The sequence below is a fragment of the Heteronotia binoei genome, chromosome 8 (assembly GCF_032191835.1).
Source record: "Heteronotia binoei isolate CCM8104 ecotype False Entrance Well chromosome 8, APGP_CSIRO_Hbin_v1, whole genome shotgun sequence".
In the NCBI taxonomy this organism is placed as follows: Eukaryota; Metazoa; Chordata; class Lepidosauria; order Squamata; family Gekkonidae; genus Heteronotia; species Heteronotia binoei.
In genome coordinates, this window is record NC_083230.1 from 126,646,625 (window position 1) to 126,788,892 (window position 142,268).

The 142,268-nt window shown below is 49.9% G+C and overlaps 1 protein-coding gene and 1 non-coding gene across 2 annotated transcripts; both read left to right on the forward strand.

The window, feature by feature from the left end:
• Window positions 1-1,511: 1,511 nt before the first annotated feature.
• On the forward strand, window positions 1,512-98,959 carry UBE2H (ubiquitin conjugating enzyme E2 H). The gene is made up of 7 exons (XM_060246033.1): window positions 1,512-1,899; window positions 63,462-63,538; window positions 66,605-66,679; window positions 92,005-92,044; window positions 95,746-95,798; window positions 96,728-96,856; window positions 98,657-98,959. Exons 1-7 carry the CDS (start codon window positions 1,847-1,849, stop codon window positions 98,779-98,781), a joined length of 552 nt encoding a protein of 183 aa, XP_060102016.1. The 5' UTR covers window positions 1,512-1,846; the 3' UTR covers window positions 98,782-98,959.
• TRNAA-UGC (transfer RNA alanine (anticodon UGC)) lies at window positions 85,665-85,736 on the forward strand. Its single transcript has one exon. It is a non-coding gene; the product is annotated as a tRNA-Ala (tRNA).
• Window positions 98,960-142,268: the final 43,309 nt, after the last annotated feature.

Consider the following 142,268-nt stretch of genomic DNA (forward strand, 5'->3'; position numbering starts at 1 on the left):
TCCTTTCAGTTCCCTCTTCACATGCCTCCTCATCTCAGAGAATTTACCCCTTTTAAAGTTAAACGTGGTTGTGCCGATCTTTTGGGTCAATTCCCTATTTATACAAATGGTGAAATCAATAACGTTATGGTCACTGTCCCCAAGCGGTGTGAGCACCTTCTTTGGAACTCATAGCATTGGACCCCCCTGGACCAATCTTTTTGAAACTTGGGGGGTGTTTTGATTGAGGCACTGAATGCTATGCTGAAAATTTGGTGCCTCAACTAAAAACACAGCCCCCCCCCCCATCCCGTGGATACCCATGAATCAATTTTCCATTATATCCCCATGGGACTCGGTCTCCATAAGATATAACTGAGTGCTCAGCAGACATTTTCCTCCCCCCGTAGAGTTGCCAAGTCCAATTCAAGAAATATCTGGGGACTTTGGGGGTGGGGCCAGGTGACTTTGGGGGTGGAACCAGGAGCAAGGGTGCCACAAGCACAACTGAACTCTAAAGGGAGTTCTGGCCATCCCATTTCAAAGGACCAGACATCTTTTCAATGCGTTCCCTCCATTGGAAATAATGGAGGATAGGGGCACCTTCTTTGGGGGCTCATAGAAATTGGACCCCCTGGACCAATCTTTTTGAAACTTGGGGGGTGTTTTGAGGAGAGGCACTGAATGCTATACTGAAAATTTGGTGCCTCAGTTAAAAACACAGCCCCCCCCCCCCGTGGATACCCATGAATCAATTTTCCATTATATCCCCATGGGACTCGGTCTCCATAAGATATAACTGAGTGCTCAGCAGACATTTTCCTCCCCCCATAGAGTTGCCAAGTCCAATTAAAGAAATATCTGGGGACTTTGGGGGGTGGAGCCAGGAGACTTTGGGGGTGGGGCCGGGAGACTTTGGGGGTGGAGCCAGGAGCAAGGGTGCCACAAGCACAACTGAACTCTAAAGGGAGTTCTGGCCATCCCATTTCAAAGGACCAGACATCTTTTCAATGCGATCCCTCCACTGGAAATAATGAAGGATAGGGGGACCTTCTTTTGGGGCTCATAGAATTGGACCCCCTGGTCCAATCTTTTTGAAACTTGGAGGGTATTTTGGGGAGAGGCACCGGATGCTATACGGAAAATTTGGTGCCTCTGCCTCAAAAAAAAAAAGCAGCCCCATGGATCAATTCTCCATTATATCCTATGGGAATTGGTCTCCATAGGAAACAACGGAGTGCCCAGCAGACATTTCCCTCCCCGACCCCCCCCCCCCCCGCTTTCTGATGACCCTGAAGCGGGGGGGGGGAGGGCCTCCAAACCGGGAGATCCCCTGCCCCCACCTGGGGATTGGCAACCCAATCTCCCGCACTCCCCTCCCTCCCACTTCTCCTCAGAGGAGGAGAACTACAACTCCCGACGCGCCGCGCGCGGGAGGCGAGCGAGAGGGGCGGCCCCCCTCCGGCCGGCCGCGACGCTCCCCGCGTCACCCCGTCCCGGGCCCAATAAGGCGAGGGCTGGGCGGTGAGGTCACTGTGGGTGACGTCAGGGGGTCCAAGAGAAGAAGCTTCGGAGGCAGCGAGCGGAGCAGGAGCAGCAATTGGGGAGCGGGAGGGCGCAGGAAGCGGAGGGGGGGCCCGGCGGCTGAGGCAACAGCAGCAGCGAGAGGAGAGCAGAGCGGAGCAGAGGAGGGGGGAGAAGCCCGCGGGGCAGGAAGAGCCGGCTCGGGAAGGGAGGGGCCGCAGCAGCCAGGGGGAGGCCTCCGCGCAGGCGCAGAGCGAGGCTCGGACCCCCCCTCCCCCCCAGCGCCAAAAGGGGTCCTGACAGGACAAGGGGAGCAGCGCGAGACTCCGCCCGGGGGGGCACCATGTCCTCCCCCAGCCCGGGCAAGAGGCGGATGGACACCGACGTGGTCAAGCTGTATCCTTACCTGGCTTTTGTGGAGGGGGGGTTTCTTAAGGGGGGGTGTTGTGAGGCAGAGAAAGAAACCTGCCCCTGTTGGGATGGGGGGGGGTCTTGATTGACACTCAGTACCACCCCCCCCCCCTTTGTGGAGGGAGGCAGCTTGTTAAGGAAGGAAGGGCAGGTTTTGGGGGGGGGTGAAAGAGAGAAAATGGTCCCCCCCTTTGGAATGGGTAAATATTTCTCCACCACCACCCCCCTCTTAGAATGAGAGGAAGCAGAGAAATCCCTTGCATGGGGGGGGCACCTTGGATGATTGAGGGAAAGGGACAGTGTCCCCCCCCCAGTTAGAACTACAAGTGAAATAATAAGATATATGGGCTGTTTGGGGCAGGGAATAGAAGGGAACACCCCCCCCCCCCTTAAAATGAGAGGAAGCAGAGAAATCCCTTGCATGGGGGGCACCTTGGATGATTGAGGGAAAGGGACAGTGTCCCCCCCCCTCCAGTTAGAACTACAAGTGAAATAATAAGATATATGGGCTGTTTGGGGCAGGGAATAGAAGGGAACACCCCCCCCCCCTTAAAATGAGAGGAAGCAGAGAAATCCCTTGCATGGGGGGGCACCTTGGATGATTGAGGGAAAGGGACAGTGTCCCCCCCCAGTTAGAACTACAAGTGAAATAATAAGATATATGGGCTGTTTGGGGCAGGGAATAGAAGGGAACACCCCCCCCCCTTAAAATGAGAGGAAGCAGAAAAATCCCTTGCATGGGGGAGACACCTTGGATGATTGAGGGGAAGGGACAGTGTCCCCCCCCCCCCCACACACTTAGAACTGCAAGTGAAATAATAAGATATATGGGCTGTTTGGGGCAGGGAATAGAAGGGAACACCCCCCCCCCCCCTTAAAATGAGAGGAAGCAGAAAAATCCCTTGCATGGGGGAGACACCTTGGATGATTGAGGGGAAGGGACCGTGTCCCCCCCCCCCCCCACACACTTAGAACTGCAAGTGAAATAATAAGATATATGGGCTGTTTGGGGCAGGGAATAGAAGGGAACACCCCCCCCCCCTTAGAATGAGAGGAAGCAGAAAAATCCCTTGCATGGGGGAGACACCTTGGATGATGGAGGGAAAGAGACTGTGTCCCCCCCACTTAGAATTGCAGGTGAAATAATAAGATATATGGGCTGTGAGGAAGCAGAAATGAGGAGGACACTCAGTACCAGCCCCCCCCCCCTTTGTGGAGAGAGGCAGCTTGTTATGGAAGGAAGAGCAGATTTTTTTGGGGGGGGGGGTGAAAGAGAGAAAATGCCCCCCCCCTTTGGAATGGGTACATATTTCTCCACCACCCCCCTCTTAGAATGAGAGGAAGCAGAAAAATCCCTTGCATGGGGGGACACCTTGGATGATTGAGGGAAAGAGACAGTGTCCCCCTCCCCCCCCCAAAAAGGTGAAGTAATAACCTATATGGGCTGTTTGGGGCAGGGAATAGAAGGAACCCCCCCTCCCAATGATGGGGTACCAGTAGAAGCTGTCTTCCTCCTGTTTGTCAAAAGTAAAAAGATGACCCCTCTCAACCTAAAAAAGCAGAAAGGAGAGAGATTCCCCCCCTAATAATTGGGGGGTGGGTGGGAAGGAACCTGTATCCTTACCTGGAAGGAGGGGGGTTTGCTTAAGGGGGGGTGAGGAAGAGAGGTTTGGGGGGCGTGAAAGAGAGAAAATGGTTTCTCCCCTTTTGGAATGGGTAAACAGGGATATTTCTCCCTCTTCCCCCATAGAATGAGAGAAAGCAGAAGAATTCCTTGCGTGGGGGAGACACCCTGGATGATTGAGGAAAGGGGATTCATCCCAATGAGTCCAAACAGTCCCCCCCCCAAAAAAATTAGAAATAATAACATATATATTGGCTGTTTGGGGCAGGGAATAGAAGGACCCCCCCTGCCTCCCCCTGTTTGTTAAAAGTAGAGAGATTCATGCCCCCCAACCTAAAAGGCAGAAGGGAGAGAGTAGAGTTTGCCCCCCAATAATTGGGGGGTGGGAGAGAAGTCCCCTCCTGAAGAATAGAAACTGACCCAGTTAAGGGAGGGGAAACTAATTCCAGCTTCCCCCCCCCCAGCAGAATGAGAGGAAGCAGAAAAATCCCTTGCATGGGGGGAGACACCTCGCATGATTGAGGAAAGGGGATTCATTTCAATGAGTCCAAACAGTCCCCCCCAAAAAATTAGAATTACAGGTGAAGTAATAACATATATGGGCAGTTTGGGGCAAGGAATAGAAGAAACCCTCCATGGGGTACCAGTAGAAGCTGTCTTGCCCCTGTTTGTTAAAGTAGAGAGATTCATCCCCCCCCCCCAACCTAAAAGGCAGAAGAGAGAGATTGTCCCCCCCCCCCAATAATTGGGGTGGGTGGGAGAGAAGTCCCCTCCTGAAGAATAGAAACCGACCCAGTTAACGAAGGGGAATTAATTCCAGCTTCTCCTCCCCCCCCCCAGTAAATTAAAACATCTCCCAGTCCCAAGTGAAGGAAAACAGGCTATTAAGAAATCCCTGGGGGTGGCAGACAGGAGGTCCTAATAGAGGCATGCCAAGAGGCAAAAAAAAGGGGGGGGGGACAGACATCTCACATCTGGACAAAGCAGCCCCCCCCCCTCCGGACACAGGAGCCACTGAAGGAAGGCCTTATTTTCAGGCCTACAAGTTAGGAGCGTCTCTTCCCCCCAAATCCAGAGATGAAGTCCCTTTGCGACAAGGATTAGGGTTAGATCTATTTGGGGACTTCTCCTTTCCTGCCAGGAAGGAATTTTTTTTTGGAGGGGGGGGAGGGTGCTACGTAGAATCCAAGCCTCTCGGGCTTTGTGCAGATCCCCCTTCCCCTCCCTCCCCTTGGGAACCTTTTGAAAACAGTCCTGTTATGTATATTCCACCCCGTCCCCCCCAAATTGTGTTAAAAATAATCGGAAAGATGCTTCCTTTCAAGGAAGGGCTTAAGTCTGAGCAAATAATGGGGGCCCCACCTATTACAGCTGTCTTCCCTTGTTGGTTTCTTCCCGAAGGAAGGAAATGGGGTTGGGGGGGGGGATCGTAATTTTGCCTGCTTTCTCCTGCAGCCAGACTTCCTTGAGGTGGTGCCCCCCCCCCCGAGGAACCCCGACAGAATTTATCTTAAACTAAGGAAAATCGTATGGGGAGGGGGCAGTATATCCCTTCTGCCTGTCTCCTTATGATATCTCCCCCCTTTCAGGTATTGTGACAGTCTTTGAATAATAATTGCTCCCCCCCTATGCAACCATGTTCTCTCTGTTTCTTCCTCCCCCCCCCCCCCCACGCTCGCACAGGAACGAACATTGGTGGGATAGAGAGCAATAGGGCAGACTTGGTTGGGGGGGGGGGGGTTGTTGTTGACGGTGACAGTCTTGTGATCGGCTTGTGGTGGTGTGTTACTATTGACTCAGGTTTAGGTCTGGTGTGCTATTTGGGAAGATATTAGTGCCAGCCTTTGCGGGGCGGTGGGGGGGAGGATTAACTGAGAAGGGGGTGCCTGCAGAGCAATGTGGATTAAGGGGGGGGGGTGGGAAGGATTGAAAACAACGCCAACTTGTCACCCCTTTTCCCCCCTTTCTCTCTTCCCTTTTCTTGTTACGGGTTTTGTTTATGTAACAGTTCTGTTCTCTGTGGGTCTCCCCCCCCCCCCCTTTTTCCGAAGAACCTGTTTTGGCTTTTCACAGTATACTTTGCTCTTGCCCCTTAATAGAATTGTACCTTTTGTGTGTCGACTTACACGGAGGGTGGGGACACCTCCAAAGCACTGCAATGAATTCGCTGGTTGGAATTGTTTTATTAATAGTTCTGTTTATCAGGTGGTGGGGAGCCGGGTGGGCCGGCGTTGGGGTGGGCCGCAGAAAGACATTAGGAGATGTTTATTGAACGCGTTAACCTCCCCCAGGAGAATTGAATCGAGAAGGAATTAACTGTGTTGGGTTGTGGGGCGGGGGGGGGGGGGCGAAGAAGGTTAGAAATAGCATTAGGTCCCAGCGATAAACAAACTTGTTCAGGTTAGAATTGCCGGGTGGATTTAGGACAGGCCCCGGTGAGTTGCTGACCCGCCCCCCCCCCACAAGTGTCCTTGTGTGTATTAAGAAAACAACAACCCTGTGTGTGAATTCTCTTGTCGGCAGTTTATCTCCCAAATTGTTGCTTTTAACCATTGTGATTTCTCTGGGAATCAAAGCTATTTTTATCCCTGGTTTGTGTCGCTTGCCTGGGCTGTACTGTCTCGAACGCAAAACTTCATTTGATGGTTAAATTTCTCCCCCCCCCCTTTGAAGAGAGGGTTAGAACTCCAGCTGTTCAGCTAGAGAGAGCGAGGAATCCCCCCCCCCCCGGATTCTCATTATGTATAAATTTTAAAAAGGCTACTGGATTATGGAAAGACGAGGCCCACCATGACCTAACCTATCCTCATTTCTCTTTGCCCTCCCCCACTTTCTTTTCATTTGGTAGCTGGCACGTCGAAAGATCACAGCATTTTCAGAGACAAAAGACCTGGGGGTTTTTTTGTACGTGCATTTGTGTGTGTTTTGAAAATGACTTTTCGTTCGGCTTATGGGTGCTGGTGATTGCTGTTTAATTTGACGGTGGTGGAGAGAGGGAATACATTGGCATTCGTCTCTCTGCTCCAGTTTGCTCCTTACCCGTTCTAATCGTGACAAAAGAAACTGGCGGCTTCTTTTTAATGCCCTCTAACCTGAGCTCTCGTTATCATTCGGGCTTTTTAAAGTGTCCTGCCTGCATAGGTCTCGCTTTTTTGTTTGTGGCCTGGTTTTATCTCGGTAAGGTTAGTGCTCCAGAGATGTAGGCCTCGGTAGACGGTGGCTGCACTGCCTCATTCTCTCTGGGTTTGCTTAGGGGGTCCCTTTTGATTTCGGTGACGCTTGCACTGGAGAACGGCCTTCGTTTGCTGGATTGAGAGCTCTCCAGATCAGCTTGCCGTCACTTGTGGTGGTTGCTGAACGGCAGAGCCAGGTCTCCTTCCTGCGCTTTCGGCCTCTCCTTCCTTTTGAATGGAACCTGCTCTGTAATCTTGGTTATAGCCCGCCAACCCGTGCCTGCCTAACTTTGGGAAGTGGGGCGGCCCGGGGAAGGAAGGGTGTCGTGGCACTGCCCTCGTACCGCTCTGACAGGTTTGGTGGGGAGGTGGTGTCGTGCTTCCCCTCCCCCCCTCCCTTTCCTATTTTTAATCTCTCTGCATGTCTGTGCCTTGTGTACACACCTCCAAGGACCAATGGCACCTTTGAGGCCAACAAAGTTTTAGGCGAGGTATAAACTTCAGCGTTCAGACTTAAGCCTTAAATAAAACTTTGTTGGTCTCGAAGGCGGCCCTGGGCTCAGACTTTTGTTCTGCTGCTTCTCCGTCCCGACGGGTAGGGGAGGCCAGGCCGGTTGTCGATCCTCTTGCGTTACCCGAGCGAGCCGTTCACGTGTTTGGTGGTTCAAAAGAGGAAAAAAAAAGCCTTGCCTTCTTAATGCACGGTGGCACTCTGAAACTCTGAGTCATTCCGGTTCTTTTTTTTTGGGCGCTTCTCGAAGCGTTGTGCAAACCTTCGAAAGAGTGTTAAAAGCTGAGCTCTGTGCACTTTTTGTCCCAACCTTGTAAGGAAATCACAGTCCCGACTTTGTTCTCTCCCCCCCCTCCCTTTTTTGTTGGCTTCTTCTCTCGCTTTGCAAAAATAACTAACCGAGTTCTCCCCCCCTCCCCGCCCCCTAATCAACTCTTACACCTTTTGCAGCCAAACTCTCTCTGGCACCGATTCCTTGGAAACTTTTAAAGTTCCAAGCCTTCTCTCTCCCTCCCCCCCCCCCCCCTTTCAGAAAGCTGGGAGAAATGGGATCTGGTCCTAGAGCGGGTAGGATCCACCGCCCCTCCCTGCATGGCACTTGGATCGCCTTCTTGCTCCGGAAGAACCCGAGGACGGCTTGTTTTGGAAAAGCTTTTGCGGGCAAAAGGCCTCCAGACTGAGCCTCCGTGTCAACTGATTGGCTGCTCTGTTACTACCCGGAAACGCGAGGCTTTGGGCGGAGCGGCCCGAACAGCTGATGGAGTGTGTTTATATACAGGGGGGTTGGGGAGGGGGGGGGACAAGGCCCGCCTCGCAGTCCAGAGAGAGCCAGGCCTGGACGGTCTGTGGCCAGATCAAGGGTTTGCTCAGCCAGGGGGAAAGAAGGGGAAAGGTCCTGCCAGCAAGAATGCTCTTGTTGATTCTCTGTCGCCTCCATCGGAAGCATTTCGCCAGCGCACCGAGCAGGGAAGGGGTTAATTGCTCCCCCCCCCTTCCACAGTCAGCTGGGGTGGAAACTTTTAGTCTGAAGTTTGGGTCCAAACAATGCTGTAACTTGAGAGGGCCGTAGCCCGCAGGAGATGTTGACTGTACCGATGTGAACCTTCGCTGGGTGTGGGAAGCGCCGCCACGGCCGACTTACGCCGACCCTGTCGCGCGGGGTGTCGATCTCATTTGTTATGAGGGCCAGATCTGACACAAAAGAGAGCTTGTTGGGCCGGGGCATGGGTGTCATAAAATGTAATGCCAGGTAGCAGAGATATAAACTTTACGAAGGACACAGGCAAACATAATTAAAGATTTAAACCTTAAAATATGCTTCAAATACCACCCGTTGGTCTTTCTTTGTATCTCTCCCGTGGGATCCAGGGAAAGGAAAGGAAGCTCTGACTCTTTCCTTCCTTCCCCAGTGGACCAGGAGGTGGTGGAGCCTCAGTCAAGGAAGAGAGGCTTGGCTCAGTAGCTCTGCTGCGTGATTGAGAGAGCCTGGCAAAGCAAGCTTTTCCTCCCTCCTCCTCCGCAAGGGAGGAGCCTTTGCTCTGTAGCTCCTGTATGATCGAGCAAGCCTGGCAAAGCAAGCCAGAAGGAAGCAAGAGAAAGCAAGAAGGAAGCAGACAACAGTCATTCGCTCGGGGACCTGATAGGAGCCCTCCGGGGCCTGATTCGGTCCCCAAGCTGCATGTTTGATACCACTGCAGTCAGGTTTTCGAAGCACTTCAGGTCAGGGCAGAAAACAGACAACAGTGGTTTGCCACTGCCTGTCTTTGCATAGAGATTCAGGACTTCCTTGGTCGTCCCCCATCCAAGTACTAACCCGGGCCGATCCTGTATAGCTTCCAAGCTCTAGTGAGATCAGGCTAGGCTGGGACGTCCAAGTTAGTTCTAGCCTGGGCCATCCAGCGTTAGAATCATAGAGTTGGAAGGGACCTCCAGGGTCATCTAGTCCAACCCCCTGCACAATGCAGGAAACTCACAAACCCCTCCCCCTGAACTCACACGATCCTCATTGCTGTCAGATGGCCATCTAGCCTCTGCTGAAAAACCTCCAAGGAAGGAGAGACCACCACCTCCCAGGGAGGAAGCCTGTTCCACTGAGGAATCGCTCTAAACTCACAACCCCCCCCCCCCCTAAATTCACAGGATCCTCATTGCTCTCAGATGGCCATCTAGTCTCTGTGGAAAAACCTCCAAGGAAGGAGAGACCACCACTTCCCAGGGAGGAAGCCTGTTCCACTGAGGAAGCACTCTAAACTCACAAACCCCTCCCCCTAAATTCACAGGATCTTCATTGCTGTCAGATGGCCATCTAGTCTCTGTGGAAAAACCTCCAAGGAAGGAGAGCCCACCACCTCCCGAGGAGGAAGCCTGTTCCACTGAGGAACCTCTCTAAACTCACAAACCCCTCCCCCTAAATTCACAGGATCCTCATTGCTCTCAGATGGCCATCTAGTCTCTGTGGAAAAACCTCCAAGGAAGGAGAGACCACCACTTCCCAGGGAGGAAGCCTGTTCCACTGAGGAACCTCTCTAAACTCACAAACCCCTCCCCCTAAATTCACAGGATCCTCATTGCTCTCAGATGGCCATCTAGTCTCTGTGGAAAAACCTCCAAGGAAGGAGAGACCACCACCTCCCAGGGAGGAAGCCTGTTCCACTGAGGAAGCACTCTAAACTCACAAACCCCTCCCCCTAAATTCACAGGATCTTCATTGCTGTCAGATGGCCCTCCAGCCTCTGTTGAAAAACCTCCAAGGAAGGAGAGCCCACCACCTCCCGAGGAGGAAGCCTGTTCCACTGTGGAACCCCTCTAAACTCACAAACACCTCCCCCTAAATTCACAGGATCTGCATCGCTGTCAGATGGCCATCCAGCCTCTGTTGAAAAACTTCCAAGGAAGGTGAGCCCACCACTTCCCAAGGAGGAAGCCTGTTCCACTGAGGAACCGCTCTAAACTCACAAACCCCTCCCCCTAAATTCACAGGATCTTCATTGCTGTCAGATGGCCCTCCAGCCTCTGTTGAAAAACCTCCAAGGAAGGAGAGCCCACCACCTCCCAAGGGAGTCTGTTCCACTGAGGATCCGCTCTAACGGTCAGGAAGTTCTTCCTGTTGAGCCGGAAACTCTTTTGATTTAATTTCAACCCCTCAGTGCTGGTTGTACCTTCTGAGGCCGCAGAAAACAATTCCACCCCATCCTCTAGATGACAGCCCTTCAAGTGCTTGAAGATGGTGATCGTATCACCTCTCAGCTACCTCCTCTCCAGGCTAAACATTAAAACTGGTTTTATTGTAAGACTGGGACCCCACATTTGGCTATGGGAGCAGTGTAGGTTTTTAATACGCAGTGGGCTCTGGTTTCATTTGTCAACTTGTTCACTTGTGGGAGTATCGAAATTTGTGAATTATTCTGGCCGGGCAGCTGTGTTAGTCTGCAGCAAAAACACACGGGAGTCTTCCAGCACCTGAAAGGAACAGCGTTCCCCCCCCCTTGCGTAAACTTTTGTGAATCCATTTTGTGAGCTCTATACTCTGGAATCTTCTGCTGGAATAAAAACTCGTTAGCCTTCTGGATGCCCCAAGATTCCTGTTTGAAAATGTACCAACTGTACTTTCGGTGCAAACAGAGAAGGCGACCAAGCTCAGTTTCAGCACTCCCCCCCTCCCCCCCCCCCCAAAAATGTGGCATGTTAAGATGCCTACAGAATAGCGACTACTTCACCAATGTAAACCAGCCTACAAGAATTGGTAGAGCCAGTTTGGTGTAGTGAAATATGCGGACTCTTATCTGGGTTTGAAAATGACTTTCGTTCGGCTTATTGGTGCTGGTGATTGCTGTTTAGTTTGACAGTGGTGGAGAGGACAGATACATTGAGAGCCAGTTTGGTGTAGCACAGGGGTGTCAAATTCATTTGTTACGAGGGCTGGATCTGAGATAAATTGGGCCAGGCCCTGTCAGGCCGGGCCATGTGTGTACCTATCAATGTTCCCTTTAAGCTGCAGAGTCTTGTGAGCAAAAATTCTACTGGCATTAAAGTTGTGAGCTATGGCATAAATGATTGTGTTCTGGGGTCATCCATCCTGAGCTAAGACAAAAATCTGTGAGCTGGAGGCTAAAAACTGTGAGCTAGCTCACGCTAACTCAGAGGAAACATTGGTACCTATATAAGATTAGGTAGCAGAAATATAAACATTGTAAAGGACACACACACAATTAAATATTTTCTTTTGAGCCTGCTTTCGCAGGGAGGGCGGGATATAAAATAAATAAAAAACTTAGAACATTGCACTCATCGATCTTAAAGGTGATTTCTTTGTATCTCTCCGATGCGATCCAGAGAATTGGGCAAAGGAAGCTCTGGCTCTTTCCTTCCTTCCCCAAGGGAACAGGAGGGCAGGAGCCTCAGCCAATAGAAGGAAGAGAGGCTTGGCTCAGTAGCCCTGCTGCGCAATTGAGAGAGCCTGGCAAAGCAAGCTATTCCTCCTCCCTTCCTCCCCAAGGCAGGAGCCTCAGCCAATGGAAAAAAATAGAGGTTTTGCTCTGTAATTCCTGTGCAATTGAGCAAACCTCGCAAAGCAAGCTGTGATGCAGAAGGAAGCAAGAGAGAGGGAGAAGGAAGGAGATGACAGCCAGTTGCTTGGGGCCTGATGGGAACCCTTTGGGGGCCTGATTCAGCCCCCAGGCTGAATGTTTGACACCCCTGGTGTAGCAATTAAGAGCAGCGGACTATAATCTGGGGAACCGGGATTGGTTCCCCACTCCTCCAGATGCAGCCGACTGGGTGATCTTGGATCAGTCGTAGGTCTCTCAGAGCTGTTCTCAAAAGAGCAGTTCTCGAAGGAGCTCTCTCAGCCCCACCTACCTCACAGGGTGCTTGTTGTGGGGAGAGGAAGGGAAAGAGATTGTAAGCTGCTCTGAGACACCCAGTGAAGGGCAGGGCGGTCAGTCCAGTCTCTTCTTCACGTGGTTGGGCTGTCCTGGGGAAGGAAGCTGTATTCTAGTTTGGTGTCAGTTTGGGGGGGGGGGAGAAGATATAGGAGATTGTAAGCTGCTCTGAAAGAGCCCCGTCGCGCAGAGTGGTAAACTGCAGTACTGCAGTCGGAGCCATCTGTTCACGACCTGAGTTCGATCCCGGTGGAAGCTGGGTTCAGGTAGCCGGCTCAGGTTGACTCAGCCTCCCATCCTTCCGAGGTCGGTCAAATGAGTCCCCAGCTTGCTGGGAGTAAAGTGTAGGGGACTGGGGAAGGCAATGGCAAACCACCCTGTAAAAAGTCTGCCGAGAAAATGTTGCAAAGGCAACGTCACCCCAGAGTTGGAAACGACTGGTGCTTGCACAGGGGACTACTTTTACCTTTTTAAGCTGCTCCGAGTCTCTGATTCAGAGAGAAGGGCAGGGTATAAATTTTCAGTTCTTCTTCTAGTCTTGTCTCTGCCACAGATTTGCTAGGTAGCCTTGCGCCAGGCCTGACCTCTTGGCTATTTATTTATCCATTTATTTATTTTTAAGACTTTTGCTAGTCACCTTTCTGCCTTGAGCGTAAAGAAGCTGGCGGCGTAAATAAAACAAAACAACAACTATAAAAATACGTAAAACTGCAACAGTTGCCGTTTGAAGTATGTATCGTTACTCTGTAATTTTAGATTTTATATATTTTAAATTGGTAGGGGTTTTTTAACCGTTGATTGTTTTTATGATGTAACCCGCCCTGAGCCTGTTCTACGGGAAGGGCGGGCTAAAAAAAAAAAATCGAATTAAATAAATTTTTAAAAGTGACCCTTTGTTCTCTCTCAGGAGCAAGTTCTGTCAGAGCTCTCTCAGCCCCTCCTGCCTCACAGAGTGTGTGTTGTGGGGAAGGGAAAGGAAAGGAGATTGTAAGTCACTCTGAGTGAAGGGCAAGTTATAAATTAGAGGGGGCCAAACTGCAGCTCGGGAGGCTCTCTCACACAATTTGTGTGGCTCTCAAAGCCCCCGCTTCCTTGGTGGCTGGGCTGGAGAAGGCATTCGTTTCTTTAAATCATTTTGCCGAGCCAGTTGGTGACTTGAAGAATGCATTTAAAGTTCCTTTCTTTCCACCCCATCTATTTGCCTCCCTTCCTTCTTTGCAGCTCTCGAACATCTGACATTCACGTCTTGCGGCTCTCAAACATCTGATGTTTATTCTGTGTGGCTCTTAGGTTAAGCAAGTTTGGCCACCCCTGGTATAAATCCAACTCTCTTCCTTCTTCTCCTTCACATGCAGCCAGCTCTGTCAGAGCTCTCTCAGCCCCACCTGCCTCACAGGGTGTCTGTTGTGGGAGAGGAAGGGAAAGGCGATTGTAGGCCGCTCTGAGACTCTGTCCTTGAAAGGGCAGCTTCTGGGAGAGCTCTCTCAGCCCCACTCACCTCACAGGATGTCTGTTGTGGGGGAGGAAGGGAAAAGGCGATTGTAAGCCGCTCTGAGACTCATGAGTGAAAGGTGGGGTATACATTGAATCTCTCCTCCTTTCTTTATTTGTAAAATGGGAATATTATTATTATTATTGATTGCATTTGGTGAATCACCTTATTCTGGCTAGTGCCAGGCTCTGGGCTTTGTATGACATTTTTAAAAATACATATATATATATATAAAATCAGTTACATTAAAAAGATTACAAACCCTGATGGCATCTTTAAAATGCTCTTATTCAGTCATTGCATCACGTCGAGTGGGGGCGGGGATACAGATGTGAAGGCCTGGGAAAAAAATCAGAAAAAAATCATTCCTCCCCCCCTTTTTTCCTGAAGCCTTTTCCCGAAAAATTGAAAAAAGAAAAGAAATTGATTATGGAATGTTTTATTTTAACACGATGAATAAAAATATTTTAAGACAAGGTGTTCCAATAGTAAAACAGTTCAGGAGATGGTTGCGCCATTTGTTACAATTACAAATAAATGTTATTTAAAAAGTAAATTCTGTTTGTAATAATGGTTTGGATACACTGTATTTTTAAGATGCTAGTAGTGATAATTTCATGCCAGGTACAATTGTCCGTAGTCGTATTCTATGTTCCTAAAGTAACAGGATGACTTTCAATCTGGAAAAGAAAAAAGAAGTGCTAATGTAGCATTTTTTTTTCAATTTTTCCAAAAATTTCCGGGTTTTTTTCCTGGAAAAACCTTTTCAGAGCTTCAAAATTTCTGGAAATTTTACATCTCGAGGGGGGGGGGGGTCCCCCAAGAGGAGGTGGAGAGAAAAAGGTGCCAGCATGGCAACCCTCACTGTACTTATGCAAAGCGTTTCTATTGTGCTACGGTGTTTATATTGCATTTTAGAGTCTAGCCAAGGCATGCCTTGCTGTTGAGAACTGCAGGATAAGCAAAAGGGCAGTTGGTGGTGGGGGGGACTAGCCCTGTCAACATTTCTTTGGAAGTCAAGCTGAGTTCAGTGTGGGGCTTCCCAGGAAGTAGGCATAGGATGGCAAGCTTTAGAACAGATTGTTTTCTCAGTCTGGGGCACAGCAGTTTCCTGTTTACACATCGAGGCCTCTTTCGCCCTACAGTGACTGGCCTGCATCATGACTCCAATACAGCAGCAAGCCTTAAGGCAACTTCAGGCTTGTTTGCCTAGACCAGGGGTGGCCAAACTGTGGCTCGGGAGCCCCATGTGGCTCTTTCACACATATCATGTGGCTCTCAAAGTCTCCACCACCCTGTCAGCTAGCTTGGAGAAAGCATTTCTCTCTTTAAATCACCTTTCCAAGCCAGCTGCTGGCTTGGAGAATGCATTTAAAATTAAAGTTCCTTCCTTCCTTCCTTCCTTCCTTCCTTCCTTCCTTCCTTCCTTCCTTCCTTCCTTCCTTCCTTCCTTCCTTCCTTCCTTCCTTCCTTCCTTCTCCAGCGGCTCTCAAACATCTGACGTTGATGTCTTGTGGCTCTCAAACCTTTGAAGTTCATGTCTTGTGGCTCTCAAACATCTGACGTTTAAGTCTTGTGGCTCTCAAACCTCTGAAATTCATGTCTTGCGGCTCTCAAACATCTGACGTTTGTCTCTTGCGGCTCTCAAACCTCTGACGTTCATGTCTTGTGGCTCTCAAACATCTGACGGTAGGACCAGAACCAGTGGGTTGAAATTAAATCAGAAGAGTTTCTGGCTCAACATTAGGAAGAACTTCCCTGTCTGTTAGAGCAGTTCCTCAGTGGAACAGGCTTCCTTGGGAGGTGGTGGGCTCTCTTCTTCCTTGGAGGTTTTTCAACAGAGGCTAGATGGCCATCTGACAGCAATGAGGATCCTGTGAATTTAGGGGGAGGGTTTGTGAGTTTAGAGCGGTTCCTCAGAGGAACAGGCTTCCTCGGGAGGTGGTGGGCTCTCTCCTTCCTTGGAGGTTTTTCAACAGAGGCTGGATGGCCATCTGACAGCAATGAGGATCCGGTGAATTTAGGGGGAGGTATTTGTGAGTTTCCTGCATTGTGCAGGAAACTAGATGACCCTGGAGGTCCCTTCCAACTTTATGATTCTGTGATGTTCATGTCCTGCAGCTCTCAAACATCTGACATTCATGTCTTGCAGCTCTCAAACATCTGACATTTATTCTATGTGGCTCTTACTTTAAGCACCCCTGGCCTAGACCCTGCGCTCTCATTCCCCCTCGCCTGCCAAGATGATTTGTGACTTCAGCTCTGCCCGTTTGGCTACAACAGCAAAACTATGATTTGTCCTTTACCCTGCTAATCATGCTCGAGCCACCGTTTGGTCTTCTGGTGCATTTGTAACGCCATGCCTGAACTAGGCCTGTACCACAGGTGAACGCTCGTAGGGCTGGATATTGGGAACTTCATATAGTTCTCCACATGCGTAGAAATCTAGTTTCTCAGGGAGAAGGATCCCAGCCCAGCTTTCTTCCTGACTTGCTAGTTTTCTCTGCGCGTTGTGGATATTTAGGTGTTGTCATGTTACTTCCAGCTTACGGTGGCCCTATGAAATAATGACCTCCAAAACGTCCATTCCTTCACAGCCTCGCTCTGGTCTTGCAGACTGAAGGCTGCGGCTTCCTTGATTGGGTCGGTCCATCCTTCGCAGGGGTGTCAAACTCATTTCTTATGCGGGCCGAATCTGACGTAAACGTGACCTTGTTGAGCTGGGCCATGTTGGGTTGGACTTGGCCCTGTCGTTTCGGACCATGTGTGTGTACCTATTTAAGATTAGGTAGCAGAGAGATAAATTAGAACGCAGACAAACACAAATGCATTTTTTTAAAAAAAACACCTTAAAACATGCTTAAAACATTAGCACTCGCTGGTCTTAAAGATGCTTTCTTTGTATTTCTCCCATGGGATCTAGGGAACTGGGCAAAGGAAGCTCTGGCTTTTTCCTTCGTTCAGCAGGGGACCACGGTGGGGGTGGGGGGGAGCGTCAGCCGATAGAAGGAAAGCGACTTGGCTCAGTAGCTCTGCTGTGTGATTGAGAGAGCCCAGCAACGCAAGTTATTCCTCCCCCCTTCCTCCTCAAGGGAGCCTCAGACAATGGAGAAAATACAGGTTTTGCTCTGTAGCCCTTGTGCAATTGCACAAGCCTTGCAAAGCAAGCTGTGATGCAGAAGGAAGCAAGAGAGAGGGAGAAGGAAGCAGTTGTCAGCCAGTTGCTCGGGGGCCTAATAGGAGCCCTCCGGGGGCCTAATTCGGCTCCTGAATTGCATGGTTGACACCCCTGCCATAGAAGCATAGAGCTGGAAGGGACCTCCTGAGTCATATAGTCCAGCCCCCTACTCAATGAGGGATATACACAAATACCTCCCCCCTCACACTCCCAGTGACCCTATTCCAAGCCCAGATTACAAAAAAACCCCAAAACTCTCCAGGATCCCTGGCCAAACTGGCCTGGAGAAAAATTGTTGCCTGACCTCAAAGGGAGATCAGTGTTTGAGAGCTGCAAGACATGAATGTCAGATACTTGAGAGCTGGAAGGGAGGCTGGAAGGAAAAAAAGCAAATAGATAAAGGGAGGGAGGTGGAGGTGGAAGGAAAGCAACTTTAAATGCATTCTCCAAGCTGGCCAATGGGGTGGTGGGGGCTTTGAGAGCCACACAACATTTGTGAAAGAGCTGCAGTTTGGCCACCCCTGTATTAAAAAGTTCTAATGAGCTAACAAGCCAGAGAATGGGAAACCGTTAACCTGCTGTGAAATTTACATTGGCTGCTACAGGACAGTCACTTCTGGAAGCCTCCCCAATTGAACTGCTGAGTTAGAAACCTGGTGGAACGCTCCTGCTTTGTGCTTTTGGTCTTCCTTTCTGATCCCATGCAAAACTCGGCCAGAAGGCATCTCTCTTTCTGAAACATCCTCTGGATGCTTGGTCATGGTTGAAATGTTTAGAGTTATTGTGTTTTCTTCATTCACAAGGAGGGCGGGGAGGGACTGTAAACATAAGAGAAGCCATGTTGAATCAGGCCAATGGCCTATCCAGTCCAGCACTCTGTGTCACGTAAGAAGCCATGTTGGATCAGGCCAATGGCCCATCCAATCCAACACTCTCTGTCACAGAAGAACATAAGAAGAGCCATGTTGGATCAGGCCAATGGCCCATCCAGTCCAATGCTCTGTGTCACATAAGAACATAAGAGAAGCCATGTTGGATCAGGCCAGTGGCCCATCCAGTCCAACACTCTTGTTTCACACAAGAACATAAGAGAAGCCATGTTGGATCAGGCTGAAGGCCCATCCAGTCCAACACTCTGTGTCACATAAGAACCTAAGAGAAGCCATGTTGGATCAGGCCGAAGGCCCATCCAGTCCAACACTCCGTGTCATACAGTGGCTAAAAAGAACCAGGTGCCATCAGGAGGTCCATCAGCTGGGCCAGGACACTAGAAACCCTCACACTGTTGCTCCTCCAAGCACCAAGGATACAGAGCATCACTTGCCCCAGACAGAGTTCCATCTATACCCTGTGGCTAATAGCCACTGATGGACCTCCACTCCAGATGTTTATCCATTCCCCTTATGAAGATTGCTGTGATCATATCTGCCACCACCTCCTGTGGCAGTGAATTCCACATTTTAATCATCCTTTGGGTGAAGGACTTCCTTGTGTCCATTCTAACCCGACTGCTCAGCAATTTCATTGAGTGCCCACGAGTTCTCATATTGTGAGAAAGGGAGAAAAGTCCTTCTTTCGCTACCTTCTCTATTCCAGGCATAATCTTGTAAACCTCTATCATGTCACCCCCTCAGTTGATGTTTCTCCCTAGCGTTTTCACCTTTCTTCATAGGGAAAGTGTTCCAACTCTTTAATCGTTCTAGTTGCCCTTTTCTGCACTTTTTCCAATGCTATAATACCTTTTTTGTCAGATGTTTTGAGAGCTGGAAGGGAGGGTGGAAGGAAGAAAATAAAGCAAATAGATAAAGGGAGGGAGGTGGAGGTGCAGAGAAAGCAACTTTAACTTTAAATGCATTTTGAATGAACTGTAGCTCAATGTAGACTCCCGCCTGGCATGCAGAAGGTCCCAGGTTCAATCCCCAGCGTCTCCAATTAAAGGATCAAGTAGTAAGTGGTGCAAAAGACCTCTGCCTGAGACCTTGGAGAACAGCTGCCCGTCTGAGTAGGCAATACTGACTTTGGTGGATCGAGGGTCTGCTTCAGTACAAAGCAGCTACATATCTTCACTTGTGGTAGTACAAGGTGGCTTTCTTAATTTTCAATTTGCGTGACTCATTCTTTGCACTCTAGTCTTTTTGTTTTATTTTTGCAAACGCAAAACCATGACTGTGCTTAAGCAGAGAATCACAAAAATTTGGAACGCCCGTTAGTCACTTCATACGCCAAAATCTATGCGGCGCACTCTGAGGATTTTTTTTTTTTAAAGATGAGAGCTGGAATCTCATCAGGCTATCAATCCAACTACAAACAGTTTTAATTGATTGTATGCAGGGGTGGGATTCTAGCAGGAGCTCCTTTGCATATTAGGCCACATCCCCCTGATGTAACCAATCCCCCAAGAGCTGAAAAGGCTCTTTTTTGTAAGCTCTCGGGGGATTGGCTACATCAGGGGTGTGTGGCCTAATATGCAAAGGAGCTCCTGCCAGAATTCCACCCTGATTGTACGGTTGGTTTAACTTGCAGAAATGTGGCCAGACCCAAGTGGGGGGGGGGGTGTTGTATATTTAATTTAAATAATTTCTCTCGGTCAGATGCAGGGAAGTCGTGTCTAATGTGGCAAAACCTTTGTTGTCTGCGTAGCGAGAACCGTCGGTCTACACGGATAGCGTGAGCATCGAACACCGTTTCACAGAGGGGCAGCTCTGATTAAAAATTCATATTTCTAATCTGCCATTAATGAGTTGCCTGTGCATGCTGATTAATTGCTTGCGCGGTATCAGCTGTGCATCGCTGAGAGCCTACAGAGGTCTCATCTTGTCGCTTTCTGGAATCAACTCCCATGATTGTGCAGAGTTCTCCTGCCCGGGTGAAAGAGCTCTTGGCTTTGATTCAGAATTCTCTGTCTCGTTACTCGTAGCCTGTCAAAGCGTTGCATCTAGTTATAATATCATTAAAATGGTTTTTTGGGATTTGGCCTAACACGAATCGGCTTAACACGAATGGAGAGCCAGTTTGGTGTAGTGGTTAAGTGCGCGAACTCTTATCTGGGAGAACCGGGTTTGATTCCCCACTCCTCCACTTGCAGTTGCCGGAATGGCCTTGGGTCAGCCAGAGCTCTCTTATCTGGGAGAACCGGGTTTGATTCCCCACTCCTCCACTTGCAGCTGCTGGAATGGCCTTGGGTCAGCCAGAGCTCTCTTATCTGGGAGAACCGGGTTTGATTCCCCACCCCTCCACTTGCACCTGCTACCATGGCCTTGGGTCAGCCATAGCTCTGCAGAGGTTGTCCTTGAAAGGGCAGCTTCTGTGAGAGCCCTCTCCAGCCCCACCCACCTCACAGGGTGTCTGTTGTGGGGGAGGAAGGTAAAGGAGATTGTGAGCCCCTCTGAGACTCTTCGGAGTGCAGGGCGGGATATAAATCCAATATCTTCATCTAGCTCACAGGGTGTCTGTTGTGGGGGAGGAAGGTAAAGGAGATTGCGAGCCCCTCTGAGACTCTTTGGAGTGGAGGCGGGATATAAATCCAATATCTTCATCTACCTCACAGGGTGTCTGTTGTGGGGGGGGGGGAGGTAAAGGAGATTGTGAGCCTCTCTGAGACTCTTCAGTGTGAAGGGCAGGAAATAAATCCAATATCTTCATCTACCTCACAGGGTGTCTGTTGTGGGGGAGGAAGGGAAAGGAGATTGTGAGCCGCTCTGAGACTCTTAAGTGCAGGGCGGAATATAAATCCAGTGTCGTCTTCTTCTTAGAATGGCTTGTAGGCTTTTCGTCCTGGGCCTGGCTTTAAGTGCTCCATTTTGTGTGTGTGTGTGTGTGCTGGATTCAGCTTGATTGACCAGTAGCAAGAAACCACACAGGTTCCGATGTAAGATTAAACTGGAATAGCAATAACTCACCGGAAATTTTTTGAACATACATATGAAGCTGCCTTGTATTGAATCAGACCTTGAGTCCATCAAAATCAATATTGTCTACTCAGACTGGCAGCGGCTCTCCAGGGCCTCAAGCTGAGGTTTTTCACGCCTACTCGCCTGGACCCTTTTCAGTTGGAGATGCCGGGGATTGAACCTGGGACCTTCTGCTTACTAAGCAGATGCTCTACCACTGAGCCACCGTCCCTCCCCATATATATGAACATATGAAGCTGCCTTCTACTGAATCAGACCCTCAGACCATCAAAGTCATCATTGTCTACTCAGACTGGTAGCAGCTCTCCAGGGTCTCAAGCTGAGGTTTTTCATGCCTACTTGCCTGCACCCTTTTTAGTTGGAGATGCCAGGGATGGAACCTGGGACCTTCTGCTTACCAAGCAGATGCTCTACCACTGAGCCACAGTCCCCTCCCCTGATCTCTCACACTCGAAGTATCTCTCATATTCAAAATAAGTTTTATAAAAAGGTAAAGGTAGTCCCCTGTGCAAGCACCAGTTGTTTCCGACTCTGGGGTGACGTCACATTACGACATTTTCACGGCAGACTTTCTGTGAGGTGGTTTGCCCTTGCCTTCCCCAGTCATCTACACTTTCCCCCAGCAAGCTGGGTAGTCATTTGACCGACCTCGGAAGGATGGAAGGCTGAGGCAACCTGGAGCCGGCTACTTGAACCCAGCTTCCACTGGGATTGAACTCAGGTCGTGAGCAGAGAGCTTGAACTGCAGTACTGCAGCTTTACCGCTCTGCGCGACAGGGCTCCTTTAAAGGGGCTGCACACCTTTTAAATGACTTCCTTCCATGGCAAATAATGAAAGATAGGGGCACCTTCTTTTGCAGCTCGTAGAATTGGACCCCCTGCTGGAATCGATCACAGGCCATGAGCAGAGAGCTCGGAATGCAGTACTGCAGCTTTACCACTCTGCCCCACAGGGCAGGTAGTCCCCTGTGCAAGCACCAGTCGTTTCCGACTCTGGGGTGATGTCGCATCATGACGTTTTCACGGCAGACTGGGCTGGTTTGCCCTTGCCTTCCCCAGTCATCTACACTTCCCCCCTAGCAAGCTAAAGCACGCCATTTGTACAATGCAGCCTTGCCTTTTCCTTGAATGCAGTGACTAGTCCTTTAACAAAATCCAGGTTCTCATATCATCTGCAGGAAATAATTTGAAAGATGTTCCTCTGGGCTAAACACCTCTCAAGTATTATGCTGTTGACTCCTTGAAGAGCCAATAATAGGTAAAGGAGTCCAAAGTATCTAGAAGAGAGAATATGGGGACCACCCTCCTAGGACTTTGCCACGGTTATATGAACCTATGAAGCTGCCTTCTACTGAATCAGACCCCCCTCGGTCCATCAAAATCAGTATTGTCTACTCAGACTGGCAGCGGCTCTCCAGGGTCTCAAGCTGAGGTGTTTCACGCCTACTTGCCTGGACCCTTTTGGGTTGGAGATGCCGGGGATTGAACCTGGGACCTTCTGCTTACCAAGCAGGTGCTCTACCACTGAGCTGCCGTCCCTCCCCTTAAGTCAGTACTGTCTACTCAAAATCGCAGCGGCTCTCCGGGGTCTTCACACCTACTTGCCTGGACCCTTTTGAGTTGGAGATGCCGGGGATTGAACCTGGGACCTTCTGCTTCCCAAGCAGATGCTCTACCACTGAGCCACCATCCCTCCCCAACATATATGAACCTATGAAGCTGCCTTCTACTGAATCAGACCCTTGGCGCATCCAAGTCAGTCTTGTCTACTCAGACTGGCAGCGGCTCTCCAGGGTCTCAAGCTGAGGTTTTTCACGCCTACTTGCCTGGACTCTTTTGAGTTGGAGATGTTGGGGATTGAACCTGGGACCTTCTGCTTCCCAAGCAGATGCTCTACCGCTGAGCCACCGTCCCTTCCCAACATATATGAACCTATGAAGCTGCCTTCTACTGGATCAGACCCTTGGCGCATCAAAGTCAGTCTTGTCTACTCAGACTCGCAGTGGCTCTCCAGGGTCTCACGCTGAGGTTTTTTACGCCTACTTGCCTGGACCCTTTTAAGTTGGAGATGCCAGGCATTGAACCTGGGCCTTCTGCTTACCAAGCAGAGGTTCTATCACTGAGCCACCGTCCCTCCCTGGTCTTGGTCTTTTCCTCTTTCAAACTAACTTACCTCCCAGGTTGGCGGTGAGGATGAAAGAACACCTCAGAGGAAGGGCTGGATAAAATTTTATGTGGATTTTAAAAGTGCTTGCAGATTTAATTTTGCAGATTTAATTTTTTATAATTCGTGCAGGCTGAAGAATTCCACTCAAGGTGTCAGAGCTATCGAATATTTCGATCATTCTTCAGCCCGGTTCCTCTTTAAACTGCTTCACGGAACCACACTACATAAATCTTCAGGTGCGGATCAACGCAATAGACACCAAGTTTCTGTTTCCGACAAGTTACCGCTATTCCTGATTAACTAGCATGCTGAAAGCTGGAATGGACCTGGTGCAGCTAATTCATTAATCGGATTTCCAAATAAATGCGTAAATGAGACCCATTAGCAAAAAACATGAGATTGGCCTCTTGGGGGCTCTCAGAAGCAGTTACATGCCCGGAGTCCCACCCGGTTAGCTAATTTCATCAGCAATAAACAAAGAACGGTCAGTGTCAAAATGATGCGGTTATCGGTGAGTCGGTTCTTTTCTGGCGATGATTTCTGCGGCTGGCTGTGTTTGTCCACGGTAGAGAAGCTAGATTGGAGTTCAGTCACGCCTTAGAGATGAACAGTAACTGGGCTGGCTGAAACGGGGCCAAAACTGAACCCCTCAAAGACGGAGGTTCTGTGGCTGGGGGGCTTGGGAGCTGGAGTGGAGATTGCTTGCTCTTGATGGGGGCGTCTTTGACGACGGCGCCAACAGTCAGGAGCTTGGGAGTGACCTTGGATGTCTCTCTTTGAGTGGAGGCCCAGATCGTACATATTGCTAAGATAGCAGTCTTTCACCTACACCAAGCCAGGCCACTAGCTCCCTTCCTGCCTCGGTTGGACCCAGCCACGGTAATCCATGCGATGCTCCCCTCCAGGCTAGATTACTGTAACTTGCTCTATGCTGGCCTACCCTTGACTTTAACCCGGAAACTCCAACGGGTCCTGAGTCCTTACGGGAACGCCACGTGGTGGCGTGAGTCCTGACGGGAACGCCACGTGGCGGCGTGAGTCCTGACGGGAACGCCACAGACAGCACACGTTCTACCTTTGCTGCACCAGCTACACTGGCTTCTGGTCGAGTACCAAGTTAGATTCAAGGTTTTGGTTATGACCTTTAAGGCTTTGAGTGGTCTGGGACTCTCATATCTACTGGACTGCCTCCTCCACTATGTCCCTGGAAAAGCACTACACTCTACTGGTGGAAATCTTCTGGTGATTCCTGGCGCCCAAAGAGGTCTGGCTGTTCTCAACAAGGGCTTGGACTTTCTCAGGCCTGGCCCTGACCTAGTGGAACTCTCTGCCGGAAGACTCCTGGGCCCTGCAATTCTGCAGGGTCTGTAAAACAGAGATGTTCTGCTAGGCTTTTATTTATTTATTGCATTTATATCCTCCCCTCCCCTAGCGGGCTCCCCTAGATTTTCTTTATATCTGGGGACTTTGGGGGTGGAGCCAGGAGACTTTGGGGGTGGAGCCAGGAGCTGAGATACGAAGGCGTTGAGATAAAAAAGAAAGCAGAATTACAGCACATTATAAAGAATGTCCATTAAAAGCTGCAGTTGCTTTTAGTTCATTGGGTTTATGTGTACTTTTTGTTGTACATCTTTTATTTATTATATTTGTATCCTGCCCTCCCGTTTACAGGGTCAGCGTGGCCAGCATCAATTAAAACAACATAAAATTACATTATTACAATAAAATCACGATAAGTTATTAAAACATCTCAACCGTATACAATTTTGATCCCTAGATGGTACTTGCTCTCAGCTGCTAGGAGATTGTATGCGCCGTTGTGGAAGCAAGAAAAAATACCAGAGAAATGGGATTGGATTATAAAAGTTATGACATGGAGTGAAATGGACAAGTTAACAAGAACCTTAAGAGACTATGATTTGGAAGTATTTAAGATGGAGTGGAAAAAATTCAGGTTACGTAGAAAAAGAGTGGAAAATAAAAGGACATTGGACAATTTTTGATAATGATTAAAGAGGGAGTAGGATATTAATTTTGGTTCTTAGTAATTAAGGGTACCTTTAATATTAATATTCTAAGTTTAGTACACCGGTGGGGGTCAAGCAACAGGGGGAGGGGTGGGTAGAAAGTAATATATGGGATAGAGGGAAAAAGTAGTTATTAATGATGTGAGAAATTGATTATGCTACCATATGTTACTAATAAATTGTTTGAAAATCAGTTTTGATCTCTAGATGGCGTTGTTATTACTTCTTGACTAGCGCTGTTTACTGTGATGTTATTGGATGTTACTGAGCGCCTTGCATTTCTGTTTGGGTCGGGCTAGGATATTAATGCTGTGGGGTGGTGAAGTACCGCACGCCTCCATTAGATGTTAAAAGCCTGCTTGAACTGTTCTGTCTTGCAGGCCCTGCGGAATTGTGGCAAGTCTCGCAGGGCCCTGATGTTTTCAGGCAGAGCATTCCGGAGGGTAGGGGCCACCACCGAAAAGGCTCTTGGCTGTCCCCCGTGGTGGACAGCCAAGCATCCTTTGGCCCGGAGATCGTTAAGAGAGTTTGTGAGCTTGATTGTAGTGCTTTCTGGGGCTCTTGTGGGGAAAGGCAGTCCCGGAGGTAGGCAGGTCCCAGGTCATATAGGGCTTTAAATCGCCTGGAGCCTGGCATTGGCTGGGATGAGGCAATTCACAAATTTAATAAATAGTATTAATAATAACAAGATTTTCAGGATTTGAACTTTTGAGGGTTGGAGCTTCTTTCGCTGGACACCAAAGGAAAGTTTGTACTCTGAACATTTTGTTGGCCTCGAAGGTGCTATCTAAAGCAAGATGGATGGCGTAATACTTCTGATAGCTGGCCCTGTTGGTTATGTTTTCATGGTGGCCCCAGGCACCAATTCATCCCATTCAGCAGTGGGGCTTCTGGATGCGGCCGGTCGACGCTTAGGGATGTTCTCATACAGGATGTGATGGCAACATCCGTCTGCTGTCATCTGGTAGGCAAGGAAGCACACAGTGCCAGGAAACGGCAGCGGAGCTTGCTCTCTGCTGGGACTTGTTGCACCAGTCGATCTGTTCTTTAAGTTTCCTTCCCCTGTGTCTTCATCGGGAACCCCGTGGTCCCTAGTGAGGCAGCATACTCTCTGCTGATGATCTTTTCTCCTGCAGCGTGGAAAGACGGTGAGATGCTCAGGTGCCTTTTCAGTTTATACCAAGAAGGGGTGTGACACAGAGTGTTGGACTGGATGGGCCATTGGCCTGATCCAACATGGCTTCTCTTATGTTCTTATGTGACACAGAGTGTTGGGCAGGATGGGCCATTGGCCTGATCCAACATGGCTTCTCTTACGTTGTTATGTGAGACAGAGTGTTGGACTGGATGGGCCATTGGCCTGATCCACCATGGCTTCTCTTCTATTCTTATGTGACACAGAGTGTTGGACTGGATGGGCCATTGGCCTGATCCACCATGGCTTCTCTTATGCTCTTATGTGACACAGAGTTTTGGACTGGATGGGCCATTGGCCTGATCCAACATGGCTTCTCTTAGGTTCTTATGTGACACAGAGTGTTGGACTGGATGGGCCATTGGCCTGATCCAACATGGCTTCTTTTATGTTCTTATGTGACACAGAGTGCTGGACTGGATGGGCCATTGGCATGATCCAGCATGGCTTCTCTTCTGTTCTTATGTGACACAGAGTGTTGGACTGGATGAGCCATTGGCATGATCCAGCATGGCTTCTCTTATGTTCTTATGTGACACAGAGTGTTGGACTGGATGGGCCATTTGCCTGATCCAGCATGGCTTCTCTTATGTTCTTATGTGACACAGAGTGTTGGACTGGATGGGCCATTGGCCTAATCCAGCATGGCTTCTCTTCTATTCTTATGTGACACAGAGTGTTGGACTGGATGGGCCATTGGCCTGATCCAGCATGGCTTCTCTTATGCTCTTATGTGACACAGAGTTTTGGACTGGATGGGCCATTGGCCTGATCCAACATGGCTTCTCTTGGGTTCTTATGTGACACAGAGTGTTGGACTGGATGGGCCATTGGCCTGATCCAACATGGCTTCTTTTATGTTCTTATGTGACACAGAGTGCTGGACTGGATGGGCCATTGGCATGATCCAGCATGGCTTCTCTTCTGTTCTTATGTGACACAGAGTGTTGGACTGGATGAGCCATTGGCATGATCCAGCATGGCTTCTCTTATGTTCTTATGTGACACAGAGTGTTGGACTGGATGGGCCATTGGCCTGATCGAACATGGCTTCTCTTATGTTCTTATGTGACACAGAGTGTTGGATTGGAGGGGCCATTGGCCTGATCCAACATGGCTTCTCTTATGTTCTTATGTGACACAGAGTTTTGGACTGGATGGGCCATTGGGCTGATCCAACATGGCTTCTCTTATGCTCTTATGTGACACAGAGTGTTGGACTGGATGGGCCATTGGCCTGATCCAACATGGCTTCTCTTATGTTCTTATGTGACACAGAGTGCTGGACTGGATGGGCCCTTGGCCTGATCCAACATGGCTTCTCTTATGTTCTTCTGCGACACAGAGTGTTGGACTGGATGGTCCATTGGTCTGATCCAACATGGCTTCTCTTATGTTCTTATGTAGCACAGAGTGCTGGACTGGATGCGCCATTGGCCTGATCCAACATGGCTTCCCTTATGTTCTTATGAGATTTGGCCCAATGCATCAGGCCTTGCCTGTTCGATGTAGTGGTTAAGTGTGCAAACTCTTATCTAGGAGAACCAGGTTTGATTCCCCACTCCTCCATTTGTAGTTGTTGGAATGGCCTTGGGTCAGCCATAGCTCTGGCAGAGCTGTCCTTGAAAGGGCAGCTTCTGGGAGAGCTCTCTCAGCCCCACTTTCCGCACTGAAACTGAACCCCTCAAGGACGGAGTGTCTGTTGTGGGGGAAGAAGATAAAGGATCTTTCTGTCTCTCTGCCCTGTTGTTAGCCCTCCAGAGGAAGTGGTTGGCCGCTGTGTGAGACAGGATGCTGGACTAGGTAGACCTTCACTGGTCTGAAGGTCTTAGCCGCTCTGATTCAGAGAGAAGGGCAGGGTTTAAATCTGCAGTCTTCTTCTCTGCATCACCGGGAAGATTGCAGAATGTATCCCAGAATCTTCTGCAGTGCATTTAAGGGTCAGTGTGGCATAGGGGATAGAGCGCATGGGGTGGAGTTGACAAAGAGAACTTTTTCTTCTTCTCCCCAAATACTAGAACTTGAGGGCATCCAATGAAGTTGATGGGCAGTAGGTTCAGGACTGGCAAAAGGAAATACTTCTTTAATGCAAGGCATTATTAAAATGTGGAATTAGCTGCCGGAGGATGTTGTGGTGGCCACGTGCATAGACGGCTTTAAGAAGGGATTAGATAAATTTCATGGAGGATAGGTCTGTCAGTGGCTATTAGCCGTGGTGACTAAGGGAAGCTAAAGGTTCAGAGGCAGGAAATCTCTATGTCTCTCTGCCTTGTTGTTGCTCCTCCAGAGGAAGTGGGTGGCCACAGTGTGAGTCAGAATGCTGGACTGGATGGCCCATCATAGGTCCAATCCAGCAGGGCTCTTGATGTTCTTATGAAGACCTCAGCCTCTCTGTCCTGCCATTGGCCCTCCAAAGGAACTGGTTTGCCTCTGTGTGAGACAGGAGGCTGGACTTGATGGACCCTCACTGGTCTGATCCAGCAGGGCTCTTCTGATGTTCTTAGGAAGGCCTCGGCCTCTCTGCCCTGTTGTTGCTCCTCCAGAGGAACTGGTTGGCCACAGGAGGCTGGACTAGATGGACCCTCCCTGGTCTGATCCATCAGGGCTCTTCTGATGTTCTTAGGAAGGCATCGGCCTCTCTGCCCTGTTGTTGCTCCTCCAGAGGAACTGGTTGGCCACTGTGTGAGACAGGAGGCTGGACTGGATGGACCCTCACTGGTCTGATCCAGCAGGGCTCTTCTGATGTTCTTAGGAAGGCCTCAGCCTCTCTGCCCTGTTGTTGCTCCTCCAGAGGAACTGGTTGGCCACTGTGTGAGACAGGAGGCTGGACTGGATGGACCCTCCTTGGTCTGATCCAGCAGGGCTCTTATGATGTTCTTATGAAGGCCTCAGCCTCTCTGCCCTGTTGTTGCTCCTCCAGAGGAACTGGCTGGCCACTGTGAGAGACAGGAGGGTGGACTAGATGGACCCTCCTTGGTCTGATCCAGCAGGGCTCTTCTGATGTTCTTATGAAGGCCTCGGTCTCTCTGCCCTGTTGTTGGCCCTCCAGAGGAACTGGGTGGCCTCTGTGTGAAACAGGAGGGTGGACTAGATGGACCCTCCTTGGTCTGATCCAGCAGGGCTCTTCTGATGTTCTTATGAAGGCCTCAGCCTCTCTGCCCTGTTGTTGGCCCTTCAGAGGAACTGGGTGGCCTCTGTGTGAAACAGGAGGGTCGACTAGATGGACCCTCCTTGGTCTGATCCAGCAGGGCTCTTCTGATGTTCTTATGAAGGCCTCGGCCTCTCTGCCCTGTTGTTGGCCCTCCAGAGGAACTGGGTGGCCTCTGTGTGAAACAGGAGGGTGGACTAGATGGACCCTCCTTGGTCTGATCCAGCAGGGCTCTTCTGATGTTCTTATGAAGGCCTCGGCCTCTCTGCCTTGTTGTTGGCCACTGTGTGAGACAGGAGACTGGACTAGATGGACCCAGCAGGGCTCTTCTGATGTTCTTATGAAGGCCTCGGCCTCTCTGCCCTGTTGTGGGCCCTCCAGAGGAACTGGGTGGCCTCTGTGTGAAACAGGAGGGTGGACTAGATGGACCCTCCTTGGTCTGATCCAGCAGGGCTCTTCTGATGTTCTTATGAAGGCCTCGGCCTCTCTGCCCTGTTGTTGGCCCTCCAGAGGAACTGGGTGGCCTCTGTGTGAAACAGGAGGGTGGACTAGATGGACCCTCCCTGGTCTGATCCAGCAGGGCTCTTCTGATGTTCTTATGAAGGCCTCAGCCTCTCTGCCCTGTTGTGGGCCCTCCAGAGGAGCTGGCTGGCCACTGAGTGAGACAGGAGGCTGGACCTGATGGACCCTCACTGGTCTGATCCAGCAGGGCTCTTCTGAGGTTCTTATGAAGGCCTCAGCCTCTCTGCCCTGTTGTTGGCCCTCCAGAGGAAGTGGTTGGCCACTGAGTGAGACAGGAGGCTGGACTTGATGGACCCTCACTGGTCTGATCCAGCAGGGCTCTTCTGAGGTTCTTATGAAGGCCTCAGCCTCTCTGCCCTGTTGTTGGCCCTCCAGAGGAACTGGCTGGCCACTGAGTGAGACAGGAGGCTGGACCTGATGGACCCTCACTGGTCTGATCCAGCAGGGCTCTTCTGAGGTTCTTATGAAGGCCTCAGCCTCTCTGCCCTGTTGTTGGCCCTCCAGAGGAACTGGCTGGCCACTGAGTGAGACAGGAGGCTGGACTTGATGGACCCTCACTGGTCTGATCCAGCAGGGCTCTTCTGAGGTTCTTATAAGGGTGGGCAAGGGGACCCAGGGATCCTGGGTTGAAACCCCACGACTCTTAGCCGGCCTACCTCACAGTGGTGTTGTGAGAAGATGATGCAGGGGAGAATAATGTTTTTGAGCTGCTCTTGAGTTCCAGCTGGGGAGAAGAGCAGGATAGAACTGCATCTTCCTCCTCCTCCCCACCTTGACGAGCAGGTTGGATTCCGGAAAGGTTTCCTTGAGCGTCAGCGCTTCAAAAACAGCTGTTGTCATCTCCTTCTGGGAATGCTGTGGGCTAACAGATGTGATTTCCTGTGGCTGTAGAAAAGAGTCCAGGAGCACCTTTGAGGAATAACACGATTCGTGGGCAGGGGAGGAGCCTTCCTGAGTCACTGTTCACTTCGGCATTTGAAGAAGGGAGTAGTGACTCACGAAATTTCATCCCTTGAAACAAGCTTTATCAGTCTTCCAGGCCCTCCTGGTCTCTTTCTCTGCTGCTGTAACAGACAGGCTGTTTGACGCGGCTACTCCTCAGGGGTGGAATTCTAGCAGGAGCTCCTTTGCATATTCGGCCCCACCCCCCTGATGTAGCCAATCCTCTGAGAGCTTACAAGGCTCTCTTTTGTAAGCTCTTGGGGGATTGGCTACATCAGGGGTTGTGGCCTAATATGCCAAGGAGCTCCTGCTAGAATTCCACCCCTGCTCTTTAGCTTGGAGAAACGTCGACTGCGGGGTGACATGACAGAGGTTGACAAGATTATGCATGGGATGGAGAAAGTAGAGAAAGAAGTCCTTTTCTCCCTTTCTCGCAATACAAGAACTCGTGGGCATTCAATGAAATTGCTGAGCAGTCGGGTTAGAACGGATAAAAGGAAGTCCTTCTTCACCCAAAGGGTGATTAACATGTGGAATTCACTGCCACAGGAGGTGGTGGCGGCTACAAGCATAGCCAGCTTTAAGTGGGGATTAAATACAAATATGGAGCAGAGGTCCATCAGTGGCTATTAGCCACAGTGTATATATATATGTGTGTGTGTGTGTGTGTGTGTATGTATATGTGTGTGTATATACATATACACACACACATATATCGGCCACTGTATGACACAGAGTGTTGGACTGGATGGGCCATTGGCCTGATCCAACATGGGTTCTCTTATGTTTTTATGTGACTCAGAGTGTTGGACTGAAGGGGCCATTGGCCTGATCCAACATGGCTTCTCTTATGTTCTTATGTAGCACAGAGTGCTGGACTGGATGGGCCACTGGCCTGATCCAACATGGCTTCTCTTATGTTCTTCTGTGATACAGAGTGTTGAACTGGATGGGCCATTGGCCTGATCCAACATGGCTTCTCTTATGTTCTTATAGAGCCAGAGGTTGACTGTATGGTGTGTGACTTAGAGAGAGTGTTTACTAAAGAGGGTGGTAGTGAATAAAACCTTGGGAATTTATTCCTAACAAGATCAGACGAGCCTTGCTAGATCAGACAAGGGGGTCCATCGAGTCTTGCAGAGTGGCCATCCACCTCCTCTGGAGAGCCAAGAACAGGCCGTAGCAGGCCGAGACTTTCATAAGAAAATAAGAGCCTACTGGATCAGACCAGTGAGGGTTCATCTAGTTCATCTAGTCCATCATCTTGTCTAATACAGAGGCCAGCCAGTTCCTCCGGAGGGCCAACAACAGGCCGTAGGAGGCCGAGGCCTTCATAAGAACCTCAGAAGAGCCCTGCTGGATCAGACCAGTAAGGGTCCATCCAGTCCAGCATCCTGTCTCACACAGTGGCCAGCCAGTTCCTCTGGAGCGCCAACAACAGGGCAGAGAGGCCGAGGCCTTCGTAAGAACCTCAGAAGAGCCCTGCTGGATCAAACCAGTGAGGGTCCCTCTAGTCCAGCCTCCTGTCTCACACAGAGGCCAGCCAGTTCCTCTGGAGGGCCAACAACAGGGCAGAGAGGCCGAGGCCTTCATAAGAACATCAGAAGAGTCCTGCTGGATCTGACCAGTGGTCTGTCTAGCCCAGTGTCCTGTCTCACACAGCGGCCTTCCAGTTTGTCTGGGCATCCAGCAGCGGAGCATAGAGAGACTGCCGTCACCTGCTTGAGAAGGCAGTGACACTTCACTGTAGTTGGCAAAAGGGAAATGAGCAGACCTTGATTGGAGTAATCAAGCGCCTTGTTCTGGACAGGCAAGATGGAGGGTGGAGCTCCTGAGAACTGGCCGCAGAGTTCGAATTCATGGCTTTGGTTAAGAGCAACAATTAAAAATGGAGAGCGAAGAGCTCCATAGCGTGTCCTGGTATTCATGAGCAGCTCTGAGAAACTGCACAAGACCAAACTGGGATTAAAGGGCTCCGATCGGAGTCAATTGTACTTTAACGAAGGCTTATTGATTAAATAGTCCCTGTGGACTGCAGCCTTCTGTGTGTGAGTCTTAACAAAAACTGGAGGGAGGGAGGGAGGATGTTTGTGTGAGCTCCCACTCACCCTGTTGTGCTGCTTGCAGCTTTCACACCAGTTGTGTTCCCCCCACCTTTGAAAGGCGAATGGCCACCTTCTCTAAGCCTTTAAAGCAAGGGTGTTCAACATGCAGCTCAGGGGTTGAATCAGGCCCCCGGAGAGCTCCTATCGGGACCCCGAGCAACTGGCTGTCATCTGCTTCCTTCTCCCTCTCTCTTGCTTCCTTCTGCATCACAGCTTGCTTTCCAAGGCTTGCTCAATCGCACAGGAGCTACAGAGCAAAACCTATATTTTCTCCATTGGCTGAGGCTCCTCCCTTGGGGAGGAAGGGGGGGAAGGCAGAGCTTGCTTTGCCAGGCTCTCTCAGTTGCCCAGCAGAGCTACTGAGCCAAGCCTCTCTCCCTTCTATTGGCTGAGACTCCTCCCTCCCCTGTCCCCTGGAGAAGGAAGGAAAGATCTACAGCTTCCTTTGCTCAGTTCCCTGGATCCCATGGGAGAAATATAAAGAAAGCACCTTTAATACCAACAAGTGCTAATGTTTTAAACATGTTTTAAGTTTTTTGAAAAAAAATTGTGTTTGTATTTTTCTTATATAAAGTTTATATCTCTGCTACCTAATCTTAAATAGGTGCAAACATGGCCTCTCTCAACACAGTCCGGCCCAACAAGGTTTCATTTTTGTCAGATCCGGCCCTCATAACAAATGAGTTTGACACCCCTGCTTTGAAGCTCCCAAAGTCAGCAGTGTTGAGTGATGTTTTGTAGCATAATCAACCTGTCTCTCTTCTTCCCCCCCACAAAGGGATGGGGGTGGAGAGGCCTTTTTCTTAAGAAAACACTGCCGTGGATGTGGGCAAAGAAAGCTGGCTCTAAAATCAGTTTTCCTTACAGATCCAGAAGTTTTTCAGGCAAATGATCTCTCTTCAGAGCGGTTTCTCTCCCTCTCCCTGGGCTCTTCGGTTTCCATTTCTCCAGCTTGTGAAACTTTAGAGGTGACATCCTATAACACCCAAAGACTGCTCGCAAATGCGCATGAGTTTCGGTTCTTGCTAAGGTCGCTTCATCCGGAGCAAGGAAAATGGTGTGGGGGGGAGGAGAGGAAGGGGACATAGCCGAGCTCACTAAAAAGAGAGAGCCTTTTGAAAGGCCTATTCATGCAAGCAACGCATTGGAAGTTTTCTTGTGTCCCTGCCCTGTTCCCGTTATGGCGGCTTTTCCCATGACTCGCATAATGACCCTGGAGTGGTTCGGCTAAAGCTCTCGCTCGCAACAGAACGCCGTGCATTCATCGGCTCGTTCTGCCAGTTCCGGTACTGATGCCGGTCAATAAATTAGGGACTCTGCTCCACGGTGACAGCTTGTGACCTTCGGTCAACGATACAGTGAGATTTGAGCTGCAGGAGGCTGGGCAAAATAGACTCAGGAGGGTGGGTGGAAAATAAGATTCCCGTCCCTGTGGGTGCCCTCGTAAGACGGGACCGCGTCTGCCAGGCCTGGTGAACTGAACCATTGTTCCGGCCAGTGCTAATTGGGGGCCTCAAGTTGATAATTAATCTGCAAACCCCGTTGCCGGAATAGCTTCTTTCAAGTGCTGCGCACCCTTGGCTCTCCATAATTAGTGGGAGTGGACGCCAGGCCGGATCTTGCCCCCAGCAAATCTTAACGCGGCAGTGCCACGCTTGGCTCAGGAAGGAAAACATCCCTTTTAGGAGCGTGCTCAGCGTTCAAGTTTACCCAGGCCTGGGGCTTTTTTTTGGTAGCAGGAACTTCTTTGCATATTAGGCCACACCTCCCTGGTGTAGCCAATCCTCCGGGAGCTTACAGGGCTTGGGTAAACTTGAACGCTGAAGCTAAAGAGCCCTTTCTTGCCTAATGAACAAAAGAGGCCAGGGTTTTTTTTAGTAACTGGGACTCCTTTGCATATTAGACAATCCTCCAAGAGCTTACAGGGCTCTTAGTACAGGGCCTACGGTAAGCTCCAGGAGGATTGGCTACATCAGGGGTGTGTGGCCTAATGTACAAAGGAATTCCTGCTACAAAAAAAGCCCCAGCCCTCTTCTTTGTTCATTAGGCAAGAAGGGGCTCTTTGGTGTCTGGAAGGAAGTTTTCTCCAGAGCCAGTTTAGTGTCTGGCTGGGGTGTGGGGTGTGGGGTGTGAACTGGCAGAGACTGACAAAGAGAGAGATCTTGGGGTCGTGGTAGATAACTCACTGAAAATGTCAAGACAGTGTGCGTTTGCAATAAAAAAGGCCAACGCCATGCTGGGAATTATTAGGAAGGGAATTGAAAACAAATCAGCCAGTATCATAATGCCCCTGTATAAATCGATGGTGCGGTCTCATTTGGAGTACTGTGTGCAGTTCTGGTTGCCGCACCTCAAAAAGGATATTATAGCATTGGAGAAAGTCCAGAGAAGGGCAACTAGAATGATTAAAAGGCTGGAGCACTTTCCCTATGAAGAAAGGTTGAAACGCTTGGGACTCTTTAGCTTGGAGAAACGTCGACTGCGGGGTGACATGATAGAGGTTTACAAGATAATGCATGGGATGGAGAAAGTAGAGAAAGAAGTACTTTTCTCCCTTTCTCACCATACAAGAACTCGTGGGCATTCGATGAAATTGCTGAGCAGACAGGTTAAAATGGATAAAAGGAAGTACTTCTTCACCCAAAGGGTGATTAACATGTGGAATTCACTGCCACAGGAGGTGGTGGCGGCCACAAGTATAGCCACCTTCAAGAAGGGTTTAGATAAAAATATGGAGCACAGGTCCATCAGTGGCTATTAGCCACAGTGTATGTGTATATATAAAATTTTTTGCCACTGTGTGACACAGAGTGTTGGACTTGATGGGCCGTTGGCCTGATCCAACATGGCTTCTCTTATGTTCTTATGTAGTGTCGTGGTGAAGTGTGCAGACTCTTATCTGGGAGAACCGGATTTGATTCTCCATTTGCAGCTGCTGGAATGGCCTTGGGTCAGCCAGAGCTCTTTTATCTGGGAGAACCAGGTTGGATTCCCCACTCCTCCACTTGCAGCTGCTGGAATGTCCTTGGGTCAGCCAGAGTTCTCTTATCTGGGAGAACCGGGTTTGTTTCCCCACTCCTCCACTCGCACCTGCTGGAATGGCCTTGGGTTAGCCAGAGCTCTCTTATCTGGGAGAATCGGGTTTGATTCCCCACTCCTCCACTTGCAGCTGTTGGAATGGGGTCAGCCATAGCTCTCTTATCTGGGAGAACCGGGTTTGATTCCCCACTCCTCCACTTGCACCTGCTGGAATGGCCTTGGGTTACCCACAAGTTCTCTCAATATAAATAACTGGTACCAGTGTGTAACTAGGAAAATAATAAAATTACCGGTAAACAATAAATATTCACACTCTCATTGTGTGTACGTGCTATTGATTTTGTGCAAATATAAGACAAAATGAAGAACAAAGGTACAATAAGGTATTTGCACTCCCCCAAATTATACATGTAAACGTTTCTGCATAGGAGTCAACCAAGCCCATAAGTAAGTGTTTTAGGCTGGAGTCCTTAAACGTTCTGCTGTGATGTTTTAATAGAGAGAAAAAAGAGGAACCTTATAGAAAGGCGTCCTCACGGTTTCGCCCATCTCACACTTTGTCAGCCAATTTTTCTCCAGAGCCAGTTTGGTGTAGTGGTTAAGTGTGCGGACTCTTATCTGGGAGAACCGGGTTTGATTCCCCACTTCTCCACTTGCACCTGCTGGAATGGCTTTGGGTCAGCCAGAGCTCTCTTATCTGGGAGAACTGGGTTTGGTTCCGCACTCCTCCACTTGCACCTGCTGGAAGGGCCTTGAGCCAGCCACAACTTCTCTCAAACTTGTTCTACTCAAGATCAGTTTCTGTCAGAGCTCTCTCAGCCCCACAGGGTGTCTGTCTTGGGGAGGGGAAGGGAAAGGAGATTGTGATCTGCTCTGAAGCACCTTCGAGTAGTGAAGTGTGGAGTATAACTCCAGTCTCTTCTCTTCTCTGTATTGGCTCAGGGATCCCCAAGGGTTTTTTGGCTTCCTCTGGGCATAAAGCAAAGGTCACTGGGGGAGCAAGTGGGGAAGCCAGTTGTGAATTTTCCTGCATTGTGCAGGGAATTGGACTTAGATGACCCCTGAGGTCCCTTCCAGCTGTATATTTCTGTGTGAAATAAAAATGTTCAGTCCTAGCCAAAGGGCAGAGAGTTAAAAAAGACTCATAGCTGCCAAGCGCAGCCCCTGTGTTGTTCATGAACAATGTATTTCTGTAGCGATCGTGGTGAAACCGTATGTCACTCTTGTAGAGGAACTGGATGTTCTGTATTTATGCCCTACTCAGGCAAAGAAGGTCAAATGTCTCTCCTGTAATCGCACACAGCCTGGGTTCCTGGACCTAGGACTCTGTAACTAGAAAATCCAGGCTGAAACTTCATTTTTTTCCCCCTCCAGGTTTGCTCTAAAATTAATATTCTGTGAACAAGAGTGGACTCTAAAGGCCACTTCAGCGGCGGAAGCATATTGCAGAGATAAAAATCTGGGTCACAAAATGTCCCAGCCAGCCTTGAACACCAAGACAGCGATGTCTCAGTATGTGTTTCGCTACTAGCAGGGGTGTCGAACTCATTTGTTATGAGGGCCGGATCTGACCTAAACGAGACCTTGTCAGGCCAGACCGCGTGTGTCACAAAATGTAATGCCAGGTAGCAGAGAGATAAACTTTATAAACTTTACTTTGCTTTATTTGATTCATATCCCGCCCTCCGCGCTGAAGCAGGCTCAGGGCGACTCACAGCATAAAACCAACACAAGCAATTAAAATCCATGCAATATTATAAAATTTCACATTCAATAATTGAACGTGAAGCTGCCTTATACTGAATCAGACCCTCGGTCCATCAAAGTCAGTATCGTCTTCTCAGACTGGCAGCAGCTCTCCAGGGTCTCAAGCTGAGGTTTTTCACGCCTACTTGCCTGGACCCTTTTGAGTTGGAGATGCCGGGGATTGAACCTGGGACCTTCTGCTTCCCAAGCAGATGCTCTACCAATGAGCCACCGTCCCTCCCCTTACAACAGTCCAAAAATGATTTGGTGCTAGCCTCTTTCATGTTGTACAATTTCAATGGCAACAATATTTCTTCAGTTTCCCTACAGCAGGGGTGGCCAACGGTAGCTCTCCAGATGTTTTCCCCCCTACAACTTCCATCAGCCCCAGCCAGCATGGCCAATGGCTGGGGCTGATGGGAGCTGTAGACAAAAACATCTGGAGAGCTACCATTGGCCATTCCTGCCCTACGATACAGGTTCAGCGTCAGTTAAAAGCCAACCGTAAGAGAGTGGTCTTGCAGGCCCTGTGGAACCGGGCGAGGTCATGAGAGGGAGGGCAGAAAGGGATGAGGCAGTGCTTGACTCTCGTGTTCGTTTCTTACACGCCCAGGGGAATGCCGATCACCCCTTTAGTCTCTGGGAGGACACAGACAAAGGCAATTTGTGTGTGTGTGTAAGTTGAAAACCTACTTTTAATTTATTGACATTCATTACAGAAATCTCATGGTTAATGCTTTGAGCCTAAAACCCAGGGGGGGGGGAAACATGAAATGGCTGGGTATTGTGAGATTTTGTACATAAAATGGTTTGTGTGCTGGTCAGCCAATGGAGAAAATAGAGGCTTTGCTCTGTAGCTCTTGCACGATTGTAGCTTTGAGCCTAAGACCCAGGGGAAAACATGAAATGGCTGGGTATTGTACATAAGTTGCTTTGTGTGCTGGTCAGCCGGTGGAGAAAATAGCGGCGTTGCTCTGTAGCTCTTGTGCGATTGAGCAAGCCTGGTGAAGCAAGCTGTGATGCAGAAAGAAGCAAGAAAGAGCGCAGGAAGCAGATGACAGTGAGGTGTTCGAGGGCCTGATAGGAGTCCTCCTGGGGCCGTATGTTTGACACCCCCGGGAACTTTCGTGTTCAGAGGTAGTAAACTTTTGAATCCCAGTGCTAGGAGGCAGAATCAAGGGAAAGCTTTGCTCTTTCTGTTCCATGAGCCTCTCTAGAGGAGGGGTGTCGATGTGTCATAAAATGTAATGCCAGGTAGCGGAGATACAAACTATATAAAGGACACAGACAAACACAAAGCTTTTTAAAAAAACTTTATATATGTTTAAAAGATTAGCGCTCTTGCATTATTTTGTTTATTTAACAGTTTCTGGTAACTGACACCTTTTGCTCTAAATTATTGCATCAAAATCTGGGGACAATGCCTGTGCTGTAGCAATCTTGAGTATGCTGTTCAGGTGTGTATCTGCGAACTGCAAACTTACATTTGCTTGCCATTCATTACAGAAATCTCATGGTTAATGCTTTGAGCCTAAGACCCAGGGGAAAACATGAAATGGCTGGGTATTGCGAACTTTTGTACATAAGTTGCTTTGTGTGCTGGTCAGCCAGTGGAGAAAATAGCGGCGTTGCTCTGTAGCTCCTGTGCGATTGAGCAAGCCTGGCAAAGCAAGCTGTGATGCAGAAGGAAGCAAGAGAGAGAGCAGATGACAGCGAGTTGCTCGTGGGCCTGATAGGAACCCTCCGGTGGGGGGAGGGATCTGATATGGCCCTTGGGCCACACGTTTGACACCTCTGCTCTAGAGTTTGAGGTGGAGATCTGTCACATCACCTATAGCTTGGTCTTTTTTAAAACTGGAGATGCCAGAGATTGAACCCAGGACCTTCTGTGTGCCGGGCAGATGTCCTGCCACTGAGCCACAGTTCTCCACGTTTGAATTTGTGCAGCGTCCAGAGTTGGCAGACGTGTAAATTGCAGACTTGACTCTTGCACTTATCCTCTCTTGATTATCTCAGTGAGGTAGGCCTGCGTCGATTCCCCCATCGCAGATCGGATGCGCTGCCGTCGCAGCCTTGTTGGCTTACTGTCGCCTCCTGCTGATAAGAATTGTGAGCTGAGCTCTTGTTTACTGTCAGCCTAGGAAAAACTGGCGAGGAAAGATTCCATTTTGGGCTGCTGTGACTAAGAGACCCCTGGTGGACAGATGGAGAGTAGGTTTAATTCACCGCAAGCCCAGATCTCACAGGTTGTAGCTCAGCTTTTTTTCTTCCCTGGGGCCACATGAAGCCCTCAAATGGATTTCTTTTCCTGGTCTGACTTTCCAGTTTGCACAATTTTGCAAAGCAGTCAAAATCCAGGGGTGGGGGGTGGTTTCGCTGCTCTGATCTGTCAGTGGTGCGGTAGTTGCTAGGTAACTGCTTTCTTTTACACCTGTTAATCTCCGTGCTTTCCTGAAACTGGATTTTGGACGGACCCATCGCACCCTGCCCACAAAAGTCCGTATAGTCAAAGCAATGATATTCCCAGTACTAATGTATGGCTGTGAGAGCTGGACCATAAGGAAGGCCGAGCGCAGAAGAATAGATGCTTTCGAGCTGTGGTGCTGGAGAAAACTCTTGAGAGCCCCTTGGACTGCAAGAAGATCCAATCAGTCAGTCCTAAGGGAAATCAACCCAGACTGTTCCCTGGAAGCTCAGATGCTGAAGCTGAAGCTCAAATCCTTTGGCCACCAAAGGAGAAGGGAGCACTCCCTGGAGAAGACTCTTGAGAGTCCCTTAAACTGCAAGAAGATCCAATCAGTCAGTCCTAAGGGAAATCAACCCAGACTGTTCCCTGGAAGGTCAGATGCTGAAGCTCTAATACTTTGGCCACCAAAGGAGAAGGGAGCACTCACAGGAGAAGAATCTTGAGAGTCCCTTGGATTGCAAGAAGATCCAACCAGTCAGTCCTAAGGGAAATCAACCCAGACTGTTCCCTGGAAGCTCAGATGCTGAAGCTGAAGCTCAAATCCTTTTGCCAACAAATGAGAAGGGAGCACCCCCTGGAGAAGACCCTGATGCTGGGAAAGACAGAAGGCAAAAGAAGGGGAGGGCAAAGGATGAGATGGCTGGACAGTGTTGCTGATGTCACTAACATGAATTTGAGCAAACTTCTTGGACTGCAAGAAGATCCAATCAGTCAGTCCTAAGGGAAACCAACCCAGACTGTTCCCTGGAAGGTCAGATGCTGAAGCTGAAGCTCAAATACTTTGGCCCCCAAATGAGAAGAGAGCACTCCCTGGAGAAGACCCTGATGCTGCGAAAGACAGAAGACCAAAGAAGGGGACAGCAAAAGAGAAGATGGCTGGACAGCATTCCTGATGTAACAAACATGAATTTGAGCAGACTTCGGAGGATGGTGGAAGACAGAAGGGCCTGGCGTGACTTGGCCCAGGGGATCGCAAAGCATCGGACTTGACTGTGCGACTGAACAACAACAAGAAAATCGCCCTGCAGGGTAATTAAAGAGGACCCTCATTAACGAAAGGGGGCTGCCTTTGCAACGGCTGCCCTGGGTGTGGCATAGCTCTCCCCACCAACTAAAGTTTTCCCTTTCTGGGATTTCCGGGGCAGCTTGGTACTCAGAAAATCCTGGTCTCTTCCTTTTCTTTTCTTTTTTTCTTGCTGCGCTCTCTGCTTTGTTAGCAAGGAAGATGAAAAGCCATTGTTGACAGACACCGGCTGTATTACTGAGCGAAAGTATACATTGATATTTGGTTAGCTAGGCTGTTGTATATCTTTATAGCATGTTCTCAGTACCTCTTCTACTATTCTTCTTTGCTTTCTAGCAGAAACTCGGTATACCTTAAGGGCAGGATGTACATCTGGGAGTTGAACTTATGAAGCTGCCTTATACTGAATCAGACTCTCGGTCCATCAAAGTCAGTATTATCTACTCAGACTGGCAGCGGCTCTCCAGGGTCTCAAGCTGAGGTTTTTCACGCCTACTTTCCTGGACCCTTTTTAGTTGGAGATGCCGGGCATTGAACCTGGGACCTTCTGCTTACCAAGCAGATGCTCTACCACTGAGCCACCGTCCCTCCCTTGACCAGCAGTGGCTCTCCAGCTGAGGTTTTTCACGCCTACTTGCCTGGACCCTTTTTAGTTGGAGATGCCGGGCATTGAACCTGGGACCTTCTGCTTACCAAGCAGATGCTCTACCACTGAGCCACCGTCCCTCCCTTGACCAGCAGTGGCTCTCCAGGGTCTCCAGCTGAGGTTTTTCACGCCTACTTGCCTGGACCCTTTTTAGTTGGAGATGCTGGGCATTGAACCTGGGACCTTCTGCTTACCAAGCAGATGCTCTACCACTGAGCCACCGTCCCTCCCCTGACCAGCAGTGGCTCTCCAGGGTCTCCAGCTGAGGTTTTTCACGCCTACTTGCCTGGACCCTTTCTAGTTGGAGATGCCGGGCATTGAACCTGAGACCTTCTGCTTACCAAGCAGATGCTCTACCACTGAGCCACCGTCCCTCCCCATTGTTATTTTTTTCCTACCCGTCGTACTGTCTTGGTTAACCATGTGGCCTGCCAGTGCCCTGTTGATGCTTGGTTTCATTCACATTGTTTATACCCCTCCTCAGAGCTTTTTTTGTAGTAGGAGCTCCTTTGCATATTAGGCCACACCCCACTGATGTAGCCAATCCTCCAAGAGCTTACAGGGCTCTTTGTAAAGGGCCTACTGTAAACTCTTGGAGGATTGGCTACATCAGGGGTGTGTGGCCTAATATGCAAAGGAGGTCCAGCTAGAATTCCTTACAGGGCTCTTCGTACAGGGCCTACTGAGAGCTCCAGGAGGATTGGCTGCATCAGGGGTGTGTGGCCTAATATGCAAAGGAGGTCCTGCTAGAATTCCTTACAGGGCTCTTCGTACAGGGCCTACTGAAAGCTCCAGGAGGATTGGCTGCATCAGGGGTGTGTGGCCTAATATGCAAAGGAGGTCCTCCTAGAATTCCTTACAGGGCTCTTTGTACAGGGCCTACTGAGAGCTCCAGGAGGATTGGCTGCATCAGGGGGGTGTGGCCTAATAGGCAAAGGAGGTCCTGCTAGAATTCCTTACAGGGATCTTCGTACAGGGCCTGCTGGAAGCTCCAGGAGGATTGGCTGCATCAGGGGGGTGGGGCCTAATATGCAAAGGAGGTCCTGCTAGAATTCCTTACAGGGCTCTTCGTACAGGGCCTACTGAGAGCTCCAGGAGGATTGGCTGCATCAGGGGGGAGTGGCCTAATATGCAAAGGAGGTCCTGCTAGAATTCCTTACAGGGCTCTTTGTACAGGGCCTACTGTAAGCTCTTGGAGGATTGGAGGAGGTGTGGCCTAATATGCAAAGGAGTTCCTGCTACAAAAAAATGCCCTGATTAAAACAATTAAAAAAAAAAGTTAAAGACAGAGTTAAAATGTGTGTAAGAATAAAAAAGAAACTGATTAGGAAAGAGGGACCATTGAGGGAGGAGGGCCAGATGAAACAAAATCGCTTCCTTCCACTGGTGGGAAGAGCGCAGATGTATCTCCTTGATGGGGGGAAAGAAAGCGTAGAGCTTTGGTGCCATAACCAAGAAGAGTACCCACCTAATCTCAGAAGGGTGGGGTCTCTGAAGACGACCACAGTGGTCAGACGGGTTCATTAGGCAGTCCCTCGGTCAAAGCCATCTCTGTCTTCAAAACTGTCATGGCTTTATGACTCACTGTCACGGTTTTCCCCTGAGCATATTTTGGGAATTGTCGTTTAGCAAGATGCTGAGAATGGTTTAGACGTTCCCAGCGCCGCATGCCCCCTCCCTCATAACCCTGTGGTTCCCTGGGAAGAAGGGAGGGACCGTTAAACCCATTTTAAGCTCTGTGGTCGAGCTTTGTCTCCAACAGCTCCTGCCGGTGTTCTTTCACAGGGATTCCATCATCCATGGGTGTGATGCTGCCATGTTAGAAGCGGTGTTTTCGTAAGAATTTGGAAACCGGCACTTTGCAAACGATTTTTTGACCGCGGGCTTCTTCAGAAGACTGCTGTTTCTCTGTATTGAAGCCCCTTCCACTTTTTCTCATAGCAGTTATTTTCTAGCCACAATTTCGCGTTGGCAGACCTCTCGAGAACCCTTTCCAGCGCGACTGTCGAACTCCGGTGCCCAGAACGCGCTCTGTTGAAGTCTTGGCAGGGCTGCCCGAATCTTGGGGTGGAAAGTGTTGTTCCCTCTCCGCTGCCTGTTAAAAAAAAAAAAAGAAAAAGACGTAATGAAATCAGCTGTCTTCTCAGCTGCTTGGGCGTGAGACAGCTCTGGAATCGTTATGCACTTTGCAGGGCTGTCTGTAACGGACGGACTCCTTGGAGGCTTCCCGGTAGACTCTGGTCAGTTGTCAAGAACCGTAGGGGCTTTTCTGACTGCTGATGTGTCAGGGAATTGGGGACTAGTTAGCACACAGCCCTGAAAACGGCTCAAGCGCGCAGACACCGCGGTGGAAACTCCACTGAGAATCCCAAAACAGAGTTGGTGTAAAAGGCCACTGTGATAATTAGGGGGGGTGGGGAGATGGAGGCCTTTTGTCTGAAAGGTGTGAAATATAGATGGGGGAAATGAGGACGCTTACTGATACCTTCTTCTCCCACCTCGCTGAGTGCCGCTGTGGAAGCTCCAGTCTATATTCTTTCGAGTAGACATAGTGCAAACACTTCGTAGCACTGGAAAAAGTCCAGAAAAGGGGGACTAGAATGATGAATGGTTTGGAACACTTTCCCTATGAAGAAAGGTTAAAACGCTTGGGGCTCTTTAGCTTGGAGAAACGTCGACCGCGGGGTGACATGAGAGAGGTTTACAAGATTGTGCATGGGATGGAGAAGGGAGAGAAAGAAGTACTTTTCTCCCTTTCTCACAATACGAGAACTCATGGGCATTCGATGAAATTGCTGAGCAGTCGGGTTAGAACAGATAAAAGGAAGTACTTCTTCACCCAAAGGGTGATTGGCTTGTGGAATTCACTGCCACAGGAGGTGGCGGCGGCTACAAGTATAGCCAGCTTCAAGAGGGGATTGGATAAAAATATGGAGCAGAGGTCCATCAGTGGCTATTAGCCACAGTGTGTATATATATGTATAAGTGTATATAAATATATAATTTTTTTGGCCACTGTGTGACACAGTGTTGGACTGGATGGGCCGCTGACCTGATCCAACATGACTTCTCTTATGTAGCTGGAATTGCTTCTCCCTTCTTTGAGCTTCCATAGTCTTTGTTGCTGTTCAGTCACACAGTCGCGTCCGACTCTTTGCGACCCCCTGGACCAAGTCACGCCAGGCCCTCCTGTCTTCCACCATCCTCGGAAGTCTGCTCCGAAGTCTGCTCAAATTCGTGTTAGTCACATCAGTAATGCTGTCCAGCCATCTCATCTTTTGCCATCCGCTTCTTCTTTTGCCTTCTGTCTTTCCCAGCATCAGGGTGTTCTCCAGGGAGTGCTCCCTTCTCATTGGGTGGCCATAATATTTGAGTTGATGCTTGGTTTTATTCACTCCAGTGAGTACTCCCTTCTCATTTGGTGGCCATGCTTCAGCATCTGACCTTCCAGGAAACAGTCAGGGTTGATTTCCCTTAGGACTGACTTATTGGATCTTCTTGCAGTCCAAGGGGCTCTCAAGAGTCTTCTCCAGGGAGTGCTCCCTTCTCATTGGGTGGCCAAAGTATCTGAGCTTCAGCTTCAGCATCTGACCTTCCAGGGAACAGTCAGGGTTGATTTCCCTTTGGACTGACTGATTGGATCTTCTTGCAGTCCAAGGGACTCTCAAGATTCCATAGCCAGCAGATATTCCTGATTGTAATGGCTGCAGGTGAAGTCTAAAAGGTGAAGAAGGCGACTTTACCGAAACCGGTCCTGAGCCTCTTGATTTGGCTGCAGTGTCCATTCCTTTGTTATTTTTCGACGACCCACTCCAGGATAATTTTGGAATACTGATATTGTTTATGGACATTATTTGTTTTATTTTCTTTATTACAATATACCAGAGGTTGGATACAGAAATTGTTGTCATAATTTATTTATTTATTACTTTCGATTTCTATCCCGCCCTCTCCGCAAGCGGACTCAGGGCAGCTAACATTCAGTTCAGATATATAATTAAAATTTACAGCCAGTTTGGTGTCGTGGTTAAGCGTACGGACTCTTATCTGAGAGAACTGGGTTTGATTCCCCACTCCTCCACTTGCACCTGCTAGCATGGCCTTGGGTCAGCCGTAGCTCTGTGAGAGCCCCCTCAGCCCCACCCACCTCACAGGATGTCTGTTGTGGTGGGGGGGGAAGGTAAAGGGGATTGTGAGCCGCTCTAGGACTCTTTGGAGTGGAGGGTGGGATATAAATCCAATGTCTTCATCTACCTCACAGGGTGTCCGTTGTGGGAGGGGGGGAAGGTAAAGGAGATTGTGAGCCGCTCCAAGACTCTTCAGAGTGGAGGGCGGGATATAAATCCAATATCTTCATCTACCTCACAGGGTGTCTGTTGTGGAGGGAGGAAGGCAAAGGAGATTGTGAGCTGCTCTGAGACTCTTCGGAGTGGAGGGCGGGATATAAATCCAGTATCTTCATCTACCTCACAGGGTGTCTGTTGTGGGGGGGGGGGGTAAAGGAGATTGTGAGCCGCTCTGAGAGGTGGGATATAAATCCAATATCTTCATCTACCTCACAGGGTGTCTGTTGTGGGAGGAGAAGGTAAAGGAGATTATGAGCCGTTCTGAGACTCTTCAGAGTGGAGGGTGGGATATAAATCTAATATCATCATCTTCTTCTTCTTCTTTGTACAGCACAGTTTATGGTGCTGTACAACTACGATCTTTCATTTCGGATAGTGAGCCTATGATGATCATAACTTCTCAGTGGTGTGGGGTGGCAGTCCTTTCCCAGTTAGATGTCGAAGGCCTGTCAGAATAATTCCGTTTTACAGGCCCTGCAGAATTGAGAGAGATCCCACAGGGTCTTTATGGTCTCTGGGAGGGCATTCCACATTTCTGGTGCTGCCACCGAGAAGGCCCTAGCCCGTGTAGAACACAGCCTAGCCTCCTTTGGTCCGGGGATGGAAAGTAGGTTTTGTGTCCCTGAACGCAGTGCTCTCTGGGGAACATGCGGAGAAAGGCGGTCCCGTCGATAAGCAAGCCCCTTATTGTTCCTTATTGACATAGTATTATTGTGCTACACCAGGGGTGGCCAATGGTAGCTCTCCAGATGTTTTTTGCCTACAACTCCCATCAGCCCCAGCCAGCATGGATGGGAGTTGTAGGCAAAAAACACCTGGAGAGCTACCGTTGGCGATCCCTTTTCTGCACAGTTTTCCATTTTTAACCCATTTCAAACCGTGGTCCTTATTTGGTTTTGCTAACTCTGTACCAGGCAGCCTCATAAGTTCGGCATAAGCCCTGGTGATGGTTTGGGGCACCCCTCTGACCTTGTCTCTGCCAATCTCCAGCCAGCCCCAGCATCGGGACGAGCGTTTGCCCGGGAACCCCAGGTCCTTGGCTCGGAGCAGAGCTCTTGGCCGAAGTCCAGGATCAAAACTGCAACAAATAATTAAAGTCGGCTGGCAGAGAACTTTTGTACCTGTTAGGGATTACCGAGGCCTTGGCCGTTAACTTTGGCCAAAACAGTCAAGGAAAAACAACTATCATACAACCAGTTACTAAAAATACAAAGCGGGAAAATAGAATTGAAAACTGCAGAAGAACTAAACTATAAATATGATTGGTTTCAAATGCAACAAATAAAAAGTTTGATGGAGAATGATATCAAAGCTGAAGGAATAAGGAAAGAACAAACAGAAATGGAAAGAGTTCTGCTTGGAGATAATGAGAAATTAATTTCAAAAGTGTACAAATTACTTTTACAATGGGCTACAGAAGATGAAGTAGTGAAATCTCAAATGATAAAATGGGCAATTAATGTAAATAAAGAAATAAAGATGGAATCTTGGGAATATCTGTGGAAAAATTCCATGAAACTCGCAACATGTCATAGTATTAAAGAGAACTGTTTTAAGATGATGTATAGATGGTATATGACTCCAAAAAAATTAGCAAAGATGAACAATAAGATGCCAGATAGGTGCTGGAAATGTAAAAAGCATGAAGGTTCTTTCTACCATATGTGGTGGACTTGTGAAAGAGCTAAAATGTTTTGGCAAATGATTCAACAAGAGATATCTAAGATCCTGGGATATGAATTCAATAAAGAGGCAGAGACTTTTCTGCTGGGATTACAAATGGAAAAATTTCCAAAAGAAGATAGAACATTAATATGGTACTTGCTCTCAGCTGCTAGGACATTGTATGCGCAGTTGTGGAAGCAAGAAAAAATACCAGAAAAATGGGACTGGATTATGAAAGTTATGTCATGGAGTGAAATGGACAAATTAACAAGAAAATTAAGAGACTGTGATTTAGAACTTTTTAACCAAGAGTGGAAGAAATTCAGAAGATATGTAGAGAAAGAGTGGAAAATAAAAGGACATTGGACAATTTTTGAGGATTAAGATTTTTAAGATAACAATATAACTCTTGAAGGGGGTTCTTCTTCCCTATGTTTCTTTTTTGTTTCGTTTTTTTTCTTGATAGTTAAGGGTACCTTTAATATCTGTTTTTTTAAAGAAAATAACACTGGCGGGGGTCAAGTAATTGGGGGAGGGGTGGGAGAAAGTAAGATGTGGGGTAGAATGATGGTCTTTTTCTTAATATATATTAAGCTTTTTATAAGTTGTAGTTATAGTTCTACTACCATATGTTACTAATAAAATTGTTTATTCAAAAGGGATTACCGAGGCCTGATGGAGCGAATTGTCTCCAGGATATGTTTCTGGTGTTCTGGTTGGAGAGCCAGTTTGGTGTAGTGGTTAAGTGTGCGGACTCTTATCTGGGAGAACTGGGTTTGATTCCCCACTCCTCCACTTGCACCTGCTGGAATGGCCTTGGGTCAGCCATAGCTCTCTTATCTGGGAGAACCGGGTTTGATTCCCCTCTCCTCCACTTGCAGCTGCTGGAATGGCCTTGGGTCAGCCAGATCTCTCTTATCTGCGAGAACCGGGTTTGATTCCCCACTCCTCCACTTGCAGCTGCTGGAATGGCCTTGTGTCAGCCAGAGCTCTCTTATCTGGGAGAACCGGGTTTGATTCCCCACTCCTCCACTTGCAGCTGCTGGAATGGCCTTGGGTCAGCCAGAGCTCTCTTATCTGGGAGAACCGGGTTTGATTCCCCACTCCTCCACTTGCAGCTGCTGGAATGGCCTTGGGTCAGCCATAGCTCTGGCAGAGGTTATCCTTGAAGGGGCAGCTGCTGTGAGAGCCCTCTCCAGCCCCACCCACCTCACCGGGTGTCTTTTGTGGGGGAGGAAGCAGAAGGAGATTTTGAGTCGCTCTGAAACTCTTTGGAGTGGAGGGCGGGATATAAATCCAATATCTTCATCTACCTCACAGGGTGTCTGTTGTGGGGGGAGGAAGGGAAAGGAGATTGTGAGCCGCTCTGAGACTCTTTGGAGTGGAGGGCGGGATATAAATCCAATATCATCTTCTTCTTCTGTCTTCCAGTGATGCAATTGCTGCAAGGCGATGTTGAAGCGCTGGAGTAGCATTGCTTAATGCTTACAACGTGTTCTGTATGCACCAGCCCTCACAATCCTTACAAGGTCTCCGTAAGGCAGGCCAGTGTTTTCTTCATCTCAGATCAGGGATACCCAACGTGGGGCCCGCCAAATGTTTTCAGAAAGTGAATCGCACCACAGCGGGCTTTTTGAGTTTCTGTTGGTTATGGTACAATGCAGACAGGGACTTTACATAAAGTACTTCACCTGTGTAAATAGCAGGGTGTTATTTTAAAAACACGGAAGAAGAAGATTAACATGTGGAATTCACTGCCACCGGAGGTGGTGGCGGCTGCCAGCATAGCCAGCTTCAAGCGGGGATTGGATAAACATATAGAGCAGAGGTCCATCAGTGGCTATTAGCCACAGTGTATTGTTGGAACTCTATGTCTGGGGCAAGTGATGCTCTGTATTCTTGTTGCTTGGGAGTTTCTCTTGAGTTACTGTACCTCCGTGATCCTGACCATTTCTGACGCCTTACAAACCGCAGGCCGAAGTCTTGTGGTGGTCTGTTTAGTTCCTGACCGAGGTCGGCCTCCAGACCCTGACTTTCCGCTCGTGGTTAAATTTGCTTGACGCTTTCTCCTTTGCCTTGTCTTTTCCCGCTGTTGGCTGTCTGGTTTCTTATACTTAAGGCGGTGGGTCATCCGCTGACCATCACGTCAGGTTTGCCGGCTGCGGCTCAACCCGGTCCTCGAACCAATGGGTTGAAATTAAATCAAAAGAGTTTCCGACACAACATCAGGAAGAACTTCCTGACCGTTAGAGGGATTCCTCAGTGGAACAGGCTTCCTCGGGAGGTAGTGGGCTCTCCTTCTTTGGAGTTTTTTAAACAAAGGCTGGGATGACCATCTGACAGCAATGAAGATCCTATGAATTTAGGGGGGAGGTGTTTGTGAGTTTCCTGTGTTGTGCAGGGGGTTGGACTAGATGACCCTGGAGGTCGCTTCCAACTCTATGGTTCTATAAGTTAGAGCGGTTCCTCAGTGGAACAGACTTCCTTGGGAGGTGGTGGGCTCTCTTTCCTTGGAGGTTTTTAAGCAGAGGCTAGATGGCCATCTGACAGCGACGAAGATCCTGTGAATTTAGGGGGGAGGTGTTTGTGAGTTTCCTGCATTGTGCAGGGGGTTGGGCTAGATGACCCTAGAGGTCCCTTCCAACTCTATGATTCTGTGATTCCTCAGGAGGTGGTGGGCTCTCCTTCCTTGGAGGTTTTTCAACAGAGGCTAGATGGCCATCTGACAACAATGAAGATCCTGTGAATTTAGGGGGGAGGTGTTTGTGAGTTTCCTGCATTGTGCAGGGGGTTGGACTAGATGACCCTAGAGGTCCCTTCCAACTTTATGATTCTATGATTCTAAAGAGGGCTCACTTTTGAACTGGTGCTGGGGCGGGGGGAGTTACGGGTTGGTGGGAATCGGGTCGACCTTTCTGGGAAATCTTTCAACCTGGCCGTGTCCGACATTACACCTGCCAGATATTGATTACACGAAAGCACGAGGAAAGGATTAGGGCCTCACAATGTCTTGGCAGCCTCCTAGCGGAGCTAAAGTCCCGGGTTAATGATCTGTAGAGATCAGTGGCTCTAGGAATAGGCATCTCCGGGCTTGGCTTCTATATTTGCGTGGAAGGTTATATTGGGTGTTTGGCATGTGCGTTGCTGTGCAGTGTGACCTGGGCAGCTGGTGGCATCTTGCGTCAACGAGGAAGCGAGAAGAATAGAGCACTGGAGTAGCCCGAGTGAGTAAAGCACGGTGGCTGTGAGTGCAAAGGAGACTCTGACTCGGTCGTCCACTCCGCCACTAATCCCCTTGGTGGCCTTAGGCATGCCTCTCTTGTCTTATCGGCCTCTACGGTGGGGGTGGCCAAACTGGGGCTCGGGAGCCACGTGTGGCTCTTTCACACAAATTGTGTGGCTCTTGAAGCCCCCACTGTCCCATCGGCTGGCTTGGAAAAGGCATTTCTCTCTTTAAATCACTTTGCCAAGCCAGCCGATGGTTTAGGGCAGTGGTCCCCAACCTTTTTGGCACCAGGGACCGGTTTTGTGGAATACAATTCTTCCACAGACCCAGGGAGGGGGCGGTTGTGGTGGCAGCGGCAGTGGTTTTGGGATGATGCAGTTGTACACTTTATTTTGGTGTGGTGGTTAAGTGTGTGGACTCTTATCTGGGAGAACCGGGTTTGATTCCCCACTCCTCCACTTGCAGCTGCTGGCATGGCCTTGGGACAGTCATAGCTCTCACAGCAGTTGTCCTTGAAAGGGCAGCTTCTGGGAGAGCTCTCTCAGCCCCACCGGCCTCACAGGGTGCCCGTTTTGGGGAGAAAGGGAAAGGAGATTGTGAGTCACTTAGAATTGGAGTGAAGGGCAGGCTATAAATCCAATGTTGTCTTATTATTATTATTACTACATTGTAATATATAATGAAATAATTATACAACTCACAGCCCGGTTGCTAAGAGGCCATGGATCGGGGGTTGGAGACCCCTGGTTTAGGGAATGCCTTTAAAGTTAAAGTTGCTTTCTTTCCACCTCTCCCTCCCTCCTCCCATCTATTTTCCTTCCTTCCTTCCTTCCTTCCTTCCTTCCTTCCTTCCTTCCTTCCTTCCTTCCTTCCTTCCTTCCTTCCTTCCTTCCTTCCTTCCTTCCTTCCTTCCTTCCTTCCTTCCTCCCTCCCTCCCTCCCTCCCTCCCTCCCTCCCTCCCTCCCTCCCAGCTCTCGAACGTCTGATATTCGGCTCTCAAATGTCAGATGTTTATTCTGTTTGGCTCTAGAACTGGCCTGCCTCACTGGGTTGTTGTAGCAGTCCCTGAGTTGCATTCAAAGCATTTTTCACAGGAGGTGTAACTGTGTGTTTTTGGTGCACTTTGGCATATGCCACGGCGGCCACTCACTCTCAACCTCTCCATCTGAGAGCCAGTTTGGTGTAGTGGTGAAGTGTATGGACTCTTATCTGGGAGAACCGGGTTTGATTCCTCACTCCTCCACTTGCAGCTGCTGGAATGGCCTTGGGTCAGCCAGAGCTCTCTTATCTGGGAGAACCGGGTTTGATTCCTCACTCCTCCACTTGCAGCTGCTGGAATGGCCTTGGGTCAGCCAGAGCTCTCTTATCTGGGAGAACCGGGTTTGATTCCTCACTCCTCCACTTGCAGCTGCTGGAATGGCCTTGGGTCAGCCAGAGCTCTCTTATCTGGGAGAACCGGGTTTGATTCCCCACTCCTCCACTTGCACCTGCTGGAATGGCATTGGGTCACCCAGAGCTCTCTTATCTGGGAGATCAAGGTTTGATTCCCCACTCCTCCACTTGCAGCTGCTGGAATGGCCTTGGGTCAGCCAGAGCTCTCTTATCTGGGAGAACCAGGTTTGATTCCCCACTCCTCCACTCGCAGCTGCTGGAATGGCCTTGGGTTAGCCAGAACTCTTGCAGAGTTGTCCTTGAAAGGGTGGCTTCTGTCAGAGCTCTGTCAGCCCCACCCACCTCACAGGGTGTCTGTTGTGGCGGGAGAAGATATAGGAGATTGTAAACCCCTCTGAGTCTCTGATTCAGAGAGAAGGGCGGGGTATAAATCTGCAGTCTTCTTCTTTACCGGCTCTTGGCACTACGGTATTTCCTTAACAGGTGCTTCCTGCCTCTTGTGTGGCGGGCGGAGGGGAGTTTGCCCAACTACTGCATGGAGAATGTCGTCGTTGGGTTTGCGTTGGCAGGCATAAACACCCCCCCCCCGGTCCCCTTCCAAGCTTTTGGATCAAACGGTTGCAGGACCCCTTGTGCAGTCCGGGTCCCAAACACACGTCTTATTCAATTTGTATAGTTTCTTGCACATTCTGGAGCGTTCCCTCTTGGCGGCAGGCCTTCCAAGGGAAGGGAGGAAGGAAGGAAGGGAGTTGGCAGCGAAGGTGTTGATGTCGGCATTCCCTCCAAGGTTCCCTCCGACCTTGGAAGTTCGGGAACGATTCTCCGGAGGACGCTGGGGTGCCCGTGTGCCACTCATGTGGTTCCAGCTTCCTGCCTCTCCCAAATAATTAATTCAGCGTGCTTGGCGGATGCTGTGGTGACCAGGGCTGGGGGGGTGGAGTGTCCCACACGCAAGCCGCAGAAAAACTTTCATGCCCATGCAGGAAGGCTTCTTCGTCTAGGTTCAAACGTTGCTTTCCCCTCTGTTCAGTTTTTGGACTCGGGTTACGGAACTGAAATAACCCCAGCTTGATTCGCTCCAGCCTCTGCCGTCCGCGTGACCCAGAGGTTCTTTGGGGCCCGCTTCATTTTAATCAACGCAAGTCCATAAAGCTCTCTGTATTCTTCTTCCCCCCGCCCCCATTCACAATTAGCAGAGATGGTGCGGCGATGTCTGGCTTTGTACCTGTTGCCTACGAAGTTCAACTCTCATTCCTTGTCCCTTGCCAGCTGTGCCAGGTTCCAGATGTATGATCCCTTCTGGCTTTTACCTGCCCTTGACTGATGGGGAGGGGGGCAGTAAGCCCAGATGCTGGTTGTTAGGTCAGCCCCCCAGGCCTGGTAGTTGCAGCCCCCCTACCAAACCTTTCCCCATTGGGTAAGGCTTTTTTTTGTAGCAGGAACTCCTTTGCGTATTAGGCCACACCTCCCTGATGTAGCCAATCCTCCGAGAGCTTACAGGGCTCTTCTTTCAGGGCCTATTGTAAGCTCCAGGAAGATTGGCTACATCAGGGGTGTGTGGCTGAAAATGCAGAGGGGGTCCTGCTGCAAAAAAAACCCTGGGTACGGCCTAGGTGAGCCAGTGTTGGTGTAGTGGAGAAGTGCATGGACTTTTATCTGGGAGAACCGGGTTTGATTCCCCACTCCTCCACTTGCAGCTGCTGGAATGGCCTTGGGTCAGCCAGAGGTCTCTTATCTGGGAGAACCGGGTTTGATTCCCCACTCCTCCACTTGCACCTGCTGGAATGGCCTTGGGTCAGCCATAGCCTTCTTATCTGGGAGAACCAGGTTTCATTCCCCACTCCTCCACTTGCAGCTGCTGGAATGGCCTTGGGTCAGCCAGAGCTCTCTTATCTGGAAGAACCGGGTTTGATTCCCCACTCCTCCACTTGCAGCTGCTGGAATGGCCTTGGGTCAGCCAGAGCTCTCTTATCTGGGAGAACTGGGTTTGATTTCCCACTCCTCTACTTGCAGCTGCAATGTGACTCTGAGATTCAGTTTTGGCCACCACATTTTAAGAAGGTTCTAGACAAGCTGGAACGTGTCCAGAGGAGGGCGACCAAGATGGTGAGGGGTCTGGAGACCAAGTCCTACGAGGAAAGGCTGAAGGGACACTGGGTATGTTTAGTGTGGAGAGGAGATGACTGAGAGAGAGGTGATATGATCGTCATCTTCAAGTACTTGAAGGGCTGTCATATAGAGGATGGCTTGGAGTTGTTTTTTGTTGCCGCAGAAGGTTGAATCAGAACCAGTGGGTTGAATGTGAATCAAAAGAGTTTTTGGCTAAACATTAGGAAAAACTTCATGACCGTTAGAGCGGTTCCTCAGTGGAACAGGCTTCTTCGGGAGATGTGGGCTCTCCTTCCTTGGAGGTTTTTGAACAGAGGCTAGATGGCCATCTGACAGCGATGAAGATCCTGTGCATTTAGGGGGAGGTGTTTGTGAGTTTCCTGCATTGTGCAGGGGGTTGGACTAGATGACCCTAGAGGTACCTTACAACTCTATGAATCTATATTCTATTAGGAAGAACTTCCTGACCGTTAGAGCGATTCCTCAGTGGAACAGGCTTCCTCCTTGGGAGGTGGTGGGCTCTCCTTCCTTGGAGGTTTTTAAACAGAGGCTAGATGGCCATCTGACAGCGATGAAGATCCTGTGCATTTAAGGGGAGGTGTTTGTGAGTTTCCTGCATTGCGCAGGGGGTTGGACTAGATGACCCTGGAGATCCCTTCCAACTCTTATGATTCTGTGAGTCATTCTGAAGTACATTTTTAAAGAGCCAAAAATGGCACCAAAGACTCATTTCCCCCCCCCCCCTGTGGTATGTACTTCCCTCTCTCCTAGTTAGGTCAAACGTGTTTTTTCCAATTTTTTCCCCCCGTTACCTGCAAGACCTGTTTTACCAGAGATCGCAGTGGGACAAAAGAAGTACATGCACGCTCCATGGGCAACAATAGCTGTATTGTACCATCTCTGCGGATGTTTTTGGAGCATTCTCAATCTGCGCGAGAGCTTTGGAAGAGCTCCGTGGTGTAATTGGTGTTGGTGTTTACATCTTTGCGGGGTTTCGCAAATGTATTCTCTCGGCGATTATAAAAAGCATTAATTCTGGCAACAGGCTGAAAAAGTCTCCGGTAATTCTGTTATCGGAGTAACGTGCTTTTAAGAAGTCGCCAGCAACACACAGACGTCTGGCGTGTTTTCCCGAGCTGATGCAAGGTTGGGCACGGTGTTGGCGTGAAGAGCCTGAGGGGAAGGTTGCTCTGAAGCTATACCCCCCCAACCCTCTCCCCCGGAGAGGTGTGTCAGGTCTTCAGTATTGAAGGGGGGGGGGGTTGTCTTCTGGGTTCTCATGTGCTATTGCCTCCCTCGGTGGAATTGCGAATCTCCATTCCTCAGGAGGTGGTGGGCTCTCCTTCCTTGGAGGTTTTTCAACAGAGGCTAGATGGCCATCTGACAGCAATGAAGATCCTGTGAATTTAGGGGGAGGGGTTTGAGTTTCCTGCATTGTGCAGGGGGTTGGACTAGATGACCCTAGAGGTCCCTTCCAACTCTATGATTCTATTATTCAATGGGTTGAAATTAAATCAAAAGAGTTTCCGGCTCAACATTAGGAAGAATTTCCTGACAGAGCGATTCCTCAGTGGAACAGGCTTCTCCTTGGGAGGTGGTGGGCTCTCCTTCCTTGGAGGTTTTTCAACAGAGGCTAGAGGGCCATCTGACAGCAATGAGGATCCGGTGAATTTAGGGGGAAGCAATGGATTGTAGGGATGGAATTCTAGCCGGAGCTCCTTGGCATATTAGGCCATACACTCCTGATGTAGCCAACCCTCCAAGAGCTTACAAAAAAGAGCCTTTTTTGTTAATTCCAAATGCAATTTTGGGTTGTATCGACAGAAGTCAAGCGTCCAGACCACGTGAAGTGATGGTATCGTTTTACTCTGCTCTGGTATGACCTCACCTGGAGTCTTGTGTTCAGTTTGGGGCACCACATTTTAAGAAGGATCTAGACAAGCTGGAAAGGGTCCAGAGGAGGGCGACGAAGATGGGGAGGGGTCTGGAGACCAAGTCCTACGAGGAAAGGCTGAAGGAGCTGGGGATGTTTAGCCTGGAGAGGAGGCGGCTGAGAGGTGATAGGATCACCATCTTCAAGTCCTTGAAGGGCTGTCCTATAGAGGAAGGTGTGGAATTGTTTTCTGTGGCCCCAGAAGGTAGGACCAGTTGAAATTAAATCAGAAGAGTTTCCGGCTCAACATGAGGAAGAACTTCCTGACCGTTAGAGTGATTCCTCAGTGGAAGAGGCTTCCTCGGGAGGTGGTGGGCTCTCCTTTCTTGGAGGTTTTTAAACAGAGGCTGGATGACCATCTGACAGCAATGAAGATCCTGTGAATTTAGGGGGAGGTGTTTGTGAGTTTCCTGCATTGTTCAGGGGGTTGGACTAGATGGCCCTGGAGGTCCCTTCCAACTCTATGATTCTGAGTGTTTGGTGACAGCTACGCTCATTTCCCTGCTGAGTGGCTTATCACGAAGAATTTCGTATTTTGCCTGCGCTGAAGGACAATGGTTTTTCAGATGTGGTCAGCTTTTTCCCACCTGTCTTGGAAAACGGACGTTGCAAATGGCGGATTGGATCTTTGTTCCAAGAGCGGCACACAAAGACGTGAAGCTTCTTTATGCTGAATTGGACCACTGTTCTATCTAGCTCTTGAAGTGGCTTGGGGCTCTTTAGCTTGGAGAAACGACAGCTGAGGGGTGACATGGCAGAGGCTTACGAGATTATGTGTAGGATAGAGAAGGTAGAGAAAGAAGCACACTGTTCTGGATTCTAGTTTCAGTCTATATTTTGTGTGAAATAATTCCTGGAGAGAGGCTGCCAAGGTTCCAGCCCTTTTGAGGTTTGTAAAAAAAAATTCTACCTGTTCCAGAGAGCCAGTTTGGTGTAGTGGTGAAGTGCGCACATTCTTATCTGGGAGAACTGTGTTTGATTCCCCACTCCTCCACTTGCAGCTGCTGGAATGGCCTTGAGTCAGCCAGAGCTCTCTTATCTGGGAGAACCGGGTTTGATTCCCCACTCCTCCCCTTGCAGCTGCTGGAATGGCCTTGGGTCAGCCAGAGCTCTCTTATCTGGGAGAACTGGGTTTGATTCCCCACTCCTCCACTCGCAGCTGCTGGAATGGCCTTGAGTCAGCCAGAGCTCTCTTATCATGGAGAACCGGGTTTGATTCCCCACTCCTCCACTTGCAGCTGCTGGAATGGCCTTGGGTCAGCCAGAGCTCTCTTATCTGGGAGAACCGGGTTTGATTCCCCACTCCTCCACTTGCAGCTGCTGGAATGGCCTTGGGTCAGCCACAGCTCTCGCAGCGTTGTCCTTGATAGAGCTTTTTTGTCAGAGCTCTCTCAGCCCCACCTACCTCACAGGGTGTCTGTTGTGGGGGAGGAAGGCAAAGGAGTTCTGAGACTCTGGGAGGAAGGCAAAGCCGTTCTGAGACTCTGGTTCAGAGAGAAAGGCGGGGTATAAGTCTATGGTCTTCTCCTTGCTGCCTGATTTATTTGCGTGTGCATCAGGCCTCGGATTGAGCAGGAGCTCACAGGAGCGCAGCTCCTGAACCTTTCTGAGGGTTCCCCCTCCTCCTCCCCACCTGCCTTGTCCATTGAGTAGTAGGTGCAGCTGCACAACGATCCCTGGATTAGGAGAGCGGGCAGCCAGCCAGCCACACCCCTAGCAACCCTCATTAACCCCTGGAGAAGCCCGAGCCACCCTTTCTCCACTTCTTACGTGATTTTGGGTGGTGGGTGGCGTGCTGACCTTTTGACTGGTGGGGCGGCCCAGGAGAGCCACAGGCAGACAAGGCCTGCTTGGGCTGGCCGGATCTCTACCCAGCCCAAGCAGGCCTCGCTCACCCGGGGCTCTCCTTTCTTGCTTCGGGTTGCTTTTGGCTAGGGGGGCGAGGGTGGCACACACTAATGAGTCATGCTAATGAGCTCCACCGCCTATTCTTCTTTAAAATGACCCCTGGTGTGCATGTTACCTGTGTGAGTTCTTCAGTACTGGGCTATTATTTGCCAGGAATAAGAAAAGGCTTCTAAATCTATCCATTTTGAGAAAGGGGGAAATACTTGCAAGCTTGCACCAAGTCCACGGCGATCGCTGTTATCCTTTGGCTTGCTAGCACTGGTGGGGGTCGTTTGGCATCTTCCCCCCCCCCCACCTAGGTGAACAAATCAGCAGCACCTTATAAAGCTGGATTAACTGCTACTGGGGCTGTCTCTTAGCGCTCGACGAGCGATTCCTCGGGATTAAGAACATTTCTAGATCTAAATTCAGAACAACCACCGGGCTGCTAAAAGCTTCCCCTGAAAACATAGCCTTAATTGGACAGATCTACTGTTTGGCGCGTAAGGTACAGCGAAGCGTCTTTCTGTTTTGAACCTAAGCTTTGGAAAATATTTTGGATGGTCAGGTGCCGGCCTTGTACTGTGGATAACTATTTTATTTATCAAAGATTTCAGGTTTTCACGGCTGGTAACATCGTTAGGGTTTGTAGACTCTTTCGGGCTCAAGTGCCGTGTTCTACTGGAGAAAGTTTTTCTTCCAGACGTTTCGTTCTCGGCTGCGGAGAACATCCTCAGTGGACTGAGGATTGGCCTCAGTGGACTGAGGATGTTCTCCGCAGCCGAGAACGAAACGTCTGGAAGAAAAACTTTCTCCAGTAGAACACGGCACTTGAGCCCGAAAGAGTCTACAAACCCTAATAATATTTTATTTATTTTAGGCAATTTATAGTCCGCCTTTTTTCCAGGGATGGGCTCAGGGCGAATGACAACGTTCTAAAAACAAGTAGAAAAACAACAGTTAAAACCAGAGCGATGTGGACAATACAGTTTGACAGATCGTACAAATTACAAATGGCGGCTCAGTTGGGCACATATTCTATGAACCAAAGATAGCAAATAAAATAGATTTATGTTACAGCAGAGGTGGATCGCCACGTAGGACCAGCCGGCGGAGTAGGACGCCCACTGCCTCAGCCAAAGGCCTGGCGGAATAGCTCCGTTTTACAGGCCCTACAGAAAGCGAGGGTCTGGATCTCTACAGGGAGCTGATTCCACCAGGCTGGGGCCAAGGCTGAAAAGGCCCCGGCCCTGGTTGAGGCAAGACGGACATCCTTCAGGCCTGGGACGGTCAGTAGATGTTGTGTGCCAGATCATAGTGATCTCCGGGACACATATGAGGAGAGGCAGTTTAGTAGATACGTCATTAGCATTACTGTTTTCAGAAACCCAGTGTCCGGGACATGGTTTCAGAGTGTGACAGTGTTGGTCTGCAGTGGAAGAGCTTGAGCAGTGTTCCGTCCTCATATCCCCCCCTTAATGAGCAGAGCAGGTCGGATTCTGAACAGACCATAACTGCTCTCAGGGGTGGAATTCTAGCAGGAGCTCCTTTGCATATGAGGCCATGCACCCCTAATGTAGCCAATTTCCCTGGAGCTTCCAGTAGGCCCTCTACTTAGAGCCCTGTAAGCTCTTGGGGGATTGGCCACATCAGGGGGTGTGTGGCTTAATATGCAAAGGAGCTCCTGCTAGAATTCCACCGCCGACTGCTGTCATCTTCGAATGGGCAGTGCAAAACCATGTGCGGCTCCAGAGGGTCAAAGCTTCTTTCATTAGGAGGTTTCCGGCTTGTATCTGACAAAAAGGGACTTTGACTCTCAAAAGATTGGGCACACCCCCCCGCCCAACCTGTTTGCCTTCCTTCCTTCCTTCCGGTTCTCAAACTTGCTTAACGTAAGCGCCACACAGAATAAATGTCAGATTTTTGAGAGCTGCAAGGATAGAAGGAACGCAAATAGATGGGGGAGTGGTTGGGAGGGAGAGATGGAAAGAAAGCAACTTTAACTTGAAATGCCTTCTCCATGCCACAGGCTGGCTTGGCTTGGAGAAGTGATTTAAAGAGACTTCTCCAAGCTTGCCAATGGGGCAGTGGGGGCTTTGAGAGGCACACGATACGTGTGAAAGAACCACACGTGGTTCCCAAGCTGCAGTTTGGCCATCTCCATTCTATAGCGTCAGCGTAGAGATCAGTACTTTTTGTCTTGAATGAAAACTGTGAGCGCTCGGTCTTCTGTACAAAACAAATGCGAAACAGGAGCATTTTGGGTACTTTGTACGTATTAGAAGTTCACGGCGCCTACTTCCAAAGGCATAGTTAAAGCTGCTTTCTTTCATCTCTCCCTCCCGCCCCCCCTCCAATCTATTTGCCTTCCTTTTTCTCCCTGCAAGTAATGCCGGAAGTACCAATCTTGTTGCTTTAATGCCGCTGAGTATACACAGCCAGCCCAGATCCGTCTTACAGCACTTCTGAAAAATGCAACTTGTGTTTGTGTTCTGTTCCTTCTCTTCCTTCCTTCCCCCCGCTCCCAAAATGAAATCAGCAGCTGCCTTCTTTGAAAATAACATGTCCATTGTGTCATGCATGGCTTCAGATTTGGCATCATCTCTGCTTTAGCAGAAGTTTCAACCGCTTCGTTGAGGGCAAAAGAATTCTGTAGGCTCCTAAACATCGTTCCAGCTCTGCTTGTGAACCGTTTTCTCCTGTAGGCAGTTTTCCTAGAAAAAGGGCACTGGTTTTTCCCTTTGCGTTCAAGGGTTTGTGTTGATGACTCTCTGTTTCTCTGGGGATTTCTGTAGCTTCTTGAAGAAACCCCATTAGCAGTTAAATGCTCACTGTCACACAACGTAATAGCCACTTCCGTTAAACTAAGTTTTAAGAGTGAACACTTTTCAGGTCCTAAAAACCTTCGGCACCCTCTACACCAGGGTGTCAAATTTGTGGTTCAGGGCCAAATCAGGCCCCTGGAGGGCTCCTATCAGGCCTGTCCTGTGTGAACTGGCAGAGACTGACCAAGAGAAATATCTTGGGGTCATGGTAGATAACTCACTGAAAATGTCAGGACAGTGTGCGTTTGCAATAAAAAAGGCCAACGCCATGCTGGGAATTATTAGGAAGGGAATTGAAAACAAATCAGCCAGTATCATAATGCCCCTGTAAAAATCGATGGCGCAGTCTCATTTGGAGTACTGTGTGCAGTTCTGGTCGCCGCACCTCAAAAAGGATATTCTAGCATTGGAGAAAGTCCAGAAAAGGGCAACTAGAATGATTAAAGGGCTGGAGCACTTTCCCTATGAAGAAAGGTTGAAACGCTTGGGACTCTTTAGCTTGGAGAAACGTCGACTGTGGGTGACATGATAGAGGTTTACAAGATAATGCATGGGATGGAGAAAGTAGAGAAAGAAGTACTTTTCTCCCTTTCTCACAATACAAGACCTTGTGGGCATTCGATGAAATTGCTGAGCAGACAGGTTAAAACGGATAAAAGGAAGTCCTTCTTCGCTTCTTAATCACTGGATTTTATGAAAGATCTTAATTATAGCACCATAATCTTAAGTTTAATGTAATTTTAATGATTTTAAGGATGATTTTATATTGAAATTGTATATGAATTTATAATTGATTGCACATGGTTTTATTGTATACTGTATTCACATGTTGTGAGCCGCCCTGAGCCTGCTCGCGGGGAGGGTGGGATACAAATAAAAAGTTGTTGTTGTTGTTATTATTATTATTATTACCCAAAGGGTGATTGGCATGTGGAATTCACTGCCACAGGAGGCGGTGGCGGCCACAAGCATAGCCACCTTCAAGAGGGATTTAGATAAAAATATGGAGCAGAGGTCCATCAGTGTCTATTAGCCACAGTATATATATATATGTGTGTGTGTGTGTGTGTATACACACACACACATATATTGGCCACTGTGTGACACAGAGTGTAGGACTGGATGGGCCATTGGCCTGATCCAACATGGCTTCTCTTATGTTCTTATGTTTTTGGAAACAGCAGAACCACTTAAAGCTGTTTTCCAAAACCTAACCTTCTGGGAAGTGCTGAGATCTCCAGGGGAGCTAGCAACATTTGCAAGAATTCGGGTCATCTAGGGTCTAACAGCCTATGCAAGGGTATCCAACTCATTTGCTATGAGGGTCGGATCTTGACCTTGTCAGGCTGGGTCATGTGCATCACAAAATGTAATGCCAGGTCAGGAATATATAAAATTTATAAAGGTCACAGACACACACACTCAGTCTAATCCACCTCACTGGTTTGCTGAACCTCAGTCAACAGAAGGAAGAGAGGCTTGGCTTGGTAGCTCTGCTGTGCGATTGAGAGAGCCTGGCAAAGCTAGCTCTCCTTCTCCCACTTCCTCCCCAAGGGAGGTGCTTTCCTCTAGCTCCTGTGCGATTGAGTGAGCCTGGCAAAGCAAGCTGTGACGCAGAAGGAAGCGAGAGAGAAGGAAAAGGAAGCAGATGACAGTGAGTTGCTCGGGGGCCTGATAGGAGCCCTCCAGGGGCCTGATCTGGCTCTCGGACCGCATGTTGACACCCCTGAGCTGGAGAATAGGTCACAGAGATGAGAAAATCCAGGGCACCGTGGGTTAGTATTTTTTCCCCCCACCTTGGTAAAAATCTGAAAAAGAAGAAGAGTTGAAGGCATGCTGGGGTCAGTCAGGAAGATTTGTATGCCTCACCTGCCACCTCTTTTAAGTTAAACTGCACATCTGCAGAAGCAGCCCGGGTTTTGTCAGGATTCTAGTGAATTTTCATTTAGCTCGGTCGAATTTTCTGCCAAAGAACATGTTTGCATTTCTGTTATCCAGCGGTTATCTGGCGTTTGTGTTTGCTAGTCGCTAGTCGCTTTTTTAAAGAGAGCTGAAGCAGACATACCGCGAAGGATGCGAATTTGTAACCAGAAACACCTGGGTGTAAAGCAATTGCAAGTTATGGGTTTTTTGTGACTCCAACTGTGTTTGCTTTATTTTGTCTGTCATATGCATTCTTCTGCATTAAATGGCAGGAAATAACCTCCAAATATATTTTTGAATGGGCCTTATTGACAGAAGGATTACTCAAGATCTGTCTTGGAAGCGTTCCTAACAATGTTGGCGTTTAGATGTTCCCGGGGTGCCCAGATTCCGAGGAGGCCGACTCAATACCCACAAAACGTTTCCTTGACTTTGATGCACCAGTATCGAGAGCAAACATGAAGTCACAATACTTGGCGGACTCAACGAATTTGTAGTGAAGTTCTATGGACCACAAGGAAGTAAGTACAGGAACCTTTGCTCGTCTGTTCAAAAAAAGTCAAGGATGTCTGCGTGGTCAGGTTTAACGCAACGAAGTGTCCGTTTTAGGTTTCATGCAATGAAGCATCCGTTTTTTTTTTTTTTAAACTTTAAACATTTTATTAAGGCATAAAAGTAGCTTACAATCCATAGCGCAAGAAGTTTACCGTCAAGATTAACAGAAATAACATCGTAAGCTTAATAGACAGAATACAGAGCAAAAACAACCTTTAAAAACAAAATACAAACTGAAGGTAATAGTAATTATAATTATAGTAACACAGTATTTGAAAATAAAATAAGATCGGGGAAAGGAAAAAGGAAGATATAATACACTTTAAATAACTTGAAATTAACTTGTTAAGAGAATTTTATAGCAAAAGGAAATCCTTATACATTTTATTTTTAGAATAAGAGTTAGCATAAAATGGATCGGTGTCAAGCTTTTCTAGAATGGGAAGCCAAGTTGCCAGATATTTAGCGTAGGCTTGGTATGGGTCTTTGTGGTCTATGGCTGCCTGAATTTTATCCATTACAATGTGTTCCAGACTTTAAGTAGCCAGTTGTCAAGTGTCAAATTCAATGAGTTTTTCCAGGACTGCGCAATCGTGGTTTTAGCAGCTGTCAGGAGTTTAACTATCAAGGATTTTTTAGAAGATGAAAGACGGGTATCGGACCAATGATTGAGAAGTATCCTTGTTGGTTCATCTGGGATCAAGACCCCAGTTAGGGAGGAGAGATGGGCACAAATTGAGGTCCAGAATGGTCTGATTTTGGGGCAGTCCCACCAGCAGTGAAAATAAGAGGCTTTGAGCCCACAGTTTCTCCAGCAGTCTGAAGAGCCTAACTGGGTCATATGGGAGAACTGGTTAGGAGTAAGGTACCAACGTGCTATCAATTTAAAGTTTTGTTGAGATATATTTATAATGGTAGATTGTAGGGCATCACTAGCCCATATAGAGTCCCATTGGTCGGGAGAAAGGATGATGCCACAGTCTTTATGCCATTGGGTGGTGTAAGAGGGTAAGGTTGCTTCGAGTTTAGACAATAGGATTCGATACAGCCGTGAAATGAGACAAGCATCCGTTTTAAGAGTGTTCATCTGTTCATCTACACGGTTGCTGCAAATCTCAGCTGTGTTCATCTGTTCCCTTGCCCTAGACCACGGCGGGCCAAACTGCGGCTCGGGAGCCACGTGTGGTTCTTTCACATGTATTGTGTGGCTCTCGAAGCCCCCCCATCCCGCCCCATCAGCCAGCTTGGAGGAGGCAAAAACAGAGAGAGAGGGCAGATCTCTCTTTAAATCACTTCTCCAAGCCAACTGGCAGCTTGGAGAATGCATTCAAAGTTGCTTTCTTTCTACCTCTACCTCTCTCACCCAGCTTGCTTCCTTCCTTCTTTCCTTCCCTCTCTCCTTCCTTCCCTCTTTCCTTCTTTCCTTCCTTCCCTTCTTCCTTCCCTCCTTTCCTCCTTTCTTCCCTCCCTCCCTACTTCCTTCCCTCCCTACTTCCTTCTTTCCCTCCTTCCTTCTTTCCTTCCTTCCCTCCCTCCCTACTTCCTTCCTTCCCTCCCTCCCTCCCTACTTCCTTCCTTCCCTCCCTCCCTCCCTACTTCCTTCCTTCCCTCCCTCCCTCCCTACTTCCTTCCTTCCTTCCCTCCCTCCCTCCCTACTTCCTTCCTTCCTTCCCTCCCTCCCTACTTCCTTCCTTCCTTCCCTCCCTCCTTCCTTCCTTCCCTACTTCCTTCCTTCCTTCCCTCCTTCCTTCCCTCCCTCCCTACTTCCTTCTTTCCCTCCTTCCTTCCCTCCTTCCCTCCCTCCTTCCCTCCCTCCCTCCTTCCTTCCTTCCTTCCCTCCCTCCCTCCCTCCCTCCCTACTTCCTTCCTTCCTTCCTTCCTTCCCTCCCTACTTCCTTCCCTCCCTCCCTCCCTACTTCCTTCCTTCCCTCCCTCCCTCCCTACTTCCTTCCTTCCCTCCCTCCCTACTTCCTTCCTTCCTTCCCTCCTTCCCTCCCTACTTCTTTCCTTCCTTCCTTCCCTCCTTCCTTCCTCCCTCCCTACTTCCTTCTTTCCCTCCTTCCTTCCTTCCCTCCCTCCTTCCCTCCCTCCCTCCCTCCCTCCTTCCTTCCTTCCTTCCTTCCTTCCTTCCTTCCTTCCTTCCTTCCTTCCTTCCCTCCCGCCTTCCTTCCTTCCTTCCTTCCTTCCTTCCTTCCTTCCTTCCTTCCTTCCTTCCTTCCTTCCTTCCTGCCTTCCTTCCTTCCCTCCTGCCTGCCTTCCTTCCTTCCTTCCTTCCTTCCTTCCTTCCTTCCTTCCTTCCTTCCTTCCTTCCTTCTCCTCTCAAACATCTGATGTTTATTTTATGTGGCTCTTACATTAAGCGAGTTTGGCCACTCCTGTGAATAGACCTAAGCGGTGTGATATTCTACCAGTCCAGGTTCACACTCAATAGTTCATTCATGTCCATTAAGCCTTCGGGGCAACCTATTTGTCCCCATTCCCTCTTGAAATGAAAGATGCATTCAAATCTTAGCCATTCGCTTCGGTTTTAATCAAGGCCCAGTTGTGAACATGACCTGATCAACTGGAATTTGTTAGCTAGTGCCTGAGAGGACACCAAAGTGGAATTTCAGTTCAGGGATCTTAAGGGGATTTTGAGACCCTGAACGTAGTGCTCTCTGGGGTACGTATGGAGAAAGGCAGTCCTGAAGGTAGACAGGTCCTAGGCCATATAGGGCTTTAAAGGTTATAACCAGCCCCTTGAAGCAATTCCGGAACACCACAGGCAACCAGCGTAACGCTTTCAGCACAGGTTGGATGTGCTCCCATACAGGTAGCTCCACGAACAGCCTGGCGGCTGAGTTTTGCACCAGTTGTAGCCTCCGAAGTTGAGTCAAGGGCAGCCCCATGTAGAAGGCGTTACAGTAGTCTGTTCTTGAGGTGACCGTTTTGTCCTTGGTGTCCAGCCAGGCTGATACTCTAGGTAAATTTCCATTGATGTTTTGGTCTGCACAACTTAACACATTTTATTTTTCTCTCTCCCTGATTCGCAGCACCGTACGAAGGTGGAGTGTGGAAAGTTAGAGTGGACCTTCCTGACAAATACCCCTTCAAATCGCCATCTATAGGTAACTGATCCATAAACGTCTGGCTAGCGAATGTTTCACAAATATTGGTTTTTATCCCAATTGAATCTTGTGGAGGAACGTTAAAACTAGAATGAATAGCATTGCAGATTTGGGAGGGTCTATGCAGGGCATCTAGTCCAACCCCGCCCCCCCCCCCCCTGCACTCAGTGCTGGATCAGCCTAAAGCAGGACACCAAACAGTGGCTCTTTCACACCTATTGTGTGCAGTGTTCCCTCTAAGCTGAGTTTGTGTGAGCTCCCTCACAGATTTTTGGCCTCTGCCTCACACATTTTTGTCTTAGCGCAGGGAAAATAGCCCCAGAGCAAACTCATTTATGCGGTAGCTCACAGCTTGAATGCCAGTCGCTCACAACTGTAATGGCGGTAGCTCACTAAGTAGAATATTTGCTCATAAGACTCCATGGCTTGGAGGGAGCATTGATTGTGTGACTCTCAAAGCCCCCACTGGCCTGTTGGCCAGCTCGAAGAAGGCATTTCTCACTTTAAATCGCTTCGCCAAGCCAGCCAGCAGCTTGGAGAATGCATTTATAGTTAAAGTTGTTTCTTTCTACCCCTCTCTCCCTGCCTTGTGGTTTTCAAACATCTGATGTTTGAGTCTTGTGGCTCTCAAGCATCTGATGTTACAAGTCTTGTGGCTCTCAAGCATCTGACGTTCAAGTCTTGTGGCTCTCAAACATCTGATGTTCCAGTCTTGTGGCTCTTAAGAAAAAGATGAAGAAGAAGATATTGGATTTATATCCCGCCCTCCACTCCGAAGAGTCTCAGAGCGGCTCACAATCTCCATTACCTCCCCCCCCCCACAACAGACACCCTGTGAGGTAGATGAAGATATTGGATTTATATCCCGCCCTCCACTCCGAAGAGTCTCAGAGCGGCTCACAATCTCCTTTCCCTTCCTCCCCCACAACAGACACCCTGTGAGGTAGATGAAGATATTGGATTTATATCCCGCCCTCCACTCCGAAGAGTCTCAGAGCGGCTCACAATCTCCTTTCCCTTCCTCCCCCACAACAGACACCCTGTGAGGTAGATGAAGATATTGGATTTATATCCCGCCCTCCACTCCGAAGAGTCTCAGAGCGGCTCACAATCTCCTTTCCCTTCCTCCCCCACAACAGACACCCTGTGAGGTAGATGAAGAAATTGGATTTATATCCCGCCCTCCACTCCGAAGAGTCTCAGAGCGGCTCACAATCTCCTTTCCCTTCCTCCCCCACAACAGACACCCTGTGAGGTAGATGAAGATATTGGATTTAGATCCCGCCCTCCACTCCGAAGAGTCTCAGAGCGGCTCACAATCTCCTTTCCCTTCCTCCCCCACAACAGACACCCTGTGAGGTAGATGAAGATATTGGATTTAGATCCCGCCCTCCACTCCGAAGAGTCTCAGAGCGGCTCACAGTCTCCTTTCCCTTCCTCCCCCACAACAGACACCCTGTGAGGTAGATGAAGATATTGGATTTAGATCCCGCCCTCCACTCCGAAGAGTCTCAGAGCGGATCACAATCTCCTTTACCTTCCTCCCCCACAATAGACACCCTGTGAGGTGGGTGGGGCTGGAGAGGGCTCTCACAGCAGCTGCCCTTTCAAAGACAAGCTCTGCCAGACCTATGGCTGACCCAAGGCCATTCCAGCAGGTGCAAGTGGACGAGTGGGGATTCAAACCCGGTTCTCCCAGATAAGAGTCCGCACACTTAACCACTACACCAAACCGGCATCTTAAGCATCTGACGTTCCAAGTCGTGTGGCTCTCAAACATCTGGAATTTATTTTTTGTGGCTCTTACATTAAACAAGTTTGGCTGCCCCTGGCCTAAAGCATCCTTGACAAAGGTTCGTCCAGCCGCAGCTTGAAGACAGCCAGGGAGGGGGCAGCTCAGCACCTCCCGCGGCAGCCAGTGCCACTGCTGAAGTGAAGAGCAGTGGATTCTGATCTGGAGAACCGGGTTTGATTCCCCACTTCTCCGTATGCAGCTGTTGGCGTGACCTCGGGCAAGCTACAGTTCTCTCAGAGCTGTTCTCTCAAGAGCAGTTCTCTCAGAGCTCTCTCAGCCCTGCCTACCTCACGGGGTGTCAATTGTGGGAAGAGGAAGGGAAGGAGATTGTAAGCCACACTGAGACTCCGAGGGAAGGACAGGGTATAAACCCTCTCCTCTTCCAGTTTGGTGTAGCGGTTAAGTACGTAGAGCTCTCTCAGCCCCACCCACTTCACAGGGTGTCTGTTGTGGGGGGAGAAGATATAGGGAGATTGTAAGCCGCTCTGAGTCTCTGATTCAGAGAGCAGGGAGGGATATAAGTCTGCGGTCTTCTTCTTTTTCCTTCCTGCCCATAATTTAAACCCATGAGTGCAAGTCCTCTCCTCTGCTGCCAATAGGAACAGCTCCCTGCCTCCACTTAGGAGACAACCTTTCCCATTCTTCAAGAGAGCAATCCCGTTCCCCAGCATCCTCTTCTCCAGACTGAGCATTCCCTCATCTTCGTCGCTCTCTTCTGCGCCCACCTCTGTTCTGTTCACATCCTAATGGTCAGGGTTTCCTGACTTCTGATTGGGTGCTTTTAGTACAAGGCTTGTACCCAGGGGACATTTTGTAGAAAAATAGCGTGGTGGAGCTCATTCAGGGATTGTTATGCAGCTGCACCTACTATCCAATGGACAAGGAGGTGGAACTCTCAGAAGGAGGAGTGGAACTCCAGGAGGAGGAATGGAACTCTCAGGAGGGGTGGAACTCTCAGAAGGAGGGGTGGAACTCTCAGAAGGAGGAGTGTAACTCCAGGAGGAGGAGTGTAACTCCAGGAGGAGGAGTGGAACTCTCAGGAGGAGTGGAACTCTCAGAAGGAGGGGTGGAACTCTCAGAAGGAGGAGTGGAACTCCAGGAGGAGGAGTGGAACTCTCAGAAGGAGGGGTGGAACTCTCAGAAGGAGGAGTGGACTCTCAGAAGGAGGAGTGGAACTCTCAGGAGGAGTGAACTCTCAGAAGGAGGAGTGGAACTCACAGGAGGAGGAGTGGAACTCTCAGAAGGAGTGGAACTCTCAGAAGGAGGGTGGAACTCTCAGAAGGAGGAGTGGAACTCTCAGAAAGGTCAGGAGCTGCTCTCCTGTGAGCTCCCACTGAATCTGAGGCCTTCTTGTACCTCCTGTGCAGGTCAGACAGCTGGCCTCTTGCAATGAGTGTGGGGTATATCCGCAGTCTTCAGAATGAGAAACTTGGGTACAGAATGGGTACATGGTCATTATCTTCTCTCTGTGAATGCTGAAGTCCTTGCCAACTTAATTGGCCAGCCTTAAGTTCCGAGCCCTCGATTCTGAATCCAACTTGCAAATGAATCCTTCAGTGAAAATGTGGTGGTTTTCTTGTCAAAAATGATGCACAGTTTTCGTATTTTTCTCTCCAAGTGGCGGGGGGTGGTTCTTTGACAGAATTATTGCTCACCGTCAGTGGGAGCACCCATGGATTTGGGGAGGGTGTAGTGTGTCTGTACCTCCCCGCCCCTGACACAGGCACTCCAGATGCCAGGAATGAAGAACAGGTTTTCCCCACCTCATTGCTCTCCAGTTTAGTGTAGTGGTAAGCTGTGCAGACTCTTATCTGGGAGAACCGGGTTTGACTCCCCACTCCTCCACTTGCAGCTGCTGGAATGGCCTTGGGTCAGCCAGAGCTCTCTTATCTGGGAGAACCGGGTTTGATTCCACACTCCTCCACTTGCAGCTGCTGGAATGGCCTTGGTCAGCCAGAGCTCTCTTTCTCTGGGAGAACCGGGTTTGATTCCCCACTCCTCCACTTGCAGCTGCTGGAATGGCCTTGGGTCAGCCAGAGCTCTCTTATCTGGGAGAACCGGTTTGATCCCCACTCTCCACTTGCAGCTGCTGGAATGGCCTTGGGTCAGCCAGAGCTCTCTTTTCTGGGAGAACCGGGTTGACTCCCCACTCCTCCACTTGCAGCTGCTGGAATGGCCTTGGGTCAGCCAGAGCTCTCTTATCTGGGAGAACCGGGTTTGATTCCCCACTCCTCCACTTGCAGCTGCTGAATGGCCTTGGGTCAGCCAGAGCTCTCTTATCTGGGAGAACCGGGTTTGACTCCCCACTCCTCCACTTGCAGCTGCTGGAATGGCCTTGGGTCAGCCAGAGCTCTCTATCTGGGAGAACCGGTTTGATTCCCCACTCCTCCACTTGCAGCTGCTGGAATGGCCTTGGGTCAGCCAGAGCTCTCTTATCTGGAGAAACCGGGTTTGACTCCCCACTCCTCCACTTGCAGCTGCTGGAATGGCCTTGGGTCAGATATAGCTCTCATAGGAGTTGTCCTTGAAAGTGCAGATTCTGGGAGAACTCTCTCCGCACCACCTGCCTCACAGGGTGTCTGTTGTGGGGCAAGAAGATAAAGGAGATTGTCAGCCGCTTTGAGACTCTTGATTTGGAGAGAAGGGTGAGGTATAAATCTGTGGTCTTCTTCACCCTCCTTCTCCCCCACTTCCTGTCTATGCATAGGATTGTAAAGTGAAATTCTCTTTAATTCCTCCTTAATGGCCTTGGGTCAGATATAGCTCTCATAGGAGTGTCCTTGAAAGGGCAGCTTCTGGGAGAACTCTCTCCGCACCACCTGCCTCACAGGGTGTCTGTTGTGGGGGAAGAAGATAAAGGAGATTGTCAGCTGCTTTGAGACTCTTGATTCGGAGAGAAGGGTGAGGTATAAATCTGCGGTCTTCTTCACCTCCTTCTCCCCCCACTTCCTGTCTATGCATAGGATTGTAAGTGAAATTCTCTTTAATTCCTCCTTAATGGCCTTGGTTAGATATAGCTCTCATAGGAGTTGTCCTTGAAAGGCAGCTTCTGGGAGAACTCTCTCAGCACCACCTGCCTCACAGGGTGTCTGTGTGGTGGAAGAAGATAATGGAGATTGTCAGCCGCTTTGAGACTCTTGATTCGGAGAAAGGGTGAGGTATAAATCTGCGGTCTTCTTCACCCTCCTTCTCCCCCCACTTCCTGTCTATGCATAGGATTGTAGAAGTGAAATTCTCTTTAATTCCTCCTTAATGGCCTTGGGTCAGATATAGCTCTCATAGGAGTTGTCCTTGAAAGGGCAGCTTCTGGGAGAACCTTCTCAGCACCACCTGCCTCACAGGGTGTCTGTTGTGGGGGAAGAAGATAAAGGAGATTGTCAGTCGCTTTGAGACTCTTGATTCGGAGAAAAGGGTGAGGTATAAATCTGCAGTCTTCTTTCATCCTCCTCCTCCCCCCACGTCCTGTCTATGCATAGAATTGTAAAGTGAAATTCTCTTTAATTCCTCCTTAACCAGTTTCTCCTTGAAGTCCAACAGTCCTTTTCTTAGGAATGTTTGAGGCAGTTTCTAATCAGTTCTGTTTTGACCAAAGAGATGTTGCAATAGAAGAGGGGGCAGGAAGGGAGTGTTCTGCAGAATTTGTAGATGCTAAGAGGCATCTCCATTTTTGTAGGGAAAAGCCCAGCAGGAGCTCATTTGCATATGAGCCACACACACCCTGACGTCACCATTGTTTTGCCCAGGGCAGCAGGTACTCAAATCAAATTTAAAACGGTCAGAGACCCATCCAAAAAAGAAAGAAAATAAGCTAACAAGTGCCTTAAAAAAACCAAGGTGTACAATCACCTTGGGTGTACAACATAAAATGTATACATAAAAATTTCAGTTCCCAGTTTCATTATGCAGCAGGAACTCATTTGCATATTAGGCCACGCCCCTGACTTCACCATTGTTTTGCACAGGGTTTTTTTTGTTGAAAAAGCCCAGCAGTAACTCACTTACATATTAAGCCACACTCCCTGACTCCAAAGCTGCTGGAACTGCATTCCTGTACGTTCCTGCTAAAAAAACCCCCCTAGGCAAGACACACCTTACCCGGGAGGGACAGTGGCTCAGTGGTAGAGCATCTGCTTGGGAAGCAGAAGGTCCCAGGTTCAATCCCCGGCATCTCCAAAAAGGGTCCAGGCAAATAGGTGTGAAAAACCTCAGCTTGAGATTCTGGAGAGCCGCTGCCAGTTGAGAAGACAATATGACTTTAAGAGCATAAGAACATAAGAGAAGCCATGTTGGATCAGGCCAACGGCCCATCAAGTCCAACACTCTGTGGTCACACAGTGGCAAAAAATTTTATATACACACATACACTGTGGCTCCATATTTCTATCTAAACCCCTCTTGAAGGTGGCTATACTTGTGGCCGCCACCACCTCCTGTGGCAGTGAATTCCACATGTTAATCACCCTTTTGGGTGAAGAAGGACTTCCTTTTATCCGTTTTAACCTGTCTGCTCAGCAATTTCATCGAATGCCACGAGTTCTTGTATTGTGAGAAAGGGAGAAAGTACTTCTTTCTCTACTTTCTCCATCCCATGCATTATCTTGTAAACCTCTATCATGTCACCCCGCAGTCGACGTTTCTCCAAGCTAAAGAGTCCCAAGCCGTTTCAACCTTCTCATAGGGAAAGTGCTCCAGCCCTTTAATCATTCTAGTTGCCCTTTTCTGGACTTTCTCCAATGCTATAATATCCTTTTTGAGGTGCGGCGACCAGAACGCACACAGTACTCCAAATGAGACCGCACCATCGATTTATACAGGGGCATTATGACTCTGATGGACCAGGGTCTGATTCAGTAGAAGGCAGCATCATATGATCTTACTGTCAGAGCAGCGTGATGGAGTGGTTCAGAGTGTTGGACTAGTATCCGGGAGACCCGGGTTTGAATCCCCATTTCTGCCATGGAAGCTCGCTGGGTGATCTTGGTCACATGCTCTCTCAGCCTAACTTACCTTACAAGGTTGTTGGGAGGACAAATGGGGGAGAGGAAAATATGTAAGCTGCCTCGTGTCCCTCATTGGGAAAGATGGGGGGATAAATGAAATAACAAAATTGACGGTGTATGACGGAAGATAACCGTGAAGGGCTGAAGTTACAACAGGATCTGTTGATTTTGCTCCAGAGAGAAAGGAAAGAGAAGTCCGCTCTTTTGAAAGGGAAAAAACCAGAATAAGAGGAGTCAGTGGCTCTATCTGGAGAAGTAAGGGGTGGGATTCTAACAGGACCTCCTTTGCCTATTAGGCCACACACCCCTGATGCAGCCAATCTCCTGGAGCTTCCAATAGGCCCTGTACAAAGAGCCCTGTAAAGAATTCTAGCAGGACCTCTTTGCATATTAGGCACACACCCCTGATGCAGCCAATCCTCCTGGAGCTTCCAGTAGGCCTGTACGAAGAGCCCTGTAAGGAATTCTAGCAGGACCTCCTTTGCATATTAGGCCACACCCCCTGATGCAGCCAATCCTGGAGCTCTCGTAGGCCCTGTACGAAGAGCCTGTAAGGAATCTAGCAGGACCTCCTTTGCCTATTAGGCCACACACCCTGATGCAGCCAATCCTCCTGGAGCGTCCAGCGAGGCCCTGTACCGAAGAGCCCTGTAAGGAATTCTAGCAGGACCTCCTTTGCCTTTTAAGCCACACCCCCTTGATGCAGCCAATCCTCCTGGAGCTTCAGTAGGCCCTGTATGAAGAGCCCTGTAAGGAATTCTAGCAGGACTCCTTTGCCTATTAGGCCACACCCCCTTGATTCAGCCAATCCTCCTGGAGCTTTACAGTAGGCCTGTAAGGAATTCTAGCAGGACCTCCTTTGCATATTAGGCCACACACCCCTGAGGCAGCCAATCCTCCTGGAGCTCTCAGTAGGCCTGTACGAAGAGCCCTGTAAGGAATTCTAGCAGGACCTCCTTTGCCTATTAGGCCACACCCCCTGATGCAGCCAATCCTCCTGGAGCTTCAGCAGGCCCTGTACGAAGAGCCTGTGAGGAATTCTAGCAGGACCTCCTTTGCCTATTAGGCCACACCCCTGATGCATCCAATCCTCCCGGAGCTTCCAGCAGGCCCTGTACGAAGAGCCTGTGAGGAATTCTAGCAGGACACCTTTGCCTATTAGGCCACACACCCCTGATGTAGCCAATTCTCTGGAGCTCTCAGTAGGCGCTATACGAAGAGCCCTGTAAGGAATTCTAGCAGGACCTCCTTTGCCCATTAGGCCACACACCCTGATGCAGCCAATCCTCCTGGAGCTTCAGCAGGCCCTGTATGAAGAGCCCTGTAAAGATTTCTAGCAGGACCTCCTTTGCATATTAGGCCACGCCCCTGATGCAGCCAATCCTCCTGGAGCTTCCAGTAGGCCTGTACGAAGAGCCCTGTAAGGATTCTAGCAGGACCTCCTTTGCCTATTAGGCCAACACACCCTGATGTAGCCAATCCTCCTGGAGCTCTCAGTAGGCCCCTGTACGAAGAGCCTGTAAGGAATTCTAGCAGGACCTCCTTTGCCTATTAGGCCACGCCCCCTGATGCAGCCAATCCTCCTGGAGCTCTCAGTAGGCCCTGTACGAAGATCCCTGTAAGGGAATTCTGCAGGACCTCCTTTGCATATTAGGCCACACACCTCTGATGCAGCCAATCCTCCTGGAGCTTCCAGCAGGCCCTGTAGGAAGAGCCCTGTTAGGAATTCTAGCAGGACCTCGTTGCCTATTAGGCCACACACCCCTGATGCAGCCTATCCTCCTGGAGCTTCCAGCAGGCCCTGTAGGAAGAGCCCTGGAAGGAATTCTAGCAGGACCTCCTTTGCCTATTAGGCCACGCCCCCCTGATGCAGCCAATCCTCCAAGAGCTGACAAGGCTCTTTTTTGTAAGCCTTGGAGGATTGGCTACATCAGGTGTGTGTGCCTAATATGCAAAGGAGCTCCTGCTAGAATTCCACCCCTGGAGAAGTCGATTTCAGTACAGGAACTTCCTCTCCCTACAAAAAAAAATTCTGCCTTTTGGGAGATACTGAATAATGGGGTGTGACTGCCCCTAGAGGACATAAGCAGGCAGGAACAAAAGTCGCACAAACAAGCCCATGTGTAATGTGTATGCAAAGGCAGAAAAGCATCTTCCAGAGGTGAGGAACGAACCAGAAAACACCAGATCTCTCCCGTGTTCAATGAAACCAATGTACTTAATTACGCAAAGATGTGAAAAATACACAAAACAGTAATGATACATCTGGCAAAAAAGTCAAAATGTTGTAACGCACGCACACTGTTGCCAATAAATACAATGGTCAGAATTACATAAGCCAAACCTCCAAGGATGGAAGGAGAGCCCACCACCTCCCGAGGAAGCCTGTTCCACTGAGGAACCGCTCTAACGGTCAGGAAGTTCCTCCTTATGTTGAGCCCGGGGGCTGAATCGGGCCCCCCCAGAGGGCTGCTATCAGGCCCCCGAGCAACTGGCTGTCATCTGCTTCCTTCTCCCTATACCTTTGAGTCAGCGGAACTTGCCTGTTGCATACTTAAACTTGCTCAATTACACGTGAGCTACAGGGGGAAACCTCAATTTTCTCCATTGCTGAGGCTCCTCCCCTCCTTGTCCCATGGGAGGGAGGGAAAGAGCCAGAGCTTCCTTTACCCAGTTCCCTGGATCCCATAGGAGAAATGCAAAAAAAAGCACCTTTAAGACAACACGTGCTATTGTTTTAAGCATGTTTTATTTAGTCGTGTTTGTCTGTGCCCTATAAAAAGTTGATATCTTAAATAGGCACACGCAAAGCCCAGCCCGACAAGGCCTCATTTATGTCACATCTGGCCCTCATAACAAATGAGTTCAACACTTCTAAGGAACAGGAGCTGCTTGTGGGAGAAAAATGGTTTGGATACGTAACTTTTAAGAGGCTGGAGCACACAGCAGCCGCCCCCCCCCCCCCCAGTTTGAGTCAGAAGATCTTGTCTGTTTGCATTACTTAAAATAGCCTGTTGCATAGAAGCTGTGTGCTGTTTCCAGCCGGCTTGCTTCTTAGACTGTTCTGCTTTTTAGGCACAGCTGGCATTCTTGTAAGCCATGACCTGTTTGCGGGGATATTGCACGTCTCAACCCCCAGAGCCAGTTTGCGGTAGTGGTTACGTGCATGGACTCTTATCTGGGAGAACCGGGTTTGATGCCCCACTCCTCCACTTGCAGCTGCTGGAAAGGCCTCGGGTCAGCCATAGCTCTCTTATCTGGGAGAACCGGGTTTGATTCCCCACTCCTCCACTTGCAGCAGCTGGAAAGGCCTTGGGTCAGCCATAGCACTCTTATCTGGGAGAACCGGGTTTGATTCCCCACTCCTCCACTTGCAGCAGCTGGAATGGCCTTGGGTCAGCCAGAGCTCTCTTATCTCGGAGAACCGGGTTTGATTCCCCACTCCTCCACTTGCAGCTGCTGGAATGGCCTTGGGTCAGCCAGAGCTCTCTTATCTGGGAGAACCGGGTTTGATGCCCCACTCCTCCACTTGCACCTGCTGGAATGGCCTTGGGTCAGCCAGAGCTCTCTTATCTGGGAGAACCGGGTTTGATGCCCCACTCCTCCACTTGCACCTGCTGGAATGGCCTTGGGTCAGCCAGAGCTCTCTTATCTGGGAGAACCGGGTTTGATGCCCCACTCCTCCACTTGCAGCTGCTGGAATGGCCTTGGGTCAGCCAGAGCTCTCTTATCTGGGAGAACCGGGTTTGATGCCCCACTCCTCCACTTGCACCTGCTGGAATGGCCTTGGGTCAGCCAGAGCTCTCTTATCTGGGAGAACCGGGTTTGATGCCCCACTCCTCCATTTGCAGCTGCTGGAAAGGCCTCGGGTCAGCCAGAGCTCTCTTATCTGGGAGAACCGGGTTGGATTCCCCACTCCTCTACTTGCAGCTGCTGGAATGGCCTTGGGTAAGCCAGAGCTCTCTTATCTGGGAGAACCGGGTTGGATTCCCCACTCCTCCGCTTGCAGCTGCTGGAATGGCCTTGGGTCAGCCAGAGCTCTCTTATCTGGGACTTTGATGGACCGAGGGGCTGATTCAGTATAAGGCAGCTTCATATGTTCAAGGTCCCAGGTTCAATCCCTGGCATCTCCAAAAAAGGGTCCAGGCAAATAGGTGTGAAAAAACCTCAGCTTGAGACCCTGGAGAGCCGCTGCCAGTCTGAGAAGACAATACTGACTTTGATGGACCAAAGGTCTGATTCAGTAGAAGGCAGCTTCATATGTTCATATGGGAGAACCGGGATTGATTCCTCACTCCTCCACTTGCAGCTGCTGGAATGGCCTTGGGTCAGCCAGAGCTCTCTTATCTGGGAGAACCCGGTTGGATTCCCCACTCCTCCATTTGCAGCTGCTGGAATGGCCTTGGGTCAGCCAGAGCTCTCTTATTTGGGAGAACCGGGTCTGATTCTCCACTCCTCCACTTGCACCTTCTGGAATGGCCTTGGGTCAGCCAGAGCTCTCTTATCTGGGAGAACCGGATTGGATTCCCCACTCTTCCACTTGCAGCTGCTGGAATGGCCTTGGGTCAGCCAGAGCTCTCTTATCTGGGAGAACCGGGTTTGATTCCCCACTCCTCCACTTGCAGCTGCTGGAATGGCCTTGGGTCAGCCAGAGCTCTCTTATCTGGAAGAACCGGGTTTGATTCCCCACTCCCCCATTTGCAGCTGCTGGAATGGCCTTGGGTCAGCCAGAGCTCTCTTATCTGGGAGAACCGGGTTTGATTCCCCACTCTCCCATTTGCAGCTGCTGGAATGGCCTTGGGTCAGCCAGAGCTCTCTTATCTGGTTGAACCGGGTGTGATTCCCCACTCCTCCACTTGCACATGCTGGAATGGCCTTGGGTCAGCCATAGCTCTCTTATCTGGGAGAACCAGGTTTGATTCCCCACTGCTCCACTTGCAGCTGCTGGAATGGCCTTGGGTCCGCCATAGCTCTCGCAGAGCTGTCCTTGAAAGGGCAGTTTCTGTCAGAGCTCTCTCAGCCCCATTTACCTCACAGGGTGGATCTTGCAGGGGAGGAAGCGAAAGGAGATTGTAAGCTGCTCTGAGATTCAGAGTGAAGAGCGGGTATAAATCCAATATAATCACCATCATCTTCTTCAGATCATGCTAGAACAGGGGTGGCAAAACTTGCTTAACATATGAGCCACACAGAATAAACACCATGGGAGAAACATCGACTGCGGGGTGACATGAGAGAGGTTTACAAGATTATGCATGGGATAGAGAAAGTAGAGAAAGAAGTACTTTTCTCTCTTTCTCACAATACAAGAACTCGTGGGCATTCGATGAAATTGCTGAGCAGTCGGGTTAGAACAGATAAAAGGAAGTCCTTCACCCAAAGGGGGACTAACGTGGAATTCACTGCCACAGGAGGTGGTGGCGGCTACAAGCATAGCCCGCTTCAAGAGGGGGTTAGAGAAAAATATGGAGCAGAGGTCCGTCAGTGCCTATTAGCCACAGTGTGTGTGTGTGTATATATATATAATTTTTTGGGCCACTGTGTGACACAGAGTGTTGGACTGGATGGGCTATTGGCCTGATCCAACATGGCTTCTCTTATGTTCTTCTGTGACACAGAATGTTGGACTGGATGGGCCATTGGCCTGATCCAACATGGTTTCTTTTATGTTCTTAAGTGACACAGAGTGTTGGACTGGATGGACCATTGGCCTGATCCAACATGGCTTTTCTTATGTTCTTATGTGACACAGAGTGTTGGACTGGAGGGGCCACTGGCCTGATCCAACATGGCTTCTCTTATGTTCTTATGTGACACAGAGTTTTGGACTGGAGGGGCCACTGGCCTGATCCAACATGGCTTCTCTTATGTTCTTATGTGACACAGAGTGTTGGACTGGATGGGCCATTGGCCTCATCCAACATGCTTTCTCTTATGTCCTTCTGTGACACAGAGTGTTGGACTGGAAGGGCCATTGGCCAGATCCAACATGGCTTTTCTTATGTTCTTATCAGATGTTTAAGAGCCGCAAAACATGAAAGATGTTTGAGAGCTGCAAGACAGGAAGGTAGGCAATAGATGGGGGAAAGAGAGGTAGAAAGAAAGCAACTTTAACTTTGAATGCATTCTCCAAGCAACCATCTGACTAGGCTTGGAAAAATTATTTAAAGAGAGAAATGCCTTCTCCAAGCTGGCCTATGGGTAGTGGGGGCTTTGAGAGCCACACAGTATGCATGAAAGGGTCACATGTGGCTCCCAAGCCACAGTTTGGCCACCCCTGTGCTAGAAGAAGAGCCCGCCTTAGGCATGGGCAGAAATCACAGAATGGAAGAAGAAGAAGAAGAAGGTAGATTTATAGTCCGCCCTTCTTTCTGTGCCAGAGTCTCAGAGCGGCTCACAATCTCCTGTAACTTCTCCCCTCACCACAGACACCCTGTGAGGTCAGTGGGACTGAGAGGGCTCTCCCAGAAGCTGCCGGGCTTGATTCCCCACTCCTCCACTTGCAGCTCCTGGAATGGCTTTGGGTCAGCCATAGCTCTCTCATCTGGGAGAACCGGGTTTGATTCCCCACTCCTCCACTTGCACCTGCTGGAATGGCCTTAGGTCAGTCAGAGCTCTCTTATCTGGGAGAACCGGGTTGGATTCCCCACTCCTCCACTTGCACCTGCTGGAATGGCCTTAGGTCAGTCAGAGCTCTCTTATCTGGGAGAACCGGGTTGGATTCCCCACTCCTCCACTTGCACCTGTTGGAATGGCCTTAGGTCAGTCAGAGCTCTCTTATCTGGGAGAACCGGGTTTGATTCCCCCCTCCTCCACTTGCACCTGCTGAAATGGCCTTGGGTCAGCCAGAGCTCTCTTATCTGGGAGAACCGGGTTTGATTCCCCACTCCTCCACTTGCCCCTGCTGGAATGGCCTTGGGTCAGCCGTAGCTCTGATCCGGCCCTTGGGCTGCGTATTTGACACCCCACTCTAGGCTGATCCTGCACTGAGCAGGGGGTTGGACTAGATAGCCTCTATGGTGCCTTCCAGCTCTGTGATTCTATAATCGAGAGCCCTCTGATTTGTCTTTTTGGCGGGCCACGGAAACTGTAAAGCTCTCCTCCGGCCACCATATTGCAAATCAATGAACTTTTCTTCCTTTCTGTCATCTTCACTGTTCAGTTTTCACACCTGTGGGGAAGTCCTTGATGTGAATTATCATGGCCATCCAGGGATACGTCCCTTGTACTAAAGCAGGGTTGTCGAACTCATTTGTTATGAGGGACGGATTTGACATAAATGAGAGGGGAGGGACGGTGGCTCAGTGGTAGAGCATCTTCTTGGGAAGCAGAAGGCCCCAGGTTCAATCCCTGGCATCTCCAACTTAAAAGGGTCCAAGTAAGCAGGCGTGAAAAACCTCAGCTTGAGACCCTGGAGAGCCACTGCTGGTCAAGGGAGGGATGGTGGCTCAGCGGTAGAGCATCTGCTTGGGAAGTAGAAGGTCCCAGGTTCAATCCCCAGCATCTCTAAAAAAGGGTCCAGGCAAGTAGGTGTGAAAAACCTCAGCTTGAGACCCTGGAGAGCCACTGGTCAAGGGAGGGATGGTGGCTCAGCGGTAGAGCATCTGCTTGGGAAGTAGAAGGTCCCAGGTTCAATCCCAGCATCTCCAACTCAAAAGGATCCAGGCAAAGAGGCGTGAAAAACCTCAGCTTGAGACCCTGGAGAGCCATGAAGTGGGCTGTAGCTCAGTGGCAGAGCGTCTGCTTGGTAAGCAGAAGGTCCCAGGTTCAATCCCCGGCATCTCCAACTCAAAAGGATCCAGGCAAAGAGGCGTGAAAAACCTCAGCTTGAGACCCTGGAGAGCCATGAATGGGGCTGTTGCTCAGTGGCAGAGCGTCTGCTTGGTAAGCAGAAGGTCCCAGATCTCCAAAAAAGGGTCCTGGCAAATAGGTGTGAAAAACCTCAGCTTGAGACCCTGGAGAGCCGCTGCCAGTCTGAGAAGACAATACTGACTTTGATGGACCGAGGGTCTGATTCAGTAGAAGGCAGCTTCATATATATGTTCATTTGAGACCTTGTTGAGCTGGGCCATTTGTGTTATAAAATGTAGTGCCAGGTAGCAGAGATATAAATTTTACAAAGGACACAGACAAACTCAATAAAATGAAACATGCTTAAAACATTAAGCAATCATTGGTCTCGAAGGTGCTTCCTTTGTATCTCTCCCATGCAGTCCAGGGGACCAGGAGGGAGGGGGGAGCCTCAGCCAAGAGAAGGAAGAGAGAGGCATGGCTCAGGAGCTCTGCCGTGCGATTGAGAGAGCCTGGCAAAGCAAGCTTTTCCCCCTTCCTCCCCAAGGGAGGAGCCTCAGCCAATGGAGAAAATGGAGGCTTTGCTCTGTAGCTCCTATGCAATTAAACAAGCCTAGCAAACAAGCAAAAAACAAACGCTATTAAATAAGCCTAGAGTTCCGTGGCACAGAGTGGTAAAGCTGCAGTACTGCAGTCAGAGCCCTCTGCTCACAACCTGAGTTCGATGCCAGCGAAAGCTGGTTCAGGTGGCTGGCTCCAGGTTTGCTCAGCCTTCCCTCCTTCCGAGGTCGGTGAAAGGAGTACCCAGTTTGCTGGGGGGAAAGGGTAGATGACTGGGGAAGGCAAGGGCAAACCACCCCGTAAAAAGTCTGCCGTGAAACGACTGGTGCTTGCACCTTTACCTTTAGCAAAGCAAGCTGTGATGCAGAAGGAAGGAAGCAGAGAGGGAGAAGGAAGCAGATGACAGCTGAGAGGAGCCCTCCAGGGGCCTGATTTGGCCCCGGGGCTGCATGTTAGACACCCTGCACTTAGGTTTCTCTTCTGCCACTCCTAACGAAGCTCAGAAACCAGTCTCTTGATTTGTCTGGCCTTCGAAGCTGTGTCTCCTCTGGCTCCAGCTTTGGTTTGCTTTGTGCTTCGCTGAGATCTGGCAGAATTAGCTGTCCCCCCACCCTTCCCCTGCCTGTGGGTTCTGTGCATTTTTTTTAAAGGAGCAGTGATTTTGGGGGGAGGGGAAATAATGGAGAACAGCCAGGGAGAGGGACGGCGGGAGATCTGTCTAGACTTGTCTCAACAAGCTGCGCGTCTCATTAAAAGAGGCACGACTTCCCCTGCAAGGGAATTCGCGCTAATCGAGAAGAAAGGACGCGACGTCTGTTTAGCGGCTAGACGGGAATGCCTTCTGAGGTTCTTCCGCTACTGGCGATCGGCAAAAATAACAATCCGTTCATAGTTTGCGAGGGGCTGGGAGAGCGTGGGGGAGGAAGGTTTGTGTCACGCAGGGATTTGCGGGGGCAGTGCACGCTGCACCCCTGTGTGCAGGGCTTTTCTTTTTTGTAGCGGGAACTCAATTTGCATCTTAGACCACACCCCTCTGATGTAGCCAATCCTCCGTGAGCTTACAGGGCTCTTTGTACAGGGCCTACTGGAAGCTCCAGGAGGACTGGCTACATCAGGGGGGTGTGGCCTAATAGGCAAAGGAGGTCCTGCTAGAATTCCTTACAGGAATCTTCGTACAGGGCCTGCTGGAAGCTCCAGGAGGATTGGCTACAACAGAGGGGTGTGGCCTAATATCCAAAGGAGGTCCTGCTAGAATTACTTACAGGGCTCTTCGTACAGGGCCTGCTGTAAGCTCCAGGAGGATTGGCTGCATCAGAGGTGTGTGGCCTAATATGCAAAGGAGGTCCTGCTAGAATTACTTACAGGGCTCTTCGTACAGGGCCTACTGAGAGCTCCAGGAGGATTGGCTGCATCAGGGGTGTGTGGCCTAATAGTCAAAGGAGGTCCTGCTAGAATCCCTTACAGGGCTCTTCGTACAGGGCCTGCTGTCAGCTCCAGGAGGATTGGCTGCATCAGGGGGGTATGGCCTAATAGGCAAAGGAGGTCCTGCTAGAATTCCTTACAGGGCTCTTCGTACAGGGCCTACTGAGAGCTCCAGGAGGATTGGCTACATCAGGGGGGTGGGGCCTAATAGGCAAAGGAGGTCCTGCTACAAAGAAAAGCCCTGCCCGTGTGCATACAGTAAGGAGTAGCCCCACTCACCCCACCCCCCATGTTAGGGAACAAGGGCAGGGTTGAACCTCCCTCCAGTAATGCCCTCCATCCCAAGGCGAGAAGCATAGCAGTTAGAGCAGGGGTGTCGAACTCATTTGTTATGAGGGCCAGATCTGACATAAATGAGACCTTGGTGGACTGAGCCATGTCAGGCTGGACAATGTGTGTACCTATTGAAGACTAGGTAGCAGAGATATAAACTTTATAAAGGACACAGAATAACACAAATATATATATGTGTGTGTATATATATGTGTGTGTGTGTATGTAATATATAAAACTTAAAACGGGCTTAAAACTGGAGAGCCAGTCTGGTGTAGTAGTTAAGTGCACGGACTCTTATCTCGGAGAACCGGCTTTGATTCTCCACTCCTCCACTTGCAGCTGCTGGAATGGTCTTAGGTCAGCCAGAGCTCTCTTATCTGGGAGAACCGGCTTTGATTCCCCACTCCTCCACTTGCAGCTGCTGGAATGGCCTGGGTCAGCCATAGCTCTCTTATCTGGGAGAACCGGGTTTGATTCCGCACTCCTCCACTTGCAGCTGCTGGAATGGCCTTGGGTCAGGCCATAGCTCTCTTATCTGGAGAACCGGGTTTGATTCCCCACTCCTCCAACTTGCAGCTGCTGGAATGGCCTTGGGTCAGCCAGAGCTCTCTTATCTGGGAGAACTGGGTTTGATTCCCCACTCCTCCACTTGCACCTGCTGGAATGGCCTTGGGTCAGCCAGAGCTCTCTTATCTGGGAGAAACCGGGTGTGATTCCCCACTCCTCCACTTGCACCTGATGGAATGGCCTTGGGTCAGCCAGAGCTCTCTTATCTCGGAGAACCGGGTTTGATTCCCCACTCCTCCACTTGCAGCTGCTGGATGGTCTTGGGTCAGCCATAGCTCTCTTATCTGGGAGAACCGGGTTTGATTCCCCACTTCTCCACTTGCAGCTGCTGGAATGGCCTTGGGTCAGCCATAGCTCTGGCAGAGGTTGTCCTTGAAAGGGCAGCTGCTGTGAGATCCTTTTCAGCCCCACCTAGTACCTCACAGGGTGTCTGTTGTGGGGGAGGAAGGTAAAGGAGATTGTGAGCTGCTCTGAGACTCTGAGTGGAGGGCGGGATATAAATCCAATAGCATCATCATCTTCTTCGTCGTCTTCTTCTTCTTATGCAGCCAATCCTCCAAGAGCTTATAGGGCTCTTAGTACAGGGCCTATTTTTAGCTCTTGTAGGATTGGCTACATCAGGGGTGTGTGGCCTAATAGGCAAAGGAGTTTCTACTAGAAAAATAGATGACTCTCAGGACAGGCATGTGGAAGCGCCACAGTGGCAAAGGGACGGTGCTGATGCCAGAAACCCAGGTTAAAAAGAAACAGTTAAAAGCCAGTTAGAAAGGACCAGGCAGTAGGTGATAGAATCATAGAAGGGCTCTCCAGGTTCAGCTAGTCCAACTCCCTGCACAATGGAGGAAATTCACAAGTACCTCCCCCCCACACACACACACATACACACCCTCAGTGGTCCCTGCTCCATGCCAGAAGATGGCAAAAAAAAAAATTCTGGGCCTCCTGGTCAAGCTAGCCAGGAGAAAAATTACTTCCTGACCCGAGAGTGCGATCAGTATTTCCCTTGGTGTGTAAGAAAGGGCCACAAGAACTAAGCACTGATGCAGCCCTTCCTGCCCTCCTTCTCATAATCTGCTGAAGTTCACAGAGCCTGCATTGCTGTCAGGTGGCTCTCTTTAAGAAGGAGAGCCCACCACCTCCTGAGGAAGCCTGTTCCACTGTGAAAGACCTCAGCCTGAGACCCTGGAGAGCCACTGCCAGTCAGAGTAAACAGTACTGACCCTGATGGACCAAAGGTCTGATTCATGGGAGGGGTTGTGGCTCAGTGGTAGAGCCTCTGCTTGGCATGCAGAAGGTCCCAGGTTCCATCCCCGGCATCTGCAGTTGAAAGGACGAGGCCGGAGGTGATGGGGAAGACCTCAGCCTGAGACCCTGGACAGCCATGAAGTGTAGCTATGGCTCAGTGGTAGAGCATCTGCTCAGCAAGCAAAAGGTCCCAGGTTCAGTCCCCAACATCTCCAGTTGAAAGGACCAGGCAGGAGGTGATAGGAAAGACCCTAGAGAGCCATGAAGTGGGGATGTGGCTCAGTGGTAGAGCCTCTGCTCTGCAAGCAAAAGGTCCCAGGTTCAATTCCCGGCATCTCCAGTTGAAAAGACAAGGTAGGAGGTGATGGGAAAGACCTCCGTCTGAGACCCTGGAGAGCCATGAAGTGGGGCTGTGGCTCAGTGGGAGAGTCTCTGCTTGGCATGCAGAAGGTCCCATCCCCGGCATCTCCAGTTGAAAGGACCAGGCAGGAGGTGATGGGAAAGACCTCCGCCTGAGACCCTGGAGAACCATGAAGCGGGGCTGTGGCTCAGTGGTAGAGCATCTGCTCAGCAAGCAAAAGGTCCCAGGTTCAATCCCCAACATCTCCAGTTGAAAGGACCAGGCAGGAGGCGATGGGAAAGATCTCGGCCTGAGACCCTGGAGAGCAGGCTGAGTAGACAATACCAACCCTGATGGAGCAAGGGCCTGGTTCAGTATAAGGCAGCTTCATGTGTTCATGAGAGAGAAGGTTGGGGAAGTCTCATGAAGGAGGAGGAGTTGGATGTGAGCCATTTTGGGGCCCCCCATGAACGCCAATTAAGCTGCCTTGTACTGAACCAGAACACCAAGAAGTATAGTGTCCAGATCACATGAAGTGATGGTATCGCTTTACTCTGCTCTGGTAAGACCTCACCTGGAGTATTGTGATGAGTTTGGGGCACCACATTTTAAGAAGGATAGAGAGAAGCTGGAACAGGTCCAAAGGAGGGCAACAAAGATGGTGAGAGGTCTGAAGACCAAGTCCTGTGAAGAAAGGTTGAGGGAGCTGGGCATGTTTAGCCTGGAGAGGAGGCAGCTGAAAGCACGTGAAGGGCTGTCCTATAGAGGATGGGGTGGAACTGTTTTCTGTGGCCCTGGAAGGTAGGACCAGAACCAACAGGTTGTGATTAAATCAAAAGAGTTTCCGGCTCAACATTAGGAAAAAAGGAAAGGTCCCCTGTGCCAAGCACCAGTCGTTTTCAATTCTGGGGTGACGTTGCTTTCACAAAGTTTTCACGGCAGACTTTTTATGGGGTGGTTTGCCCTTGCCTTCCCCAGTCATCTACGCTTCTCCCCCAGCAAGCTGGGGACTCCTTTTACCAACCTCGGAAGGATGGAAGGCTGAGTCAACCTCGAGCCGGCTACCTGAAAACCCAGCTACTGCCGGGGATCGAACTCAGGTTGTGAAAAGAGCGTAGGACTGCAGTACTACAGCTTTAACACTGCACCACGGGACTCTTCTCAACATTAGGAAGAACTTCCTGAAAGTGAGAACAGTTCCTCAGTGGAACAGGCTTCCTCCTTGGGAGGTGGTGGGCTCTCCTTCCTTGGAGGTTTTTCAACAGAGGCTAGATGGCCATCTGACAGCAATGAGGATCCTGTGAATTTAGGGGGAGGTCTTTGTGCGTTTCCTGCATTGTGCAGGGGGCTGGACTAGATCATTTCATTTTATTCAATTTATATCCCGCCCTTCCCACCAAAGCGGCTCAGGGCGGCTCACAACACAAAAGTTCTAACATAGGATTAAATTTTAAAATGCATCAAATTACAACATTTAAAACAATAAACCAGTAAAAACAGTAAAACAAAGCCATTTACCAAAGTACCATACTACAGCCTTCTATTTGAAATTTTCAAGTACCGATCAGTTGTATGCCAACTGGAAGAGGACTGTCTTACAGGCCCTGCGGAACTGCCCAAGGTCCCGCAGGGCCCTCACCTCTTCCGGTAGCTGGTTCCACCAGCAAGGGGCTGTGATTGAAAAGGCCCTGTCTCTGGTCAACTTAAGACGGGCCTCCTTTGGCCCGGGGATTGCAAGCAGATTTTGAGAACTCGATCTCAGCACTCTCTGGGGAACATGGGGGGAGAGACGGTCCCTAAGGTAGGCAGGTCCTAAGCCATAGAGGATTTTAAAAGTAATAACCAGCACCTTGTATCGAACTCGGTATATTATTGGCAGCCAGCGCAGTCCCCGGAGCCCCGGCTGGATGTGCTCCCATCTAGGAAGCCCTAATAGCAGCCGGGCAGCTGGTGTAGTGGTTAAGTGTGCGGACTCTTATCTGGGAGAACCGGGTTTGATTCCCCACTCCTCCACTTGCACCTGCTAGCATGGCCTTGGGTCAGCCATAGCCCTGGCAGAGGTTGTCCTTGAAAGGGCAGCTGCTGTGAGAGCCCTCTCCAGCCCCACCCACCTCATAGGGTGTCTGTTGTGGGGGAGGAAGGGAAAGGAGATTGTGAGCCGCTCTGAGACTCTTCGGAGTGGAGGGCGGGACATAAATCCAATACCTTCATCTACCTCACAGGGTGTCTGTTGTGGGGGAGGAAGATAAAGGAGATTGTGAGCCGCTCTGAGACTCTTCGGAGTGGAGAGCGGGATATAAATCCAATATCTTCATCTACCTCACAGGGTGTCTGTTGTGGGGGAGGAAGGGAAAGGAGATTGTGAGCCGCTCTGAGACTCTTCGGAGTGGAGGGCGGGACATAAATCCAATACCTTCATCTACCTCACAGGGTGTCTGTTGTGGGGGAGGAAGATAAAGGAGATTGTGAGCCGCTCTGAGACTCTTTGGAGTGGAGAGCGGGATATAAATCCAATATCTTCATCTACCTCACAGGGTGTCTGTTGTGGGGGAGGAAGGTAAAGGAGATTGTGAGCCGCTCTGAGACTCTTCGGAGTGGAGGGCGGGATATAAATCCAATATCTTCATCTACCTCACAGGGTGTCTGTTGTGGGGGAGGAAGGTGAAGGAGATTGTGAGCCGCTCTGAGACTCTTCGGAGTGGAGGGCGGGATATAAATCCAGTATCTTCTTCTTCTTCTTCTTCTGCACTAGCTGCAACTTCCGGGTTAGGCACAGGGGCAGCCCCATGTAGAGGGCATTACAGTAGTCCAACCTCGAGGTGACCCTGGAGGTCCCTTCCAACTCTATGATTTTATGATTCTAGGATCCAAAGGTCAGTATTGCTCGCTCAAACTGATCTCCAGAGTCTCAGGCTGAAGCCGTGCCCATCACCTCCTGCCGTGGATTGAACCTGGGAGCCCCAGCCCCCTTTCTCCCCAGTGGGGGAGGACGTAAACAAAGTATGTGGCAGGAGTGGGCAGAGCGGTGGGGGACGACTGCGAGAGAACAGTTGGTCCCCACAGCTGTCGTCGCAGGAGAAGCCGGCCTTGCTGTTCTCTCGGCGTGGACTGACTTGAACTCCTCAGCGCAGAAACACAAGGCAGGGAGCTGACTTCACTCCACGCGCCCGTGTGTCACTCGCCGGCTGACGTCCGCTCTGTTACTCCCAAGTCAGAAGTTATTTCTGTTTTGCTCAGCGCGCACGGCTTGACCTAGGTGGCCCAGGCAATCCATTTGGGCCACATCAGGGGAAGACGAGACTTGCTGGGGAAAGATGAGGACGCTGGGGAAAGTGGAAGGCGGCAGGAAAAGGGGACGACTCAACGTGAAATGGATGGACTCCATCGAAGACGCCACGACCCTCGGGTTGCAGGACCCAAGCAAGGCTGTTAAGAAGCCTGCAGAAGAAGAAGACTGCAGATTTATACCCCGCCCTTTTCTCTGAATCAGAGACTCAGAGCGGCTTACAATCTCCTATATCTTCTTCCCCCACAACAGACACCCTGTGAGGTGGGTGCGGCTGAGAAGAAGAGGAAGAAGACTGCAGATTTATACCCTACCCTTTTCTCTGAATCAGAGACTCAGAGCGGCTTACAATCTCCTTTACCTTCCCCGCCCCCCCCCCAACAACAGACACCCTGTGAGGAGGGTAGGGCTGAGAGAGCTCTCCCAGAAGCTGCCCTTTCGAGGACAACTCCTGCGATAGCTATGGCTGACCCAAGGCCATTCCAGCAGTTGTGAGTGGAGGAGGGGGGAATCAAATCTGGTTCCCCCAGATAAGAGTCCACACACTTAACCGTTACACCAAACTTAACTCAAGGATGTTTTGGAAGTCAGTGATTCATCGGGCTACCATAAGTCAGAAGCACTTTGTCAGCACATAACAAAGGATGTGTTGTCTGCCCGGTATATACCAAGCTGAATAAATACCCCAAAAATACCCTACTGGTATTTTAAGGGGTATATTCAGCCATATCAGATTTTCTAATCTGATTCGGCTGCCGATCTAGCCGAGCCCGAATAAAAGCCAATATTATTTCACCTCCTGCAGCAGCTGTTGTGCGGCTGTGCCTATTGTGCCATGTCAAAATGCCAACCTATTGGTATTTTAGGGGTATTTATTCAGCCATATCAGATTTTCTAATCTGATTCTGCTGCCGATCTAGCCAAGCCCGAATAAAAGCCGATATTATTTTGCCTCCTGCGGCAGCCATTGTGAGGCTGTGCCCATTGTGCCATGTCAAAATGGCAATGGTCCCCCCAGACTCAGAAAGTTTGGGGACCCCTGCCCAGAGGCGCTGGGAAGCAACTGTGTCTTCACCTGACAGTTGGGTGTTGGCCAAGGCCAGAACACTAACCCATGTCTTGCATAGCTGCGCAGTTTCAAGGAGGCACTGTGTGAATACACAATTCTACAATAAAGGTGTATCCGCTTTGGTCTGCCTCACATGTAAATCAGTTCTAGGTTAACAGAGGCAAGGAGGCCCAGAAATCTTCTGAGAGCCGGGCACACAGAAAGGTCCCAGTGAAGATCTTAGAAGTTCATTAATATGGGTGGATGAGATCTGTAAGATCCCATGTTCTTTTTAGAGTTTGGAAATAAAGAGTTGGTGCTTTGAATTCTGACCAAAAGCTAGTTGGAATCCAGCAGAGTTCCCTCCCCCCCAATTTTTGAGAACAGTTATTTTTGAGTGGAACAGGAGGTGGTGGGCTCTCCTTCCTTAAAGGTTTTCAAGCAGAGGGTGTCAAACATGCGGCCTGGGGGCCAAATCAGGCCCCCGAGCAACTGTCTCTTGTCTGCTTCCTTCTCCCTCTCTCTTGCTTCCTTCTGCATCTCAACTTGTTTTTCAAGCTTTGCTCAATTGCACAGGAGCTACAGAGTGAAACCTCAATTTTCTCAATTGGTTGAGTCTCCTCCCCTTCCTAGTTTCCTGGGGAGGGAGGGAAACAGCCGGAGCTTCCTTTGCCCAGTTCCCTGGATCCCATGGGAGAAATACAAAGAAAGCACCTTTAAGACCAACAAGTGATATTATTTTAAGCATATTTTATTTTTATTTAAAAAAAAAACAAACTTTTAGTCATTTTTGTCTGTGTCCTTTATAAAGTTTCTATCTCTGCTACCTAACCTTAAATAGGTGCACACATGGCCTGGCCAGATGCGGCCCAACAAGATCTCATTTATGTCAGATCCGGCCCTCATAACAAATGAGTTCGACACCCCTGGGCTCTTCTGATATCCTTACAGAGGCCTCAGCCTCTCTGCCCTGTTGTTGGCCTTCCAGAGGAACTGGTTGGCCACCATGTGAGACAGGAGGCTGGACTAGATGGACCCTCACTGGTCTGATCCAGCAGGGCTCTTCTGAGGTTCTTACGAAGGCCTCGGCCTCTCTGCCCTGTTGTTGGCCCTCCAGAGGAACTGGTTGGCCACCGTGTGAGACAGGAGGCTGGACTAGAGGGTCCCTCACTGGTCTGATCCAGCAGGGCTCTTCTGATGTTCTTATCAGGGGAAGGCCTTGGTCTCTCTGCCCTATTGTTGTGCCTCCAGAGGAACTGGTTGGCCACTTTGTGAGACAGGAGGGTGGACTAGATGGACTCTCACTGGTTTGATCCAGCAGGGCTCTTCTGAGGTTCTTTTGAAGGCCTCAGCCTCTGCCCTGTTGTTGGCCCTCCAGAGGAACTGGTTGGCTCATGTGTGAGACAGGAGGCTGGACTAGATGGAACCTCCCTGGTCTGATCCAGCAGGGCTCTTCTGAGGTTCTTAGGAAGGCCTTGGCCTCTCTGCCCTGTTGTTGGCCTTCCAGAGGAACTGGTTGGCCACTGTGTGAGACAGGAGGCTGGACTAGATGGTCTGATCCAGCAGGGCTCTTCTGAAGTTCTTATCTGGATGACTGCATTTCATTTTTCACTACATTATTTGTTTATTTATTTATTTTAGTATATTCCTATTCCGCCCATTCCCCGTAGGGCTAAGGGCGGAGTACAACATATGATAAAACAATAAAATACAATTAAAACATTTTATCTAGTTATTTTATTTCTTTTTAATTATTTGTTTATTTTATCAGATTTATATCCCTCCCCTAACGGGGTCAGGGCATCCGTTTAATTATTTAATGTAATGTAATGTAATTATTTTACTTCGATTTCTCCTTGTGACATTTATGCACGTTTATGAATAACAGTGGATGCCTGACTGTCGTTAACGCCCATCTTTCCCCTTTCTCACAGGATTCATGAATAAAATTTTCCATCCTAACATCGATGAAGCGTAAGTAATACGAAGGATGTTAACGTTGAACATTTTGTATTTGGGGTGGGGTAGTTTACGAGCGTGGTACCGAAAATCGGTGTTCGGAGATGTCTGGAGATACGAAAGGGGGGTGGGTTTAGGAATGGAGTTCTGGCTGCATTTGATATTTTCATGCATTCACGAGGCAGCCAAAGATGAGGAATCCCTCTGCTGAAAAGAGGGCATAAGCCTCCTGCCAGAAACAAGCCCCTTCCCTCATTGTCCTGCTGCTGAGAAACCCCTGATTCCTGGGAAGGGGAGGGCATATTGTCAGGGATGAGGCAGGGTTTACATTTGTACACCTCAGCACTTTTGTACGTTCAGAAACCCAAACAACCTGCAGCTTTCAGAAGGCTAATACATACAAATGAATTAGCTTGGAGAAACGTCGACTGCGGGGTGACATGATAGAGGTTTACAAGATAATGCATGGGATGGAGAAAGTAGAGAAAGAAGTACTTTTCTCCCTTTCTCACAATACAAGAACTCGTGGGCATTCAATGGAATTGCTGAGCAGTCGGGTTAAAACGGATAGAAGGAAGTCCTTCTTCACCCAAAGGGTGATTAACATGTGGAATTCACTGCCACAGGAGGTGGTGGCAGCTACAAGCATAGCCAGCTTTAAGAGGGGATTGGATAAAAATATGGAGCAGAGGTCCATCAGTGGCTATTAGCCACAGTATATATATATATATATATATGTGTGTGTGTGTGTGTGTGTGTGTATATATATATATATATATATATATATATATATACACACACACACATATGTTGACCACTGTGTGACACAGAGTGTTGGACTGGATGGGCCATTGACCTGATCCAACATGGCTTCTCTTATGTTCCTAAGTGACACAGAGTCTTGGACTGGATGGGCCACTGGCCTGATCCAACATGGCTTCTCTTATGTTCTTAAGTGACACAGAGTCTTGGACTGGATGGGCCACTGGCCTGATCCAACATGGCTTCTCTTATGTTCCTAAGTGACACAGAGTCTTGGACTGGATGGGCCACTGGCCTGATCTAACAGGGCTTCTCTTATGTTCTTCTGTGACACAGAGTGTTGGACTGGAGGGGCCACTGGCCTGCTCCAACATGGCTTCTTTTATGTTCTTACATGACACAGAGTGTTGGACTGGATGGGCCACTGGCCTGATCCAACATGGCTTTTCTTATGTGACACAGAGTGTTGGACTGGAGGGGCCATTGGCCTGATCCAACATGGCTTCTCTTATGTTCTTATAATTTTCAGGACTATACAGATAAACTTTATTAGACACCAAGCTTCTCCTTTAGACAGAAGGCTTAAAATAAGATAACATTAGTGCATTTCAGAATACAGTTCTAGGTTTACGTTTTTTAAAATTTATTCCCCGCCGAAGCAGGCTCAGTTCTATAGTCAAGCATAGCCTACAGTTCTATAGTCAAGCATAGTTCTACAGTCAAGCAAAATACCTGCTAAAGCATTAACTCTATGAAAACCTAAGTCCCATTCTATGTTAGAGTCCCATTCTGTGTTAGAGGAGAAATTAACAAGTGTTGTTAATTTCATGGCATGACCAGCATAGAGACCCCCGGTCTCTAGTGTAGATCAGCAACTTCTGCTCAAAATCCCAGGGTTTATAAAGCATTTCCCCCTGGAAACTGGTATCACAATCTGTATCTTATCTGATAATATGTGTCATCTACTTTCCAGAACCACCAGCTATATCAACAGCTAGTCTCTCACATCCGCCAACGAACCAGTTATCTATATTCTATCACAGTGGTCCCCAACCTTTTCGGCCCCAGGGACCGGCCCCAAGGCCGGCAGGGTGGCACCTCGAAGCCTCACCACCCCCCCCCTTGCACCACCTCCTCCTTTCTCCATTTTTACAATATTAAGGCTGGGGAAGGGGCCTTGAAGCGCCTTCTGGGCCCTGTAAAGGCCGACCCGCCTCCCCCGCCATCACCTGATCGGTGAGGAAACCACGGCAGCAGCAGCCGCTGAAAAAGCCACGCTGCAGCGGTTTCGTGCGGTTTCCCCACCGATCAGGCCTTTACAGAGCCCAGAAGGCGCTTCACGGTCCCTTCTCCAGCCTTAATATTATGGAGGCAGCCCAGTTAAGGACAGGTCGCAGCCCGGGGGGGTTGAGGACCCCTGCTCTTTCCGGTTCCTCTCATACCTCTTAACCTCAACAAATATGCTGCCAAATCAATCTTTATAAGGCTAAGATTGACCTCTGATAGCTCTTACCTTCCACCTGGTTTCTACTGACCTGCATTTCTAGCAGCTCTCAGCCTAAGCAAAATGAATACTTGATAGTGTTGGGTAGCTTGCACTCCTTGTGGTCAATTTCGTAAGAGAACCAGCCCCAATAGAAATTCTGCCACGAGGGAAACTTCCTTCGACACACCTGAAAACGCCTCCCTGCCGCCTCCTGCGGCCCATAATGAGCAGGGCAGCCATTTTAAGAAGAACAGCCATCAGCCATGTTTGTTCTTATGGTCTGACAGCCTAAAATCGTATGTAATCTACCCAAATTGGAACGTCAGAACCTTCTACTTACAACAAGTGGAGCAGTACTAGCCTCATAGCAGACATTAAGATTCGAACTGGGGACTTTTGCGCTCTCGCTGTTAGCCACTGTATCGCTCTTGCCGCAGGAGGTGGTGGCAGCTACGTGCATAGAAAGCTTCAAGAGGGGGTTGAAGAAACGTCTGGAGCAGTGGTCCATCAGTGGCTCTTAGCTGCAGCGTATTGATGGAGCTTTCTGTCTGGGGCAGGGATGCTCTGTATTCTTGGTGCTGGGGGGGTGGGGCACAGTGGGAGGGCTTCTAGTGTCCTGGCCTCATTGATGGACCTCCTGATGGCACCTGGGTTTTTTGGCCACTGTGTGAGACAGAGTGTCGGACTGGATGGGTCACTGGCCCTGGTCCAACATGGCTTCTCTTATGCCAGGGGTGGGGAACCTCTGTCTCGAGGGCCGTATATGGCCCTCGAGGTCACTTGGTGTGGCCCTCAGGGGCTGCTGGACTGAACCGAGCCATGCAGCAGCCTCCCTAGGGCCTGGCTGGCCAGCAAGGATCGTGAGGCCCAGCTGCGCTGTGTAGCAGCCTCCCCAGGGCCAGGCAGGGATCACAGGGCCCAGTTGTACTGTGCGGCAGCCTCCCTGGGGCCTGGCTGGCTGGCCAGAATCGCTGCAGGGCCTGGAAAAGTTACTGCCACAGTTCAGTTTGCACTTGATTATCCCAGAGGGTGTGGCCTAATATGCTAATGAGCGTGTGACCTAATATGCTAATATTAGGGGATGTGGTCTAATATGCTACTGAGTTCCTGCTGGGCTTTTTCTACAAAAACACCCAGGACCTATGCCTTTGCCTAGGGCGGCGGGCCGGGTGTGTGTGTGCGTAGCAGATTAGGGCCCCCCCCCCACGTGACTTCAAATAGAAAAAACAATTATTTGCATTAATTTTGCTGACCTGAATCATTCTCCCTCGGCGGAGCACTGTTTTTTAAGTTGATAGTTTTTTAAGGCCTGCGAATGATGTTATAAATATCCATACGGCCCTTGGCAGAAAAAAGGTTCCCCGCCCCTGTCTTATGCTCTTACGTTCAGCACCACTTAATTGTAAACTGAAAGCATCCTTTTCTCTGTGTTTGTGTTTTGTTTTGTTTTTTGTCTTCCCTCCACTAGGTCAGGAACGGTATGTCTAGATGTAATTAACCAGACTTGGACAGCCCTCTATGGTGAGTTCAGTACGTCATGGCTTGAGTGCCTTGGGGGCGGTTATGGGGGCAGGGAGGGTGTGTGTGTATAAATGTTATATAATAAATAAGCAAATAAGTCTGCTTACCCCATAGGTCTTGAACAGTGTGTGAGAGAGAGAGCACTGCATTCAGGGACACAAAATCTATTCTCCCTCCCTGGACCAAAAGAGACTACGCTATGCTTTACACGGGCTAGGGCCTTCTCGGTGGCAGCACCAGAAATGTGGAGGCCATAAGGGCCATAAGTGGAGGAGTGGGGAATCAAATCTGGTTCTCCCAGATAAGAGAGCTCTGGCTGACCCAAGGCCATTCCAGCAGCTGCAAGTGGAGGAGTGGGGAATCCAACCCGGTTCTCCCAGATAAGAGAGCTCTGGCTGACCCAATGCCACTCCAGCAACTGCAAGTGGAGGAGTGGGGAATCCAACCTGGTTCTCCCAGATAAGAGAGCTCTGGCTGACCCGAGGCCATTCCAGCAGCTGCAAGTGGAGGAGTGGGGAATCCAACCCGGTTCTGCCAGATAGGAGAGCTCTGGCTGACCCGAGGCCATTCCAGCAGCTGCAAGTGGAGAAGTGGGGAATCAAACCCAGTTATCCCAGATAAGAGAGCTCTGGCTGACCCAAGGCCATGCCAGCAGGTGCAAGTGGAGGAGTGGGGAATCAAATCCAGTTCTCCCAGATAAGAGTCCACGCACTTCACTACTACACCAAACTGTATTAAGATAATAGGTGCGATAGCAATCCTAAAATAGTAGCATATTTAATGATGGTGGATAGCTGCAAATCCATTCCGTATCTAATTTCATCTTCAAGTATTACATCCAGATGTCCCATAAGAATAATAGGAATCAGGCCTGTGCTTCAACATTTCCCACCTGTGTGTTCTTTTTTTCTTTGTTGGTTTCTTCCCAGATCTCACCAATATATTTGAGTCGTTCCTGCCCCAGTTGTTGGCCTATCCCAACCCCATAGACCCCCTTAATGGTGACGCGGCAGCCATGTACCTTCACCGACCAGAAGAATACAAACAGAAAATTAAAGGTGAGGTCCTTTTCCTTCTGCGGCAGGAGCTGTTTGAGTCCTCCAGTTCGCTTTTCTCAACTAGGGCAAAAGCTTGCTTAAGGGAAGGTAAAGGTGGGCTCCAGGAAGGCCCACCTGGAGCTGAAGACCCATGGAGCGTTGGTGCTGTCGTTATGGTTACTAGCATCCGTTGGGGGACACATTCCCAGATATAGGAGAGGGTTTCTTGTTTGTGGTGGTGGAAGGTGTCCCCAAGTTGCAGTAAGCTTTCAGTAGCCCCATAGGGCAGGGGTGTCGAACATGCAGCCCGGGGGCCGAATTAAGCCCCTGAGGAACCGGCTGTCATCTGCTTCCTTCTCCCTCTCTCTTGCTTCCTTCTGCATCACACCTTGCTTCGCCAGGCTTGCTCAATCGCACAGCAGAGCTACAGAGCAAAAGCTCCGTTTTCTCCATTGGCTGAGGCTCCTCCCTTGGGGAGAAAGGGGAGGAGGGAGAGCTTGCTTTGCCAGGCTCTCTCAATCGCACAGCAGAGCTCCTGAGCCAAGCCTCTCTTCCTTCTATTGACTGAGGCTCCTCCCCCTCCTAGTCCCCTGGGAAAGAGCCAGAGCTTCCTTTGCCCAGTTCCCTGGATCCCATGGGACAGATACAAAGAAAGCAACTTTAAGAGTAACGAGTGCTAATGTTTTAAGCATGTTTTAATTTTTAAAAAAAAAACACGTTGTATTTGTGTCCTTTATAAAGTTTATATCTCTGCTACCTAATCTTAAATAGGCACACACATGGGCCAGCCTGACATGGCTCAGTCCAGCAACGACTCATTTGTGTCAGATCCGGCCCTCATAACAAATGAGACACCCTCGGCCTAGAGTATCCCTGACAAGTGTTTGTCCAAAGTAGGAGTCAACTGGCACCTATAAGACCAACAAAGTTTTATTCAAAACGTAAGCTTTCGTGCACTCCCAAGCACACTTCTTTGGACGAGGAATCAGATATAGTGAACAGTGCCGTATATAGCTGGTAGGCAGTGGTTTAGCATGCAAAATGGTACAAATTTAAAATCCAATGACAGAGTAGTAAAATTAACAATTTGAGCCAACCTTTGATCTGGGTAGCATGAGCGTGGGAAACCAATAAAACAGTAACATGTCAAAATGAGGGAAGGTCCGCTCATCAATCTATTGTTTCTATTGGACACTTTCCCTATGAAGAAAGGATAAAACGCTTGGGGCTCTTTAGTTTGGAGAAACGTCAACTGCGGGGTGACATGATAGAGGTTTACAAGATTATTCATGGGATGGAGAAGGTAGAGAAAGAAGTACTTTTCTCCCTTTCTCACAATACAAGAACTCGTGGGCATTCAATGAAATTGCTGAGCAGTCAGGTTAAAACGGATAAAAGGAAGTACTTTTTCACTCAAAGGGTGATTAACATGTGGAATTCACTGCCACAGGAGGTGGCGGCGGCTACAAGCATAGCCAGCTTCAAGAGGGGATTGGATAAAATAAGGAGCAGAGATCCGTCAGTGGCTATTAGCCACAGTGAGTGTGTGTGTGTGTGTATATATATATATAATTTACCTTTTAACATGTCACATACATACGATATAGTTTGCCATTAGAAGAAAAAATACATTAAAATATAGCGGAAGATGGGTTTAGTACATGAATTCCAGCCATTGCTTGAATTCCCCCAGCTCGCCACCTCCCCGATTGATTTCACCGCTGAACCACTCTTTACTTTTGCCCAGTTGGCGCCCATCCCTTCGAGCAGCTGCAAAGACGCCCCCTAATCATACAACCCTTCTCTTTTTGTCCTTTCCAGAATACATTCAGAAATATGCAACAGAGGAAGCACTCAAAGAGCAGGAAGAAGGAACCGGGGACAGCTCTTCGGAGAGTTCCATGTCTGACTTTTCAGAAGATGAGGCCCAGGATATGGAATTGTAGTAAACGAGGTGCCCTGCTTTTCAGAGAGACTCTTGACTTCCTTTAACCGTGCGCTGAGAAGCAGACAATAATATTCATATTTAAACAAAAGCAATTTTTTATTACTAAACAAGGTTTTTATGAATAATAGCATTGAGATATATATATACATATATATATATCACCCTTTAGATCTTGATTTCTTGGTCATTTCTCAGAACCCGACAAAGTGCATTGTAGCGCATCCTCCCACATTCCACTTCGGTAGCCGTTAACGCAACCCAGACCGCATGCGCACGCCTCCTGCTCTCACAGATGTTTCCATTTCGAGCTTAAATCGACTCGCGGGCGACCGAACTCGTCAGCCTAAAACAGCTACTTTGCTAGGGAAGGTCTTGATGTGTCCCCTTTTGCCTTTTCTTTTTAATAATGTTAAAAATTAAGGGTTCCAAAGACGGCAAACGCCCCAGGATGCAAAAATGGAACGGCACTTTCAGAACGGAGAGAGAAAGGAAATCGGGGGAACGTATTCTAGAGAGATTAGGCAGTGAAATCAAAGATGCTCTTTCAGATCAACGGGGCTTCTCGTACTTCGAATGGAGTTGCATTTTTAAAAAAAACAACGAAACCCGACCGCCTGAAAGCCTGAAGTTGTCCGAAGAATCGTTTTTACAAACCAGCTTGGATTTTCGATACATTTTTTTTGCATGGACTTTTCTGTCTGCCTCTGAGGCCCGTTGCAATTGGTTGGCTTGGAGAACCTTTAAATACCTGCATCGAGACCATAAAGTCACCTTATTGGTCCGGATTTGGAGAGTCTTTTTTTTTTTCCCTTTTCTTTTGAAGGGACGCCAAGCGACTGTTATCCAAAGTTTGGCTCAGTTTGCCTGGAGGTACCTCATGCCCAACCCGTTTTGATCCTGGTTTTGAAAATGCCAACAGTTGTCTTAAAAATATATATATATTCCCCCTTCTGATGTTACTTTGCTTTGTGAGCTATTTGCTGCCGGAGAGGGTCTTCTCGAAAGCGCGGAGCCCATATCCAGTTCATTTGGCTCCCTGGGCCGCCGATCACGACACCATCAGCACGCACATGTTCTTCCGCAGGTCACTAGCACCCTTCCTGCGAGGTGGTACAACAGACCAGACAATCGAGGAGCATCCGATTGGGGGGAGGGGGGGCAGAGAGGTGATTTCGTGCCGCTAGGAAATTGCTGACGTGTGCTGACTTGATAGATTCTTCAGATGGGGGGGGGGTGTGAAAGGTTTTATTCTGGTGTATTTTGAACACGTGGAAGTTCTTCTCTCTCTTCTTCCTCCTCTCCCCCCCCCCCTTCCCCATGTAATGATAAGAGTGCCTCTTATCAAAGATTGCCTACCTGAGAGATGTTTGTTGATACTTGAATATGGCAAGAGACGCTGGATTTCCAGTCTGGATTGTTGCTTCTGTTCTTTCGATAAAATGTTTTTTGGGACAGGATGTGTTTGAAGGGTGGGAAGAGGAGGGAGTTTTTTTTTTGGGGGGGGGTGCAGTCCCTGGGACCAGGGGCACGGAATTTAACCTGGGGTTGACTCGAGCAGAACATAGAATGTTAAACTACACTCAATGCATTTGTCTTCTGTTTTGCTCTTTGAACAGCAGTGGGACGGGCGGGAGGGGGGGGGAGGAAGAACGTACCAATCCTTAAAGCATAATCGATTTGCTTTTTTTTCTCGCCCTCTTCTTTTTTGGAAACATCTTTATGTAGACTTTTTTTTCCCCTTTTGGCATGATTATTTTCCTTCAATAAAGCAAAAAAGCATACCGAGAATTGGAATTCCAGGCATGAAGCGAAAACAAAACCAAATCAGGAAAGTGAAGTTCTTTTTCTTTCTTTCTAATTAAAAGAAGCAGCAATGAAACGGGGCTTAGTGGTTAATTGCCGAGCAGAACTTCTCTGCTCCAGCCGGCGTGGCATAGCAGAGAGTTGAGCGTTAACTGTGGAAAAGGTAAGGGTGTTCCGTAGCTTTAAGCTTAGCCAGATCTTTGATTGGGCGGGGTGGGGGGTGAGAACTGGGCTTCTGCTGTAGAGGGCGGGGTATCCCCGTGTGTGCCCTGCTTTGAGTGATGATTCTTGGGTGTCCTTCAGGCCTCGACTGAAACGCTTGGGGTGTGGCAGGGGTGGCGGCGACATCGATTTAAAACAAAAAATAAAATTGTATTTTTTCAGCATTGTACATAGAAAAGATTAGCATTCTAATTCCTTTTTCTTCATCCAGGTAACCTTTTTTTAAAAAAATTCAGTCCTAACTTTGCGATCAGATGTCAACACTAAATTGACCGTTGGATGCACAAAACTTCCCCCACCGCCCCAAGCCTCTGCGTCTTCCACCCAAACCACGACTGCAGAGTTGTGGTTTTTTGCCCTTTGCCGCGTTCCGCTCACACTACCAGTAAGGGTTGTGATCCTCCCGTCTTTTTTTTAAATCTAAACTCCCTTTTGGATGGGGGAAACCACCATCTCGATACGTAGCGTTCTGCCCCTTTGCCGTCTCAGTGACCAACGAAGCACACCGATTTATATTCCACTTTCCCTTCCGCCGGTCTCCCGAGCCCGTCCTCCCGTTAGCTCTTCCTTTTTTTTTACATCATCTGTCGTTTCTAGTTGAAAAGAGAGCACGGGGCATGGTCAGAGGTCACCTAAGCTAAGCTAAGCACAGGTTGGAGCCCCAGCTCGGTCAGGCTAATCGGCGATCGTCAACAGGCCGCAGAGACGAAACTCCTCGGCCTGGGAGCTTCGTTTCCGCAACGGTGCATCGGCCACGTTTTAAGCGCGTATCGACGAAAGTCCATGGCCGCTTGCGCAAAACCCCTTGCGTTTGCGGTCACTCAATGTTCCCCAACTCTTACAACCAAGCTGGGGGAGGATTTGTTTGCGGCAAAAGGCCCAGGGGAAGTCTCTCGCCTTTGGTTCTCGCCTCTGGCTTTCAGCCACCGGCTGCGGAGCGGATTCTGATAGCAGAGGTGGATTTTGGGAGTATCCAGGAACGACGCTTGCAGCCCCATCCGCGTACCACCCTGGGAGATGGGCGGCGGATCTGGGGACTCTTGGTTTATATATATATATATATATATATATATATATATATATATATATATATATATATATATATATATATATATAAATATCTCTATATATTTTCTTTTCTTTTTTGGCTTCCTCTCGCTCGTCTCGAAGCAAACCACCCGTGCCGCACGAGAAACGGCCGTTTTATTTTACTGACTGTATTTGGTACATATTGTGTGAATACTAGAAAAGATTTTTAAAAGGGGGCGTCCCGCCCCTTCCATTTGAGTCTGAGCTCTCTTTTTTCCCCCCGCCTCTTTCTTCCTTCTCCTCCTCTTCCTCCTCCTCCTCTTTTGCATTGTGATGATGTAGTGGGCATGCCTGGAGCCACGGCCAATGCCTCTTCGAAGAACTATAACCTCTCGAAATAGTTGTGTATAATTAAAAGAAACTGTAAAACTTTTTTTAAAAATAAAAGATGTATATACCTTGGGCCCGCGACTGATAATTGCCCTGCAGGGAGTAGGTCTCGGGTTCGTCCAAAAACTGGCCACCGCGCGAACCTGTCCCAGGTTCGGCGCCCATCCTTTCCCCTCACCCTTTTGTGCGTCAGTAGGGGCACACCTGGAAGTGTTCCAGAGCTAGTGGTGGTTCACAGCTGGTCCTTACCCTTGGGGGCACCCCAGTAGGGGTCAGGAAGAAGGCGGAGAAAGAAGAAGAATTGCAGATTTATACCTCGCCCTTCTCTGAATCAGAGACTCTGAGCGGCTTACAAGCTCCTTTACCATCTTCCCCAACAACAAACACCCTGTGACGTAGGTGGGGCTGAGAGAGCTCTCACAATCTCCGTTAAACATGCAGCCCGGGGGCTGGATCGCCCCTGGAGGGCTCTATCAGGCCCCCAAGTGACTGGTTGTCATCTGCTTCCTTCTCCCTCTCTCTTGCTTCCTTCTGCATCACAGCTTGCTTTGCCAGGCTTGCTCAATCACACAGGAGCTACAGAGCAAAGCCTCTTATTTTTTTCCATTTGCTTCTCCCTTGGGGAGAAAAGGGGACGAGGGAAGAGCTTGGTTTGCCAGGCACTCTCAATCGCACAGCAGAGCTACTGAGCCAAACCTCCCTTCGATTAGCTGAGGTTCCTCCCCCTCGTCCGCTAGGGAGAGAGGGAAAGAGCCAGAGCTTCCTTTGCCCAGTTCCCTGGATCCTACGAGAGAGATACAAAGAAAGCACCTTTAAGACCAAGTGCTCATGTTTTAAGCATGTTCTAAGTTCTTTAATCTTTGTGTTTGTCTGTGTCCTTCATAAAGTTTATATCTCTGCTACCTGGAATTATGTTTCATGGCATGTATGGCCCAGCCCGAGAAGGTCTCATTTATGTCGTAACAAATAAGTTTGACACCTCCGATTTTATCCCCTAAAACGAGGTACATGATTTTTCTTTCTCCCTGCCGTATCTGAGGAAGTGAAATCTTCGTCACAAAAAACACCCCTTAGGCTGGAGTAAAGATTGTTAGTCCATAAGGTCTCTGACCTGGGGAGTGCAGGCCAACCAGTCTTGGAAGCGAAGCAGGGTCAAATGAAGTTCAACGTGGCCAAGTGCAAAGTAATGCCCATTGGGGCCAAAAATCCTAACTATAAATACGAGTCGATGAGGTGTGAACTGGCAGAGACTGACCAAGAGAGAGATCTTGGGGTCGTGGTAGAGAACTCACTGAAAATGTCAAGACAGTGTGCGTTTGCAATAAAAAAAGGCCAACGCCATGCTGGAAATAATTAGGAAGGGAATTGAGAACAAATCAGCCAGTATCATAATGCCCCTGTATAAATCGAGGGGGCGACCTCATTTGTTGTACTGTGTACAGTTCTGGTCACCGCACCTCAAAAAAGATATGAAAAGTGCAGAAAAGGGCAACTAGAATGATTAAAGGGTTGGAACACTTTCCCTATGAAGAAAGGTTAAAACGCTTGGGGCTCTTTAGCTTGGAGAAACGTTGACTGCGGGGTGACATAATAGAGATTTACAAGATGATGCATGGGATAGAGAAAGTAGAGAAAGAAGTCCTTTTCTCCCTTTCTCACAATACAAGAACTTGTGGACATTCGATGAAATTGCTCAGCAGTCGGGTTAGGATAAAAGGAAGTCCTTCACCCAAAGGGTGATTAACATGTGGAATTCACTACCACAGGAGGTGGTGACGGCTGCAAGCATAGCTTCAAGAGGAGACTGGATCAACATCTGGAGCAGAGGTCCATCAGTGGCTATTAGCCACAAGGTATAGATGAAACTCTCTGGGACAGCGATGCTCTATTCTTGGTGCTTGGGAGGGGGAGAACAGTGGGAGGGCTTCCGGTGTTCTGGCCCCACTGGTGAACCTCCTGATGGCGACTGGTTTTTTGGCCACGGTGTGACACAAGAGTGTTGGACTGGATGAGCCATTGACCTGATTCAACATGGCTTCTCTTATGTTCTTATGTGACACAGAGTGTTGGACTGGATGGGCCACTGGCCTGATCCAACAGGGCTTCTCTTATGTTCTTCTGTGACACAGAGTATTGGACTGGAGGGGCCACTGGCCTGATCCAACATGGCTTCTCTTATGTTCTGTGACACAGAGTGTTGGAGTGGATGGGCCATTGGCCTGATCCAACATGGCTTCTCTTCTGTTCTTATGTGACACAGAGTGTTGGGCTGGATGGGCCACTGGCCTGATCCAACATGGCTTCTCTTATGTTCTTATGTGACACAGAGTGTTGGACTGGATGGGCCACTGGCCTGATCCAACAGGGCTTCTCTTATGTTCTTCTGTGACACAGAGTGTTGGACTGGAGGGGCCACTGGCCTGATCCAACATGGCTTCTCTTATGTTCTGTGACACAGAGTGTTGGAGTGGATGGGCCATTGGCCTGATCCAACATGGCTTCTCTTCTGTTCTTATGTGACACAGAGTGTTGGGCTGGATGGGCCACTGGCCTGATCCAACATGGCTTCTCTTATGTTCTTATGTGACACAGAGTGTTGGACTGGATGGGCCACTGGCCTGATCCAACAGGGCTTCTCTTATATTCTTATGTGACACAGAGTGTTGGACTGGAGGGGCCACTGGCCTGATCCAACATGGCTTCTCTTATGGTCTTATGTGGTTGTTATTTGGACGGGAGACCTCCAAGGGAGTCCGGGCGGGGAGGGGTTGCTACGCAGAAGCAGGCAATGGCCAACCACCTATGCGCATCCTGCATTGTGCAGGGGGTTAGACTAGATGACCCTGGAGGTCCCTTCCAACTCTTATGATTCTATGATTCTATCTCTTGCCTTGAAGACTCTACAAGATCATTGTATAAGTCAGCTGCGACTTCATTTTGCATTACGTCTCTCTCTGTCAGAGCACCAAAGTGAAGGGGATCTATTACTTTTTCTGTACAAGACACCGCTATTTCTCTTTTTTAATTCCACTCAGATCCCAGGTGGGAAATGGTGCTGGAAGGTGAAACTTCGAAGATTTGCATCGAACTGGCTGGGGTGTGCATGCGCGGTTTTCCACAGGGCCTCACAGAGATGTATTTTTTTTGTATCCCACTTGGGAGAAAACAGCTTACAGTACAAAAAAGAAGATACACAGTAAACAGGAGCAAGTGGAAGTGGGGGGGGGGGGGGCTTTGGAGTACGAAGCAAGTGTTCCTTTCTTTCCGGCTCCGTTTCCTAAGCCGAAGAATCGAAATGCATCCACTTCTGCTGAACAGGCAGGTGGTTAACCACCTTTGGATCATTTTTGTAAAAAAGACTTTGGCAGCAGCTGCCATTACAGCACAAGCATCATTGTTGTGCGAATGTAGGTAAGTCAGGCTCCGCCTACTACAGCGGCCATTTTGGGGCTGTGCCCATCACATGTCAAAAATCAGGGATATTTTTTGAAACAGAAATGCAGTTTCAGCTGGCTTGGCATCAGTGGGTGTGGCCTAATTTGCAAATGAGTTCCTGCTAGGGCTTTTCTACCCCAAAAAGCCCTGTGTGAGATAGTGATGTCAGGGGGTGTGTCCTAATATGCAAATGACATCCTGCTGGGCTTTTTCTTAAAAAAAAGCCCTAAGTGGAAACAATGGTGATGTCAGCGGGTGTGATCTAATATACAAATGAGATCTAACCGGGCGTTTTCTATGAAAAAGCCCCATGTGGAAACAATGGTGATGTCAGGGATGTGGCCCAATATGCAAATGATGATGATATTGGATTTATATCCCGCCCCCCACTCCGAAGAGTCTCAGAGCGGCTCACAATCTCCTTTACCTTCCCCCCTCCGCAACAGACACCCTGTGAGGTGGGTGGGGCTGGAGAGGGGTCTCACAGCAGCTGCCCTTTCAAGGACAAGCTCTGCCAGAGCTCTGGCTGACCCAAGGCCATGCCAGCAGGTACAAGTGAAGGAGTGGGGAATCAAACCCAATTCTCCCAGGTAAGAGAGCTATGGCTGACCAAAGGCCATTCCAGCAGGTGCAAGTGGAGAAGTGGGGAATCAAACCCGGTTCTCCCAGATAAGAGAGCTATGGCTGACCCAAGGCCATTCCAGCAGGTCAAGTGGAGGAGTGGGGAATCAAACCCAGTTCTCCCAGATAAGAGAGCTCTGGCTGACCCAAGGCCATTCCAGCAGGTGCAAGTGGAGGAGTGGGGAATCAAACCCAATTCTCCCAGGTAAGAGAGCTATGGCTGACCAAAGGCCATTCCAGCAGGTGCAAGTGGAGAAGTGGGGAATCAAACCCGGTTCTCCCAGATAAGAGCTATGGCTGACCCAAGGCCATTCCAGCAGGTCAAGTGGAGGAGTGGGGAATCAAACCCAGTTCTCCCAGATAAGAGAGCTCTGGCTGACCCAAGGCCATTCCAGCAGGTGCAAGTGGAGGAGTGAGAAATCAAACCCGATTCTCCCAGATAAGAGAGCTATGGCTGACCGAAGGCCATTCCAGCAGCTGCAAGTGGAGGACTGGGAAATCCATCCTGGTTCTCCGAGATAAGAGAGCTATGGTTGACCCAAGGCCATTCCAGCAGCTGCAGTGGAGGAGTGGGGAATCCAACACGGTTCTCCCAGATAAGAGAGCTATGGCTGACCCAAGGCTATTCCAGCAGCTGCAGTGGAGGAGTGGGGAATCAAACCCAGTTCTCCCGGATAGGAGTCCGCACACTTCACCACTACACCAAACTGACTCTCCAGCTGGGATCCAGCTGGGCTTTTTCTACAAAAAAGCTCTGTGTGGAAACAATGGTGATGTCAGGGGGAGGTGGCCTAATATGTAAGAGTTCTTGCTGGGCTTTTTCTACCAAAAATAGCCCTGCAAATGCTCAAAAAGGTTGCGGACCCCTGGACTAGATGCTGGCCGCTTGAAGCCTTGCCAGCCCACTTTTCTTGGTTTCGCTTTTTCTCAACAAGGCTTCAACGAGCACCGTTCATTGAATAAGCAATCTGATCTTTGCTCATGAGGACTAGCATCTTGCACTACAGGGCTTGGCTCTTTCTTTAAAAGCCCCTGGATTGCTGGGGTGGAATTCTAGCAGGAGCTCCTCTGCATGTTAGGCCACACACCCCTGATGTAGCCAATCCTCCAAGAGCTTACAAAAAAGAGCCTTTTTGTTAATTGCAAATGCAATTGTGGGTTGTATCAACAGAAGTCTAGTGTCCAGATCACGTGAAGTGATGGTATCACTTTGTTCTGCTCTGGTAAGACCTCACCTGGAGTCTTGTGTTCCGTTTTGGGCACCACCTTTTAAGAAGGACATAGACAAGCTGGAACGGGTCCTGAGGAGGGCGACAAAGATGGTGAAGAAAGGTTGAAAGAGCTGGGGATGTTTAGCCTGGAGAGGAGGTGGCTGAGAGATGATATGATCACCAAGTCCTTGAAGGGCTGTCCTATAGAGGATGGTGCAGAATTGTTTTCTGTGGCCCCAGAAGGTAGAACCAGAACCAACAGGTTGAAATTAAATCCAAAGAGTTTCCGGCTCAACATTAGGAAGAACTTCCTGACCATTAGAGCGGTTCCTCAGTGGAACAAGCTTCCCTGGGAGGTGGTGGGCTCTCCTTCCTTGGAGTTTTTTCAACGAAGGCTAGATGGCCATCTGACAGCAATGAAGATCCTGTGATTTTAGGGGGAGGTGTTTGTAAGTTTCCTGCACTGTGCAGGGGGGTTGGACCAGATAACCCTAGAGGTCCTTTCCAACTCTATGATTCTATGAGTTAGAGCGGTTCCTCAGTGGAACAGGCTTCCTCAGGAGGTGGTGGGCTCTCCTTCCTTGGAGGTTTTTAAACAGAGGCTGGATGACCATCTGACAGTGATGAAGATCCTGTGAATTTATGGGGAGGTGTTTGTGAGTTTCCTGCATTGTGCAGGGGGTTGGACTAGATGACCCTAGAGATCCCTTCCAACTCTATGAATCTATATTCTATTAGGAAGAACTTCCTGACTGTTAGAGCGATTCCTCAGTGGAACAGGCTTCCTCGGGAGGTGGTAGGCTCTCCTTCCTTGGAGTTTTTTAAACAGAGGCTGGATGACCATCTGACAGCAATGAAGATCCTATGAATTTAGGGGGAGGTGTTTGTGAGTTTCCTGCATTGTGCAGGGGTTGGACTAGACCCTAAAGGTCCCTTCCAACTCTATGATTCTATAAGTTAGAGCGGTTCCTCAGTGGAACAGACTTCCTCGGGAGGTGGTGGGCTCTCCTTCCTTGGAGGTTTTTCAACAGAGGCTAGATGGCCATCTGACAGCGATGAGGATCCTGTGAATTTAGGGGGCGGGGTTTGTGACTTTCCTGCATTGTGCAGGGGGTGGACTAGATGACCCTGGAGATCCCTTCCAACTCTTTGATTCTGTCAAGGGCAGGCCTTGGATACAGTGGGAGCTCACAGGAGCGCACCTCCTGAACCTTTCTGCGGTTCCCACCTCCTCCTGAGACTTCCACCTCCTTGTCCATTGACTCGTAAGTGCAGCTGCATAACAATCCCTGGATGAGCTCCACCACCTGTTTTTCTACAAAACGACCCCTGATCAGGGCTGTGTGGCCTAATATGCAAAGGAGCTCCTGCTAGAATTCCACCCCTGCCCAGATGCATCGAAAGGTTGTGATCGCAGCCAAGACCTTCAAGAGTTTCATCACCGCTTGCTGTTGATCGAAGGTGCCACGGGATTCAAACTTTGTTCTGCTACCGATTAAGAACGTTTGCACCGATGAAGAACCCAGGCCAGCCCGATCTCATCATGTCTCGGAAGCTAAGCAGGGTCAGCTCTGGTTAGTACTTGGATGGGAGACTTCCAGGGAATACCCAGTCGAGAGGGCAGGGGCAGGCTCTATTCAGCCACCTTCCTGAATATCCTCCACGCCCCCAGTAGGGATCAGGCTAGGCTATGCATGGCCAAACTGTGGCTCTGGAGCCACAGGTGGCCCTTCCACACATATTGTGCGGCTCTCGAAGCCCTCACCACCCCATCAGCTGACTTGGAGAAGGCATTTCTCTCTTTAAATCACTTCTGCAAGCCAAGCCAGCCAGTGGCTTGGAGAACGCAGTTAAACTTGCTTTCTTTCCACCTCTAGCTCCCTCCTCCCATCTATTTGCCTAGCTGCCTCCCCCCCTCCCATGTCTTGCAGCTCTCAAACATCTGACATTCATGTCTTCCAGCTCTCAAACATCTGATGTTCATGTCTTGTGGCTCTCAAACATCTGACGTTCATGTCTTGTGGCTCTCAAAGATTTGATGTTTACGTCTTGCGGCTCTCAAAGATTTGATGTTTATGTCTTGCGGCTCTCAAACATCTAACATTCACGTCTTGCAGCTCTCAAACATCTGACATTCACGTCTTGTGGCTCTCAAACATCTGACATTCACGTCTTGCAGCTCTCAAAGATTTGATGTTCATGTCTTGCAGCTCTCAAACATCTGACGTCTTGCAGCTCTCAAACATCTGATGTTCACGTCTTGCAGCTCTCAAACATCTGACGTCTTGCAGCTCTCAAACATCTGATGTTTATTCTGTGTGGCTCTTTTGTTAAGCAAGTTGGGTCACCCCTGGACTAAGCTGTGCTTGTCCAGGTGAGGGAATGTATTAACCTTTTCAGTTTTTACGTCAGTCCAGACAAAACAAGGGAAGAGCAATCTCTTCTCACTCCTCGTCTAGCCAACTGGCTACATCAATAACACCTTCTCACGTACCGGCAGGCGTGTCTTTCCCTCTACACGTCCACTCTCAAACGCAAGCCTCTTCCACTGCTCCGCTCAGACGCATTTCACTCCCAGAGATCTGTAGGTAAGCCACGTAGTCTTCGACCGACACTTCTCCGAAGCATTATGCGCTGGATCTGCAAGCTAGCAGGGAAGCAAAAGCTGGCAAAGCCGTGCTGCAGTCTTCGTTTCAATAACTAAAAGGTGAGAACACCCCACCTCCTAGCAGTGCAGCTTGGTGAAATATCCACAAGAGACCATACAGAAGACCATTTTACAAACAACAGCTACAGTCAAGCACGAACCTGTTTTAAACATTGTGTACACACTGGCACCACTAGTGGACCTTCTAGTGGCACCTGGGTTTTGGCCACTGTGTGACACAAAAGTGTTAGACTGGATGGGCCATTGGCCTGATCCAACATGACTCTTCTTATGTGACACAGAGTGTTGGACTGGATGGGCCATTGGCCTGATCCAACATGGCTTCTCTTATGTGACACAGAGTGTTGGACTGGATGGGCCATTGGCCTGATCCAACATGACTCTTCTTATGTGACACAGAGTGTTGGACTGGATGAGCCATTGGCCTGATCCAACATGGCTTCTCTTATGTGACACAGAGTGTTGGACTGGATGGGCCATTGGCCTGATCCAACATGGCTCTTCTTATGTGACACAGAGTCTTGGACTGGATGAGCCATTGGCCTGATCCAACATGGCTTCTCTTATGTGACACAGAGTGTTGGACTGGATGGGCCATTGGCCTGATCCAACATGGCTCTTCTTATGTGACACAGAGTCTTGGACTGGATGAGCCATTGGCCTGATCCAACATGGCTTCTCTTATGTTCTTATGTGACACAAGAGTGTTGGACTGGATGAGCCATTGGTCTGATCCAACGTGACTTCTCTTATGTGACACAAGAGTGTTGGACTGGATGAGCCATTGGTCTGATCCAACGTGACTTCTCTTATGTGACACAAGAGTGTTGGACTGGATGAGCCATTGGTCTGATCCAACAGGGCTTCTCTTATGTTCTTATGTGACACAAGAGTGTTGGACTGGATAAGCCATGGGCCTGATCCAACATGGCTTCTCTTACGTTCTTATGTGACACAGTGTGTTGGACTGGAGGGGCCACTGGCCTGATCCAGCATGGCTTCTCTTATGTTCTTCTGTGACACAGAGTGCTGGACTGGAGGCGCCACTGGCCTGATCCAACATGGCTTCTCTTATGTTCTTATGTGACACAGAGTGTTGGACTGGATGGGCCATTGGCCTGATCCAACATGGCTTCTCTTATGTTCTTATGTGACACAGAGTGTTGGACTGGAGGGGCCATTGGCCTGATCCAACATGGCTTCTCTTATGTTCTTATGTGACACAGAGTGTTGGACTAGAGGGGCCCCTGGCCAGATCCAACATGGCTCCTCTTATGTTCTTATGTCTGAGGCAATTTTGCTCTGTCTTCTTGGTGTTTGGGGAGGGGGGCAACAGTGCGAGGGCTTCTGGAGTTCTGGCCCTGCTAGTGGACCTCCTGATGGTCCCCAAGTTTTGGCCACTGTGTTACACAGACTGTTGGACTGGAGGGGCCACTGGCCTGATCCAACATGGCTTCTCTTATGTTCTTGGTGGCTTTTAGCCACAAGGCCAAGAGGGAACATTGTGTCTGGGGCACTGATGCTCTGTACTCTTGGTGCTTGTGGGGCAACAGTGGGAGGGTTTCTGGAGATGAGGCCCCCCTGGTGGACCTCCTGATGGCCCCCGGGTTTTAGCCACTGTGTGACACAAAAGTGTTAGACTGGAGGGGCCACTGGCATAAGAACATAAGAGAAGCCTTGTTGGATCAGGCCAATGGCCCATCCAGTTCAACACTCTGTGTCACACAGTGGCCAAAAAAACCAGGTGCCATCAGGAGGTCCATCAGTGGGGCCAGGACACTAGAAGCCCTCCCACTGTTGCCTCCCCCCAAGCACCAAGAATACAGAGCATCACTGCCCCAGACAGAGAGTTCCAACAACACGCTGTGGCTAATAACCACTGATCGACCTCTGCTCCAGATGTTGATCCAATCCCCTCTTGAAGCTGGCTATGCTTGCAGCCGCCACCACCTCCTGTGGCAGTGAATTCCATGTGTGAATCACCCTTTGGGTGAATGTTGTGTGTGCGGACTCTGTGTTTCATGTTATGGGTGAGTTTTGGAGCCTCTAGGACGGAGCTTGGGGACATGGAAACAATCAGAAGCAGGATCCAAATCCCTGCTGCCCCGGACCAATCACCAGGCCCCTGATGGTTCAAACGACCCAATGACATTCCAGCGCAGGAACTCTTGTGTGTGTATAGTTGGCGCAGTTGAGCAGTCTTAGTTGTCCATAATGACCATGCTATAATCACTAAAGAGGAGCTGTGATCGATTGCAAGGAGCGTCCTCATGTATCGAACCCGCTATTTAACAATGAAGTAGTTGGCCGGATCCAACAGGGCTTCTCTTGTGTTCTTACGGTTTCCCCCCCCCCCCAAGCAAGGTGTATTCAACACTTCCTGCTCTAGGTTTGCCAGTCTCCAGGTGGGGGCAGGGGATCCCCCGGTTTGAAGGCCCTCCCCCCACTTCAGGGTTATCAGAAAGAGGGGAGGGAGGGGAAAGGGAAATGTCTGCTGCGCACTCCGTTCTTCCCTATGGAGACTGATTCCCATAGGGAATAATGGAGAATTGATCTGTGGGTATCTGAGGCTATGGGGGGCCCCTGTTTTTTTGGGTAGAGGCACCAAATTTTCCGTATAGCATCCAACGCCTCTCCTCAAAATACCCCCCAGGTTTCAAAACGATTGGACCAGGGGGTCCATTTCTATGAGCCCCCAAAGAAGGTGCCTCAATCCTTCATTATTTCCAATAGAGGGAAGGCATTTAAAAGGCGTGAGGTCCCTTTAAATGTGATGGCCAGAACTCCCTTTGGAGTTCAGTGATGCTTGTCACAACCTCGCTCCTGGCTCCAGCCCCAAAGTCTCCTGGCTCAACCCTCAGTCTCCTGGCTCCACCCCCAAAGTCTCCTGGCTCCACCCCCAACGTTTCCTGGTTCCATCCCCTATGTCTCCTGGCTCCACCCCCAAAGTCCCCAGATATTTCTTGAATTGGACTTGGCAACCCTAGGCATATCTGGGCTGGATCAGGGCTGGATCTAGGGGGGGGCAAAGGGGGGGGTGCTTGCCCTGGGTGCCAACGGAGGGGGGCACCAAAGTGGACATGGAGTCCATTGCATTCTATGGGACCATAAGACAGAATGGCCCAAAAGGGGGTGTCATTTTTTTAATTTTGCCCCCCCTCAAAAAACATGTAGATCCGGTCCTGGGTAGCGTGGACACAGGAGGGGATTCTGGATCCCTTCTGGTGCCTTCCCTTCATTGCGCCCCCTTCCCCCAAGCAGTCACTCGGGTGCTTTGCCTGGAGAACCGGACCGAGCCAGCGGCGCCATCCTTTGCGGGGTCTGAATGCTGTCGTAAAGCGTCCCAAGGACGCGTGCAAAAACGGCGGCATATGCTTCCGTCTGCCAGCAGGTGTCGCTGTTTTCTCATAAAACCTCGAAAAGGTGGCACGGACTCGTCTCCATTCAAGGGTGTGAGACTCAAAAGGTGTGGATCTCGACCGCACCCATCTCTTGATAGTGGCACAATTGAGAAGAAGCTCAGATACACAGAAGGGCCCACCCCAAATGCAGCTCGAGGCATCTGACGAAGAGAGCTGTGTTTCTCTAAAGCTCATGCTACAATAAAATTTGTCAGTCTTCATGGTGCTACTATCTTGCATCTGACGAAGAGAGCTGTGTTTTGCTAAAGCTCATGCTACAAAAAAATTTGTCTTAAAGGTGCTACAGGACTCTACTATATTGCATCTGATGTAGAGAGCTCTTCTGATGTTCTTCTGATCCAGCAGGGCTCTTCTGATGTTCTTATGAAGGCCTCAGCCTCTCTGCCCTGTTGTTGGCTCTCCAGAGGAACTGATTGGCCATTGTGTGAGACAGGAGGCTGGACTAGATGGACCCTCCCTGGTCTGATCCAGCAGGGCTCTTCTGAGGTTCTTATGGAGGCCTCAGCCTCTCTGCCCTGTTGTTGGCCCTCCAGAGGAACTGGTTGACCACTGGGTGAGACAGGAGGCTGGACTAGATGGACCGTCATTGGTCTGATCCAGCAGGGCTCTTCTGAAGTTCTTATGGAGACCTCGGCCTCTCTGCCCTGTTGTTGGCCTTTCAGAGGAACTGGTTGGCCACTGCGTGAGACAGGAGGCTGGATTAGATGGACCCTCCCTGCTCTGATCAAACAGGTCTCTTTTGATGTTCTTAATGAGTTTGGTGGAAGGCTCAAAGTTCACACAGGAAAGGAAAGGTCCCCTGTGCAAGCGTCAGTCGTTTCCAACTCTGGGGTGATGTCGCATCATTCACGGCAGACTTTTTACGGGGTGGTTTGTCCTTGCCTTCCCTAGTCATCTACGCTTCCCCCCAGCAAGCCGGGTTCTCATTTTACTGACCTCAGGAGGATGGAAGGCTGAGTCAACCTTGAGCCGGCTACCTGAATCCAGCTTCCGTTCCGTTCAGCAAAGCTCACATGCAGGGATCCAATCGGCCACCAGATGGCAGTCAAGCACCATTTACACAGCTCTGGAAATGCAGGGCCCCATGGCAGGTAAAATAGGAGGAAAGATTAGGGTTAGAATGCTGTGGGTTTGGGGATGCCATCTGAGTATTGGTTACTGTAGTTTTCAGTAAAGCTTTCATTTTTTAAACTTGATTTATTGAATAAAGTCAACCCTTATGTTGTAATCCAGCCTGAGCGCGCTTGCGGGGACGGCGGGATAGAAATCAAATAAATACAAAAAACAAGAGTCCTGGTTAAGGGGTTTTTAAAAAACAAAAACAAAACCCTTATCTGGCAGTTAAAACAATGCAAAGTATAAAACCCAGTGAAGGGCTGGCCAATTTACAGAGAGAGAGAGAGAGAGAGAGAGAGAGAAAACATGAATATATGAAGCTGCCTCACACTGAATCAGACCCCTCTTGGTCCATCAAAGTCAGGCCAGTGGCCCATCCAGTCCAACACTCTGTGTCACACAAGAACATCAGAGAAGCCATGTTGGATCAGGCCAATGGCCCATCCAGTCCAACACTCTGTGTCACATAAGAACAGAAGAGAAGACATGTTGGATCAGGCCAGTGGCCCATCCAGTCCAACTCTCTGTGTCACAGAAGAACATAAGAGAAGCCCTGTTGGATCAGGCCAATGGCTCATCCAGTCCAACACTCTGTGTCACAGAAGAACATAAGAGAAGCCATGTTGGATCAGGCCAATGGCCCATCCAGTCCAACACTCTGTGTCACATAAGAACAGAAGAGAAGACATGTTGGATCAGGCCAGTGGCCCATCCAGTCCAACTCTCTGTGTCACAGAAGAACATAAGAGAAGCCCTGTTGGATCAGGCCAATGGCTCATCCAGTCCAACACTCTGTGTCACAGAAGAACATAAGAGAAGCCATGTTGGATCAGGCCAATGGCCCATCCAGTCCAACACTCTGTGTCACATAAGAACAGAAGAGAAGCCATGTTGGATCAGGCCAGTGGCCCATCCAGTCCAACACTCTGTGTCACATAAGAACATAAGAGAAGCCATGTTGGATCAGGCCAGTGGCCCATCCAGTCCAACACTCTGTGTCACATAAGAACATAAGAGAAGCCATGTTGGATCAGGCCAGTTGCCCATCCAGTCCAACTCTCTGTGTCACAGAAGAACATAAGAGAAGCCCTGTTGGATCAGGCCACCCGTGGGAAGGGCGGGATATAAATTCTAAATAAATAAAATAAAATAATAATAAATAAATAAATAAAAAAGAACATAAGAGAAGCCATGTTCAATCAGGCCAATGTCCCTTCCAGTCCAACACTCTGTGTCACAAAGTGGCCAAAACTCAGGAGCCATCAGGAGGTCCATCAGTTGAGCCTGGACACTAGAAGCCCTCCCACTGTTGCCCCCCAAGCACCAAGAAATCAGAGCATCACTGCCCTAGACAGAGCCTTCCATCTAGACCAGGGGTGGGGAACCTTTTTTCTGCCAAGGGCCATATGGATATTTATAACATCATTCGCAGCCCATAAAAAAACTATCAACTTAAAAAACTGTGCTCCGCCAAGGGAGAATGATTCAGGCCAGCAACATTAATACAAATAATTGTTTTTCTATTTGAAGTCATGTGGGGAGTCCCTAATTTGGCACACACACACCCAGCCCGCCGCCCTAGGCAAATGCATAGGTCCTCGGCTTTCGTAGAAAAAGCCCAGCAGGAACTCAGTAGCATATTAGGTCACACGCTCATTAGCATATTAGGCCACACCCTCTGGGATAATCAAGTGCAAACTGAACTGTGGCTGTAACTTTTCCAGGCTCTGCAGCGATTCTGCCTGGCCAACCAGGCCCCAGGGAGGCTGCCGCACAGTACATCTGGGCCCTGCGATCCCTGCCTGGCCCTGGGGAGGCTGCTGCACTGCGCGGCTGGGCCCCACGATCCTCACTGGCCAGCCAGGCCCCAGGGAGGCTGCCGCATGGCTCGGTTCGGCCCAGAAATCCCCGCGAGCCACACCAAGTGACCTTGAGGGCCACATACAGCCCTCGGGACAGAGGTTCCCCACCCCTGATCTAGACCTTGTGGATAATAGTCACTGATGGACCTCAGAAGTACATAAGAGAAGCCATGTTGGATCAGACCTATGGCCCTTCCAGTCCAGCACTCTGTGTTGCACAGTGGCCAAAATCCAGGTGCCCTCAGGAGGTCCACCAGCAGGGCCAGAACTCCAGAAACCTTCCCCCTGTTGCCCTCTCAAGCACGAAGAAGATGGAGCATTACTCTTGCAGACATGAGAGAAGCCATGTTGTGTCAGGTCAATAGCCCATCCAGTCCAACACTCTGTGTCACATAAGAGGAGCCATGTTGGATCAGGCCCATGGCCCATCCAGTCCAACACTCGGTGTCACATAAGAACATAAGAGGAGCCATGTTGGATCAGGCCCATGGCCCCTCCAATCCAACACTGTGTCACATAAGAACATAAGAGAAGCCATGTTGGATCAGGCCCATGGCCCATCCAGTCCAACACTCTGTGTCACATAAGAACATAAGAGGAGCCATGTTGGATCAGGCCCATGGCCCATCCAGTCCAACACTCTGTGTCACATAAGAACATAAGAGAAGCCATGTTGGATCAGGCCAATGGCCCATCCAGTCCAACACTCTGTGTCACATAAGAACATAAGAGGAGCCATGTTGGATCAGGCCAATGGCCCATCCAGTCCAACACTCTGTGTCACATAAGAACATAAGAGGAGCCATGTTGCATCAGGGCAATGGCCCATCCAGTCCAACACTCAGTGTCACACAGTGGCCAAAACAACCAAGTGCCATCAGGAGGTCCACCAGTGGGGCCAGGACACTAGGAGCCCTCCCACTGTTGCCCCCTCCCTCTCAAGCACCAAGAATACAGAGCATCACTGCTCCTGAAAAATGTGCTAGACAGATGGATTCTGGACTATGCTGCCAGGTCTAGTGAATGGGAACAGCATTAATAACCCAAGCTTAACTTCCAGATCAAGCTAAGCCAGTGAGTCGGTTTTAGAAGTAGTCTATGAATCCAGAGATGGCGCCTTCAAGCCCATTTGTTGCAATAACATATTAAAAACACCTGATGTGGAAGTAAATATTTGTTTTGCTTTATGAAAGGCTTACGGCCCACCTTTTCACCAATAGATCTCCAAGGGGACTTAAATAGAGATGGATATTTAAAACAACATGCAATTTGATATAGTGGTGAAGTGCGCAGACTCTTATCTGGCCGAACCAGGTTTGATTCCCCACTCCTTCGCTTGTGGCTGCTGGGATGGCATTGAGTCAGAGAGGGGAATCAAACCCGGTTCTCCCAGATAAGAGAGCTCTGGCTGACCCAAGGCCATTCCAGCAGCTGCAAGTGGAAGAGTGGGGGATCAAACCCTGTTCTCTCAGATAAGAGAGCTCTGGCTGACCCAAGGCCATTCCAGCAGCTGCAAGTGGAAGAGTGGGGGATCAAACCCGGTTCTCCCAGATAAGAGAGCTCTGGCTGACCCAAGGCCATTCCAGCAGCTGCAAGTGGAAGAGTGGGGGATCAAACCCGGTTCTCCCAGATCAGAGAGCTCTGGCTGACCCAAGGCCATTCCAGCAGCTGCAAGTGGAAGAGTGGGGGATCAAACCCTGTTCTCTCAGATAAGAGAGCTCTGGCTGACCCAAGGCCATTCCAGCAGCTGCAAGTGGAAGAGTGGGGGATCAAACCCGGTTCTCCCAGATAAGAGAGCTCTGGCTGACCCAAGGCCATTCCAGCAGCTGCAAGTGGAAGAGTGGGGGATCAAACCCGGTTCTCCCAGATAAGAGAGCTCTGGCTGACCCAAGGCCATTCCAGCAGCTCCAAGTGGAGGAGTGGGGAATCCAACCCACTTCTCCCAGATAAGAGAGCTATGGCTGATCCAAGGCCATTCCAGCAGGTGCAAGTGGAGGAGTGGGGAAGCAAACCCGGTTCTCCCAGATAAGAGAGCTCTGGCGGACCCAAGGCCATTCCAGCAGCTGCAAGTGGAGGAGGGGGGAATCAAACCCGGTTCTCCCAGATAAGAGCTCTGGCTGACCCAAGGCCATTCCAGCAGCTGCAAGTGGAGGAGTGGAAAATCAAACCCGGTTCTCCCAGATAAGAGTCCGCGCACTTCAGCACTGCACCCAACTGGTGGTGAGGTGGGTGGGGCTGAGAGAGCTCTGACAGAAACTGCCCTTTCAAGGACAACTCTGCGAGAACTGTGGCTGACCCAAGGCCATCCCAGCAGGTGCAAGTGGAGGAGTGGGGAATCAAACCCGGTTCTCCCAGATAAGAGAGCTCTGGCTGACCCAAGGCCATTCCAGCAGCTGCAAGTGGAAGAGGGGGGAGTCCAACCCGGTTCTCCCAGATAAGAGAGCTCTGGCTGACTCCAGGCCATTCCAGCAGCTGCAAGTGGAGGAGTGGGGAATCAAACCCGGTTCTCCCAGATAAGAGAGCTCTGGCTGACCCAAGGCCCTTCCAGCAGCTGCAAGTGGAGGAGTGGGGAATCCAACCCGGTTCTCCCAGATAAGAGAGCTCTGCCTGACCCAAGGCCATTCCAGCAGGTGCAAGTGGAAGAGTGGGGGATCCAACCCTGCTCTCCCAGATAAGAGTCCACGCACTTAACCACTAACCCAAACTGGCTCGCCAGAAGCCAGACACCCTCATGTTGCAAATTCCTGCTCCTTCCCTCGTTTTCAGAGCACCCGATGGGGCAAATCTTTGGACGCAACCAGTTTTGGTTTTTCACAAAGCACAGCAGCAGGGTCCAAGAAAGAAGTTGGCTGTCTTCCAGGACGCTTGCCTCCTCTCCTCCATCTCCTTTCAGCTTCAGGTGAAAACTCTGTTGTCGAGAAAGGAATTTCTAGGGGGTTCGGGTTTCATGGGCCATTGTTAATTCATAGCTCGGTTGGATCTTTATAATATGCCCGAGCTGGCTGTCGGCTGCTGGGATGGAGTGTCGGTGAATTATTGATAGTAACGGCCAAGTCTATGTTCAGATACGTGGGTCAATAGTCCCAGAGTTACCCCAAAATTGCATTGGAAGATGGCAGGGGGGGGGAGAAGAAACCCTGCAATTTACCACTCTTTGAACAGCTATGAGGATTCCTTTGACTGAGGAGGTGTTTAAAAGTGGGATGGAGAAAAGGAGGGGGATGTTGTTTTGTGCTATGTGACTCTCAGTCCAAAGTGCTGATGGGCCAAGACAAGGCAAGAGATGTTCAGCGGTGGTTTGCCCTTGCCTGCCTCTGTGCAGCAACCTTGGACCTCCCTGGTGGCCCAACCCTGCTTAGATTCTCAAAGGTGGTTTGCCCTTTCCTGCCTCTGCACAGCAACCCTCAACCTCCCTGGTGGCCGAACTCTGCTTAGATTTTTAGAAGTGGTTTGCCCTTGCTTGCCTCTGCACAGCAACCCTGGACCTCACTGGTGACCCAACCCTGCTTAGCTTCTCAAAGGTGGTTTGCCTTTGCCTGCCTCTGCACAGCAACCCTCAACCTCCCTGGTGGCCGAACTCTGCTTAGCTTTTTAGAGGTGGTTTGCCCTTGCTTGCCTCTGCACAGCAACCCTGGACCTCACTGGTGACCCAACCCTGCTTAGCTTCTCAAAGGTGGTTTGCCCTTGCCTGCCTCTGCGCAGCAACTCTCGACCTCCCTGGTGGCCCATCCCTCCATAGCTTCCCAAAGGTGGTTTGCCCTTGCCTGTCTCTGCGTAGCAACTCTGGGCCACCCTGGGGCCCAACCCTGCTTAGCTTCTCAAAGGTGGTTTGCCCTTTCCTGCCTCTGCACAGCAACCCTCAACCTCCCTGGTGGCCGAACTCTGCTTAGCTTTTTAGAGGTGGTTTGCCCTTGCTTGCCTCTGCACAGCAACCCTGGACCTCACTGGTGACCCAACCCTGCTTAGCTTCTCAAAGGTGGTTTGCCCTTGCCTGCCTCTGCACAGCAACCCTGGACCTTCCTGGTGGCCCAACCCTGCTTAGCTTCTCAAAGGTGGTTTGCCCTTGCTTGCCTCTGCGCAGCAACCATGGAGCAACCTGGTGCCCCAACCCTGCTTATCTTCTCAGAGGTGGTTTGCCCTTGCACAGCAATCCTGGATCTTCCTGGTGGCCCAACCCTCTGTAGCTCCTCAAATGTGGTTTGCCCTTGCCTGCCTCTGCGTAGCAACCCTGGACCTCCCTGGTGGCCCAACCCTGCTTAGCTTCTCAAAGGTGGTTTGCCCTTGCCAGCCTCTTCACAGCAACCTTGGATTTCCATGGTGGCACAACCCTGCTTAGCTTCTCAAATGTGGTTTGCCCTTGCCTGCCTCTGCGTAGCAACCCTAGGCCTCCCTGGTGGCCCAATCCTGCTTAGCTTCTTAGAGGTGTTTTGCCTTTGCCTGCTTCTGAGCAGCAACTCTCGAACTCCCTGGTGGCCCAACTCTGCTTAGATATTTAGAGGTGGTTTACCCTTGCTTGCCTCTGCACAGCAACCCTGGATTTCCCTGGTGGCCCAACCCTGCTTAGCTTCTCAAAAGTGGTTTGCCCTTGCCTGCCTCTGTGCAGCAACCCTGGACCTCCCTGTTGGCCCAACCCTCCATAGCTTCTCAAAGGTGGTTTGCCCTTGCTTGCCTCTGCACAGCAACCCTGGACCTCCTTGGTGGTCTAACCTGGCTTAGCTTCTTAGAGGTGGGTTGCCTTTGCTTCCCTCTGCACAGCATCCTTAGGCCTCCCTGGTGGTCCAATCCTGCTTAGCTTCTTAGAGGTGGTTTGCCCTTGTGTGCTTCTGAGCAGCAACCCTCGACCTCCCTGGTGGCCCAACTCTGCTTAGATTTTTAGAGGTGGTTTGCCTTTCCTTGCCTCTGCACAGCATCCTTAGGCCTCCCTGGTGGTCCAACCCTGCTTGGCTTCTCATAGGTGGTTTGCTGTTGCATGCCTCTGCGCAGCAACCTTCGACCTCCCCGGTGTCCCAACCCTGCTTAGATTTTTAGAGGTGGTTTGCCCTTGCTTGCCTCTGAGCAGCAAACTCTGGCCTCCCTGGTGGCCCAACCCTCCTTAGCTCCTCAAATGTGGTTTGCCCTTGCCTGCCTCTGCGTAGCAACCCTGGACCTCCCTGGTGGACCAACCCTGCTTGGCTTCTTTCTCTCTGCCGTGCCTGGAGAGTAATTGACTAGTCTTTTGCGTTTGTAGCAACTGAGCATTGGTTCCGGAAAAATTATGCAGCGCGGCTTTAAGCCGTGAGACGGAACCCCTCTGCTTTGGATATTGAAAGTGTTGTATGTTTCATGAATTGAGCAGCGGTTCCAGAAAAATTATTTAATAGTCAGATGAAGGAACCTTCTACCGAAACACGCCTATTTGTTACCGGAAGCATGTCACTGATTTTTGGAAGAACTGCTGTCACCTAACCTATCCATAACGCTGATGAATTGGAATCAATTCTGAATGTCTATGGACTTTGTATGGCTATCTTATTCATTGGACAGGAATTCATTGATTAAGATGTTTGTAATATCATTCTAAACATTATTTGATAATAATTGCCAGTGAATATTATAAATTTATTAGTAGAAGCATACCTTGGTGTAATAATTGCAAAGTAGACATTGTATTAATAACTATATTTGTGCACGGTTATCTCTAGACTCTCATCCTCCCCGTGTCACTTTCCTTTATTTGCTAACCCACCTGCGGATTGGCAACCCTCTGCTCCTGATTTCTTACTCCACTGCTTAGAATTATATCGGTCTTGGTGTAGTGGTTAAGTGTGGTTTGGTGTAGAGAGCCGGTTTGGTGCAGTGGTAAAGTGCGCGGACTCTTATCTAGGGGAACCGGGTTTGATTCCCTGTTCCTCCCCTTGCAGCTGCTAGAATGGCCTTGGGTCAGCCAGAGCTCTCTTATCTGGGAGAACCGGGTATGATTCCCCACTCCTCCCCTTGCAGCTGCTGGAATGGCCTTGGGTCAGCCACAGCTCTCTTATCTGGGAGAACCGGGTATGATTCCCCACTCCTCCCCTTGCAGCTGCTGGAATGGCCTTGGGTCAGCCAGAGCTCTCTTATCTGGGAGAACCGGGTATGATTCCCCACTCCTCCCCTTGCAGCTGCTGGAATGGCCTTGGGTCAGCCAGAGCTCTCTTATCTGGGAGAACCGGGTATGATTCCCCACTCCTCCCCTTGCAGCTGCTGGAATGGCCTTGGGTCAGCCAGAGCTCTCTTATCTGGGAGAACCGGGTATGATTCTCCACTCCTCCCCTTGCAGCTGCTGGAATGGCCTTGGGTCAGCCAGAGCTCTCTTATCTGGGAGAACCGGGTTTGATTCCCCACTCCTCCACTCGCAGCTGCTGGAATGGCCTTGGGTCAGCCTTAGCTCACTTATCTGGGAGAAATGGGTTTGATTCCCCACTCCTCCACTTGCAGCTGCTGGAATGGCCTGGAGTCAGCCAGAGCTCTCTTATCTGGGAGAACCGGGTTTGATTCCCCACTCCTCCACTTGCAGCTGCTGGAATGGCCTTGGGTCAGCCAGAGCTCTCTTATCTGGGAGAAGCGGGTTTGATTCCCCACTCCTCCACTTGCAGCTGCTGGAATGGCCTTGGGTCAGCCTTAGCTCACTTATCTGGGAGAACCGGGTGTGATTCCCCACTCCTCCACTTGCAGCTGCTGGAATGGCCTGGAGTCAGCCAGAGCTCTCTTATCTGGGAGAACTGGGTTTGATTCCCCACTCCTCCACTTGCAGCTGCTGGAATGGCCTTGGGTCAGCCAGAGCTCTCTTATCTGGGAGAAGCGGGTTTGATTCCCCACTCCTCCACTTGCAGCTGCTGGAATGGCCTTGGGTCAGCCAGAGCTCTCTTATCTGGGAGAACCGGGTTTGATTCCCCACTCCTCCACTTGCACCTGCTGGAATGGCCTTGGGACAGGCATAGCTCTCATAGAAGTTGTCCTTGAAAGGACAGCTTTCTTTAGAGACCCCTCTCAGCCCCACCCACCTCACAGGTTAAATGAACATATGAACATATGAAGCTGCCTTATACTGAATCAGAGCCTTGGTCCATCAAAGTCAGTATTGTCTTCTCAGACTGGCAGCAGCTCTCCAGGGTCTCAAGCTGAGGTTTTTCACACCTATTTGCCTGGACCCTTTTCTGGAGATGCCAGGGATTGAACCTGGGACCTTCTGCTTCCCAAGCAGATGCTCTACCACTGAGCCACCGTCCCTCCCCGAATGTTGTGGGGAGAGAAGATATAGGAGATTGTAAGCTGCTCTGAGTCTCTGATTCAGAGAGAAGGGAGGTGCATAAATATGCAATTTTTCTCCTTCTTTTCCTTCTTCTTCTCCTCCTCCTCCTCCTCCTTCTTCTTCTTCCTCTCCTTCTCCTCCTCCTCCTCCTCTTTCTCATAAGAACATAAGAGAAGCCATGTTGGATCAGGCCAACGGCCCATCAAGTCCAACACTCTGTGTCACACAGTGGCAAAAAATTTTATATACACACATATACTGTGGCTAATAGCCACTGATGGACCTGTGCTCCATATTTTTATCTAAACCCTTCTTGAAGGTGGCTATACTTGTGGCCGCCACCACCTCCTGTGGCAGTGAATTCCACATGTTAATCACCCTTTGGGTGAAGAAGTACTTCCTTTTATCCGTTTTAACCTGTCGGCTCAGCAATTTCATCGAATGCCCACGAGTTCTTGTATTGTGAGAAAGGGAGAAAAGTACTTCTTTCTCTACTTTCTCCATCCCATGCATTATCTTGTAAACCTCTATCATGTCACCCCGCAGTCGACGTTTCTCCAAGCTAAAGAGTCCCAAGCGTTTCAACCTTTCTTCATAGGGAAAGTGCTCCAGCCCTTTAATCATTCAAGTTGCCCTTCTCTGGACTTTCTCCAATGCTATAATATCCTTTTTGAGGTGCGGCGACCAGAACTGCACACAGTACTCCAAATGAGACCGCACCATCGATTTAGACAGGGGCATTATGATACTGGCTGATTTGTTTTCAATTCCCTTCCTAATAATTCCCAGCATGGCGTTGGCCTTTTTTATTGCAAACGCACACTGTCTTGACATTTTCAGTGAGTTCTCTACCACGACCCCAAGATCTCTCTCTTGGTCAGTCTCTGCCAGTTCACACCCCATCAACTTGTATTGGTAGCTGGGATTCTTGGCCCCAATGTGCATTACTTTGCACTTGGCCACATTGAACCGCATCTGCCACGTCGACGCCCACTCACCCAGCCTCAACAGATCCCTTTGGAGTTCCTCACAATCCTCTCTGGTTCTCACCACCCTGAACAATTTAGTGTCATCCGCAAACGTGGCCACTTCACTGCTCACTCTCCTTCTTCTTCTCGACATTTATGAAGGTAAAAATGTGCACCTTCTGCCGTTGCGCTTTGTGTTTTGGCAGCTGATGGATCACATCCGTCAAATTAATCCTGAATAGTCACAGTGAAGAAGCGTGGCATCGCTGGAAGATGCTGAGTGGTCCATTTTGCAAGGGCCCCTGAGATGAATTCCTAGATGGGCCACCCTTCTTCGAACAGGCCGTTTCTCTCCCAGGAAACGGGGGGGGGGGGGAGGAGATAAAGACCCGCCCATGATGTGCTTGCCCCAAATCCCTGGTTGCATAAAGGCAAGGCAGGGGGAGGGAGGGAGGGAGGGAGATTGACGGGGTTATTTTGTCCAGTCCTGTCTAATGAGCAGCGGGAGGTGTGGAGGCCGCTTAGGGGCTTAGTGAGGTGAAGCCAGGTGGCTTTGGCTGGGTCAGAGAAGCAGAGACAGAAGCCATGGGTGCGGGGCTGCAGCAAGCAGCGTTCGGACAACCTGGGGCTTCCACTGAGGCCTTGGAAGGTTGAATAAAGTTCCCTCTTACTCAGAGCCTGAATCTAGTTAGCTAGGAGAAGGGGGAGGAGGAGAAAAAGGAGGAGGAGGAGAAGGAGGAGAAAAAGAAGGAGGAGGAGAAAAAGAAGGAGGAGAAGGAGGGGGAGAAAAAGGAGGAGGAGGAGGAGAAAAAGAAGGAGAAGGAGGAGAAAAAGAAGGAGGAGGAGAAAAAGGAGGAGAAGGAGGAGGAGAAAAAGAAGGAGGAGGTGGAGAAGGAGGAGAAAAAGGAGGAGGAGAAGGAGGAGGAGGAGAAGAAGGAGAAGAAAAGGGAGGAGGAGAAGATACTGGATTTATATCCAGACACCCTGTGAAGTGGGTGGGGCTGAGAGAACTCTTGCAGTAGCTGCCCTTTCAAGGACAACTCCTACAAGAGCTATGGGGTGGGATTGCTTTCTGTGGCCCCAGAAGGCAGAGCCAGAACCAATGGGTTGAAATTAAATCAGAAGAATTTCCGGCTCAACATGAGGAAGAACTTCCTGACCGTTAGAGCGATTCCTCAGCGGAACAGGCTTCCTCGGAAGGTGGTGGGCTCTCCTTCCTTGGAGGTTTTTAAACCCGGGCTAGATGGCCACATGACAGCAATGAAGATCGTGTGAATTTAGGGGGAGGTGTTTGTGAGTTTCCTGCATGGTGCAGGGGGTTGGACTAGATGACCCTGGAGGTCCCTTCCAACTCTATGATTCTAGGATTCTCTTTTCTCAACTGAGAAGCCTCAGATCTTTCAGCTTTTCTTCCTAGGGAAGGGGCTCCAACCCCCTCATCAACTTGGTTACCCCCCTCTGTACTTTCCCCAGGAATCTTAAGCCACCCACCCCTTGGCACAGTTTCGTGCCAGCCTTCTGCTCGTTCTTCTCTGCCCACCTGACAAAAGTGCCAGTGCGCCGGCCCTCCATGTTAACATCCCCCTTGGCTCCGACCCAGCCTGGAAACTGAGACCCACCGTAACACTTGAGCTGGTCGCAACGCCACGGGTTCGGGTTTCGCTCTTCAACCTTTTGCCCAGCTGGGGGGTAGAAGCCACTGTGGAGGGTCAGATCAGTGGCCATTATTAATGCATAGCTTCGGAGAGAAGTGAGGAGCCCAGGGCCTCTTGGAAAGGGGGCATTGGCCACTCTCAGCTGAGCAGGGGGCACATAGGCCTTTCAATTCACCGGAAAAGTTTCGGGTGGGCCGTAGCCCTGCAGGGCTCCCAGCAGGCTACTGGCAGTCTGGTGCAGTGGTTAAGGGCATGTACTCTTATCTGGGAGAACCGAGTTGGATTCCCCACTCCTCCACTTGCAGCTGCTGGAATGGCCTTGGGTCAGCCATAGCTCTAATAGAGAGCCAGTTTGGTGTAGTGGTTAAGTGCGCGGACTCTTATCTAGGAGAACCGGGTTTGATTCCCTGCTCCTCCACTTGCAGCTGCTGGAATGGCCTTGGGTCAGCCAGAGTGCTCTTATCTGGGAGAACCGGGTTTGATTCCCCACTCCTCCACTTGCAGCTGCTGGAATGGCCTTGGGTCAGCCAGAGCTCTCTTATCTGGGAGAACAGGGTTGGATTCCCCACTCCTCCACTTGCAGCTGCTGGAATGGCCTTGGGTCAGCCAGAGCTCTCTTATCTGGGGGAACCGGGTTTGATTCCCCCCTCCTCCACTTGCAGCTGCTGGAATGGCCTTGGGTCAGCCAGAGCTCTCTTATCTGGGAGAACAGGGTTTGATTCCCCACTCCTCCACTTGCAGCTGCTGGAATGGCCTTGGGTCAGCCATAGCTCTCTTATCTGGGAGAACCGGGTTTGATTCCCCACTCCTCCACTTGCAGCTGCTGGAATGGCCTTGGATCAGCCAGAGCTCTCTTATCTGGGAGAACCGGGTTTGATTCCCCACTCCTCCACTTGCCCCTGCTGGAATGGCCTTGGCTCAACCAGAGCTCTCTTATCTCGGAGAACCGGGTTTGATTCCCCACTCCTCCACTCGCAGCTGCTGCAGTGGCCTTGGGTCAGCCATAGCTCTTGTAGGAGTTCCTTGAAAGGGCAGCTGCTCTCAGGTCTCTCTCAGCCTCACCCATCTCACAGGTTGTTTTTTGTGGGGGAGGAAGGTGAAGGAGGTTGTGTGCCACGGTGAGACTTTGATTCAGAGAGAAGGGCAGGGTATAAATCTACGGTCTTCTTCTTCTTCTTCCTATAACTGTATGCCAAAATGGACCAGAATTGATAAAAGCCAGTGCCAGATCAGAGCTAGCTTGCCAAGAGTTATGTGTAGTGCTGTTGCAACCTCTGTTTCTCCCTGTCAAACATTGTGCTCCAGGAAAGTCCAAAGTAAGGGACTAGAAAAAATTAGGTCAATTAAGATAACAGGAGATGAGGCGTTGTATTCAAAGCAGTTTGTCTGAGGTAATCTTTACTGCAACCACATACAGAAGAACATCAGAAGAACCCTGCTAGCTTAGGCCCATGGTCTATCTAGGCCAGCATTCAACGAGTTCCTCCGGATGCCTAGCAACAGGCTGTATAGGTCGTGGCCTTCCCCTGTAGAAGAACCTTACTGTATCAGACCAGTGGTCCATCTAGTCAAGCATCCGAAATAGGGGCCAACCAGTTCCTATAAAGATCCAGCAACAAGACTCTGAGGCCTTCATAAGAACATCAGAAGAGCCCTGCTGGATCAGGCCAGGGAGGGTCCATCTAGTCCAGCCTCCTGTCTCACACAGTGGCCAGCCAGTTCCTCTGGAGGGCCAACAACAGGGCAGAGAGGCCGAGGCCTTCATAAGAACATCAGAAGAGTCCTGCTGGATCAGACCAGTGAGGGTTCATCTATACCAGCCTCCTGTCTCATACAGTGGCCAACAACAGGGCAGAGAGGCCAAGGCCTTCATAAGAACAACAGAAGGGCCCTGCTGGATCAGACCAGGGAGGGTCCATCTAGTCCAGCCTCCTGTCTCACACAGGGGCCAACAACAGGGCAGAGAGGCCAAGGCCTTCATAAGAACATCAGAAGAGCCCTGCTGGATCAGACCAGGGAGGGTCCATCTAGTCCAGCCTCCTACCTCACACAGTGGCCAACAACAGGGCAGAGAGGCCAAGGCCTTCATAAGAACATCAGAAGAGCCCTGCTGGATCAGACCAGGGAGGGTCCATCTAGTCCAGCCTCCTGTCTCACACAGTGGCCAACAACAGGGCAGAGAGGCTAAGGTCTTCATAAGAATATCAGAAGAGTCCTGCTGGATCAGACCAGTGAGGGTCCGTCTAGTCCAGCCTTCTGTTTCACACAGTGGCCACCCAGTTCCTCTGGAGGACCAACAACAGGGCAGAGAGGCAGAGACCTTCATAAGAACATCAGAAGAGCCCTGCTGGAGCAGACCAGTGACCCATCTAGTCCAGCATCTTGTCTCACACAGTGGCCAAGATAGCATGAGACAATCAGTTCATCTGATTGTCCAATTACAGGATATAGTGGCCAAGGCCTTCCCATAAGAACATCAGAAAAACCCTGCTGGATCAGACCAGCAGTCCATCTAATCCAGCTTCCTGTCTTACCCAGTGACCAACCAGCTCTTCTGGAGGTCCAGCAGAAAGGCTGAGGAGAACTTCTAGCGTCCTGATGGCATCTGGGTTTTTTGGCCACTGTGTGACACAGACTGTTGGATTGGAGGGGCCATTGGCCTGACTCAACGTGGCTTCTCTTATGTTCTTATGATGTGCCACCACAGTCTGCAGAGGCAGAGTCACCTTTTGCAACGCTCCCCTCAGTTAAAATCTCCCTGCAGCTTGAAAACCGGCAAGCAAAGCGAGGCATCGGGGACCCTTCTTGCCGCTCTGCCGGTTTTCTACTTGTGGAGAGTTTTGTGGGTGTTTCTTTTCCGGGAAGGAACAGGTGGAAGCTATCACCTGCCCCTTCAGGCCTCCGCCGCCTCATTCTCCCACATGTACGAACCACGCAGCTGCTACTCCCCCTTCTCGCATTCGCACGCATTTGCCGATTAAAAAGGCAATTTGGCATCTCTCAGTTTGGCATCTCTCTGTGTCTCCCCTTCCCCCCGTGGAGAGCAGATCTCAGTCGTGCCGATAAACGATGATCCAATTTGCTTTGCCAGTGGAGACGGTTCCCCCTCCCCCTTCTCAGTCCCTCTCTCCCTGTGCAAAAGAGAGAGAGTTTCATGCCAATGAAATATTGATGGGGTCTCAGTTGCACAGAAGGAGAATGAAGGGGGGGGGGAATGAAGTCACCTTCTTGCAAGCGGAGGAGAGCAGGAGGGGGCAGGAGATGTTGGTGTGCCTGGGATTCAGGTTGCCAATCTCCAGGTTGCCAATCCCCCACCCGTGAGGGTCCCCAAACTATTCCCACCAGACGAGGAACACGCTTGATGTAGTCTGCCTGCACAGTGCCGTGAGACGGGGGAATGCGCCATATGTGAGTAATGTATTGCAAGCAGAAAATAAATGCAGCAAGGAAAAAGCTTCTACTGGACTGATTCTTCCTGCCGGACAATCCCACCCCTCCCTAAATCTGCCTTGTAAGAACATAAGAGAAGCCATGTTGGATCAGGCCAATGGCCCCTCCAGTCCAACATTCCGTGTCACATAAGAACAGAAGAGAAGCCATGTTGGATCAGGCCTATGGCCCATCCAGTCCAACACTCTGTGTGTCACATAAGAACAGAAGAGAAGCCATGTTGGATCAGGCCAATGGCCCCTCCAGTCCAACATTCCGTGTCACATAAGAACAGAAGAGAAGCCATGTTGGATCAGGCCTATGGCCCATCCAGTCCAACACTCTGTGTCACAGAAGAACATAAGAGAAGCCATGTTGGGTCAGGCCAATGGCCCCTCCAGTCCAACACTCTGTGTGTCACATAAGAACAGAAGAGAAGCCATGTTGGATCAGGCCTATGGCCCCTCCAGTCCAACACTCTGTGTCACATAAGAACAGAAGAGAAGCCATGTTGGATCAGGCCTATGGCCCCTCCAGTCCAATACTCTGTGTCACATAAGAATGTAAGAGAAGCCATGTTGGATCAGGCCTATGGCCCATCCAGTCCAACACTCTGTGTCACATAAGAACAGAAGAGAAGCCATGTTGGATCAGGCCAATGGCCCCTCCAGTCCAACATTCCGTGTCACATAAGAACAGAAGAGAAGCCATGTTGGATCAGGCCTATGGCCCATCCAGTCCAACACTCTGTGTCACAGAAGAACATAAGAGAAGCCATGTTGGGTCAGGCCAATGGCCCCTCCAGTCCAACACTCTGTGTGTCACATAAGAACAGAAGAGAAGCCATGTTGGATCAGGCCTATGGCCCCTCCAGTCCAACACTCTGTGTCACATAAGAACGTAAGAGAAGCCATGTTGGATCAGGCCAATGGCCCCTCCAGTCCAACACTCTGTGTCACAGAAGAACATAAGAGAAGCCATGTTGGATCAGGCCAATGGCCCCTCCAGTCCAACACTCTGTGTCACATAAGAACAGTAGAGAAGCCACGTTGGATCAGGCCTATGGCCCCTCCAGTCCAGCACTCTGTGTCACAGAAGAACATAAGAGAAGCCATGTTGGATGAGGCCAATGGCCCATCCAGTCCAACACTCTGTGTCACATAAGAACAGAAGAGAAGCCATGTTGGATCAGGCCTATGGCCCCTCCAGTCCAATACTCTGTGTCACATAAGAATGTAAGAGAAGCCATGTTGGATCAGGCCATTGGCCCATCCAGTCCAACACTCTGTGTCACATAAGAACATAAGAGAAGCCATGTTGGATCAGGCCAGTGGCCCCTCCAGTCCAACACTCTGTGTCACATAAGAACATAAGAGAAGCCATGTTGGATCAGGCCAATGGCTCTTCCAGTCGAACACTGTATCACATAAGAATTTAAGGGAAACCATGTTGGATATTTTATCTTTTATGATTGTAATTTTAATGTTTTATTATCACTGTTAGCTGCCCAGAGTCTGCTTGCAAAGTGGGCGGCATATGAATCTGAAGTAAGTAAATAAATAAATTAAGTCAATGGCCCATCCAGTCCAACATTTTGTCACACAGTGGCCAGGTGCTATCAGGAGGTCCATCAGTGGGGCCAGGACACTAGAAGCCCTCCCACTGTTGCCACTGTTGCCCCCCCACCCAAGCACCAAGAATGGAGAGCAGCACTTGCCCCAGACAGAGAGTTCCATCTATAAGAACATAAGAGAAGCCATGTTGGATCAGGCCAGTGGCCCATCCAGTCCAGCACTCTGTGTCACAGAAGAACATAAGAGAAGCCATGTTGGATCAGGCCAATGGCCCCTCCAGTCCAGCACTCTGTGTCACAGAAGAACAGAAGAGAAGCCATGTTGGATCAGGCCAATGGCCCCTCCAGTCCAACACTCTGTGTCACAGAAGAACATAAGAGAAGCCATTTTGGATCAGGCCAATAGCCCATCCAGTCCAACACTCTGTGTCACATAAGAACACATAAGAGACTCTGTGTCACATAAGAACATAAGAGAAGCCATGTTGGATCAGGTCAGTGGCCCTTCCAGTCCAACATTCTGTGTCACACAGTGGCCAAAAAACCCAGATGCCATCAGAAGGTCCATCAGTGGGGCCAGAACTCCAGAAACCCTCTCGTTGTGCCCCCCCCCCCAAACACCAAGAATACAGAGCATCACTTGCCCCAGACAGAGAGTTCCATCAATACGCTGTGACTAAGAGCTTCTGATGGACTAATAGCCTCCTGGTTGGTTTGTTCCACCAGCCCCCCCCCCCCCCCAGAAGATGGCTTTCCGTTTTGGACAGGAAGCATTCAAACAAAATGGAAATGTATTCCCTCCTTCCCGCCCTGTTTCAGTCTCAGGTGTGAGACTGGGCAGAAAGCCTTCCTGCCTTCCTGGGGCATCTCATCTAACCTTGCAAGGAATGGGTGGAATGGGTGGGATGGGAGAGGCCCGCTAAAAGGCCGGTTCCAGACAGCCCTCTCGGCTCTGTCTCCCTGCAGCCCCATTAGATGCTTCACTCGGATGCCCTCTGGAAGATAAGGCTCGGCAGGCGAGACCCTTCCCACCGAGAGGCTGCCGAACAGCTGGGTCATCTGGCTTCCCAGAGGGAGTCTTCGGTTTCACTCTTGCGTCAGGCCTTCACAGCTATGGAAACTCGGCTTCCTCGCTGGAAACCTGTTCTGGGGCCAAAAAAAGAGAGTTGTTATCAGCCTCCCTTGTATCCATCTGATGCGACTCAGATGGAGGCAAAGACGGGAGGAAGGAGAATGCCCTTTTGCAGGGTCGTCCTGTAGAAAAATAGGTGGCGGAGCTCATGAGCATCATTCATTCGCATAAGCTTCCCCCCCCCCCCCCCCGCAGCTAAAAGCAACCCGATGCAAGAAAAGAGAGCCCTGGGCGAGCGGAGCCTGCTTGGGCTGGCTCCAACCCCCAGGCTATGGACCAGTACAGCTAATTTGGTGCGGAGAGCCAGTTTGGTGTAGTGGTTAAGTGTGCGGACTCTTATCTGGGAGAACCGGGTTTGATCCCCCACTCCTCCACTTGCACCTATTGGAATGGCCTTGGGTCAGCCAGAGCTCTCTTAACTGGGAGAACGGGGTTTGATTCTCCACTCCTCCACTTGCAGCAGCTGCTGAAATGGCCTTGGGTAAGCCAGAGCTCTCTTATCTGGGAGAACCGCGTTTGATTCCCCACTCCTCCGCTTGCAGCTGCTGGAATGGCCTTGTGTCAGCCAGAGCTCTCTTATCTGGGAGAAATGGATAATGGGGAGGGACGGTGGCTCAGTGGTAGAGCATCTGCTTGGGAAGCAGAAGGTCCCAGGTTCAATCCCTGGCATCTCCAAAAAAGGGTCCAGGCAAATAGGTGTGAAAAACCTCAGCTTGAGACCCTGGAGAGCCGCTGCCAGTCTGAGAAGACAGACAATACTGACTTTGATGGACCAAAGGTCTGATCCAGTATAAGGCAGCTTCATATGTTCATATGTTCAACCGGGTTTGATTCCCCACTCCTCCACTTGCACCTGCTGGAATGGTCTTGGGTTAGCCAAAGCTCTGGCAGAGGTTGTCCTTGAAAGGGCAGCTGCTGTGAGATTTCTCTTAGCCCCACCTACCTCACAGGGTGCCTGTTGTGGGGGAGGAAGATAAAGGAGATTGTGAGCCGCTCTGAGACTCTTTGGAGTGGAGGGCAGGATATAAATCCAATATCTTCATTTACCTCACAGGGTGTCTGTTGTGGGGGAGGAAGGGAAAGGAGATTGTGAGCCCCTGAGACTCTTCGGAGTGGAGGGCAGGATATAAATCCAATATCTTCATCTACCTCACAGGGTGTCTGTTGTGGGGGAGGAAGGGAAAGGAGATTGTGAGCCGCTCTGAGACTCTTCGGAGTGGAGGGTGCGATATAAATCCAATATCTTCATCTACCTCACAGGGTGTCTGTTGTGGGGGAGGAAGGTAAAGGAGATTGTGAGCTGCTCTGAGACTCTTTGGAGTGGAGGGCGGGATATAAATCCAATATCTTCATCTATTTCACAAGGTGTCTGTTGTGGGGGAGGAAGGGAAAGGAGATTGTGAGCCGCTTTGAGACTCTTCGGAGTGGGGGGCGGGATATAAATCCAATATCTTCATCTACCTCACAGGGTGTCTGTTGTGGGGGAGGAAGGGAAAGGAGATTGTGAGCCACTCTGAGACTCTTCGGAGTGGAGGGTGCGATATAAATCCAATATCATCTTCTTCTTCTCCTCCTTCTTCTTTTTAAAAATGATTATTGTCTGTAACCAGAGGCAAAGTTATTAGGGTTGCCAAGTCGCCTGTAGTCTCTAGTGGGGGACTTTCGCAAGCATGACATGATGATGTCACTTAGAAATTACATCATCACACTGGCGATGTTGCACACAGCCCATCTAGGCGTTTTTGGGGAAACTCTATGGTTTCCTTGGACGCTGTGGCCATTTGGGAGGGGGAGAATCTATGGTATCTTTGGTACCATAGAGTTTGTCCTCCCAAATGGCTAGAGTGTGCTGAAAAACCATAGAGTTTTCCCAGAAATGCCTAGAGCAGCCACCGCGCGATGGCAACAGTGCAAATGACATCACTTTATTTATTTATTTATTTATTTATTTATTTATTTATTTATTTATTTATTACTTTACATTTATATCCCGCCCTCTCCGCAAGCGGACTCAGGGCGGCTCACAACATCATAAAAACAATCAATTCAATAAAACATATAAAACCATAATTTACTTATCAATTTAAAACTATTAGCGCTGTCTCAGTCCAATCTAGGCGGTATTGACTTCTGCCTATGCTCACCAGCATTCTGTGGGATGTCCGGTGGCAGCCCATTTTCAATCAATCACAAAAGCCTGTTTAAACAGTTCGGTCTTACAGGCCCTGCGGAACGCCGACAAATCCCGCAGGGCCCTTATAGCTTCTGGGAGGGTGTTCCAGAGTTCTGGTGCTGCCACCGAGAAAGCCCTGGATCTTGTTATGCATAGCTTGGCTTCTTTTGGGCCAGGGGCAGACAGCAGATTTTTTGTCCCTGATCGCAGTGCTCTCTGGGGAATATATGGGGAAAGGCGGTCCCGTAGATAGGCAGGTCCCTGACCATAGAGGGCTTTAAAGGTTAATACCAACACCTTGAAGCGAACTCAGAACACAACAGGCAACCAGTGAAGCTCTCTCAGCACTGGCTGAATGTGCTCCCGTCGTGGTAGCCCCATTAACAGCTGTGCCGCAGCGTTCTGCACTAGGTGTAGTCTCCGGGTTAGCGTCAGGGGTAGCCCCAAGTAGAGAGCATTACAGTGATCTATTCTTGAGGTGACCGTAGCATGGATTACCGTCGCTAAGTCACTTCTGAGTGATGTCATTGCAACGTCAAAGTCGGGGGAGGTGGGTTGGCGGGTTGGGAACCTCCAGGGCGGGGGAAGACCTGCCCAGACTGGGGCCTTGGCAGCCCTAAAAGCTATTCCTCAGAGGTCTCGTTCTGGATAGTTTCAACCATGTACCTTTCTCACTTCGTCAGAAAAATCCGAGGCAGTCAAGAGCGAAGAGCGACGATTCTCCTTGGGAAACCCTCAAGGAAGGCATGGAGACCGTCACTTTCTCCCCCAAATCTATGCCGCCCCGTTCCCATCACTTCACTCATGATTTAATATAGATCTCTGGAACATGAGAAAAGGGTCAAAGTGAGAAAGCCCCTGGTGGAGGGAACGCATAAACCTTGACACACCCCCCATCACTGGGGTCAGCAAACTCATCCAATGAGGTCGGGGGGGGGGGTTGACCCAGCCGTGCTATGAAATATCCATTTCCCCGAATTGCAGTAAGTATCCCCCGTTGTTGAGAAACGATGTGGTCATTGTATGTTTCAAAATAGACACGCTTCTTCGCTCTTAGGATATTGAACATTCAGGGACTTTTGAAATTCAACACCCCACAGTGAAGTTATGCTCAACCCCATGTGATTATTTTTTTTTTAAATCACTGGCCTTTGGAGTTTAGAAGAAGAAGATATTGGAGGAGTGGGAAATCACACCCGGTTCTCCTAGATAAGAGAGCTGTGGCTGACCCAAGGCCATTCCAGCAGGTGCAAGTGGAGGAGTGGGGAATCACACCCGGTTCTCCCAGATAAGAGAGCTCTGGCTGACCCAAGGCCATTCCAGCAGCTGCAAGTGGAGGAGTGGGGAATCAAACCCGGTTCTCCCAGATCAGAGAGCTCTGGCTGACCCAAGGCCATCCCAGCAGGTGCAAGTGGAGGAGTGGGGAATCAAACCCGGTTCTCCCAGATAAGAGAGCTCTGGCTGACCCAAGGCCATTCCAGCAAGTGAAAGTGGAGGAGTGGGGAATCCAACCTGGTTCTCCCAGCTAAGAGAGCTCTGGCTGACCCAAGGCCATTCCAGCAGCTGCAAGTGGAGGAGTGGGGAATCAAACCCGGTTCTCCCAGATAAGAGAGCTCTGGCTGACCCAAGGCCATTCCAGCAGCTGCAAGTGGAGGAGTGGGGAATCAAACCCGGTTTTCCCAGATAAGAGAGCTCTGGCTGACCCAAGGCCATTCCAGCAGCTGCAAGTGGAGGAGGGGGGAATCAAACCCAGTTCTCCCAGATAAGAGAGCTCTGGCTGACCCAAGGCCCTTCCAGCAGCTGCAAGTGGAGGAGTGGGGAATCAAACCCTGTTCTCCCAGATAAGAGAGCTATGGCTGACCCAAGGCCATTCCAGCAGCTGCAAGTGGAGGAGTGGGGAATCAAACCCGGTTCTCCCAGATAAGAGTCCGAACATTTCACTACTGCACCAAACTGGCTTTAAGGTTAAAAGAAGCAGAGAGTCTGTTTTGGGGAAAAAATACATGTTTGTTTGCCTGAATTCACAAAGCTGTGCACAGTTGGATCGTTTTAAACAGAAAAGCTCCAGCAGTTTGGGTCTGTCAGATGCAAATAGGTTTGAAAGGCTGCAGCCGAAGACGTTATTGGTGTCGGCGCCAGGGTGCAGCATTTCAGAAACACACTGCAAGAATATAGGTGGCTCCACCTCCAGGATCTCCAGGAATTTCGCAGCCCACTGTTGGCAACCAGGCTGTCACTTCACCACAGGTGTGTTGCATACCTTGGTTTCAGGCAAGATTTTCAGTGTAGGGTTGCCAATCCCCATGTGGGGGCAGGGTATCCCCCAGTTTGGAGGCCCTCCACCGTTTCAAAGTCATCAGAAAGCGGGGGGGGGGGGGATGTCTGCTGGGCACTCCATTATTCCCTATGGAGACCGATTCCTACAGAACATAATGGAGAATTGGTCCAGGGGTATCTGGGGCTCTGGGAGGGCCGTTTTTTGAGACAGAGGCACCGGATTTTCAGCATAGCATCTGGTGCCTCTCCTCAAAACACCCCTCAAGTTTCAAAAAGATTGGACCACGGGGTCCATATCTATGAGCCCCAGAAAGAGGTGCCCCTATCTTCCGTTATTTCCAGTGAAGGAAAGGCATTTAAAAGGAACGTGGTCCCTTTATACATGATGGTCAGGTCTGCCTTTGGAGTTCAATTGTGCTTGTCACACCCTTGCTTTTGGCTCCGCCCCAAAGTCTCCTGGCCCCACCCCTAAAGTCCCCAGACATTTCCTGAGTTGGGCCTGGCAACCCAAAATCCCCTGGTCCCGCCTGGAGGGTGGTATCCCTATAGTGTAGCCTGAGCAGGGAGCATCCATTGTGTGGCTTCTCAAACGGGCAGCCATCTTGTCAGTCAGGAGAGCGACCATTTTGTGCCGTGCGGTTACCCAAAACAAAAGTCGTTCTCCTTGGGTGTTTCTCCTGAGCCTTTTAGAAGGAGCCGAGGACAAAGGGAACAAACATGGAGGACTTCGCTCTCCTCTCTTCCCACGCTGGGAAAGATTCCGTGCCCGCTAAACAGAACCACCCAGGCCAACCGTGTGCCGATGGCTGTCTTTAATCCTCACTTATGGACGCTCAGGCTGTGTACTGAAGAGACAAAAAGGCCTAATCGATACAATAGTAACCGAGGGCGGATTTTGCTCTCGACACAAACAGGAAACTGGGCCGGGGCCTGTACCGGCGGGGTGGGCGACCCGCCTCGGCTTTGCGGCCGGAGAGAGGTCCGCAATACAATTTTCTCTCCCGGCTCCATTAATATTACATCATCATAATCTCCATCTCTTTTCTCCTCCGTCGGAGGCCGGGCAAACGACGCTTTGGTGGATTTAATCCTCTCCCCAAAGGAAACAATGGCTTAAAAATAAATAAATAAATAAATTGGACCAAAGACAAAAAACACCCTGCCATCTCAATTGAACAACCCACGCTCATCTTCTCTTTAACAACCATGATATCTGGTGGCATCTGCCATTGCGGCAGAGAGAGGGAGAAGAAAAGAGGGCTGAGAGCATTGCCGTAACCTGATATTATCACTCAGAGGAGAGGAAAAAACCGGCCGGTGTGATCGACAATGGATTAGGCAACCCGATCTGTTGGGCCGGTTAATTAATTAATTTAAGTGTCTGTCTCCCCTCTCCTTTCAGCGTCTGGAGAGCGGACGGCCCCACGGCTGTAGGAACGTGCAAAATGGTGGCGTGAAAGGATCGCAGATACGTTTTGTGCTTTTTTTTGAAAGGAGGAACTAAAAATATCCTGGGAACGGTCCCGAGGGCTAGGCCTCCGCACATCACGAGGGCTGGGCCTCCACACAGCTGCTCAAGCTGTTCACCATGAAACTCAGCGGAGCCTCCATGTGCAGTGGCAGTAAACAGGGCTTGTGTAATTTGTGGGAGTCTCCTTCACAACTGGAATTAACTGGAAATTGCATGGGAAATTAGAGTTGCCAATTCCCAAGTGGGGGCCGGGGATTCCCCAGTTTGGAGGCCCTCCCCCCCACCTCAGGGTCATCAGAAAGAAGAAGAGGAGGAGGAGGGGGAAGAAGAAGAAGAATACATTAGATTTATATCTTGCCCTCCACTCTCAATCTCAGAATCTCAGAGAGGTCACAATATCTTTACCTTCCCCTGCCCACCCCCCACAACAGACACCTGTGAGGTAGGCAGGGCTGAGAGAGCTCTCACAGAAGCTGCCCTTTCAAGGACAACTCCTACGAAAGCTCTGGCTAACCCAAGGCCATTCCAGCAGCTGCAAGTAGAGAAGTGGGGAATCAAACCCGGTTCTCCCAGATAAGAGAGCTCTGGCTGACCCAAGGCCATTCCAGCAGCTGCAAGTGGAGAAGTGGGGAATCAAACCCGGTTCTCCCAGATAAGAGAGCTCTGGCTGACCCAAGGCCATTCCAGCAGCTGCAAGTAGAGAAGTGGGGAATCAAACCCGGTTCTCCCAGATAAGAGAGCTCTGGCTGACCCAAGGCCATTCCAGCAGCTGCAAGTAGAGAAGTGGGGAATCAAACCCGGTTCTCCCAGATAAGAGAGCTCTGGCTAACCCAAGGCCATTCCAGCAGCTGCAAGTAGAGAAGTGGGGGATCAAACCCGGTTCTCCCAGATAAGAGAGCTCTGGCTGACCCAAGGCCATTCCAGCAGCTGCAAGTGGAGGAGTGGGGAATCAAACCCGGTTCTCCCAGATAAGAGAGCTCTGGCTGACCCAAGGCCATTCCAGCAGCTGCAAGTAGAGAAGTGGGGAATCAAACCCGGTTCTCCCAGATAAGAGAGCTCTGGCTGACCCAAGGCCATTCCAGCAGCTGCAAGTGGAGGAGTGGGGAATCAAACCCGGTTCTCCCAGATAAGAGAGCTCTGGCTGACCCAAGGCCATTCCAGCAGCTGCAAGTAGAGAAGTGGGGAATCAAACCCGGTTCTCCCAGATAAGAGAGCTCTGGCTGACCCAAGGCCATTCCAGCAGCTGCAAGTAGAGAAGTGGGGAATCAAACCCGGTTCTCCCAGATAAGAGCCCGCGCACGTAACCACTACACCAAACTGGCTCTACATGTTCTCTATGGAGGCCAATTCCCATAGGGTAAAATGGAGAGTTGTTCCACGGATACCTTGGGCTCTGGGGGCTGTTTTTTGAGGTAGAGGTACCAAATCTTCAGCATCCAGTGCCTCTCCTTAAAAGACCCTCCAAGTTTCAAAAAGTTTGGACCAGAGGGTCCAATTCTGTGAGCCCCCAAAGAAGGTGCCCCTACCCTTCATTATTTCCAATGGAGGGAAGGCATTTAAAAGGTGCGCGATCCCTTAAATTTGATGGCCAGAACTCCCTTTGGAGTTCAATCATGCTTATCACGCACTTAGTCCTGGCTCCACCCCAAAGTCTCCTGGCTCCACCCCCAAAGAATAATTCCTTGTGCAATCCTAGAAAGAGTGATTCCATAAGAACATAAGAGAAGCCATGTTGGATCAGGCCAGTGGCCCCTCCAGTCCAACACTCTGTGTCACATAACAACATAAGGTAAGCCATCTTGGATCAGGCCTATCGCCCATCCAGTCCAACACTCTGTGTCACATAAGAACAGAAGAGAAGCCATCTTGGATCAGGCCAGTGGCCCATCCAGTCCAACACTCTGTGTCACATAAGAACATAAGAGAAGCCATGTAGGATCAGGCCAATGGCCCATCCAGTCCAACACTCTGTGTCACATAAGAACAGAAGAGAAGCCATGTTGGATCAGGCCAATGGCCCCTCCAGTCCAACACTCTGTGTCACATAAGAACAGAAGAGAAGCCATCTTGGATCAGGCCAGTGGCCCATCCAGTCCAACACTCTGTGTCACATAAGAACAGAAGAGAAGCCATCTTGGATCAGGCCAGTGGCCCATCCAGTCCAACACTCTGTGTCACATAAGAACATAAGAAATGCCATCTTGGATCAGGCCTATCGCCCATCCAGTCCAACACTCTGTGTCACATAAGAACAGAAGAGAAGCCATCTTGGATCAGGCCAGTGGCCCATCCAGTCCAACACTCTGTGTCACATAAGAACAGAAGAGAAGCCATCTTGGATCAGGCCAGTGGCCCATCCAGTCCAACACTCTGTGTCACATAAGAACAGAAGAGAAGCCATCTTGGATCAGGCCAGTGGCCCATCCAGTCCAACACTCTGTGTCACATAAGAACAGAAGAGAAGCCATCTTGGATCAGGCCTATCGCCCATCCAGTCCAACACTCTGTGTCACATAAGAACATAAGAGAAGCCATGTTGGATCAGGCCAGTGGCCCATCCAGTCCAACACTCTGTGTCACATAAGAACATAAGAGAAGCCATGTTGGATCGGGCCAGTGGCCCCTCCAGTCCAACACTCTGTGTCACATAATAACATCAGAGAAGCCATCTTGGATCAGGCCAATGGCCCTTGCAGTCCAACACTCTGCGTCACATAAGAACATAAGAGAAGCCATGCTGGATCAGGCCAATGGCGCATCCAGTCCAACACTCTGTGTCACATAAGAACATAAGAGAAGCCATGTTGGATCAGGCCAATGGCCCACACTCTGTGTCACAGAGTGGCCAAAAAACCAGGTGTCGTCAGGAGGTCCATCAGTGGGGCCAGGACTCCAGAAGCCCTCCCACTGTTGCCCCCCCAAATCACCAAGAATACGGAGCATCCCTGCCCCAGACAGAGAGTTCCATTAATATGCGGAGGCTAAGAGCCACTGATGGACCTCTGCTCCAGATGTTGGTCCAATCCCCTCTTGAAACTGTCGTTTTCCGGGAGGAAGGGAAAGTAGAGAGGCGGAGAAAAGGAACTTCCAAGCAAAACCGGCATTTTTCTCTCCCTCCCATGCCAGAATTTCCAGCCAGCAGCCAGCAAATCTTCCTCCTCCCCTTTCCTTCCCCCCTTTAATCCGAAAAGGCCGGCCAAACTTTCAGCAACCCGATCCCTTGGGCAGCCAGGCAGGCGGACTGGTTGGACTGGTTTCCCTCGCGCTAGATCCCCCCAAGGGCTTCCTGCCTGCCTTTCCGAGAGAAGAGCAAAACCAGGGTCTTCCTTGCCCCTGGAATTCACACACAGACCCCCACCTGCACACATGAGAAGGGGCACACATAGGGTTGCCAAGTCCAATTCAAGAAATATCTGGAGACTTTGCGGGTTGGAGCCAGGAGACATTGGGGGTGGAGCCAGGAGACCTTGGGGTGGGGCCAGGAGACATTGGGGGTGGAGCCAGGAGACATTGGGGGTGGAGCCAGGAGCAAGGGTGTGACCAGCATCATTGAATCTCCAAAGAGATTTCTGGCCCTCACATTTTCAGAGACCGCTCACCTTTGTAAACATCTTCCCTCCATTGGAAATAATGGAGGATGGAGGCCACGTTCTTTTGGGGGCTCATAGAAACTTGGAGGGTGTTTTGAAGAGAAGCATCAGATGCTATGCTACAAATTTGGTGCGTCTATCTCAAAAAAACAGCTTCCCCCCCCTCCCCAT

Bases quoted from the DNA above. Each gene is read 5' to 3' on its own strand.
- UBE2H (XM_060246033.1), top strand. From the start codon at position 1,847: ATGTCCTCCCCCAGCCCGGGCAAGAGGCGGATGGACACCGACGTGGTC. The intron at 63,539-66,604 runs GTAAGTACAGGA...CCTGATTCGCAG, and splicing joins GTTCTATGGACCACAAGGAA to CACCGTACGAAGGTGGAGTG. The intron at 96,857-98,656 runs GTGAGGTCCTTT...TGTCCTTTCCAG, and splicing joins ATACAAACAGAAAATTAAAG to AATACATTCAGAAATATGCA.